The 144,179-nt window shown below is 41.4% G+C and overlaps 1 protein-coding gene across 2 annotated transcripts; it reads left to right on the forward strand.

Annotated features, from left to right (window-relative positions):
• Positions 1-5,246: 5,246 nt before the first annotated feature.
• Positions 5,247-119,279, forward strand: fto (FTO alpha-ketoglutarate dependent dioxygenase). Of its 2 annotated transcripts, XM_006779790.3 has the most exons (10): positions 5,287-5,366; positions 25,706-25,783; positions 25,987-27,022; positions 30,114-30,239; positions 33,679-33,758; positions 35,463-35,606; positions 41,679-41,798; positions 57,732-57,856; positions 117,086-117,226; positions 117,834-119,279. In XM_006779790.3, the coding sequence occupies exons 1-10, from the start codon at positions 5,289-5,291 to the stop codon at positions 117,838-117,840; spliced, it is 1,935 nt and encodes a 644-aa protein (XP_006779853.2). In that variant the 5' UTR covers positions 5,287-5,288; the 3' UTR covers positions 117,841-119,279. The 2 variants fall into 2 exon arrangements, with proteins under 2 accessions (XP_087705713.1, XP_006779853.2); XM_087849587.1 differs by lacking the exon at positions 117,834-119,279 and having other exon boundaries at positions 5,247-5,366; positions 117,086-117,230.
• The last annotated feature ends 24,900 nt before the right edge of the window (positions 119,280-144,179 follow it).

Below are 144,179 nucleotides of genomic sequence, written 5' to 3' on the forward strand. Positions count from 1 at the left end.
TTTTTTTTTTATACAAGACAAATGACAGGACCATTAGAATAAGAATGAATGGTGGCTCTGGTGGAAATGTAACCACTACACATTACAGACTTTGGAAAATCTACACAGAATTTTTCCCTTGCTATTTAGAGACACTTTTTATGTCCTGTAACTAATAGGCCACCGGGTGTTAGCCACACAGGTACCCTGGTGCTACAAAGAGACTGTACAGGAGTGATGTGGGGGTGGTTCAAAGAAACCAGTCAATGGCGGTGGAGAATCTGGAATGGAAAAAGTCAGCAAAAAAAAAAAGAAGAAAAAAAATGCCCTACTCAGAACAAGGATATAATCATTTGTAGGAATCCAGCACATAACCTAAATAATACATTTCAGGTTTTGATATAACTATTACTGCCTGTGAAAAGCTCTTTGATGTAAATTGAAACCACTGGGCAGCAATCTGCTTTACAGCACTGACAAATAACAGTTTCCTAAGGCTAAGGTTAGCAAGCGGAGAAGGCACATACTTGCTCCATATGTTCATTCGATATAAATAAAAATCAAAAATGAGCTTGTCTTTGTGGAGGCAGAACAATGCTGAGGACAGTCCCTAGTTGAAGTTGGTGAGTGAAAAATGTTGTTTACAATTTTTAAAAGTACCGTCAGCAGAGGTCCTGTGTGGTGCAGGACAATGCTTGACTGTGTTGTTTTCATTTTTTCCAGTAGTTTTCTTCCTCTCTTTCACACAGAAACCACAACTTGATAACCCAATAATAAAATCTAGGTGGACCATCGAATCTCCTGCAACGGAAAAATATTATTACTCAGAAAGAGACATGTCCATTGTATTTCCGATTTTTTCAGGGCATACAATAGTTTGAAGTCAGGGGAAGAGAGGATTGCAGGGCTGTGGGCTCTGGTTTTAATACAGGCCCACCACAATAGTCTCTGTCTTTAGTACATTCTGGCATTGCATTGTCCTCATCGTTTATTCATCCTCAGCTTTTTTAGATGCTAGTTTTATCACAAAAAGAAAAGCTTGTTGAAGGGTCATCCGGAGCTGATGCAATGCATAATAACAGAAAACATACCCCCATTGTGAGTGCAAACACATTGGCCAGATCAGTAAAGAGGGGTATATGATGATAGAAGAAGTTCAAAGCGTTTTCCCCCCTTCATTCCACATGATACCACATCAAAGAGTGTACAGTGGTGATCTTGCCTTATGTTGAACCCCACAGGTCAGACATAAGTGGAGGGGTGTCTGCTTTAGAGCCTGATTCTTTGTAGAACAAATGACAGGCATTGTTGAGGAAGGTAATTGGCTTGTCTTTTTGTTAAGAGTCTGTACATTATGATTGCTCACAGATCCTAAAACCTGACCACCAAACTAAAAAATCCAGAGAAATTTCCACTCTGTCTAAATCACAACGACTGATATTGAGAACATGTGAATGATAGTAAAGACATGTCCTGGTCCAGAACAACTGAAGGTACGTCCAAATTAGTGTGAATGCCCTGAGGTGGACACCAAAAAGTGATCTTCATTCAATAAAAAAATATTTATCACTTATGTTTTGAAAGTGCCAGTAAGAGACATTTTTTAAGTGTAGGAAAATATGACATTATGTAATGTTTGCATGTCCTTTCTAGCCGTGATCTGCTATTAAACTACATGCTCAGAAATGAGAACCTCAACTATTTAGATGAGTTGAGTATTTATTGAGTTACACCTGCACATGCTCTTATTTACAAAGGTCATATGGCACTTGTTAAACTTGCCGACCATGAGATAGCGGTTAGTCAGGAAATCAGCTAACATTGAAACTGTAAGGCTAACTTTGGGCAGAATCCTTATAAACAGATTTGCTGTTGTTTCCATGTTCTGCCTTGGCCTCTGTAGCTATACAGGTTATTGTGCAGCCAGTATTTGACTTTAACCTCTTCAGTCATTTTCAAATATTCTTGCAGTGATAATTGGTCATTGGTAGAGTACAGTCGCTGTTTGAGCCATCTAACAGTCAGTAATCAAAGAATTATATTATTATTTGTGTTGGGGTGACAATAAGCACCTATGAGTCTGAGGCCTGGTTCTTGGCTGGAAAGGTTTGGATTGCCAACTCCATGCTGGGGAGAGGTCACTGCCCCAAGTGGAGGCTTTCAGATATGTCTGAAAACTGTGTTTGAGTTATGGGAGAGTTGAGTGAGAGATTGGCAGCTGGATTGATGCTGAATTTGCAGATGCTATTCCACTCTATCATCTTGAGGAGAGATGATCAATCTACATTTTTACCCTCACCTATAGCCATAAATGATGGGTAATCAAAAAAATAAGATCCCATAGTCAAGTGGCTTCCTGTGAATAATGTCTGGGTAATAAGTTTAGTCACTCTTCTACATGGAAAGGAACCAGTTGAGGTTGTTTGGGCATCTGACAAGAAAGCCTTTTGGACGTCTCCTAGGTGAGTTGTTTTGTGCATGTTCAATGTAGGGCAAACGTAGAACACCTGGAGAGATTATGTAATTTGGCTGGCTTGAAAATGCCTCAGTAGCCCCCTGTAAAAGCTGGATGCAGTGGCTAGGAAGAGGGAGGTCTGGGCATCTCTCCTTGGATTGCTGCCTTCAATATTAGACCCAGATGGATGGAAAAAAACAAACACACAAATGCATTTTATGTTCACTTGTGCAGGAGTCACCTGAAATCAGTGTGTCCAGAAGGAAAGACAAAAATGGCACAGCAGAGTACGTTTTGAGTAGTGGAAAAATGCATACTACTTTGAATGTGTTGCAAGTTGAGTAAGTATGGTATCAAGTATTGCTAAGCATTTTCAAAGGCATGTTACTATAAAGCTAGTAGTAAAAGCCCCAAAATGCTTAATGGGACTACATGTTGCCCCGACTCAAATGGACAAAGTTGGATTTTTAATGTTACAGAAACCCAGAGATGAATCGGTTCCTTGTATCTTACATAGCAAAGTTTATATTGCTTTTTTCTTTGGGCTGGTTTTTGTTAACCTTGGTGCTATCTTTGTGATATTACTTAAGTAGCAAAACAAAGATCTTCTGTATATCCTCATTAAGAACTCTGAGAAGTGTGGTAAGGACTTAAATTGCAAGTCACAAATGCATAACAACAGTAGTACAGATTGCAACTTTCAGAGTGTTACTAATGTTTACATGCACTGATGCCATCTTGGATTGTTAAGTCAGGGTTGGTGGGGAGAGTCTACCTTTCCAAGACACGTTGAGCCATTCCAGGAAGTAGGAAATTCTGATTTTTGATGTCAATTTGAACAATTCCACAGTTTTGAGACTAAAAGTCATATCTGTTTTTTATATACAGTCTTTGCCCCCCCCACTCAACTACAAAACTGCAGCCTATTGTGTTTAGAAATTGGTAGAAACAAGACATAAGGTGTTTATTTGTGATTTTCGCACTCACTGACAGGCAGAACTTTAAGAGCAAGCTACTCCTGACCCTAGGTGTCAACACAGTGGATCTCACCATATGATATACCTTTAATAAACAACTCGATAGGGTGCACCATACGCATGGAGTATAATTCTTGAGTCACAATGAATTTGACACCAACCCATCAATAAGCCAACAGTAACAAAAAAAGCTTCTCTGGGAATTATTGGGCAAGGCATGGGGGTCTGTCTGCCATTAATGGCCCTATACATTATGTTCATTCAAAGAGCCAAAAGAGCTGACAAAGTAAGCCAAAAATGTCAAGCGGAAAAACTTTACTTTTTTAAAATGTAAACCATAAAGATGACTGACAGTGGGAATTAGTGAATGATAGTTTGACACATAAAAGGGACATAGTTTAATGATGGAATGGGGTGATGGAGGTTGGATGTAGGCAGGTTTTGACATTGTAAGATCTAAAAGAAATTATTTACAGTGCCGTAAGATTTTTTTTTTCCATGCAAGTAGCTATAAAAAAAGACTCTAGTCTGACATATGTTTAAAAAAATCATATACATGCATACACATGGATCTAGTTTTCGCAAAATGGTTCCAAGGATATTTTTCAGACATTTTCCCCATTACAGGACCAGGCCATAGAAGAGGAAATGTAGGTTATAAATAGGAATCAAAAGAACTCCCCCACCGATTATTAGTAAGGGATGCCAGAGAGTGTGGCATCTTTGAAAGTGGGAGAGCTTTTGAGTATTTTACAAGACAGGTGAAAGAAACATGTGTGTTAAATCATCGTACCGGTTCACTTGGGTCAGCTCTACCATAAAAGAAAAGAGATTACAAAGGAAACTAATGAAGACACTGATCAAAGTCTGTAATGGTAATGTGTAGCAGGTGTTTCAGACCTTTGCAATCCGCCCCTGCACTGCCCTCCCGCCGCCAAAGCCACTTCATCCGTGAAACTTTCTCATGTATTTCACGTGTGCTTTGATAGGAACAATGGACAGAACATATTTCAGCACTATTCAAACTATGTTACGAGCAATCTGGTTCAACTCTTGAAAGGCAACTGTGGGTGATATACAAAGGCAGCCACACAGACGCTGTGCGTTTACGGTGCACTTTCATGATTGCTGGCGAGTTGAAAAGGGCTGACGTGGTAAAGGCCCACACCGGCAGGAAAGAAAGCACCTGGATTTGAGACGCATGCAAGAGTTGAAAGAAAGTTGGCTAGACTTGAAGTGGAGCCCGTTCAAAGCATGATTGCTATTTTTACACGTATCGAAGATGAAAGTGGCACTGTGCTTGATTTCAAAAATGAGGTAAGTACATATAATAGCCTTAATAAAAACCTTAAGATTCTGTTGAGACTTTTAAATAATGATATCAATAATAGAAAAAACTCGGTAAGTTCATTAAAAACGACATTTCGACGCAAGTGCAAGCAATACTACTACTAAAAATTGCCGAATAGGTCTGTGACTTTTGCTTTCGCTTTAAATTATGTCTCTCACATTTTTCCTCTAAATGCCACAGCCATTTTAGGGGCTTAAAACACCGATTTAAAAGCCATGCTGACCGGCCTATGTGCAATATATAGATCTGTACCTGCGCCACACCTGCGTAGTGCAAAGTCTTGAGCGTGCCGAATCTGCTTCCGCCGCGAGCTCCCGCTCGAGCTGGGAATTGTAGTTCTAAATGTTACGCTTTTAAAATCTCCCCCAACAATTTCTCCACAGAAACTCATTTTAAACTGGAGAAATTAAAGACTGGCGTCTCGTAGAAATGAAATACGCGGCTGCACTTGCAGACGCTCTTCCTGACACGAAAATAGTGGGATATGCAGTTTATTCGTGCACTACAACGACCGACGTCGCCCCTAATGAAAGCGAGGCAGTGTAAACACAACTCCAGGAACATGAAAAGATCGGGTGACAGTGAGGGGGAGAAGAGAAGAAAGGTATTGATAGCGTTTTTCTCCGTTAGGTCTGGCATATTTCTAAGCCCTGTCGCTCTTTGAATATCTAATGCTCCGTATGTGATGCTGCTGGCTGCATTTTGAAGGCTAGAAAGCCGGGAATGTCAGCGCATACTTCACCTTGCCTGTTTCCTTTATTGTGTTTTCCATTTTTTCCCCCACCAGTCTGCCACAATGAAGAATTACAGTTACGTTAAAATGGTGTTTTGCCACGTAGAGACACTGCCGATGAGAAAATAGAGGTTGCAGAGTAACGCCTCGACAGCATCCTACATCAAGTTGAAATACGATATGAATTACAGCAGGCTACACAATTATGAAAAAATAGTGCACATTGCAACTAGTTTAATGCATAGATATCTTTTCTTTTTTAATTAAAACAAACAAAAGACAGAGTCGAGGCTCAAGTTGGGATGTTATTCTGGTGTGAAGAATAAACAATGAATCACTTGTATGGCAGCAGCAGCTGTGCAGCTCAGTGTAACAGTAAAAACAAAAGGTAAAGTTAGTGTGAAGTGTAGCCGGGATTTGGCATGCTGCCAGGCCAGCAGGCTCCAGCTGCTTCAGGCTTTACTACAGATGCAGCGGATAATGGTTTGTGCTCTGACATACAGTAGAAATGATAACCTATTGGCTAATGTTGCCACTGCTGTTGTTAAAGAACAACCTGTGCTAATGTGCCAGCTGTAGAACCTGATACTGAAAAAATAGGATTCAAATAAGGGTCACATGATGTGAGCAGAGATGGGTACCTATGTGTTGTGTGTGCTGATGTGTCAAGCTTTGTAAAAGCTGCAACTTTGCAGTTTGGGGACATTCTAATGCAAGACAGGAAACTGCTGTGCACTAGGCATCCAGGGCTGCTTCATCACAGTCATTTCTCTTAGCATCTGCCTATCTGCCTGTCTGTTTCTTCTCATATCTCCAGACTTGGACGCCGTCTGCTGTGGCGCATGTGTTTGGATCATGTTAGACAGCAGTGAAACTATGTAGGACGTGGTTCCTCCTGTTTATGAGAGCAGCCATGGCAGCCAGATGAGCGGCTCAGAGAGAGAACTCATTCTAGTTGGCCCTCAGGCAGTCAGGCAGTACTGCACAGACCTAATGGCTTAGCTGTCTTTCTCCTTAGATAAATAAAAGGATGAGCGAGAGAATTAGTAACTGCAAAATTTCTTTAAAACTGTACAGCGGCCAAAGCGAAAGCTGCGTGCGTTTTGAACGGTTTTCACAATATCACTGGTTGTATAAAGACACAGTTATTATGTTAACTAATACCTTGGATATGATGGTTGTCTTATCTAGTAAGTGAGTGTGTCTGCAATGGCGCCCAAAGTGAGAGATGCACTGTGATGGGTGCACTGTTATTCCGAGTTGTGGAATGCAAGCCCCAACAGATTAGTGCCAAATGAATACACAGTCTCCTCAGAAAATCCCATCACAACAAGTCAGTATAGCATAGACAGGTGGGGTGCCATGGCTATTTTCTATATATCTTTTTTAAATGAAAGAGAACATTTGAACAGTCGCCGAGGGGAATTAACCCCACCTAGTCACACCAATTCACATTTATGTCATTTATTTAGGTTTTTCATCATTCAGTCTAGTGAACACACTCACTCATCAGATTTCATTTTGTTTGTATCAGAAAAAAAAAGTTTTTATAGATTTGGACTTTGTCTTAGGTTGTCAAGTAGCTACATTTTCATGGATTTTCTCGTCATACTAATATTTAACCTCTAGTGCGCTAATGAATTTAAAACTTTTAAGTATGTTTTATCAGTGTTGTCATCACAGGATAAATTTCCACTCATGCCCTGGCAAGTGTGAAAACAGCACCGACCCTGTCCCTTAACCCGATGTTCTAATGTTGTCTTTGATGCAAGCTTGCCATTTGGACAGCGATGACAAGTATTAAGTGCTGTGGTGAAACAGGAAGTGTGTCTGTGTGCGTGAGCAGCAGGCTAAGTAATGTTCACACAGGGTCACCAGATGTTGTGAGGTCCTGGGCTCAAACCAGCCCATTGCTTAGATCAGCCTCATTGGTTTGTTCTGGTTGTGGCACCTAGTGCAAGCTGTTTAGGGTATTTAATTTCTAAACACCCATTAAAATGGTTTGTGTTTCCCTTGGCGATTCTGTTAAATTAACATCTACTGAAGTAAAAGCTGATTATGTGGCCACACATCCAGACATGGTTAATCAATTTTCCCCCACAAAATGTTAGCTGGTGAATTAGTGTAAAGGAAACGATTTATGGCAACTAATGCCGACGTCCTGTCATGTCAAGCCTGGTGTTTTAGCAAGAGGGGGGTGTCAGATTCAGCGCATTCAGCAGCTTTGCGCTCTGCCGGCCATCTTTTTCTCCCTCTAAACCCAAGCTACATGCTGCTTGCTCTATTAATGAGCCAATAATGGAGAAATAGTGTTAGGTACTGACATAAAACATGGGTATGGATACCTAAGGCAGGGTAGCACATAAGCTCCAGCAGAGCTAGATTTACACCTAGGTCCTGTGTAGAATGGTAGAAAGGGGAACACTCAGTATGGGGGCGCTCACTGCTTCATCAGACCCCCGCTGGTCGAGCTGTGGAAAAGCCAAGGCCCAGAAAAATACGGCTGTGGCAGATAATGATACCATTACACTAATGGAGCTGGCAAATGAAGGAGAACCCAGATGCCTGCTTTATTACCAGAGGGGGTCATTTCCTCGCTGCATTCCTAATGGCCTGAGCACACAGTATTGATCAGGCTATCATGCCGCTAATCCCCTACAGAATTACTTATCGCTGGCTAGGTGTCGATCTGCCACATGCCCTGTGCTGGCCTTGCCGTTGGGCGGCTGCTGCATGTCCAGCAGGGACCCACTGGACCGTTCACCCAATCATGATTTAGGGGCAAGTAGGGATGGCGTCTGGGAGGTCTTCAACGATGGACTGGTTAATTCAATGTGTGTAAAAAAAGAGGCAAATGAACCTAACAGCTTTCGTTTAATTAAGGAGCAGGCAGTGATGTGGCTCCACCCTCTTTATGGCCCCATTGGACACTGTGGAGCTGGTAAAGCTGTAAGGTTGGGTGTTGTTCTCAGTAATTTGGTTGTGCAGTAAATAAAAACAGGGCTGCAGCAGCAGCAGGATATGTTCGCCTGGTTTGATTATAAAGATGTCTGTGTACTTAACTTTGTTTTAAGAAGTCTGTGTGCAAATTTCTTTCATTAGGTCAAAGACTTTCCCACTTCTGGTTCTGATTAGTGTGAAAAAAGAAATTTCAATTATTAATGGCATTCATTGGTCGAATATGACTGCGAATGGTGAAGCCAGGGTCCATAAACATCAGAAATAAATAGGATGGTCAGGGCTCTTTGCCCAGAGCTTGACCTGTCATATACACGGTCTCTTTATCAGGGCCCTGTGTGTGTTAACATCCTCAGGCCATTGTAAGTGTGGCATCCTAGCATTAGCAGACCCCTCTTGTCACCTCTGGCCTTGGCTAATCAAAGTGTTTACCTTAAGGGTGCGCATTTAGCATTGCTCGTTAGGACTTCTCCAGTAGCCATAAAGAGGTATTTATATATTTCCATCTAGAATAACCTGTCGTAGCTAGGGAAACTAGCTATTGATCCAGGTATTTAGTCATTTCTTTCTGCGTGCCCCATCAATATTGTGCAAACATTCGTCCAGGCGTCCATTTGAGAGTTGACCTAAGCCCTGGCCTCCATATTTTGCTCCCATTGGAGTTCAGTGATATACTATTATGAAAAGTAAAATCAATGAATGAATATGAAGTTTGGCGTGTAATATAGCGCAGGCTGGCGGCCCCAGGTCTTTCATTGATCAACTGCGTGAGTGTTGGAGGGGTCTGATTAGACTGCTGCTGAGCTTTTCTTCTACATGTCTTTACACTGTTTTGCCTATTTGATCTTTGCTCATATATTTGTTTGGAGATGTTACTGATCATCATTTTTTTTAATTAAATCGGCCCACACAGAACTGTTCCAAGGATTTATGTCATTATGTGTACTAAAGTTAACCTAAGATAACACACAAATTAAAAATATTGCTGTTGGGTTATCGATTTAGTTTAAATATTATTTCACTTTAGTCAATTTAACAAATAATTTTTGAGCGTATTTGCTACTTTCTTATTGTTATTGATAAAGATTATGACCACAGTAATGTGTATGTGGTAGAATGTTAGATTTTACAGATTGTACATGAATGCTTACAAGTGCAGAAATTCTAAGAATGGCTTAAGAAGTTTCTGTTTATTACAAATGAAAAAGTTGATTAGCATATCATGATCATCGTGAAAAACCCTGGTTAATTTTCCTTCATTTCACCTTTCATTCATTCTATAATAACAGTCTTTGTTGAATAAACAGCATTTTAAGGGTGCATGATGTCTACATTTGGCTTGCATGTGGAAGGATATCAGCTTTTATGGTCCACCGGTACTGTGCTAAGGTATGTGTTTAAATGACTTGATCGGGACTCCTATATATGGTAGAAATTACAGTTTGGCGTTGCTTGAAAATGCAATCCTGCAGTCATACTGAAAAAAGCATCTGCAGAGGTTTCCTCTAACCACTAGCTGCAACCTGCTCATCCAGATTAGTTAGTTGCTACTTGCTGCTAGGTGGTCCTAATGTTGTTGTCCTGAACTGTGTATTTCTTTTACATATGGTTCTAATCAAAATTAATAGAACAGTTAATAGTCCACAACTAAGTTTTCTTATAAGATGTATAAAAAAATCGCTCTCAAACAGCATACTGCAGAGTGTTAGCTTGTCTTATAGCACACGCGTTTTCAATAGCAAGAACAGGCTAGACAAATGTTGAAAAGAGGCTTGCATTATAATGACTTATAGTGACCGACCAAAAGAAGAACTTTATCTGGAGTTTGAAAGGTTTTTGGTTTAAAGAAATGTGACTTTCTTGCTGTCATTTCTGGCTGTGCTGCTTCTTTGCTTTTGTCTTCTCACCCTTTATGAGAAGAGTATGATAGGAATGATGTCAGGCTTAGGGGTTCTGTTTTCTGTCTTGTTAAATTAACAAAGATTTTTACACTGGCAAATAGCGGGCTCAGATTTATCCTTCCAGCAACTGGGAACCAAGCCGAGGGGTGATGATTGAGGATTATGCAAGGCTAATAGGTGTTTTTCCAACGACTGAATATTTTGTGCCTCAAAGTTTGGAACAATAAGTCAAAATTGAGCTTTTTTTTTTTTTTTTTTTAAAAAAAAAAAAAAAAGCCCAACTTCACAGCTCTGCTGTGGGAACATTAATGGGAGTGAGCCATATGTTGACTATATTTAAATGGCCTAAAAGTATAATAGGCAGCCTATTAAGACAGGACATTGCACAAAATTTACAGCATTGCACAAAATATTTATTTCTTCTTAACAGAACAGGAGAATATTTTACGTATTGACTTGGTTGTGTGTTTTTATTTTATCCCTATTTCATGATGACATTTGGATGTTTTTATATTCTATAAAGCTTTGACAGAAGCCACTGTTTTAACTATAGTACTGTATACCTATATATTGAGTCAGTCATTAGGAAAAGAAAACTGTTAGACTGTTAGATCTGAAAAAAATGTAATGGTGTATTACAGCTATTTGTCATACATATTGTTTGGAAAGTTGATGAGCTGATGTGTTACACCCATATATATATATATATATATATATATATATATATATATATATATATATATATATATATATATATATATATATATATATATATATATATATATAAATGCTTTGCTTGCTATGCTATCTTTAGTATTTATAACATAGATGTTTTTTGGATGCAGTAACTAGGATTGTCCAAACAGCTCGCAACAACTTTGGTGCCTGCCACCCCCTACCGATCACCTCATATTAGTGTTGAGGCATTAGCCAAAGATGTCCTCATATTCGAAAACAAGGCTGAGATGTGGATCATGCAAACTGGCCGACTTGGTCAGCCGTCAGTTTCAATGAGATTACATCAACTGTGACCTGCACAAGTAGGGTTCACCTGTCAAGCATGTGGCCTGTCACAAAAGAGACATAGAATAATCGGTTCAATCAATAGATGTTGGTGGCTCATCGGGCTGATGCTGAATAAACATGGGGATGACCCTCTCAACTCATACACAAAGGCTAGAGCCTCCTGGGGGTTCATTAGCCACCCGAGGCTATGATCCAAGTGAGTTGTTATTCTTTGTTTCTGTTTGTTCGGCATTCTGGTGTGTGTGTGTGTGTGTGTTTGTGCACTTGTACGAATGTGCACTAGGTGTGGGTAGGTGGTTTGGGGTTGGGCATATCTTTGAATAAATATTTTCTAATAATCATCTCTGTGTGTCGTGGCTGCCCTTGGTGTAACTGCTCGGAGAACATAAGACACAAGGAATCAATAAGCACCATGGAGGCTGGAAAGGTTAGCAACTGCGAATGTAATAATGCCTCCTTCCGTCTGCACTTATTCAGTCTTCAGTGAAAAACAAGAGTAATAATCAATGTTACCCAGAATACATCCTATTGGTACTGGGTGTTACTAACTTTAGCTAACGCCATTAAAAACTGTTTCCCTGTGCCACGCCACCTGCATAGGACAGAGCAGTCTTCATGCTGTTTATTTGTGAATTTATTTTCCTTTACAGTGACTCACCTTTCCAATAAAGTACAAGTACCTACTGCTGGAGTGGTTGCACCACATCTGGTTTCAATGGAAAGTCCAAAACCCTTCATTCACAAAAGCTGCAGGAGACCAGGTTCACAAGGTGCTGTAAATACTAACTGTTAATTTGTACATCATAAGTACTTTTCCATAAACGTGAGCAATGAAAGTGTGTTAAAATACCTGGCATTTCGCTTGTTTCTTTGTAGAAGCTCAACATAGGAAGTGCCTCCTACAGCCAAAGGCAGATTTCAGCTTTATTCATGTAGTCAGCTGGAGCTGCAGTTAGTCTCCTCTGCTAACCATCTTAAATGGAATACCCTTAGTTATTTTCTGCTTGTACCCAACATAATGATATGTAGTCATTTAGTGTTACTATGGGAAGAGTTTGATGGGAACGATGTCAGGCTTAGGCGTTCTCTTTTCTGTCTTGTTAAATTATCAGACGGTGATAATTTTACGGTGGCAGTTAAAAGTTAAAACAGAAGAAAGACAAATTAATTTTTGTGAAAACACACAAATGGCTTTAAAAATAACTTTTCCATCCTTAGTACATTAGGTTTAGCGCTTCCACCAGAGGATGTTAGTAACTAGAGCAACTTGCAGTCTGGAGTCGCTGTCTGAGTTATCCTGCATTTGCTTTCATGGAGCACTTTGTATTGCTCATTCCAGCATTTACTTGGCATCAAGTCTTTGAGAAGTGTTTGCTCACTTCAGGTGGTCTGTTCATGTCTCAGTGATTCTTTCTCTGAACCCCCGTGTGTTTTTTCTTCATCAGTCTAACTTTTCCTTGCATATGCGAGGGAGCCAACGACAGCTTGACTGGCATGCTGTCAGGCAGGTGATGCCTTTCCAATGGTGGAGCATCAGCCCTTTACTGAGTGCTTGTATGCGTGAGTGTGTGTGTGTGTGTGTGTAGAAAAAGCAGGGGTATTGTCAGGACGTGACCGGCACACTTTGCATGTTCTTCTCGAGACAGGTGCTTCTGGGCGAGCACTGGTGCATGACAGTTGCCTTTCATCGCTGTCTTCTCTACACTTAACCCCTGACCGGCCCTCCCTTCTTCCTCTAGCTCCTCATCCTCTTCTCTTCTTTCCTCCCTCCCTCTCTCCACCACGTCTGACCTCTTCTCACGGCGCCTCCCTCGGCCGTCCTGAGTGATGGACTGCGAAGGCTAGTAGGCGGCTTGCGCTTTGCATGTGGTGGTGGTGGTGTGCTGCGGCAGGCTTGTCACAAGCCTAACACTGTCAGGCCTCGGAAATCCAGCTGTCCAGACCAAACTGCGCACACTCATTTCCACACACTTACACCCACACCGCAACTTTTTGTTCAACAGTCTGTAATTCCATCCACTGGTGCTGTCAAGCACTTGATCAAACGTGCATAAAGAAAGGAGCCCCTTGGCTGAATCCCATCCTATCTCTTCCTATCATAATGTAGGCAGATCTTCCCTCCTCTGCCTGTTTCTTCAACTCTGTTTATTCAGATGAGCCTGACTGGGGGGCAGCGGGTCACATCCACTTGGCTGGCTAAAATGGTCCTGAATCGAGGGTTGTCTCCAGTGAGATGAAGGGAGAAAAAAAACACAAGAAGGGGTTAGGGAGGGCTGCCGAGCGGTCATGTCAGGGCTGTTTTCGGGGTTGTTTGTGTGCGTGCGTGTGCGTGCATGTGTGTGTGCATGTGGCATGGCAGAAGTAGGGGTTAGGGAGTTTGAGGGTTCAGTTGTCAACCCCTGTGTCATGCTTGCCCTGGCCCTGTTATGTAGAGGGCATCTACTGTCATTTGTTTCAGGACTGTCTGAAGTGGAGTGAGCCGCAGAAGCATAAAAAGTAGTCAGCAGATTGTAAGCTCTCAGGTGCCTCGACGTACCACACTTTAATTTAAAAGTACAAACTCAAACACTGTAGGTGCTAATCCCTTATTAATTTGACATGCCAAAGTTTGTCTTATCCAGTTTGTCTTTTAGAGATTTGTTTTGGGGTTGCACTTTGAACCTCTGTTATTCCTGCATACATTGAAGATGGGGACTGATCCTGATGTTTTCCGTAGCACATAGTTACTGTTATATATATATATTTTTTGCCTCTTTGTTCTTTGAGCTTTATCATGTTAAGTGAAGTAGGTGGATTAAAGTCATTCTCAAAGCCAACTTTGGAGACGACATACACTAGAAAGACATTCGTTTTGTTTTTTTAACAGTTATTTTGTACTTACAAGTTTTTGAAGTTCATCCCAGTGAGTGCATGTGTGTGTGTGCTTGTGTATCTGTGTTTGCATTTTAGGTGCATGTGTGCGTTTCATCTGACATACATCTCCCACATTCTTCCCACTATGGGAAAAAAAGCAAATGGTTAAGACTCTTTAAATTTGTTGTTTGAGTGTCAGCGAAGACATGAGCACTGCGCACGCCATGAGCTTAATCCAACAACAGCCTGCCTGCCATACTGTACACCCGCTATCTGCGAGTGAGTGGACCCCTTCCGCGCAACCATTGTCATATATAGGGGGCATTGTCACATATGAGATGGACTCATGTAAATGTGGTGACAAGCTAGTGTCTCGGCTGACTGACAGCACAGAGGGATTGGGCTAATCTGAGTGACTGATTTGAGGCATGCGGCAGCTCGGCTGTCCCCATAACTCCTGAGAAATAGACAGCTTCAGCAGAGTTATCTGTGTTTGTAAGTCCTTCTGCTGCACTGGGATGACAATAGGGATTAGTGCCAAGGTTCTTTAAACTGTTTTTTTTTCTTTTTTCTTTTTTGTGTGTGGGGGGGGGGCTCTTATCGGTGTCTCGGCAGGATGCTGCCGCAGCCAGTTTTCCTTGACTGTCAATTAAAGAGGGGATCATTAACTTCAAGGGTATAAATGTTCTAACACTGGTATTACGTTGGAAAGCTAAGTCGCTGACAGATGTTCCAACTTTAATTCTCCACTTGTTTTTTTGTCCTTTAATTAATTTATGTATCACTATTCGGGTTTTAAATATTTTTTCTCCCTGTCTGCTCTTTGTTAGCCTGTAATCTCAGTTACCATGGTAGTCGCAAAGACGATTGGGCCTTGTCACTCGCCTGTGTTTCTTATGAGGTTCAATCGGCTAATGTATTCAATATCATCCAAACTGAAAGGTAAACAGTATCTAATGGTGCGTGTGTTCCTGCACTGCCTCAATACAACCTGAAGTCGCTGGGGGGAGGAGAACGGTACGTCTGCGCCTAGTTCCCAGGCTTTTCAGGAGGACCCAACTATTTAGAACGGTGCTCGATTAAAAACAAGAAGATCACATCCTGCATCTCTGTACATGTGCGGTTCTTTGGGAGGTAAAGGAAAGCAGTGTAATACTTTGGGGTTATCTTTTGGAGGCTTTTATGGCATTTTTGAAGCATGAGTACGACAGCTGTGGTTGAGATTTTCAGCCAATGCGCTGCAGTGGGATGTAGTGAAGGTATATTGTAGGTTGCTGCATGGAGGAAGAAAGAAAACTAGGGGATACGTTAAGGGAAATGGGAAAGAGAGAGGTGACAGAGACTGCTAATGGGCAAACTCTCTTTATCCACTGCCAGTGCCATCACCGGCACTACCCTGTTCTTTTATGACAGCTCTTTTCCTTTGTTCTCCACGTCGGCCCACTCACTGCTGGGGATTCATGACAAGTTTTCACGGGCTGATCAAACGCTGCGGTGACACCTGATTAGGATATAGCGCGTGTTTACAGTCGTGCATGGCGAGGACACCCCCACCCCCGTTCTCAGACAACAACGGAGACTTCACCTTGACTAATTAAATTTGCACCTGCAATGCCAGCTGTGACAGCCACTGGAGGGCTACATTTATTTATGTCACTCCTTGCATACTTCCTGTGACGTTTAGGAGGCTGAGTTTGCACTAGCTCCTCTGTTGACTTGCACTGTGGTTTACTTCAATACCCATCTTTATTATGGCTGTATCTGCCCTGATGTTTGGTAAGGCGGGTTTGTCCTCCGTTTTGGAGGATAGGCGATTGTACCTGGAGCTGTGGCTAGTGGAGATGTGGGGGTGAAATGTGTAAAGTCATAACATTTTAACGTATGCAAAGGTGTGAAATCCCTCTGACATATAATAATAATAATAATAATAATAATAATAATAATAATAATAATAATAATAATAATAATAAAAAATACTTGCACATTTTGGCAGCATTATTTTAACATTAACAACTTCCAGATATAGTTCTGTAAATTTAGATACCACGTTTAATCATGTGGCAAAACAAATATATGGCAGTGTCATGTAGTGTTTGCTGGCATTCTGTGATTTTGTAATTTTAAAAAGACTGAGTGCTGCCTGGTAATTGAATCTGTTTTATCTCTTCTGTTCCTTATATCTCATTTTAAATGGTTTTTGGGTGGCTTGTTTAAAGTAATGTGATTTGTGTGTTCTAGGATGAAAAAATACTTATTTAATCATGCAGCAGTGTGCATACATACCATATGTGTGCCTGTAGTGATGATCTGAGTGCCTGCGTGTTTATCTATCTAAATCAGTGTTGAGAGTGCAAAAGGCCACAGCTGAAGTGAGCAGAACATCAGTCACCCGGTAGCAGGAGACAGGAGGCTGATAATTTGTGGCTTTGCCCCCTCCTCTCTCCCTTTCTCTCTGTCTCTCTTTATTTCACCCCCCACAACTCTATTCTGCCTCCCCAGCCTCAAATTGACCAGGCTCGACTGCTGGTCATGCTGTATTACATGGGTTAGATGAAGTAATTATTTCTAGGCCACTGACTACAAGCAAGATTAATAGTTTTTGAAACGGCCATAATGGAGGGCTGACCTGCCATGACATAAGCATTATTTCAAGCTCACCTCCACTCTCATCCCTCTCACCTCTGGGCACCGGCAGAGTGTGATTTATACCTGGGCTAATGAGGGGAGGGAACCTTGGAGCCCGGAGCCAACGGCCTACTAGTGTAGTGTTAAGGCATGTTCCCCCAAATGTATGGGCAGTGTGGTCATCCTAGGAATGGTGGTACAGTGATTGGTTTTTCAACAAATTAAACCATGTGATTAAAATACACTTTTTGCATTCAATTATTTATTTTATTTTATTTTTTCATGAAACTTTAATAATTTGGGTTGTTCTCTGGAAAGCATTGGGCCTCACTGAGATCTTAATTAAAGAACAAATTATTTGCTATTCATGCTGAAGCCCTTTGACCTGTGATTAATTGGTGTGTCCCCCCCAACTCTTGATGATCAGCAGCCTGAAAGATCACAGAACCTGGAAAGTTGTCACTAGGTGGCAGTTGGACATCATATTATCAGATGCACTCTCCTCTTCCTTCCACCACCCTCTTCCTCCCTCACTTCCTCCCTCCCCTCTGGGCTAAGTACACCTCAGATGTCAGGGTGTTTTATTTTTATTGGATGAGGGCAGTGTGTAATGCATTCACCTCCGTTCCAGCCAGCTGTTAAATGCCCCGGAACATGGTCTGTTCAGGCTCCGCCCCGTTAACCCCTCTGATTGCCTGTAATAATTAGCAGAAGTGAACAGTAACTATGACACCTAGTGAGGGTTTGGAACAGCTTGTGACTCCTTGATAGAATAGAATAGAATAGAATTCAACTTTATTGTCATTGCACATGTCACAGGTACAAGGCAACGAAATGCAGTTTGCATCCATCCAGAAGTGCTTTAGCCATGATATAGATATATTACAAATATATTTGAAATAATATAGATATGTGAGTATATTACAGAAATGGGTCTATTATGGTATGTTATAATGTACTATATTACACACGTGAAAAGGCTTCAGTGACTTGGGTCTGGCCCAGCGTGCCAACATCCCTTTCGACTTGGTGTGTGTTTCTTTTAAGCTTTAATATTAACCCTTAACTTTAAACACATGCATGCAGTGTGGCATCAGCAATTACATTTTCAAATGGCTGGGTTTGTAAACCTCCAGGATGTTAATCTGTCACTATTCAGGCTACTGGGAAGAGTGAAAAGAGGATTAAGCTATTCAATTCCTGGTAGAATATTTTCCTTTGTTCAGAAAGAGTGAAAGAAAAATAAATAAAGAAATAAGGTGGTTTCTCAAGCAAGACAAGTGCTGTCTGCTACATTTCAGGATTTGGCTAATGCCATTATAGCAAACTTATCTGTCCCAGCATTCCAGGAAGACCGACAGACTGTTGTGTAAACAGCCACAAATGATATTCAGCCCATAATTCAATATTAATCTGATAATGCCAGTTTATCTGGGTCAGAAAGTACATTAGAAAGAATTAGACCTGTCCTAGATGTTCTGGTCACATCTGTTTAGAGGCATATGTTTTTCTAGTGGCTTAGATGGTTGTCAGGATTTAAACTTGGGTCATGCGCCTAGCTTGTTAATAATACCGTAATAAAAAAATCTGTATTAACATATAGGTCACCGAATAATTGTTAAGGTTATCCTAGTTTTGCTGCATATATATGATAGTGGAAAGATGTTTTTCAGTTATTGATGTGTTGCGTGTGAACATGGCATACAGCTAAGTTGGAATAATAATCTTGAGTTGTTTTTGTCAACCAGCATACTGTATTAAATCTTATGGTTAACATAAGGTTATAATATACCACATCATAATTGTCACAGCTGTCAACCGATCAGGCACAGCACCCCAGTCTTAGCCCCTCGTTTACCCTTTACTTCCTGCCTCTTGGGTCTTATTGCACATCATCTTTATCCCAGATGAAGTACTAGGCTCCGTAGTGTCAGGAGATGATCTAATATGGAACCAAAAGGACACAGAGCTGGGAAATCATCGTCATTTGAAGAGGTTGCTTGTCACAGGATGGGTTTGATCAGCCCGTGCTGCGGTACACAGAGCCGGGTCTTTGCACTGTCTAACAGTGGTACTGGATTAGAGACACAAGCCACTTCGACTGTGATCAGTCACTCACACATGAAGACACGCGGCAGGACTGAAATCCTCCTCGCACACTTCATCCAGATCATGTACAGGCTTCTTCGTCAAGCCTACTGTATGGAAATGAGAAGCACTGCTGTTGACAGCGATGGCACATGTCTGTTTTTGCAAAAATACATTTTTGGTGGCTTCATTTTACAACTAACGTTATCTACATTAATAAAGGTACTTCCGCAGAGAGGGAGCTACAACACCAGGTTGTGTTTGTCTATGCAGCTGCCTGACCTGCCTGAATCCTACTGATCTCTGACATGTTGAGGTGATGGTAGTGTGTGTGAAGAGTCTGGGTTTACACCCTTTAGACACTGTGTATTGCTAAGTGCTATTGAATTGTTTACTGTCACAAATCACAAACCTTTCAATGACCAGGTGCGTCCACCGTCTACCCACTCATCTGTCCATCAGCTGCTCCGCCCTGAGCGATGTGTCGGTCTGCTGGGCTCTGAGGACCGTAGCACTGGTCTTTGGAGCTGGGGATTTTAAACGCTCCACCTGATTATTGATTCTTCTGCCTCGCCGAGTCAGCCAAGCTTGAGAGAAATGTAGAGAAAGAAAGAAAGCAAGCTGCAAAGGGGAAGGGCAGTCTGGTGGCCTTGGTCCTTTGGTCTTCAGGTCTGTCCTTGACACTGCCTATGGGACAGGCCTGGAGGACACCTCTTGTCCTCACTGTAAGCCCCTACCAGGCCCTCCAGCTAACTGGCCCTCCCTGTGGGGCATGCTGCACTTTGCACAGCCATATTGACTTTTTGGAAGGGAAGGAAAAGTGTGGCTGGATGGTGAGAGTGTAAGAGGGAGGGAGGGGGAAATGGGAAAATCGAGGGAGCTTTCTAAAGCAGTGACTTCTCCTTGACTGCACCTCTAGACGCGACAACCCTGTTAGAACAACTCAGTGGCCCTGGTGCCCCGCTGAAAACTGCTAATCACAGTCTTTCAATCAATGCTCTCCTGCCTCTCTTCTCTTCCTCCCTCCATCCCTCTCCCTTCCTCATTTTCTCACTCTTTCCCCTGACTTTCCCTTGACTGAACTGGACCCAGCCTGAATACCGAGGGACTGTGTCTGCATTAAAACTGGCCATTCCACATGGAAAACAGCTGACCTCATGAAAGCATGTTGTAATTTGAAGGTGAAAACTAAAAAGCTTTCTCGATCGACATAATCTTAATGGAAACATTAAGGCCCAGCCACAAACCAACAATGAAGGCAAAAAGGCAAATGGCCTGAATTGGTGGAGCTAGCCAATTCATAGACATGGCACATGGTCTCTTTTGACTGTAAGGCTGCTAGTTAGAATCCTGGTGAGTGTTTAAAACTGAAAATGCCCTTGAACCAGACTTTTTTTTAACCCTCAGTTACCCCAGTGGGAGAACAGAGAAACTGTTTTATTGTCTACCAGAAAACTTTAGATGTACTGAGCAGCTTCTCTGTGTAAAATCTGTGGGTATGCGAGTGTGAAGCAGCTAGTATGTTTCTGATAAAGAGCATGCTCAGTCAATCTTTCCCGGACAAATAAAAAAAGGTTATGTAAGGCATGCATCGACAGATCTCTTAAATCCCCATCCTCTCTTTCTCTTCTTCCCTCTCCTCTCCTCTCCAGATCTGACACTTGCTAAAGGTCACAGAAACATCTTTTTCCCCCTTTGAGGTGTAGATAAGTGTGAAATAGATGTTGACACCACAGACACATTGAAAAGCACTTAAACAGAGTGGCTATGTGCCAACCTTTCTAAGTCTGGCTTTGTGCATTTGTAAATACTTTTGAATGATTGATCTCTGACACACGTGTACGCATACTCTCCACCTGAAAGAATTACACGTACCTTGGGATCTTTGGAAGAGTAACTTTAGGTAAGTATGTGAGTGTGAAAGTATACACATGGCTTGCACAGTTAGCCTAGAACAGGACTTTTGATGTTAAATGTTTATACCTAGTGTGTGTTGCTGTACCTTATCTCATACATGTGGCATTTTTCAAATGTGACTGGGTTCCAGTAGAGGTGGTCATATTGTGTGTGTGTGTGTAAGTGTGTACATCTAATTAATGACTGGCAGTGGTCCCCCACAGCTCTGGTAATGTGCTTAGATCAGTGTTATAAACAGGGCGTGAAAGGTCTGCCCAGCGCCAGCCTTTTAAATGACTGGCCTCTTGTTCAGGTAGATGGATGGAAATGTTCTAATATTAATGATCACGTCCCCTGCTGACCTGTCGCGAGGTGAAATGATCAACGCAGCCTTCAGCTTCCAACGGCAATTAATGGGCCAGAGCCGATCTGTCTGCCATTTGTCATCACTTACTCCACCTGTGCACCCCCGCCGAACACGTGCTAAACATGTCTGTCAATATATACAGAATGTTCACTTCACTGATTTGAAAAAATATGCAATGGTTAATGACATAGCATTTGTTCTCAGTTATTTCTGGACCATTATTTTTCTTCTCCTTAATTTGTTTCTAACCAGAAATGAGAAAAGAAAACCAGAAAAAAAAAAAACCCCATGCTGAAGTCTGATGACTTCAGCATGTCTCAATCCTTTGTTGTGTATCACTGATTATGTTCTTAATAAGTTACTTTGAAGAGACTGTCTTGCATAAAACATGATTTGCAAACGTAAGCTAGACCCACATGTCAAACTGAATCTGTAAACACATCTCAGGATAATACACATTACCCAGTAAAATTTACATATTAACAAGAAAGTAGCTGAAAGTCTGTTTATTTTAGATATTTCAGGCAGCATCCTTCTTACTGACCTTTAACTCTCACAGTCCTATTCATATTCATAGGCCAGTCCTCAGCAGGAGTATGGAGACAAGGGGTTACACATTACCAATGCCCTCGCGCTGAGGTCAGCTCCCACACATTCCAGTTACCCATTTACCAGTCTGCCCAGTTAGCCATCACATTAAGTCACCAAACTTCGAGCTGGTGTTCATAAAATAAATGAATACCACAAGTGGCTGTAAACAAAATGTCAGAATGGGGGGGATTTTTTTTCCCCCTGAATTTATTTTTTATAGCATGCATGATGAAAACAAGAGATGAAAACAAGAGATGAAAACAAGAGGTCATTTTTGTCGCTGTAACTGCTGATGGAGCTTCTTTTTTCATTAATGTATTTGCAGCATGGGCTTTTTAAAAATAGATATTGTCTTAAAAAGGCATACAATATGCTTAAACTGAAATAATAAACTATAGCCAGAAGCACAAAAATAGAACCTCTGTGTTTATGTGTGTGTGTGTGCGCATCACCTCGAATTCTTACCTGCCAGTGACTCATTTTTTTGTGATGGCACCTAGGTGGCATGTTAGATTTAGTCACTATCACATATCTAAAGATGGTGTAGTCCCTGACCTGCACAGATCTTTGTTAAACAAACTGTGCTACAATTAGCCAAAAGGTCCTTTTTGATTGTATTCAACAGTTACAATTATCTGTATATTTGTACTTAAGCTTTGCCAATTCAAAGACTTCTACAGCTTTTATACGCATCACACATGCAAACACAAATGTCTTGGTGGAGTAGGCACTCCCTGGCCTTCTCTGTGCCCTGTGTCGCTTCACACGAGCTCCCTACATTCTTCGATCCGGTGCCAAATGGATCTGGGCGGAAACGCCTTTCATGTACATGGGTAGGCTGTCTGTTTGAGTCTGACGTTTTATAGCCGACTTGTCAAAGTTGTTGATTCACCATCACTTTTGCAGAAAGGGAACAGTTCTGAAATGGGTGTCTCACAAGTACCGGGAGAACACTGTCTAAACACAGTGCTCTATTATAGAGCTATCTCTCATCACGTCATCCTTGAGTTGCAGAAGGATTGCTTGAGATCCATGGTTTTGTTTTAATATTGAAATGCGTGCACTGTTAGCAGTACTGCCCTCCTTTGGCTGGTATTAAAGAGTTTGCATATGTTCTTACTGTGCTTGCACCAATTCTTTGTGGTACATGTATGCTAGGTTATCTGGTGATCTATACTGGCTCTACACATGAACGTTAGCCTGAATAGTTGACTGTTACGCTGTGTTAGCCCAGTGATAAACTGGCAACCTGACCTGGGTGAACCCTTCGTTTTGTCCTTTTATAGCTGAGATAGACACCAGTTCACTGTGACTGTAAATTTGATAAGTAGCTGAGAAAATAGATGAATGGATAGAGCCAAGAAGAATTTTTGTGAACATATCTCAAACAGGGGGACACTTACTGGAACATTTTACTAAACACTGGTGCTTTTACATATCTGTAGTTTATGATGCATCAGCCAAATCTAGACAAGCCCAGTGGAACTCATCTGCCCTCTGTCAGCATTTGTACCAGATACAGTGCTTTCCAGTGGACCTTCAGGGGCAGAAAAGAGGCTGGAGGTGTTTTTATCCTTGCAGCAGTGGAGTTATCTCACTATTTTGAGCTATTGATGCTAAGCGCTGGACATTAATCTACTCTGTGAAGATCGCTTTGAAGAAAGTGTCCGTTGAAGTGTCACAGATGGGAAATAAATGAAATTAATAAATATATGGTACACAGTTTGATATCTCTTATAGGCCAAGATCAAAGCAAACCAATTGAGTTCTATTCTACCTAATATGTTTTGCTGTGATAAACAGTCCGGCTGAGGGAATAATCCCATCAAGGAAGGGAGAGATTAAAAAAAGGAAAAAAAAAAAAAAATCAGATATATCACTCAGTACAGACGGTTGGCACGGCTACCATGAAGCATCCGTGTTATTATGGAATTGGTAATCTCGTTTCTTGGGTCTGAGTGGAAACGCAGACCTTTTTTTTCCCCGTGATTTTCCTTCTTGAATCAGGTGCAGACACAGAAAAGGGAAGACAGACACAGCGGTTCTCTGATACTGTGAGAGTCCATCTGCTTCAGAGGGCTCTGGTAACTTCTTGTCTTTCGTTTTTTCCCTGGAATTTCTGAGTATCTTGATGTATTTGACACGTGTGTGACAGACCTGGTTATGTGTGATTGGGCTTGAGGCATGGTGCTCACTACCACAGCTACATGTTTTTCAGAAAAGGCCATGCGCTGTGTGTGTATAAGAGCCACTTTTGCACTTGTGCACACAATGGTGGTTTTGCACTATGAATGAAGCAAAGTGTAATGTATTACTTGCATGCGCACATATAAAACAGACGGATGCCACTATATGGATGCGTACAGTAGAGTCTCACAGCAGCAGTCAAATAAATACACACACAGGTACACAGCGGCTTCCGCACACAACAATAGCCCAGAGCCTCACCTTGATATCTTCAGTTTCTGTCATAAGTTAGAATTTGACACCAATGAATGTGTGTCAGGTTGTCAATTTCTTCCAGCAGCCTTTGAATGCAGTCTGGCCATGAATAGTGCATGTTGTTTTGTTTTTTACATTCCAACTGTCTGCAAGTCTGTTTTTGTTTGTTCCAGAATAACTTGGAAGGCCTGTACACTCATGCGCATCCTTTAAGAAAACTTTCAGCAGGTGTTGTGTTGTTTAGCCTTAGGTAAAGTTTCAGCCCTGAAGGTAAATTCACCAAACTGCGTTAGATCAGATGCCCTCCCATTTCTTCCACCTCTGTGATTGTGTTCTGTTTCCTCCCTGCTGTCTTTAATACGCATTCTTCTTGCACTTGACCTCCTTATGATCCATACCCTTTTTGAGTCTGGACATATATCGTTTTATAACTGCAGTTTATTGTTATGACTGGGACATTTTATTTAGCTCTAAAAGTCAGGGCAAGTTTCTGTTTTTTACGTCAGTACCTGTGTTCCTTATGAAGTCTTTGGCATTAGTAGTGGAGAAGTAATGTGAGACTCGTGCTGTAAATGTCTCAGAAATATACACCTGGCTGGTTTTTCAACAATTACAACTGCTTGGTTGTTGATGCACAAGTCATTCATGCAAAGGTTTGAAAGATGTAAAAAAGACAATAGCATGATGGGTACATTTCAGCTTCCTGCTGCAGAGAAGCCATATAGAGACTTTGTGTGTGTGTCTACATGGATGCACCTGCGGGGAATGAATGATGGTGTACTGTGCACGCATGCAGGTACACATACCTTCAAACAAGCGCATATGGAAGCAGAAGAAGAGGCAGGTTGGGGAGACTGTTGTGAAATTTATTTGGGTATATATTTTTTATACTAGTTGCCATTGGATTTACAGGTCAGAATGGAATGTGGCCCAATGAAAGGTACTTTGATCCATCCTCCGAGCTGACTGTTTTATTGGAGGAGCTCTGTATGGCGCAGGACATCTTTTATAAGGTTGTGAGGAACCTACCGGCAGCCTTCGCAAAATCATAAAAATGTGAGAAGTCAATGAAAATAACCGGTGACCGGTCATACCTCAGCCAGTTTTGAAAGGATCATTTGTTCAAATGCATTAATTAAAATGGGCTGCATAGCTTGTGGTTCGGTTTGAAGTGATCATGATTAGATTTTGGTTTACTATTACCTTATACTGTATATCTAAATGATGGATTTGTTAGATTTGCTGATTTATAGTTTTTAGTTTTATGTGGTTATCACTTATTTTATTTGTGTAAATTTTTGTCCTCAAACGACGTGCAAACTGTCTCAGAAAAACTGCATGCTGAGTATATTTGAAGGTTCAGGCCGCTCAGACATTAAATATAAAAATGACAGCAAAACAAAATGAGGCAACCATACTTGCAGCTACTTATCAGTCTCTTTTACTGTGTTGTTTCTTTACAGAGGCGGAGGCTATTGCAGGAGTTGGGAGACCAGAAGATCCCCTTTCTGGCACCCTCAGATCGAGGTTTTCAGCAGCTGGTAAGGCCAACTTCTAGATACTGTTAATGATATTTAGACCTTAACTTTAACAGGACTGCAAAAACATGTCTTCTAACTGCTGCTCTCGAAGTTATTTTTTTTTTCTCAGACAAACATGCTTGAAATATAATTCTATTTTTATGTCGTATGTTTCTGCATGTCATGGTTATCATGTTATGACAACGCTGAATTGTGTTTCCTAGTGGGACACCAGTTACTCTGGTCTCGTGCTAAGGAAATCATGCTCACTGCCTGCTGAGCTCCATAGCCGGGTGCAGGCAGCTCTGCTCACCCTCAGAAGGAAGGGATGCCTCCTGAAGGATCTGGTTCGTGTTCGTGACCGAGATGTGTTCACCGCTGTGTCACGTGCCCTGCTGGGCGAACCGGGCCATACATATCGCTATCTGGACACACGGCTCTTTGCCATCCCCTGGCACAGTGAGGACATAGATGTCAAAGGACAAAACTGTTGTGACCCAGATCTGAGAGCTGCCTGCAAGGCATTGTGGGAACTTAACACCTTTTTCTGCACTGATGTGTCTCAGCTGAAAGAAGGAGACAGGCTAACACAATGGGCGAAGGGAGAGGCAGAAGCCAAACAAGGTGAAGAGGGGGACACAGAGTCTAAACACAGTGAAGACTCTAAAAATAGTGAAGGAGGGGACTCAGAGTCCAGGCAGAGTGAGGAGGGGGACACAGAATCCAAGCACAGCGAAGAGTGGGACATTGAGTCAAAACACAGTGAGGAAGGCTGCTCTGGGTCTAAACAGGAAGGGGAGTGGGAGACTGAGTTCAAACACAGCGCCGAGGAGGGAGAGTCTTCCCAAGTAAAGCCAGGTGAAACCAGTTTTGCAGCAGCTTCAGAGCATGCTGAAGGAAAATGTCCTGACTGGGGAGTGAAGGCCAGTGGTGGCACAGAGACTGAACCTGTGGGACTAAAGGCCCAGGAGAAACCTGTGGCCGAACTAAAGCACAGCCTATCAGATTACCACATTCAGGACAGAGAGGAGCACGAGAGTGGCCAGGGCTGTTCTCAACCTAGTCCTCCACAGGTATGCAGCGGTCCAGTAAAGTTCAATGTCACCTTACTCAATTACATGGACCCAGCCGCAATGAGCCAACTCAAAGAGGAGCCGTACTATGGCATGGGGAAAATGGCAGTAGGGTGGCACCACGATGAGAACCTGATCACTCATTCGCCAGTGGCTGTTTACAGCTATAGCTGTCATGATGACAAAGGTAAGGATCAAAGTTAAAATGGTATTTGTCATAACTGTGCTCAGTGGCTTGAACTGCAGTTCAGATTTATAAAATTAACACTTCAGAGGCTTTTACTTAATACTTCAAAACTCTTATCCAAAGTTATCACGATAATCTTTCACATTTTTGGCTTAAAATTAAGATTCCTTTTTCTCTTTCGCTTCAATATCCATCTCATTACTTTATCTCAGTTGCTTTATGGTGGATCAGATGCCGCTAACCTTGTGTGTTATGGCCCTACAGCAGCACTGTAGCAGCTGTAGACATGGCCTCTGGTGAAGCAACCATCAGATCCATCGATGCGATAGTGTCAGAGCATTATCAAATGTCATCACCAGTTCACTGCTGACAGCCTTATCACCGACAGTGCGTCGGGAGATCACAGACGTTTGGATCCGAGCTCTTAAACGCATGCTCAATAGCTTAGTCAAACAAACAAGGCTTATCACACGTGCTGCATCTCATCTAAATCATTTCCTCAAGAAATGATCGATGTGCAATTATCTGATATGGAATAATGAGCCCTGCTTTGATAAGTGATAAGTGTTTCCTAGACTGTACTGTATGAATACGATGTCTCCTAATTATGGAATGCAAACCCTTTCAAGAGCTGATAGCGTTTGCTGGTGGAGCTGAAGGCAAATCTCATTGAAAAAAGAACTTTGCTTTCTAGTGTATGAATAAAAAAACAAAAAAACATGGAAGGCAATAGTGAGTATTACTCCATATTTTATGTTTTAATAAGTACTTGTTTTCAGTTTTAAAATATTTTTTTGTGCATAATACAGTAAAATGCAAAATCCTTATTTTTTATCATATGGATCACATTAATGACTGATGTCTTTATTCATCTCACTTTTTAGAAACCCAACAAACCAGAAGAGTGCTTTTTAGCATAAATTATAAGTAGTGCAGTCAGACATTAGGGCTATGTCCACACGTACACGGGTATTTTTGAAAACGGAGATTTTCCGTTTTCGTTCTAAAAAATAATCCCGTCCACACGTAAAGGCAGAAATGAAGGAAAACGCTGCTAGGAACATGCCACAGCAGCAGGTGGCGCTATATTCCTATCCGTGTAGAAATGTTGGCCAATCAGAAGTCTAGAAGCCTCAGTGGGAAAAAGTAAACAAAGCTGGGGCATAGAAGCAGAACCAAGTCGTATGTGTGGAGGGACAGTAACTGTGTGTGTGTATATGTAAGCATTTAAACACTGCAGAGAGTACAATTAACAGTAATAGTATTGTAGAAATTCATTTCACCGAAACAACGTGGCACACAGTGTGACATCAAATAAATGCGCACACCTTTGACGCTGCGTTTTCTCTGCTTTTCTGTCCACACGTAAATGCAAAAACGGAGTTTTCAAAAATATCCACCCTGGCCGGAGTTTTTAAAAATCTCCGTTTTCAGTGACCAAAAACGCTGTTTACGTGTGGACGAAAGGTGCAAACGCATAGAAAAATCTGCGTTTTCAAAAATACCCGGGTATGTGTGGACGTATCATTACTTGCACTCTCTAAATAGTGGAATGAGAGCAAACTGTGTTTTCCTGTTGCAGATGGAGCTAAAGGTACAGCTGTAGTCCAGCAAAAAAAAAAGTACTGTTGAAGGTGGGAGCTTTGCAGTTTTGAGAGCCTTTGTCTCTGTCTTAAAACTGTAATTTTAAAGTATCACGCAGGTGCACTGCTAACTTCTCCCACCACACAGCTGGGCTTTCTTCATTGTTGTTTCTTAACCAGAAACATATGCTCAAGAGGTTGACTTTAATGATATTTTTTTGGGCCATTTCAATTTTGACCTTGCGAACACAAGCTTGAAACACTGTGGCGCAACACCTTTCTGTGCTTGGCAGCTGTCTTTCTAGTTTCAAGTGACCCCCACATCTCCAGACTTAGAACTGAAAGGCTGATCATAGCTCTACAGATGTATTTTCAAGTGGATGGCTCTGAGAACTCCCAGAGCCAGTGGATTAAAAAGGTACTTATTCCAGAGAAGACAGAAACGCGGCACATTAGACAGCTTAGATGTAAAGATATTAAACATTTTGCATGATGCATTCATTTGAGATGTCTTTTTCTCACTACCTTTTTTTTTTTTTTTTTTTTTTGCTTGGACTAAAGAAATGTAGAGTTGGTCTTTTTATACCTGCACAGATCCAAAGGAATCTGCTACAATTGAGTGTTTTCCGGCACAGTGGATGATCTTCCACCATTCCTAAGGCCTTGGGGAGAGCTGTCATTAGCTGGCTCTCAGAGCACAATGGCTGGAAATTAAGTTACTATTTATCCGTGCTGAGCAAAGGAAAAGGCAGCTGTGGGGCAGAGAGGCCCAGAAAGAGTTTAGTATTGATTTTGCTGAAGGGTGTTGGCCAGCCAAGCCAAATCTTGTTTTCTTAGTATGCCATGTAAGAGTGGAAGGAGAGAGAGGTACAGGGGAGGCGCTTGCAGCGAATAGGTTCAGAAACAGGAATATCATAGGATACATACTGTCCAATAACACACTCACACACTCACTAAACAACATCAGGGGCTTTTATCCAACTATTTCCTCTTGCACAGCATAATGATAGCATAAAGATCCTGTGCTAACAGCCAATATGACCACAGCAACACGTATCATCTTTGCTTGGCTGCTAAGTGATTCTTACTTTCTGTAGACAAAGGCTTACATCTTACATCCATTGTTTGGGTGGTATTGATTTAATCATTGCACTCTTTTTTAATGTGTTAAGCCTTTCTTTAATTTAATTTCATTTAATTTTATTTTCTGGCTACATCATTGGTGATAGATGGCCACTGCTGTAGTATGCTATAGCAGTTTTTCTCTGCATTACCCAGATATACAGGCAAAGATGTGACAAAAGTGGATAGAAGTGTTATATATTTTTTAAATAGCTTCATAACAAACATGTAATTCCATAAATATTTAAGAGATTTAAATTTAAGGATGCTGCAGTTTTACAATCACTTAAGTCACACTGGGTTAAACTGTCAACCCAAAGCCCCAAATGTGAATATAAATGCAAAATGCAAATGTTACAGTGTGCTGGGCTCTGTTTGACTGACAGGTGAGAGCAGTGAGGGAAGCAGCAGTGATAAGGCCTGCTGGAGGATTGGGCTCAAGGTAGCCTGGGACATCCACACACCTGGCCTGATGCTGCCGCTGGAGTCTGGAGACTGCTATTACATGAGAGGTACAGACGTTTGTACATAAACGCACTCAGAGCTACACACATGCACATGTAAACATGTTGCTCGCACAGCTTAACCGCATTCGCCACTATGTCTGACTTTGGAGGGAGGAACACTTTCATTACCCCATGTTTTAGTGTTACTTGTCCCCAATGACCCATGCCAGCAGGATGCACTTCACTCTCACTTTCATGCTCTGTCCTTTTCTTCTAATTCTCTCTGCAGGAAAAACAGAGCTGAGACATGCGTGTGTATGTGCAGAGAGGTTACTTGGCTTGAAAAGCGAGCTTTAAGGTTCCATGAAATTGTGTGCATTAGAGAGGTTAAGAAACCCAAATGTTATTTTTTGAAGTCCTGTGACCCATTCCTGACTATGTCTCTATGGGGAGAACAGACAGCAAGCCACAGGGGTGTAAATCATAGCTTAATGCTTTTGGCTGCAGCAGACACCTCCACCCTCCTCTTTTTGGTCCCACGGGTCTTTCCAAGCTTTCTCATATTTTCTGAGCGCAAGGACATTTATCCACATCACAACAGAGCTTGTGTTCAGCTGGACAAGAAGTTAGCGCCCCTTATAAAATGGCAGATTTATTATTTTATAGAGGCACTTTGCTTTCTTAAGTATATAAAGCTGCAGTTTTAAGGTGGTCCTTATTTCATCTGCATGATGTATTACCGTACTTTGTGTATTTTAAATAAGTGACTAATTCATGTAGTTTGGAACTAAGAGTAGAGAAAGTAAATAATTTAACTGATATACATTAGAACTACAACACTGTGCTCAACATTTACATCAAATAAATACAGGTATTTAGATGCTGTCATTCACTCTTTTCTATATTTTTTTAATACTTTTTAATTTTTACTTTTTAAATGAAAGATTACCATCTCTTTACACCCGCAGAACAAGGTGGTATGAATAACTTACTTATGTACTGCACATATGTCACAAATCAGATTTACAACTAACTACAAATGAAGTAAAGCAGCTCTTACTTTTATGTGTTTTTTTTTTAAAAAAACAGCGTGCTTTGATAATAATATTGTTGTTCGTAAGCCTTTAGGCCTCCAATTTCACAATTCTATAGTGGGGATAAAAAGGAAAAAGAAAAAGCACTGTAAAATATTTTCTCCAAACTGGTCGACAACTGTTGTGGATTGCTTTTATATAAATAAAACAAAAATCTAGTTTTTACTCTATCTGCCCCTTCACATCTTTATAAAACAACTGTTTCTAAAACAGGTGTTTTATAAACTAGTTATTCATAGTGTCAGTGGTAAAGTGTAGTTACTGTTTGCCACTACCTTGATAATAGCAAGGTGTTTTCTATAGCTGCACGCACATATGTACCACATGTGTCTGATTTTCCAGTTTAAAGTTGAATCAGATTACCTGTCTACTGTATCAATGTAATTTTAGAACATCGTCAGTCTTTTCAAATGGACCACTAAAAAGTAAGCAATAGGAAGGTTTTAATGAATTCCTGACATTGACTCTTTGAAGATGCTATGTTTTCATCTGAGAGCAACGATGTCTGTACCTAATATTCAGTCTGACAGGGCTTGAAGCCGACCTCTTTTAGCTGGATAAGATTTACAATAGAACAGTCAGTTTCAGGCCAGCTATGATAATAGAGTGATGGGCTGTTGTGCAGACCATTCTAATGGGACTTGACTGTCGCGGATCAGTGGGGATTTATGCTCCACTTGGTGAGTACGCCCTTGAGAGGCCAACTGCTGCACGACGATAGCAGCTCACAGAGTCCTCGGCAGTCTGTGGCTTTGTCGGCCTACCTGATTTAAATGCTTGGCACAATGCACAAACACAGCCATATGGAGAAAAAAACCCAAACAAACTTACAATTATTTCGTTCTTCAATAGAAAAGATTTGTTCTATATACAGTACACAATTTTGTGTCCTAAAATACTCATAGAAGTTTTCCTGCACAACATTATTTTTACATACTAAAATCCTAAAACTAAACCAATCGCGAGACAAACAAGTCTTGTAAGACATGAAACACACACACAAACTCTATATTTTGTCACTGAATCTTAAGTTTTTCATGATTTTTTTTTTTTTTTTTTTGGGTGGCAACCGACGCATGTACGAATAAAAAACTGGATGTTTCACCTCGCCATGTCAAGCACACTCGCGTACACACAGGCAGAGTGGCCAGTGTTAAACCAAGTGTTAAGATATATTGTACCAGTGTTTTGGTGACATACACCGTATGATAAGTAGTTTTGTGGTATTAAAAGAAAACTACAATGGTGTATAACCACAGACACCGTAATGTATTTTCAGCACCATTTGTCGGCGGCTGGCCCTTTTGAACTGCTAATGTCTGAGCTGCTGGAGGCAAATTGAATCACCATCATTTCCACCCAAATGGAATTTCAGTGGTTAAAAAAGAACAATGCAAGTCTTGACACCGGGCCTGTTCAATAATCTGATTTCCAGCTCCCAATGCACAGGGGGACTGGAGAAAAGACTTGACCCAATATATTTAAAAGCCTGCTTCCTGGAAAAGGAGGACAAGTGGCAGCAGGCACAGGGGTTGAAAGAAAGATAAATATTTATTACAGTTATTGAGTTTGCCTCTACTCCCTCCTGATCCCACTGACGCATCAGACGCGCCAAGAAAAGAGCAGATTGATGGAGATAATTTGTTATTGGATATAAACAGTTTTAAAGACGCAGAGTAATTCTGCCCAGAGACCTAATCCTTCACAATCTCATCAGGGTGAAGAAAACACCGGCAAGTTGTTTTGTTTGTCACCATCTTTTTTTTTTCTCCCACCAAACAATAATATCTTCCTCCCAAAGCATTTGGCTGTTTGACTTTCAAATCACAGGCATTAGCCGGTGTACTCTTGCTCAAGGCGGGTGTAAATATGCACATGTGCTGTGAATGACAGCTCTGTCATGGCTAAATTAATTATTGTTATGAGGCAAATAATGGCAGAGCTGAGAAACATCTATACACACAAAGAAACACATGGAGGGATACACAAGAAACAGCAGTAAGGCCTCTTTGTAAAGCTTGTGTGATATTGGACAAATGTTTGTTGGTATGGCTCTTCCATCTTGACAGATTGAGCTCGATCTGGTTTTGTTTGGTAATTAAAATTATACTACAATGCTGCTCACTCTATTTGATTCGTCGGTACTGGACCCAGCGCAATCTGTCTGAGAATATAAGATGATGTAGTTGTCATGTTTCTTCACTCTCCTTCTTTCCTGTGTTTTCTGTCATAATCTTTTCCTTTTATGCTGCTTTCTATTCTTTATTTTAATTATTAAAAAACACAACATCAGTATGGGATGAACATTCAGTTCTGATGTGAGCTCTTGTTTACTCTTCGCTGCTCTTTTGATAACTCTCATTGGTAATGTCGTTGTGTTTTGATAGTTTTCTCTTAACTGTATTTACCAGATGACCTGAACAGTACCCACCAGCACTGTGTCCTAGCTGGAGACACTGCACGCTTCAGCTCCACACACAGAGTGGCTGAGGTGAGAAGTCAGAGAACAGATTAAACTCTGTTCTGAATCGCTTCGTAAAATGCTGTATGGTCTACCGACAGCCTCCTGTGGAATTAATAAGGAATGCTGCTATGCTGTTTTATTGAAAGACTCTATAAAAAGTTAATAAGTAAATAATATTCAACATTGTATGCTGAAGAACTTTGTTGTCCTCTTACGACCCTTTTACTGAGAAATAAAACAGAAAAACAAATGGTCTTTCTCTGCAGGGTATGACGATGTAAGTAAAGCCACTGCAATATATCCAAACATACTACAAAATGTTTTTAAAAAAAAATCATCTGCTAAGGAAAAATGTGCATTCCCTGGCTGGTTAGTGAGTGGTTGCTAGTAGCTACTAGTTGAAATTGGTCTCAAAGATGCGATGCTGCACCAAAAACCTTTATGCAATTCGTTGTTGTTTGCTGCAGTCCTGATTGGTGTGGAAACTTGGAAAAGTAGAAGGCAAAACAGAAAACATAGATTGTTTACTGCAATTAAAACATTGCAAGGAGATCAAATTTACTTTGAAAGCAAATGGTCTTCGGTGCAACACCGTCTTTGAAACAGCCAGCAACCTTCTATTACAGCCACAGTAGTGAAAACGGTGAATGTGGTGTGATAGGAATTATAGTTACAGCATTCAGTGAACTTGCACTTTTTTTGCCATTTAAATGGTTGCTTCAAAGACAGGGACCAGGTCTGTGATCGCTTGCAATAAGTTACCATCTTCCAGGCAACTTTTGTGTGTCATGACTGATAAATTGGCAATACTCCGTCTGCTATCAGTCTGTCATCACTTTGCGAGTGAATGGGTTCACGTTACATGCAATCTGTTTGTGATAGCAAGGCGATTAACTGTGATTAAAACTGTGGCAAAAATAACAAATCTCTTACTGTCTGTTTCAAATCTGTCTACATGTGCATAAATTAACATTAAAGAGAAATTCACAAGAACTACTTAAAGTCCAGCCAAAGTTTTTAAACAGAAATTCTTCTGCAAATAGTGATGCAGTCGTGCAGGATGAGGTGGTGAACATACATAAAATAATGTTAATTTCCTCTGATTCCACATAGAAGTTAGGCTAGTATGTTAGCATGTTAAACCACCTGCCTGACATTGTGTAGGTCCTACTCGTGCTGTCAAAGCACCTATTGCCCATTAGAGAACCAACATCTAGGAAACAGGTTTTCCTTGGCCCAGGATGCCCATAGGATATCCTTTGGGTTTTATAGGTTGGGGTCATGGAATGTGCATGTTCCAGCGAAGCCCATGGACTTACTTGTATTAGGATGTGATCAGTTTTTAGGTCACACCAATGCCTTGGGTTCTTACTGATGTTTCTCAAGCTGTTGAGCAATCCAGCTAGGGCAAATTGTCAAGCTGGGGGAGGCTGCATGCCATTAGAAAATGCCTTTGGCATTGGGATGTGTACTTGTTCTGCAACTCTCTGTAGGTGCTTCATTTAGAAGCAGTGTCCTTATGAATTTTCCCAACAGAACATTGCACTTTAACAGATAGTTTACCTGTTCTGTCTGTGGTTTTAATATTAGCAAGTAGACAGCTTATTAGTTGGGTAGTTTGACCGGTATATGCATATTTTCTAGGCATGCACCTAGGTTAAATGTATAGAATTTCTCACAAGCACTGCAGTTACGCTCTGTTTGTAACACAGTCTGTGTTGTTCCGATCAGTGTTCCAGTGGAACCCTGACCTACATCCAGTCACGTTGCCAGGAGGCCCTGTCCAACCTGCACACTGACCCCGACACAGGATCCCATAGGCTTGTGGCTCTGCTGCCGGCAACACTACAGGACTGTGAGGAGATTCACAATGAGGTGGGGAGATGGTGGTGTGTGTTCACATGAATGTGCATATGTATGTACACGTGTGTCTGTGATATGTGTGTTATGCACATTGGACCATTCTTCGATTTTATTTGCGTTTTTTACATATAGTTTTAATAGCATTGTTAAGCTAGCGTAGATGAGCTGTATGCACCACATCTGAATCAGTTTTATAAATCTGACTTCACTTTTAGGGCCTTCTGAGACTACTTAATGTGAATATGTGCCAAGAGTTTAGACAATAGGATTCCAGTCTTAAGTTTTAAAGACTATTCCTTTACTTTTTTTAAGAGTTCATGGCCCTCCTAGCACAATCTGAATTGTTCCATCTGGTCACAAAAAAAAACAATTAAGAACCATCTGCAAATATGACAAGATTTTTCAAGACAGTATCACAGAAAGTATTGTGGAAATACAATGAAACCATTATCCATGATTAATAACAGTTTGTTTATTTATTTATTTTGCTTTTGCATTGTATAGACTTGTGCACCTGTGGACAGAGTCTGGTGAACATACATTTAATGAAGCCCTTTGGTTGACCTTGTGTTCTTTGATGGGACAATCACCCTACGTAACTTTACGTTATCAGTGCGTTATATCTTTCCATGTCAGTCTCCCAATGAGCCAAATGATGTCAAAAACATGACAACAAAAACGACAAAACACATTCCAACAAAAACTGATGAAAAGCAAATATGACAAAGAGGAAAATCGTGTGCTTTAAACCTTTTTTAAACATTTTAATTCTGGTGGATTCTGGTTGATTCCATTTTATCTGCATTATGAGACTTGTGTACCATACTGGAAGTAATCTAATAGCAGGTTAAACATCTGTACATGGCAGGATGGACGCTTGCCAGCTTACCACCTTCTACGTACCTTGTTGTCTCTGCTCAGGGAAATGGTTGCAATATAAAATCCAGGTTGTTTTCATTTGTCCTGGCCTGTGATGGATCGTACAGCAATAGCTTCTCCATATGTTTTTCTAAAAGATGGAGCCAGGCCCCTCTCCACTCCTTAACCCCTTTTTATACAGAACAATGAGTGATGCTGGCTTGGGATATGGAGGGATAGAGGGGAGGTCAAAAAAGAGGAACACGAGTGGCTGTCTGCAGAGCCACCAGCATACTGTGTTCACTTGCTGCAGGCCAGCAGTTAATATATCACTTCACCTCTCCCTCTTTACACCCTTTGGCCCAAAGTTCACATCCAAGCTGACACTAGCACCCAGACCCCTTAGCAGGATACCATGACAGATGAGTCTGACGTAAGGTTGTTTAAAGGTTGTGACAATATTAATTATTCAGCAGAGCCAAACAATAGCGCTGTCTGGTTTGGGAGAACTGCTGTGCTAGTTGAGTTAGCAACTGCTAGTTTCTTGCTTGTGGCACAGGATTACTAAACATTGGTTTATTCGGGAAAACAGCGCACTATTTATAAAAGAGCAGGTGTGTGTGTGAGTATTTAAGTAAGGAGGGGTACTCTCGGGGGCTCAAGCCTACCCTACCTGGCATTCTCAATGATCGATGTGGCCATTTGTTTGGAGTTGCACACGAGAGCAGAACACCCACTTAAATGATGTATTGTTGGTGGAGTTATTTATGATCGCGGCCCAGTTTGGCTCTTGGTGGGTGCATATTGCGCAGGTCGTGTTTGACATGGGCGACTGAGGAGTGAACAAGCCTGAGACACGCAGGCAGCCTGACCTGAGCTGTGCCTTATGGGCCTTTCCTTAAAAAGTGCTAAACAGCAAGCTAGCACTGGCTGACATTCCAGGGATATTGTGCAATGTGGTGCAAGGAGGTGGAGGTTGACATTTGTCACAGGGTGTGGGCCCAGTTTGACGAAGATGAAGTAGAGCATCTGCCATCGCTGTCAGCATTTGGGGGGTCAGTCGGGATAGCTAATTGAAGTAAAAATTGAATGGAGACAGAGATGGAAATAAAGAAAAATTTCCCACCTGTGTGTTTGGTCCCTCTCACTGTCTCCTTTTAATCTCACCTCCTGTTTTAGGTGGCGGAGGTAGGCTAACACAGCATCACCGCACCTTCCCCATGTGCAGGTTTGGCTTTGAAATGCTAATCCCAGACGCAAATGTCTTGTCTCATTTAAAGCCACTGTGTCACTTCCCAGGTGGGTGTGTGACAGAGTGCCCTGAGGGACCCCCTCTAATGATGCTAGTCCCCCCACAGTAAATATTGATGGGGGGTGGGGAGGTTCCCACAAGCTTTGGCAGAAAGTGAACTGTACGGAAGTAGTTGTGTGTGACCTTCTGATGTTCTGTTTTCATGGCCAAAATGTCTCCACAGGCTGCTTCAGTGTTGGCTTTGCTTTAAAACACCTTTCTTAAAAGGGCTTACAATGAGAATGTCAAAGTAATCTTATTAATAAGTACTCAAATCATTTTTTTTGTAACAGATCAGTTTATTGTGGTTTGTACATTTTTATCTCTGCTGTTATTTTTACTTGCATTACCTTTACTGCTTGTTAACATTGTTTCAAATTATTCATCGTATTGGTTGATTTAATGGGTTATTTAATTTCTCTTTGCTTTGGTTTTATTAAAAAAATACTACATTAATAAGACAAATCTATCCATAAAAGTCAACATTTTATGGAAAGTATATCATTTATTTGTTTAAAACCCTGCTTTCAAAAAATTTGGGACAGTGTGTAAAATGTCAATTAAAAGAATTGTCTCTTAATTTAAGCCCTGTACTTAACTGAAAATTTACAAAGGTTTCAAACTGAATTTCTATGATCAATTGTATTACGATTTACCAGCTTGGACAAATCGTCTCTTTCAGGCCTTCAAGTTGTACAAAAATGCTGCGACCAGACGATTAACATGAACAGATTTTAGGATTCGAAGATGACTATTTCTTTTATCTTTAGTCTGAGAGGAAAGAAGTGACAAACACTATTTTGAAGATAGAATGTTATGAGAAAAAGCCTCTATAATTTATGAGTAGTCATTTTAGAAAACCTGACCATTACTAAGTTTTTTTTTTTCTACCTGTAGGGTGAAAGTAAAACATATATGGCAATCTGTGCGTTATAACCTAGACTGTGTGCGACTACTCTGGCAAATGTGTGATGAGTGTAAATTGCGTTCCTAGTTGCTCACCGGTAACCAGGCTTATATGTGGGGAGATCAGGAAAGGTAAACAGAGGACGGCAGAGTGGGATCGATCACACTCTCATCAGTTCTCACCTCAGGGCCCAGCCCAGAAATTGATTGGACCCGCTCAGGGACTACCGTGAAGGTGTGGAAAAAAAAAATGTACCTCATTAAATCGGGGGGAAAAAAGGGGCTACTTGGCTTTAACTCCAGAGTTGCCATGGTGGGAGGCCGGTCAACTAATGTGCAGCTAATGTGTAGTTGGTGTGTCCATCACCTGGACAGATGACAGCGACTGCCTCAGGGGAGTCACTAACTCCCCTCTCACTCCCCCACGCCATCTCATAGAAAAACTAGGCCTAACAACCACTCTCTCTTTCGCACACACTTTCGATCTGTCTACCTGAATAGGTGGCATTTAGTCATAGTTCCCTACTTGGTAACTCTCAGCTGGGTAGCTAGCCTCCAAATGCCACATAGCCAGCACTCCTCAGTAGCTTTAGATGGTGTGCTTTGTGGCTTCCACTGGCCTGCGCAGCAGGGGACTGGCTGCCATGTCAGCTCAAAGTGGAGACACAGGTTGGTTTCTTCTCACTAAAGGACAGGCAGACAATCAGAGGGATAGAAGGATGGACAGACTGTGTGAAAAGGACGTCCGATATCGGCTCGTGTGGCTTTGTTGTGTGTTTGAGCTGTAGTGATCGAAGGGGAGTGGATTTGGATTGTGTTGAAGGGACCATAAAGGATGACATTTCTTTGAAGGGTGGGTTGTATGGAGTGACTGAGAGGCTGCTGAGCAGTGCCACTGGCTGTGTATTCTCCCTGACATGCCCCAGTCCTTGCATGTCATCCCCACTGTGATCAGAGCCTTTTTCCAGGACAGAATCCTCTCAAGTTGTTTGTGTAAATAATTTTTGCCCTTTGTTTTTGGGCGACTGTATGGAAGATGTCTTGCCTCATTTTGCAGAGCAGTAACCACTAAAAAATGTCACCAATTGCAGGATGTTTTAAGTTCAGTGTTCAAACTTTCCAGTGGCCCTTATTAGAAGAGTTTAGGATATTGGGAACTTAATTTGAGTTTAAAACTATTCGTTTTTTTGTTGTAAAAACAAACTCAGTTTAGGGAAACGTCCTTTAGACACATATAATTCATGTTAATGTTGCTACTGCTAATAAAGTTAGTTTAATGTAAGAGTCATGTGACTCTTGGTCACATGACTCTTACGAAGCTTCGTAATTTAAAGTGTTTGTTGAATTGCTGCACTCAAAGATGGGAAAATCTAAGAGTTTCAAGAGTGAAAAATTAGAACTAGAGATTGAAGATAATCAACGTTCCTTTTTCACGACAGCTGGTAAATCCTTATATAAAGTTACTATAAATGTTGGATTGTGGAAGTTATATGGATTCCAACACTGTGAGGTGTGAAGACAGGACAGGGAAGTTCTTGCTGAATCTATACTTGCTTTTGCCTGTGATACACTTGCAGGTTTAATAATGCAGTACAAGTATAATTCATTCTTCTTGATTCTAATTGCGAATATACTTTGAAACAAAACTTTATGCCATATTTTCTGACAGTCTTTTGCTCAGTTGCAGGCCTGTTCAAACTTTTGTGCTAGAGAGAAAGTTACAGTGGATGTCGCTCAAAATAAAACTCAAACTGAAGACGGGTCTCCGTGACTTTTTAGTCAGTGCAGTGCGTAGTTATATATATGAACGTAATTTGTCAAAGTTGGATGACAATTTTGGATCACCCAAATTATAGTTTTATTTCATGGGAGCGCTCAGCTGGAATAAATGTGCTTTAAATTTATTTCGATGACTGTTCATAGCTGTAAAAGAGCTCTTCTTGCCTAATGCTCTGTTAGAAGAACAATAAACAAACTACTTTTCAGAAAAGGAACAATGGCTCTCGTCATGCTATTTTATATGCGTTTCCATTGTATGAAACTGCGTTTTGTGTTGTACAGTTGTCTACGTCAACATGAAATGGAGCGTGCATTGTTTTCAGTGGATGATGCTTTGTAGAATGTTTTGGGGGAGGGAAGCTCAGCGTCTCACATTTACGTTGGTGGCAGTTGGGGCAATCTTTGACATTCACATTTACGTTGGCGATTGTATACGCATTAACAAAGACGCTCACGCATTTATGCAGACAGATACTTGCAAGGGCACAAATGCACTGATGCGCATACAGTTCAGGTACGAACACACAAACACGGAAAGACACACTTGGAAATAGAAAGGCTACACCTGGCTACGTGAAGCATCCGTGCGAGGATTAAATCAGCACTTCAAAAGAGCAGGAAACAAAAACACTCCCAGCGGAGGAGAGGGGAGCGGCTTGGCAGTAAAGACTGTCATCTCCAGACGGAGCAGGAGAGGAGGGGATGGAGGGAAGAGAATGAGGAAAGGAAGGAGAGGGCGGAGTTTTCAGGTGTGCTCAATGGAAGGTGTGTGCGTGTGTGAGCAGACATACAGTAGGCTTGTTTGTGTCTAAATTGTTTTGAGGGTGTGATTGTACTTAAAGACATGACCAATGTTTGTACTATTTGTGGTAGGATTTCTTTGTATTTACGTGTCAAAAATGAGTGAATGTGCTTTGAAACTATTTTGTCACAAACAGAATGTGCAACAATTCAAAGATGGAATTAGCAAGTATGATTTCAAGGGAATGTGTCGTTTTCTTCCAGTGCAAAATCATGTCCAATTTAATTTCTTACAAGGGACGAATAATTTTTTTTGTATTTGTAAAAGCATTCATATAATTTCACACTCTGACAAGTAAATGTATCTAAACAGAAAAGTCAGTGTTCTACTTAGAGATGTACTTAGTGAAAAGAACAGGGAAAGGAATGCATATATAATCTATGTAAATATCAGATGAAAGTTGTCTCTCTGAACAACCTTTTTGTTTTACGTGTGTTTGTGTGTGAAGGTGGAGTTTGAGTGGCTGCGGCAGTACTGGTTTCAGGGCCAGCGTTATGCTCGGTTCTGCAGCTGGTGGACCAGACCGATGGAGCAGCTGGAGAAGGACTGGAAGCTCATGGAGACCATGGTGAGACTGCTCGGACACACTGCTAGTCACATGACAGCTTTGCTCACTGGTTTCCCGACTTTTACTGCATTTGGCATCAACTCATTGTCACACAGATTACTTACTAAGACTTTGATGGTTAAATAAAATCTGTCTAAATTTAAGTTTGTAGGCTGTTTACCATAAAATCTTTTTGTGCGAGTTTAGCTTTCTAGGTTTTACACTCATGATATTTCTTTTCTGGGACATAGATGAAAACAGTTAGTAGGTTTAGTTTAAGTATTTTCCTTATATTAAAAATATGTAATAATGTATATTAAAACACTACTACTATTGTTTTATAGGTAACACCCTCAAAATATAGGAATACAAATAAAAAGGAGAGCATTTATCCAAAATGTGAGGAGTTTCTTTGCTAGTGTAGTAAGGCTGTCACACAAAAATACGTCTTTCAACTAAATGCTCAACACGCCTCTACTTGTGCTTCTTACACAAACTACACAAGTGATCTGCTGTCCAATAATACCCCTCACCAGAGAGGGTGTGTTTAAAATTACATGGTATATTGTCTATCGTCTTACCATGCCACACTATTAAGGATGTGTCAAGTGTTTAATCGTAGCCTCACAGAATTTTTATGGGAGCGGAACGTGGGTGCGTAGCTATTAGTTAGACACCACTGTAAAGGAATCACTTAGTAATGTCAGACTCATAATTAAGTCACCTTAGTCACAGCTCTGTTCTGTAAATTCTCTGTGTGCCGCAGACATACTCACACTGTAGACACACAGCGCGGAAAGCCACACAGTCATATGCTTGGTCTCGCTTTTGGTATACCCCCACAAGTTCTATGCAGTCCCACTCTCATAGCTGGATTTCAAAGAGTGCGTGCACATGTATGTATATGTGTGTGTGTGTGTGTTTAACACCCAGACACGAGAAGCAGCAGGGGGCACTCTTGTATCACTGTAGCAGCATCGCAGGGAACGAGAGAGCTGTGCTCCTCTTTTCCTCTGTGCTCTCCCTCGCTCTCTGTCTCTTTATGTCTCTCACCCACTCCTGCTGTCTCTGGGAGCTCTCTGTCTCTGTCAGTGTTGAGCGCTGAGCAGTAATCACATCTAATGCTCAGGCGGGGATAAAGACTGGAGCTGGAGGAGAACAGTGCCGCTGCTGCTCAGCTCTAGTCATAGTCTCTTTTTCCTCCTCTCTCTCACACAGTTGAACAGCCTGGCAGAGGGTGGGTGGGGGCGTTAGTAGACAGGGGCTAAACTCATCTAGAGCTTTACCTCCGTGCCCAGATGAAGTGTGTGATTTGGACCTGTGTTTAGAAAAGGGCATCAGTGAAATGTGAGGTCTTTCTCCCTCTCTGTTCCTCTGTCTCCATGTCTCTTTAATGGGCAAGTGAACCATGTCCACTATGCATTTTAGAAAAAAATATGTGTGACCAAATATGGATTTCCGCCATGTCGTTGGAACTTAATGTCAGTTTTTATGCAATGCGGGGAAAAAAGTAAACCAGTTGTTTTTAGAAAAATATAAAAAGCTAAATCAACAAAATGCAATAATTAAAATAAGGTAATAATACATGTGTAACAATAAATGCATGGGTATTTTAAATATCACAAATTACATTAACACGAGTTCATTAGAACATTAATTTTACAGATTAAATACTTTGGCGCCAAATTGAATTAATCACAGTGTCACATCACACAAAAGCAAGTATGTCTTCTGCAGGGATGCATATTGAACCCGTGCAAAAAATAATACACTAGTGAATGCATAAAGGTAATGATTCACTATTGTGATGAAAGACAACATTATTGCTCTTGCCAGCAATATTTACATACATGCATCGACCTCTGATATGCTGATGAAAAGCACTTTATAGATGTGACTTATAGATTTTCCTTTCGGTGGTTTTGAAAGCTGTGGCTTTTCTGCCGTTAGATTAAAACACATTTCTCTAAATTACTTTGAGTTATTTAAATTATGTGGGTTCCCCTCACATTTCTTTATTGCATATATTTTACACTTTGAAGCTGGCAATTGACAGCGTAGTATAATTTAGTGAAATACAAGTGACCTACTGTGTGCAGACGCTGTTTACCATGTATTTACTTAGATTTTTCTCTTGCCTGCAGAGTATATATTAATACAGGATTATTTTTGTCAAATTTGATATTACCATGGGTGTTTTAGAATAGCAAATATATGTCTCTTTAAATAGGGTTTATAAAATGACACTGTATTGTTTTATACACTGTGCTGAGCAATAAAGCGGCGCATTGTTTTATCCTGCTAAAACAGCAATACAAACAGCCAGCCTTCCCCTCTTTATTGTCATATTTAGCACACACTGTCGTGGGATGCGCTGGGCTATGTATGTGTTTGTTAGTCTGTATGAAGAATATTGCAATATGGGGTGACTAGCTCCTGTTTATGGATACTGTCTCTCCCTGGGGCTCCCTCTCTGCTCCTCAGCCTGTTGTCATGCAAATGCTCATCCTTCCATTTGAATGACATTCTGATAAAATACATAAATAAATAAATAAAGACCCGAAACAAAACAAGTCCACTCTTTTTGGTGCCTCATGAATTCACGTGGTTCCTTGATAGAAACAAAGAATCCGCCTCTTCTAGCATGGCTATGTGAATGAACGGCAAAACTATATTATGCGTGTATGTTGGAAGGTGTGGCTGTACGTAAGGTAAAAGGTTGTTTCGGCAGCATGGAAGAAGGGCATTAACTTAAAGGTTTTACATTCCCCTGTGATCCAGGGTGCCGAAGTCCGTTTAGACCTGGCTCGCAGCCTTGTGTTCCCCCAGGACTCTGCTATCATGGCTATCATACAATAGTGACATTTCCTTAAACTAGCAACAATGAATAGCTTCCATCTGAGTGACAATAGACAGAGAGTCTTGGCTTTATGCAGAATATTTTAAATACCGGTGTGGTATTTTTTTTTATCTTTTCTCTTTTCACTGTGGGGGAGAAGCGACAGCGAGCCCACGAGCATATCTTTTTTCCCTGTCCTGTGTGCGCGTGTGTGTGTTTGCGTGTATGTGTGAGCCATTGATGTTAATGTATGCACTCGGCATGACTTTAATTGATTTAGCAGCTCTGCTTGCACAGTACAGCTTTTTCCCTAATTTGTCACTTTCCTGACTTCTGTGGCTGCTCATCTCACAACTTCAAAAGCCACCGGATGCAAAGAGATTTCAATGCACTCCGTCTTCTCTCTCTCTCTCTCCCTTTCTTTCTTTCTCTTGTTCTCTCTCGCTCCCGCTACCTTGCTGTATTTCTCTCTTTCTCACACTTTCTCCCTCATTTGACAGAAGAACGAGCCTTGTAGATGGAAATCTTTTCAACACATATCAAGGAAATTAATCTGCTTTCATAATAAACGGGATCCATTCAGTTGAATACATTTGTATACTTCAAGATGTACAAAACAGGAAGTGGTATCGGGGCCATGTCTTCCTCTGCACCGTTCACCCAGCCTGTCAGTCCCTGTTTTTCAATGGTTTGGTCACACACATACAGTACGTGCGTATATATATTTATATATATACTCTCTTTTTTTTCCTCCCTGTGTCACAAAATTTGCTTTCTTTGATTTATAATGGAGGCTGGCTTTTGCATGCATGTGTATGCTTATGAGCCGAGATGCGCTTGGCGACCATTTCTTTTTCTCCCCTCACTGTAATAGCAGTCTTTGGAAACAATCTGGGCAGCCGAGGAGGGCTGCACTGCAATCATACAGAACCTGGCCTGGTCGCCATCAGTAGCTGATTAGGTTATTGAGCAAACGTGCTGAGGAGGGGTTGGAGAATGAGGGATGCGGGAGAGGGGGAGGTAGCAAAAAAAAAACTGCTGGTAGTGTGTGTGCGTGTGGGGGGAGCAAGAGTGGAGGGGTCAATGTAAATGTTATTGCTGTGTGAGCTCATTTGATCAAAGTCCTGGAAAGGTTAAGCGAATCCAATCTGGTTTTGTATGGCAGAGTGGAGACACAGGCGCTAGGGAAGAAACCCCCAGGACGGAGAATGGATTATCATATTGGCGCTGAAGTAGCAGGGGCCTCCGACGGACAGTTTACTCTGCCCGTAATGCGTTTAGACAGCAATTGGCCTTAATAACCTTTATTGACTTCAGCGGGTCAGTGCCAAGAATCTAATTATCAAAGTGTATCAATTTCATTGGAGTTTAGAGTTGCACCGCTCAAAATAATTATTTTAAGGTCGGCCCGGGGCAATTAATCCCCTCTCCACTTATTTGATGGCTTTGTAAAACATTATAAATGTTATGGTTTCTGTTGTGCGTTACGCCGTAAATAATTTTAGGGAGCAATTTTTTGTAATGCATTATTTGGAGAGCTTGCCGTGCTGGTCCAGGTGAGAGAAAAAGGCAGTATATTTTAAAAAGCTAGGGGCTAAAGCTGAATCACGCTGCAGATGTTTACCAGCAGTAATTTTTCTCTTTTGCTTGCCGCTTAACTTGCACAGTTAGGCAGAGTTTTATATCCACTTTATATGCACACATGGAACCCAGATTAATTATAAGTGTGAACTAAGCAGTAAACTGCTTAAAGACCATTTTTATTGCTCATTATGAAGCCATTTATTATCTCTTACATTAAATCACACTGGGTTTATGCATCATATTGTTTTGCATTTAAAGCTCCACACTACGTAAATAGGCTTATACTTTTATTATATTCAATTCTGTGCGGTTCTTACGCACAGATAGAGCGTGTGCGAAATGTGTGTCTGCGTGTATGGCTTCAGATTTATTTGTACGTTTCTGTCCGCGTGTCTGTGTGTGTGGGGGGGTGCAGTGTGGCCGCAGTGTGTGCGAAGGAAGTAAATGTGCAGCTGCACAGTAGTTTATCCTTCATTGACAGTCAATATGTGCTGTTACCTGGATAGTAGCAGCTGTTTCTCCTTATCGCACAACATAGAGTAGAGGCCTAATCCACACGTTCATAATTGCTTGGCGTTGTTTACCTGCAGCTGTATATAAGCTTGCTTGCTTTGCCCTATTTAAAATGGAGCTGTATAAAAAAGAAATTACTCAGAGATTATTGTTATTATTCATTTAAAGAGGAAATATATGGCTGATAATACATTTTACATCATGCAGCAGCTTGTGTTTGGAAATATAAAATGAAAAGAAGCAGGAAGACACACATGGAGAGAGTGAGGAAAAAGAGTGGGGAGAAATGTAGCGGTGGAAAGGTATTTTGCAATTCTCTTTGAAGTCCCTATTCAACAGGGTAAGCTGAATTTTCGGCAGTGCCTGATAGTGTTTCTGCGTAAATGCTTAAACCCCTTTAGAGAATTTTCATGGGCAGATACGCAGTGGCTTGAAGGGAGCGTTTATGTTACCTGGAGCCAATGCAGCCCGCAGCTTTGTACCTAAAGATGTACAGTAGTATTGAATGGAATCCCACAGAGGTTTGTCTACGACAGAATCTCGCTGCAGCATCGCTGTAAGCCGAAGCGGGGAAAAAAAGAGCTTTGAACAGGTTTAACCTTGTCAGTCTTTTGCTAGGCTCATACACTCGCATTTATATACATGAACACAGACACTGAAGGACAAAAAACACTAGGACAGACATTGATATACACACATACTTAAAAAATACGCCGGTGTCCATTTAGAAAAGTTTTAAAAAAGCTTTGTGGTGATATCCGAAATGGCGACTATTGCTACAGTTTTTTCATTTTTTATTCCTGAATATATTTCAAAGTTGCTATTATGTAATGCAATATTCAGATATTTTTAATGTTATGTAGAAGAATAAAAGTGGCAAACACACAGGTGTGGTAAAATGTCTGCATGGAGCTGCAATCTTGTTGTCAAAGTTCATAGTGTTGCACAACATATTAGTGTGTGACAGCAAACCAAATCTGAATGCAGCTCACTGTTTGATGAATTCCAGTTTAAACTGATTATGAGTCCTCATTTATATGCGTAATTATTTCCCCAAAATAGGATATAGATAGCTCATTGTAGAGGTGGGAAGAGGTGTTGCCTTTTCCTTCATAAAGCTGACCTGAGAAAACTTGCTTCAGGAATGTGGATGACTAAAATTGGAATTTATTACAAGGACTTGTACGTGACAACGTAGAAGCTGCACATGAAACAATGGCTTCTTTTTTTTTTTTTTTGTCATTGCACCGTTGACTGTCAGCAACAGTATTGTGCACGCCCCATCTTTACAATGCGGGGATGGAGAGTTTTATTGACAGCAGTTTGGATAATTTATTTTGTTTGTCTGCGAATTGTGGTGTTGACAGTGTTTTTACTGTATCAGTGGGCTCTGAAGGCGGCTTGTCTCGTCTTCTTAGAAAACAAATGAGCACTTTACAGAGACTGATCTGCCTTATCCGCTTAGCAGCTCCCTCAATCCCCACATTTATTTATTTACTTATTTATTTACTTTCTTATTCATTTACTTACCTCTGTATGGATTTGGTTTGATTTCTCTCCTTCTACTCATAGCCACCCCCTCCTCTTCCTCTCTTCATCCTTGGCCCTGATCAGCAAGATAAGCCTTCAGAGGAGGGGAGATAACATCCATTAAAGTGGTAAAGAGGAATTATGGGGCAGCCCAGATTAATCACTGCTCAGCTTAATCGCATTCAGTGCGGACGCTGGGGTTGGCTGCAGGGCCCAGCTTCATGTGTCATACCAACAGAGCGAGAGAGAGGGCGAGGGAGAGATGCAGCGAGGGACTGTGTATTTGTTGAAAAGTGCCTTGATGGGAAAGAAAGTTTAAAAAGATGAAAGGGAGACTTCAGAGCATCTCACTGAAACCCCCAATCTGTTATAGACATCACTACTAACTAGCACCTGACATCAAATTATTGCACTTTGATCCAGGTGTAATTGTTTACTCTTGCAGGTAATCATGTCAAAATGGTTTAGTAAAAGATATTGGCACAAACACAAGAAAACACTCTGATTTGTAAAAAGCAAAGAAAAAAAATTGTTCAATTTATGTAGTTTTAGGAAAATATTAATCTTTTTGAATATTGAATTTATGAAGACAGCTTGTACAATCTTCGCCGCACTCAGAAATAGCAGTATGCATATTGCAATGTGGCGCCGAGCTCTGTAAGCCGCACAGAACAAAAATAGAGTTCTCATACTCTGAACTTTGTGCACACACTTTTAATAAAATCATTTACATCTGAATCTAGATCCTCATCAGGTCATGTGGTTGATATCCTTATTATTGTTTATCTACACTTCAGCTCAAATTCATTTCACATTTATTTGCACAGTCTCTAATCAGAGTCTCAGGGGGCTTTATATCGCCCACACATTGTGAAACAATAAATGAAACCAATTAATGAAAATGAAATCGGCCCACCCCAACTATGGATCCTCAATGTGAACAATGAAAAAAAAAATCCCCTAAGACCCTAACTAAGGACAAAAATGGAATATATCGTCTTTAGGTTATGACATAGCAGTCTGTTATTTGTTATTATGACACACAAGCGGCGTCAAAAACTACGGAATTAAGCTGATCTACACTGTTCATGCAATAAATTTAAAAAGTTTCAGATAACAGTATTTTTTTTTCATCTCCAAAGCAAGCTTAAATGTAAAGGATCAGAGGTGGTGGAAATTTAATCCATGATCACTTCCTTTGTTTAAGTGTGCAACTACTACAGGAAAATAACAAGTATTTAATACCTTGGTACCTCGCTAATTCTTCAAAATCACTGGAGCATCCATCATGTTTGGAGCAGCAATCTGGGTTTTAAAATACACAGTCCTGTTTAAAAACAATATGTGTGGAGAGGGTGGAGAGAATGATATGATTCTGGTGGGAAGACGCTGTAAAATTGCCTGATTCGCTTGAAGAAACGCAAAGAAAAGGAGAAAAGATGGGAAAAGATTGTGGATGATAATTGTATAATTTTTTTTGGGGGGGGAGTGAAGATGGAGGTGGTTTAGGGAAGTGGAACAAGGGGGAAAAATAAGAAGGGTGGTTGTGACTTTTCCTGATGTCTGAGGAAGAAAGTTATAAAGGTAAACAGTGAAGTTGGTATCAGGATCTGTGAGTTAAAGTAAATCAGACAAATGAAAAGCTGATGCTGGAAACTGGAAAAGGCCACGTAAGTCCTGGGAACATTTTGGAAAGTGCTTTACTGTGCACCTTTCAAAACTGCCATGTTCAGTATGAAGAGGATATCCTAGTAGAGAAAAACTGAGATGTGTGTTTTTGTATTAAACAGCCTAAAAGTGTACTGGTGGTAACAGGTAGCTTTTTTTTAATGTGATTTAACTATCGATCCTGTTTTACATTCATTGGCCATCCTCTTAGGTAACACTAATCTTCCACCCTGCTACCCTCCCCTTGCAGATAGAGTGATCTGATGGGTGGTGTTAAATGGGTGAGATGTAGGACAGTGTAATTAAAGCTAGTCCTTTAGTGGGCCCTGCCTCGCTCTGCTGGGAGTGCCCGATATAGCACTCATTAATTCCTATTTGTGTGTAATGAGAGGGTCATGTTGGATGTAATAAATGGCTCTTTTATTTGGGTGAGAGCGGCAGGGTGGCATCTCCTCCCGGCTAACTGTCTCATAAACACCCTTTAGCCACTCTAATCAGCCTCCCTGGGTGAGGTGTAATCACACATACACATACACGCATAACACAATGGGAGGGAAGATATACTAAATATGTAAAAAAAAGAAAATTAAGCATGTTAGAATATTAGAAGTAATTTTTGCATATTCATTTTTCAAAACGAAAAATAACAGCGCAATTTAAACATTGTAGAAGTTTGGCAGTTTTAAAAGGACTTCTTTAGCTATAAATGACCATAGCAATAATAAAAAAAAAAAACACATATTAGATCCAGTTTGTATTTTTTTTTTCCCTTTTCACTGCTGCCAGTTGATGGCAATGCATTTGAAAGAACAGATTGTTTTAAAAAGTCCTCTGGGGCTGTTTTCAAATGCTGATCAAAAGGTTCAACACACAACATGTGCAATAATGGTTGGCCGCTGATCAGCGAGGGCCACTTTGTTGAAAGATTAAACCAAAAATACAACCCACAAGCAAACACAAATGTCATAAAAAAGAAGTTTGAACTTGACTGCCTTTTGATATCTGAATACAATGTAAAATAGATTTGCGATTCATGGCAATAATTAGGAACACGATAGGTGCATTTTTAATTCCCTTTACTTAATTAGATGATATCAGTGTAGTCCGCAGTTTTTAAGAGCATAGGTGCTTTATTGAACATAAATTGTTGAATGTAAAAGCTCCTACGGTGTCTTTGACTTCCCTGCCAGCTTGAAGTAGACAGAATCTTATAGAGTATGCAAGTCCATAATCTACTTATATGTCGCTGCTCTATGTGTTTGCCATTTTCGATTACTGTATAGCCATGTGGTATGTATAGAATTGTTTAAGGCATGTGCAGTACCACTCTTATGTATAAGAATGAAGCAGAATACAGACAGACAGGTTATTTACAGACAGTGATGCAAAAGTGAATTTATTGATTACCCATTACGTTGAAAAACAAAAAACAAAACTGGCATGTGTAAAACTAACTTTCCTTCATGGCTGATACTATACAGACCTAACACTTAAATTGTATTTTATGGCCTATAATTTTGTAGATCTTAATCTGTTCTACTTAAGATACAGTCATTGTTTCACTATACATCTACCAGTAATTCAAATTCGATGTCAGACTGGACATATAAGAAGCCCTGTTCAGTTTCAGGCAGATTCAGAAACTGAAGAATCACTAGTGTTCAGACTTCTCTTACTCAATCAAAACTTTGTTAGCAGAACATTTCAGCCCCTGCAGGCATATCCCCCCTCTCAGACAAAATTCTTCTATGTGAGCATGTTTAGATGGATGGAAATCCTTTTTATTGGTTTAGCATTTTTGAAGACTTGAAGTATGGTGCTGTGTGTAACGCTGTTACTTCAGGGCTTAGAAAGGCTGGCTTTGGCCCCAGTCAGCAAAAAGCTTTTTACTGGCAGGAGAGTGAGGTGCCGATCACAATCTGCTATCTAGCTAGAATCTAGACTCAGCTTTCATATACTGAAAGAGAGAAAGGGGGTTTCAACAGAACAGAAGGTGCTTGAGTGTCACGCTCATCGCAAATATCTCTGTCCAGCTCTGTCTTCATTGTCCTGAATTAGTCAAAGCGCCTCTCAAAGCTTTCTTGTGATGGATGGATTATGCGTTCTAGCCAGGCCGCTGTGCCGTTTTCACTAGTGCGTGTGTAGCCCCTGCCACAGTGTGCTGGAGAGCTCATTCAGACTAAGAACTATGTGGTTTAGCCATTAAAGCCAACTGGACGGACACTCCTTACCATGGGTCAAAGACAAAAGCCTTGCAAAAAAAACCCCCCCCGAAAAACAGGCCGGTGAATTTTTATGTGATATTTGTGGGCCCATTGGGCTACAACTTGACAACAGATTTGCTTTTCTTCTTGCCACCAAAAGAGATCACCACAAAAGCCCGAGAGTTCTGCTTCATTTGACCCTGTGCAAAGCATATGTCCTTCCATCCTGCTTGTATTCTGTCCATAAGATGGACTGCCGTGGGCCCATAGAAAGCATCCCTGCCCACTTGACTGTGTTACAATGCCTTCAAACAAAACCACTTGTCAGGGGTCTTCCCTTTTCGGGACTGTCTCTATTCCCACTCACCCTTTGTCACTTCAGACATGCTACTCTGATGTTTCAGACACATTTTTCTAATGTTTTACACTCCATATAATCTGCTGTGTGTAGCAAACCCCATTTTACTGGCTGCTATAATTGATGGTAGCTGCGACCTTGCAAAGGTCAATCTGGCAGAAAGGCCTAGGTTTCTGTCACCACGGAGATTGCGAGAACACACACACACAAAGCGGGAAATATCTGGTTTTATCAAAAAAATAAATCTTGCTAAGGTTTCAATTGAATGTTTTAGAGATCTCTGCATAGAAAATAAATTGCAGTAGTCATAATGTGTACTGTATAGAAAACAAAAGGTGCAATATATCAGTCTTTTTATTGTTATAGGTCTGCAAAAGGATTTCAAATAATTTATTGGGAGTAAATTTAAAGCCTTGAATCCGCCAGTGTGAATGTTTCAATTGTATAAACTGTTAACAGTTGCTCAGATGATTTAAAAAGACATAAATATACAAAATAAAGATTTCCTTAAATTATCTTGAGTGAACATTTTCATAAAGCATTTCTCATTTTATTCACTAGCAACCCCGATCAACAGTGTTGACACCTTTCATTCTTCTCTCTCACTCTCACACAAGTGCGTACACACACACACACACACACACACACACACACACACACACACACACACACACACACACACACACACCCTATCAACCAATCTTATGTAATGGAAACTGAGTAAATTTCATTTCAGGTATGCCTCAATTTTGAGCCATCTGTAATCGTGTGACGGTAGGCACAAAGCAAGGAAAAAAAAACATACACACACATACTAACGCACACACACAGTTTTTATGACTTTGAATGTGATGTCACAGGAAAGTGAATGTGGTCTGGGCTTATTTCTTCCTTGGCTAATATAATTTTTCCACCGGTGGAGAGTCCCCTCCAGTGCAAAGTAACTCGCCGGTAGCATGCAGCAAACATACACAGATCCCTTGTCCAGACTGGAGCGAGCCCTACCAGGATCACAGCTCCCCAGTTGTTTACATCTGAGACCAGAAACTATCCATTCCTGTGAGCAAGGTGCTCAATGCCTTTTTCCACCAGCGGTCAAAGTGATATTGGTTTCTTGTATTAGAGTAGGGAGGGAGATGAAAGCAGCTAAGGGTCTGTCATACTCTCATTGCTAGGGCCTATGAAATCAGGTGTCAGAGCAGCTGAACTTAAACTGTCACAAAAGTCCATGGAGTGTCTGGAGATGTGGAGAAAGGGGTTAAATCTTAAAACCTGATATATTTGCTAATGTGTTAACCATGCAACGGGAGTGCTACGCTGGATTTGGTGTGGGAAGGGGACAGTAAAAATTAAACAGCTGAGAGAAAAGGAAGTGTGTGGTTTTGTGTGTGTGCTTGTGTGAGCCGTTAATGTTAATGCATTTTTTAAAATAACTTGCGTCAAAGTGATGAGGCTTGCAAGAGAAACTGACAATAAAAAAAAAAGAAACACCTTTTTATGAACAAGGGAAGGGGACAATATCTGAAAGAAGACAAATGAGAGAGAACAGAAGAGAACACGTAACATACAGCCACGAGAAGGAGAAATGTTGGCATATAGCAACATTTATATTATGAATTTTGACTTTAAACTTTCTTGTTGTTGTGTGTGTCTGAAAAGGTAGATCTTTGTCCTTTATACAATATTAGTATGTTTCTCAAGTATAATCCCCCGGCACTATTATCAGTTGTAAGTCAGTCGTTTTCAGAATTCAAACTAGCAGACCTCTGACTCATTGTCCTGTTGAACAGAAACATTTAGCTTTGCAAAGGTTCCACCACTTTCTGTTAATTATCAACAAAAATATTAATTGTTTTCACCCAGCCATACTCTTCCTCTTATCAAATTTAGTGTTATTAATACCTATGGCCAATTTAGAATTGACAATAACCTAGCCTTATCTTGTACCCGGAGAGAACCCGGAATACCAACAGTAGGAACATGCAAACTCCACCAGCCAGGCGTTGGATTCAAACCCAGACCACACCGCCTTTATTTTTTCATTATTTTCCTAATTTTCACGCGGAGTATTCACATATGAGTCAATCAATAAAAAAGCCTTTGAAATGATAGAAATACTATTTAATAGAGACCGGATCTTGTTTAAAGTCCACAGTGATGGCTTAACAGTCACAACCAGTAGGATTACTAGTTATCTCCATTCTTGCCTTCATATGGGCACAGTGAGATGTTGGCAAACAGAAACACTGGGGAGTCTGCTGGCTTTTTGCTGGGCTGTTACACATGCTAGTGGCAAGGAGGTTGCCAGTATGACAGAGGTGCAGTTAGGCTGGGAGGCACTGTTGTGGCAAATTAACACCAGCCACCAGCCAAATTTCTGGAATGTTTAGTGTTACTTGTGAGTTTGTTTACCTCCTTCCTATTTTAGGTATCTAGTCATCATCTAGGTGGTGTTCTCGTCTAGAATTCACCTCTGTCTTTTAAACAAGTTAATAAGGGAGCTCTTTTTGGAATTGAAGCATTTGTGGCCTGCAGACATGAAAGGTTCCCTAAAAGAGAGTGCCAGTGAGCTTAAGAGTACTTGGAGTACCCGGAAAGTCCTGGGATAAAGTCAGCTAAGGCATTTTCATTGGGTGTTAAGAGTTTCTCAGACACTCTGGTGGTCAGCTAGTAGGTCTGGTTTATGGAGTGCAAACTTTCAGTTGTGCATGCATCTTTTTTTTAACCTTCTTGCCTTTCAGCTTCTTAGCTCTTATGCGACCACTCACAGCTCCTCTGTTGCATTATAAAGGATCTAAATCATATTGCTGTATGTGCAGCAACAATCTTCCCATTGTGTTATTCTATGTTGAATGAATGACATGCCCTTATGTGATAGACTAGACAGATGCTTGTTGGTGTTAAGATACAGTCCTGGCTCGAGGTGTTAGTGAGCTGCCCCAGGCTGCCCTCCAGCCAGCCTTCGCTTGGAACACTATCATCACTCTGGCTCTCCACTAACCAAAATATCACCTCAGCTTGGCTGCATGTTTGTTTATCTTCCCCACCTCTGCACAGGCCCGGAAATGTTTATGCCTAACTTTAGTAAAATAGACAGGGTTGAATATGGGGTCTGGGGACCAATGAAAAGAGTACCAAGGAACGTCTTGTCCTCTCATTCACCTTGTAATGTGGCCTGGGTCAGGGGGACATCTGTGGTCAGCGTCAGGCTGAGAGAGGTGTAGACTGAGGACAGCTACTGTCATCGAGGGGTAAATACAAGAAAAGAGGGGGCTGATTAGTCCTAACACAGACCCAGAGATAAAGGACTGTGATCTGGCTGAGTCTGACTGAGGTTGGGCTTGACCAGTAAACAACCAGCAGGGTGTCTAAATGGCCCGGGGATCAGCCTGGGGCTAAACCTGAAGGCCTCTCTCAGCACTGGGTCTTCTAAACACTAGATCATACATGCACACAGTTATCCATGCAAACAGATATTCACCGATTTTTGTGGGGAAGAGGCTTGCTAACACAGATTTAAATTATAAGAGGGACACCTCTACTCACAAAAATCTACACTTTACTCACAAAAATTTGTAGAGAACAAATAGAAGCTTTCGATACACACTCATAAATATATACACACCCCAACTAAAGCAGAGGTTGTTTAGGTAGTGTTTAGTGGAATTATTGAGTTGGGTGAAAAAAACAAAGATTCACTTGAGTAAAGTGTATGCAACATAATTTAGCATTTTGAAAATAATGTGGCTACGATAGGCTGGACTTGTCCAGGGTGTACCCTGCCTGTGGCCCTATGAAAGCTCCAACCCCTGGCAGTTGGAAGCAGATAAGGATGGATGGATGTGCAGTCTTTCCTTGTTATTCATTTTGATCCAAAGTCAGCTTTGGGAAGAGTTGAAGCAAGCTTAGAAGCACCTTAGAGCAAGTTTCAGATCAACTGTGAATCACTTCTCTTCAGCGTTGTGCTACACGGCCAGCATGGCAATGTGATGTCTACCAGCTGAGATGGTGATACAGTCTGAATACACTTTCTGGCACTTTCTTAGCCTGTCACTCATCCCAGGAGGACAGGGTTTGATCCAAACTGAAAGGCACAGTTTCCATAGGGAGTACAGCCGGCCCTGCCTCCTCCTGGTCACCTTAATCTTTGGTGTCTCCTCTGAGTCAGGTATAATCAGTCACACACCACCACATGTTTTGACACCTGTCCTGTGTGCTGTAGAGAAAGTAAGCATATTACTGCTCTCCTTTGGAAACACACACACACAGAGACAATCAAACGTATCTTCACATGAATTAAGACAGACAGGTGTATTGTCAGAAAGGGATTAAAAAACAGGGTGAGGGGAAGAAATGAAGGTTCCCTTACATAGTGGGTTTTTTGAAAAGAAGGTTGGATGACTGGGGAAGCGAGTGACTGTTAATGGGAAGAAATGAACGTGCTTGACTGGTGGATGTGACAGGAAGAGACTGTTCTTAACAAGGCGTCAGAGTCAGTCAGAGTTACAGATCCATCACTTCTCAGAGGCTTGGCAAAGGAGGGGGAGACATTTAAGGATATTCAGAGAGGGAGAGAGTCTGTGAAGGGTAGAGAAGAAGAGGGAGACGGTGAGGGGAAAGAGGGATTTGAGTGTGGCTGACAGCACTGCATTTAATTTGGGCTGCCAGATCCTTTTTCATTTGACTCCTTCTCAACCAGCTTAGAGGCTGCGGAGGACTTGGAGGCGAAGGTTTGCAGGGATGTCTCCGATTAGCACTGATGTGCCACGTCACACTTTAAGCCAGCCTGTAATTCATGTTCAACAGGGGGATACTCACACATTACACTGTGCTGTGCAGGACGTGATTAATTGACTCACACTCTAATATTGGGTGTAATTTGCCCATCCTCTGATGTGAAACTGACTTTATACTAGACTTACTGCATGCTGTCATCCTAGGGATGGTATAATTGAGTCTTGGCTCAGAGCTGTGCAATTTCTAAACTAAGGATAGAAGCACAAGCACGCCAGGATTCACTTCAGGTCTTTCTACCCAATTTTGCAGTTTTCTGTTTAGTATTTAGGGTAGAATTTAATAGAGTAAATCACTGTAGTGAGGTTTAAACAACCACTGTTATTTAAGGCACTTTTTAATGGTGCTTCTCTACTTGTCCACTTTCTACTGAAGTTTTCACATTTCTACTGAAGTTTCACATATTTCCATTCAGTTCTATTTTGAACCACCTATTTCCACTTCTGCTGCTGTTTTTTATCCAGACTATGCTTTTCCTGGCTGCAGTGGAGGAGGAAGACCAAGCAGAAGAAGGAAGGAGGGAGATGGCAGAGATCCTGCTGTCTGCTTTGACAGACAGACACCAGCAAAGGCAGACATGGAGAGACAGGTAACACAATATACCACCAACTTTGTTACTTCCATTGATCTTCAAAAAAACAAACATCTGTTGATATGTAGTCTATCAGTTATGAGTCCCTATTTAAAATGGAAGTGCCATCACACTCCAATAATAAAGTTTATTAATTTTCTAAACTGATTTGATCAAATATAAGTAATGCATGCATGTTGCTGTGATTTCCTCAAGATTACACAAACCAAGGCAGAAACCAAACATAATATCTCATTTCACCTCATTTCACTTGCAAACCCTGAGCTATTATTATAGCTCGTGTAGTGTTGTTGCGGTAGTAAAATGTGTCAATATCTAGTTCTCAGTTAAGAGATTTATTAACTGTGATCACATCATCAAACAAAATAAAAACGAGTTGCAAAAGGTGACACATCAGGCCTACATTGCTTCAATGTGCATTGATCATTCATTTTCAGTGAATCGGTGTGATTTCCAGAGATATGCAATGGCGTGGTTGGTGTTGGTTTAAGGTCCTCGGGCCTGGCAGTTATCACAGTTATCACAATGACACATGTGTCTTGGATAGGCCCAATCACTTCCTTCCCACCAGATAAAGAAGGAGAGCACAGGGGTTAGAACGTTGGTCATCCATTCAGATAAAGAAGGGCCTCACACATGCACCAGTGTTGTTTTAGCCATTTACTCTCTCCGTCAGCACATACACGGACACATACAAACACTACATATACACACAACCACTACATTCACATTTGCTATATTCTTTATTGTCTCTTTCAATAGTTTTGACCTCAGAGTTGCATGCGGACAAGAACCCATATGTTAGAATAGACATTTCACTAAACCTTAGAGAAAGCAAAGCGGCAGGAAGATAATTCAAAGGCTACAAATCCATTTTCTTTTGAAAACTTCATGTTAAACTCCTGTTGTGCTTACGCCCTCATATTTCTAAGGCACTCTATTCTTCTATTCTATGTTTTGCATTGTCCCCTCTAGTTGACCCTTAGATTTGTCCCATCCAGATGAGTCTTGTAAACAGGCTGTTTCCACACACCTTGCTTTGCTGTGTCAACGCCCAGTGCCTCACAACTCTGATGTAGGGCCTGCTCTGATAGTGCATTCCAGCGGCATGTGCTGAAAGCTAGAAACCATCTCGCCACCCCCAGCCTCAAGTGAACATCAGAACTGTCCCCTACCATCGCAGTTCTCCCGCACCACCCACAATGTGATGTTACCACCAGCTAACAATGTCTGACCCTACATTTTGCTCAGCCCACCCTAAGATGCTGACAACCAGCATCACTGGCTGGGACAGGAAATGCTAAGCCCTTGTCGGCAGAGCAGACAGACGTTTACTCTATCAGCAGTGAAAGACTGATTAGATTAGTTTTGGTGGAAGGCACATGTCCCACACAATATGTTTGAACTCCAGCTGCTCCTGATACCTCTTCTTCCCCTTACACACATTCTATGTCTATCCCTAAACTACACCACCCTCTCTTACAAAAAAGCCAGGGGTCATGCTGTCAAGTGGCTGTCAACAGATAGCATTTTCACAAAACTAAACACATAGCTATGCGCAATGTTAAGTGGGAAGTACTGGTACTGATAAGCAATTTGTTGAGGGTCAGGGATTGTTCGACTTTGTTGAGCATGAAAAAGTTTTAATTTCTTCATGCATACTACTAAGAGGCAAAGTCGTTATTTTGAATTAAAGAAGCACTTTATTACAGAAGCCGCAGAGTGAGGGAATTGTAGTGCACTCCAGTCAGATGTATTCAAACCATCATTTATTTTCATAAAAGCATTCACTAAAATAGGACTAAAATTAATTTGCTGATTCATTTTGTTGCTTTTTTATATTTAGCGTTCTAATTAGGTTTCCACACAATATTCAACAGGCAAGCTTTCATCATAACACTGCCTTTTGTTTCCATGGTTTCCATTCAGCACATAATACTTGCAAAAAATATAATGGAAAAAGGAACAAAAAAAAAAAAGAAGCATGATTGATGACTTTTGCTAGAGGCCCATAAACATAAACAAGCAGCGCTGATTGATTAAGTTTCTCACTGACTTTTGTTTCTAAAACACCAGTTAAAGTAGCATTCTTTGCTGTGGAACTTCGGCCTACCAGCTGCCATTGTCTGCCTGCGAGCCATTTTTAGTACAAGCAAGAAGGAAAGAAAGAGGAATTGGAGCCGGTGACCAGTGGTTCTTCACCATTGACTTATAGGCACTCAGAGTGAGTGATGCCTGCTCTCACCGTGCTAGTGGAAGCAGTCCATTCATTCACTCTGAGCCAACGAAGTTATGAGAGCTTTTTTATTCTTATGAGCTTTTCTGGTAACTGGGTTTTCCTGATGCACATGGTGAATTCTTTGATAGATGCTGCCCTCCATGTCCCTTTGGTAAATGCCCCGTGAGTACCCTGGAAATAGATGGATTATTATATGGGTGGGTGACTGTGCCGCAGCAGAGCAGTTCAGTATGCCACACAGGAAGTGCAGATTGAAGAGCAAGACGCAACCTCTAGGGAGCAGCTCCATTAGGATAGAAAATGGCACATCCCAGTGGCACCAAGAATGTTTTTGGTTTAACAAAGGTAATGAAGGATCCACACTGGAACTACATACACAGAAAATTCTTCAGCCTGCAGTCTTCTGCAGTATATTTAGAGAATTGTTTTGTTTTATCTTGCTGTCAATGCTCATTATGCATTTTTAGACGCTGTCTTCAGTCTGTGTGCTTACAGTGTGGCTACTGTTGAATATCCTGGATGAGGTGACCTCATGCTGACCTTGCAAAACCTAGAGGTCACTGCTCTGGGCATTAGAAAAAATAACAACAACAACAACAAAAAGCTTTGTCACAGCCAGCAAGCAAATACTGAAGGGAACAGCTGCGAGTTTTGTACTGACCATGCAAACTGCTGTAGGCTTTGTAAGGTCATTATATGATAATGAAAATCATTACAGAATTACATGGGGGTTTAGGACATGAGAGCAGTAGGGAGGGGAGGGGAGGGCCACATTGGGTTTGATAAATGGACTGTGAAGGTGCCCATCTGGCCCTCTCTATGGCTTTTTCTTCCTGCTCTTTTATCCATTCTTATCCTTTACTACCCCTCTTTCATTCCCCTTCTATGTTCTCCAGTGGGCCAATGTAAAAGCGAGAAGGCCTGAAGTGAAAGATTAACAGAGTGAAAACCTAACTCACCTCTGTGGAGTAGAAAAGAGGAGGGTAGACAGACGGAGGTGTTTATGATCCAAAGCAGGGTTTGTGCCTGACTTGGCAACCCTGTCGTCCCATCTCTGAGTGTGGGCCAGTAGGAGAGTAGGCAGTCATTGACCTTTGGCACTGGAAACAGTTGGACAGCTCAGGATGTGTGAACAGGGTGTAGTTTGAAGGCACTGGGGTGGTAATACATTACAAGGTTTAAAATAGGCCTCTTTATTTATGCTACAGTTGCGGTTCTCCTCGGATTATAGAATGGAGGACAACAAAGACTGAACAAATTTGTTACTGAATCCTTGAAACTGCTGCAAATTAGCAGCATTTTCGATTCATACCAAATGAGAATAAGCAATGATGGACATACACTTACACTGCAAAGATTGCTGTGATAATGGACTACATAAATAAATGCGTACAACTAGGTTTTCTCTCTTTTAAACAGTAGATTTTTTATGTTAAAGTTAGAAAATATCTAGTTTCTTGTATGTTTAGTAACATTCTTTATATTTAGTTTCTACCTTAGTTCAAAAATAAACTAATTCACAGTTTAAAAATAATTTTTGACAAGTGTCCTGTTGTAATTGTATTCTAGTGACCTCTTGAAAAGGAGCTTATAACACTGTACAGGTTGGGATGGATGTCATTATCATAGCTGTACAATCAGAATTTGTGGCGTGATACATCTGTTGTCCGTGTTTACTACTTTTCTCCAGTGTGCTGAAAGTTAGTGAGGTCTTTATCCTAAGACAAAGGAAACATCAGCTGACATGGCAAGCAGAGTTAAAAGGGCAGAGAAGGAGGTCCACGTGTTCACAGCTGCACTCATCACTCAGCTGTCCAGTTTGACCCATGACCCCGTAGGGTTGTCTCTCAGCCTCTATCGGCTTTATGTTTCCTGCCATTGTCATCCACTGTTGTCCTCACCTGGACAGGCCGCTTCGACACAAAAGGTCCAGTCTGTCATCAAACCCACGGGTCACTCAGGGCCAGCAGGGGCTAGAGAGCTGAAGTTGAAGCTGTGCCCAGCCAGGGATGACCCCAACAGTCTTGTCAGCTACCAGTTGCACCCCTGTAGAGATGCATAGTGACACAGAGAAAGGAGAGAGACCTTCCTCGGCTGGCACTTCATTCTCAGAGTGGTGACATTTCTTTTGTGTTGTCTCTGACAGACCCCGCCCTGATTCCCGTGCTGGGGCGAGAGAGGGAGCTCGGAGACAATGGAGGTCCCTCTGTACCAGATGGGAGTTGGAAAGATTGTCAGTATCGTGTCCATGATAAAGACAAACAGGTCTACTAAAAGTTTTAGAAGTGGTGGCACCACACTGGGATTGCTCATGACATAGATAACTCACTCAAGTGTTTTCAGACACAAGTTCCCATCCATCTATCAAATCTGCCATGTGTCCATGTGTTATTGTTCTAAAAAATTTGTCATTACATGACTTTTTCATTTGACTTCACAGCCACATGTCTGTGATGTGCATGATTTTGGAAAACAGAGATTGTAGGGTGCAGTGCAGAGAAGGTGGCATCAGATCTTAAATAAATAGGTTGTAATAAATAATTAGCGGTGCGGTGGTGATGTTTGTACTGGCATTAAACCAGTGGTCTGGTTTGGGGCAGGTCAGTCCGGGCATGTTGTCAACTGTGCCTGCGTGATGTAAGTTGCAACTCGAGGTGACAGGTTAATCAGATCTCCCAGACAACAGCCCCACATTTACATCTTCATCACTCTCACAACAGTGGTCCTGTTTTGCAAACAGAACAGACAGGGCTGGCCCAGTTTGTTTTCCTTGGCACGTGTTACAAGCCAGTAGTTTTGCTGGGTACATACTTGTATCTCCTTACCCTAAGGGTTTCTCTCCTGCAGTGGTGGGTAAACACCTGTGTGTGGTGGGCTGAACTCCCAACCCGCAGCCGTGTTCTGTACCTTTGTCTGTGTGCCTTTTTCTTTGCGCCACCTACTTTTGCCGTCATCTACATCGCTGTGTTTACTTTATTCTGGGCACTGAGGGAGAAAACAAATAAGGACATGTCATCTGCCTCTTTTATCGTCGGCCAGCCTGTAATTAGCGCAAGCGCAGTGGTTTGCCTAAGACTCTGTCATCTAATTTGTCTGTCTTTATCTAAAACATGTCTGTGTGGTCCCTTAGACCAGTTACGTTCGTGCAGCGAGATTGTCTGCGGCCTGGGTGTTTGTGAGGTGTGTGTTTGTGTGCGCTTGATTGTAAATTATGAGTTCTTCTCTCATGCACCCACCCCTTTTAAGCAATCAGTCAGTTATGCATGACATGTCCTGACCTCAGCAGAACCTCACAGCTGCTGTTTCCGTAGTAATCGTCCTCCCATCTTAGTTTGCTCCCAGGCTAGAAAGTACATCAGAGTATGCCTTATTCTTGCATGAATTTGTTTTGAACGAGATGACAGGTGATTGTATTTATTTACCTTCTACTTACGGCATAAACAAATTTTACCCATGTAAATATGCACTTATCTCTATGCTGCCTGTTTCTCATGCGAGTTAGTAATTAGTTGTTAAGGTACATGCTTTCACTCGTTCTGTGGTTTGCTGTGGGAACAGAAGGCTCACATCAGCAGCAGTCAGTATCGCACTCATACTCTCTTTTGTTAAATTCCTCTGCTTATCCTCGACTTGATTCACAAATGAAAACAGTATTTTCATAATTATGCCTTTCACAGTAAGAACTTGGCAAAGAAATGCGGCATAGAAAGCGGGAAAGAGAGAGTTGAAAATGTCATTAAAAGTCCCACAGCCATTTAAACACACTTGTTGCACAGACAGCTGCCCATTAAAAGCTGCCTTTTTAATATGGAAACAAGATTTGTGTTTGGAATAGACAGTGTGGTAAGGGGTGGGGTAGTTTTGGGCCTGTTTTACTGGTAGTCAGGAAAACCAGGACATTCTTTCTGGTCAAACCCAACATCCCATAGAGCTGATAGAGCATGATTGGGTGAGGATGTGTGGCATGCATGTGAAACAAACATTGAGAACATAACATTATGGGAAGATGGAAGTTGTGCTCACAGAAATCAGAGTTTTTGCTGTGTATCTGCTCTAAATCGAGTTTGTTTTTGAGTACTGTGAAGGTGCTTATTTGGCCCTGTGTACGAACCAGTTTTATTTAAATCAATACGTTAGTTGAAACTGTACCACTGGGAACCATGATAAAGAATAATGGGATGTGGAGGCCTCATTTAACACACAGACAATCTGTTTAACAGATGCTTCTAAGATTTCATTGTGTTTTGGATTTTGTTTATTACAGGCACTTTTTTTTTTGGGAGGTTAATTACTTTTGTGCTGCTGTTTAATGCTGGAGTCACAGAGCTAACTGCAGCAATGTATGCAGTATTTAAATACACACATATGTAGATTTTACATGTGTGCACACCACATGCTCCATCCTTTCCCTTTTTCCCTGATCCCATCTACCATAACCACCCCACCTGGGGAGCCCTCCAGCCCTCCCACTCCTTATACACACATCTTTCTCCCCTTCTCTGTTAATTATAACCTACACTGCTGGAACACTTCATTTCATAGCAAGCATATTGTCTCTTCAAGGCTGGCAGGCAGGTCATAAATTATCCTGAAGGTGAGGATGGAAGTTGGAGGAGATAGTTATGAAAATTTCATCTGTCTGCCGTAGCGGCCGCAGCTGCTCCTGTCACTAGCCGTGTGCTGGAGGAATTACACCGGGTCAGCTCGTGTGCGTGTATGTGTGTTGGTGTGTTCTTCAGTTTGTGCATATGCATAGGAACATTACCACGTGTGAGCAGTTACAACGTGCACATATATATATGGCACTAATGCATGCACGTCTTTGTCCCTGTGTTTGTGTGTGTGTTGCGTGGCAAATGTGTACAGCAGGTTGGCCAGGTAGGACCTGCCTGTCAGTGAGTGGAACATCTCTGGCGTTTCTGTCACCCCAGGGCCCCCAGCTTTGCCCCGAAGCAGGGAGGCTAGAAGGGGGGACAAGCTAGGAGGGCCGTCCCCAAGCTGTCTGTGTTCATTACTGCTACAAAGACGGGACGTGGCCGGCAGGTGGCCAGACCTTTAGTCCTTACCTACTGTGATCATCTGCTGCTCCACTTTTTTTGCATGTCTAGGTGGGTGGGTGTGCAAGCCACTATGCATGCTCGAATGAAAAGATTCAGAAGAAACCTGTAACTTGCGAATTCGATTAGAGATGTGCATTTTGTGTTTGACCTATGAAATTGTGTTTGTGTATCTGTGAAAGCACATGGCTAAATGCACGTGCTTGCGTATCTACACGTGTACATAAATCGTGCTTACATATCTACAAGTGTATATAAATCGTGCTTCTGGAAAATGGGAAGCTGTGCTGCTTTGACGCTTTCTTTACGCAGCATAGAGCGCCTCTCTCTCGACAGACAGCGTCTCAAAGTGGCAATTAGTAAGAAAAGAAAAGAAAAACACTGTACAATCCCCTCCATCCCCGCCTATGTCAATCTGCAGTTTCCTGCAAAAATTCTATTAGGGCCAAAGTCCATAGCTGTTAATTACAATTCTAACTAGCTTGCCTCCTGACGAATGGAAGGCTTCAGCAGTGATGTTGGATAAAAGGGATATCAGCGATTTCACTTCCCTGTACAAAGGCAGCTTCTGAAATGGGTCATCAATCCCATAGTGATAAATGTCTTGTGGAGTAATGGCTCTCTTATCAGCTGCGGATTACTGGAGATATTTGTAATTAGTGTAGCCACACAAGTCCCCAACAGATGTTTTTGAGGGGGCACAATATTAAAGCCTTGGTTTAGTGCTAAATGGGAACTTTCTGAAAATAATAGGGATAGTTAGAGCTATTGTATTGTGCCAGGCATAGGTGATTCTCAAGAACTGAGTCAGTGGGAATCTGTGTATGTGCTCTGCTGCACAAAGACATACATTACACACAAATGTGTGAAGCCACGTGTATACACATTCACGCACACACTCATGAGCTGTTAAGTACACAGCCTGGGGTCCATCCTTCAGATACTGTGCTCAGTAGTCACATGACTGTGGGAGCCACAGGGCTCCTCTTCTCCTCCTGTTCCTCCTCCTCCTCCTCCAGCCCTAGAGGTAGCCACTGCTACGCCAGGGGGAGTGAACGATTCACTTTTAACTTCCATTTCTCCTGTTTTGGGTCGAGATTCACTCGCTGCCCTGAAGTTTTTTTTCTTCTTCCTCCTCTTCCAGCTCTCATGAAATCACAATGTGATGTATTCAGCCTGAGGTGTAGCTCTATTCACAATGCAGTTTGACACTACCAAGCCTTGCTCCCTTCTGTTTTCACAATGTATGTGTACAGATGGCCTACTGACAAGTCTGTACCACTAATAAAATTGTCCTCGCTGTAGTTGACAGATACTCTAGAAAGCCTTTTAATATACACTTGAAAGTAAGGACTCCTGTATTTTGTAGATATGTCTCCTCCTTATGTCTGTATATTAAAATATAGACATTATAGAGAGCCCGTACAAGTACAGCAACCGTTCAGGCCTGTTTTCTGTTGCCAAAATATATCCTTATGAACCCAGCCACAGCCCTATACACACACATATACAGCCTGCACGCCACTGACAGACGTGTAAGCAGATGCAGCCAGAACTGGTAATGGCAGGTGATTATAAGTGGCACACGTGCCAAACTAATTAAACCCCTGGGTTGACAGCAGCATTTGGTAGCACTAGCATTCTGGCATGCTGGCATTAGAATAATTGTAGCAGCAGCACATTTCACCTGCGAGACTGCAGCTAACAGCATCATTTATTTTACAGCAGCCTGCACCGGATGTTTCAACAGAGGCTCGAGTTTCCCTGCTTTACGTTTGACATGTATGGCAACCCCTGCTGCAGATGGGACAGCTTTTCTTAATGCTAGTTGGAGCATATTTGCTCAAGGGTATATGGTATTTATATTTTACATAGTCTTTAAGTGCAAAACAGAAATGAATGAGCAAGTACATCAACACATATTAGAGATGGTATGAATGAAATCAAACTTGGCCCTTAACTACAGCATCTATGGCCTGTCACATATTTTTTACTTCTTTTTTTTTTTACCATATGCATTTATTTGGAATAGGCAGCACACATTTATTTCTGTTCAAACAACCTAAATGTATAACTGTGCACAGATGAGGGCTACACTTACTTGTTTTTTAGGTTTCAAACAGAGAACAGAGTGAAATATAGGCATATATAGGCAAGCTATATCTGTGGATCAAAACTGTTAATGGCACTCGTGCTAAACACACCCTCATGTACCACAATGCTGAACTGACGTCACACCATTTAACCATAAGGCCATCCTTCTTATAAGGAAACACAAGGTCCATAACAGAAAAATTACTTCTCCTCAGTTTTCAGTTTTTCTTATGAGTTAAGCAAGAGCCCAGCACATGTTTTTACATGGAAGAAAAAATACTCAATTCAAAAAATCTGTGTTAAATTACGGCAATCTTTATTAAATGCTTCAGAGCCCTGACTCTCAGTGGTACCTGTAACAAAAAGATGTCAGACATACATGTATTAATTTGGTTATCAAAGGAGTTGTAAGGGGTAAAAGATGTCAAATGAAAAAGTTTTCAAATATCAAACTAAGAAATATAGAAGTGATTTGAAAGATGGCAAATTTGTCCAGTCAGGCAGGCTGACCTACCTCTGCATGTCTCCCATTCAAGACGCACTACAGCAGGCAGGCAGGAAGGAGACAAGGACAGGAGGATGAATGTCTTAGATTGTTGGGTTCTCAGGTCATCACTTCTCCAGCTGGAGGGCTGGAGCTGTAAGTCTTTCTCACAGAGGTCAGAGCTGTGTCAGGAGGCCAGAAACCGCAACAGGAGGCACACCTGCACACGCTCTGTGCATCTCTGTGTGTACATTTCTGTCTCGCAGGCACATACCGGAATAGTTGAGTAAGAATTTAAGAATACTTTCAGTTCTGTGGAAACCGCGCTGTGTGTTAATGAATTGCCTGATTCATCTGACCGCCTTGTTGAGCAGGTGTGGCTAGGCCAGGTGTATACTGCATCACCAGGTGTCTGTGTGTGTTTACGCTCAAGGTGAGAGGTAAACTGATATTGTAACTGTTAGCGTACTTTAGCAAGTTGGGTTATGCAAGGTATTTAAGCATGTATTGTTAGATTTATGGTTTGCAGAGTTGCATATCACAGACTTTCATCTCTACCAAGCCCACATCCAGCTATGCTCTAATATTTGCATGTTGTAATTCACAATGGTGACAAATAGGGTGCATTCCGCTCCTACGCATTTTCCCCAGAGGTTTTGCTGTCGTGTCCACTTGCACGTAATTGCTTCTTTGCCTTACTGCACATATATCACTTGCTGAAACATCACTTACTTTTTTCAGGTTTTATTGCAGCGCCCAGACTGTGTTCCCTCTCGAAAGCTACTGTGTTAAGCTTGTTGTAGAAGAAGTGAAAAATCAGCTCTTTGAAGGCACAACGAAGTGGCCGATGGCAGCTGATAGCTGGAGCTTAGTGGATCCTCATTATGTGCTGTAGCAAGCTGATTAAAACATTTGATTTGTTCTTAGTGTGTGTGTAAGTGTGAACTCAGATGCCTGTGTGCATCTCGTGCATGAGCAAGTGTGTTTGTGCGTGCGTGGAAGTGTAGCCCTTCAGGCTGCTGCGGTGTGTTATCTGTTTTTTCAACCTTGTCATACTAATTACAGTCCATATTTACTTACATTCTCTTTTTGTTTTCTGCCCTTGATAGGCATCTGTGAGTGTCTCTTTCTAGGCTGTTCTCATTAACAAACTGATGATGTGTGAAAGGTCTATCTTGTGATGATAGAGGGAGCTTTTCCCAAAAAAAAAAGGTCATGATACGAATGTTGTCAGCTTTTCGCAATCACAATGAATAATTTCCTATTATCAGCGACGTTGTGTGGTTTTGCCAGTGAATTTTGGTTGGGGAATACATTGCAAAGTCTATTTTTAAAAATAATTTTAATACAAGGTTCCTGATCTGGAGATTACTATCTAAAGTCCTGTATACGTTTTTATTTTTTATTTATTTTTTCGTCTCAGGCTGTTGAGAGATTCAAAATGACGCACTCAGAGAATTTGAACATTACTCTCGGCTTATATGGTTTCTGCTGCTATGTCTAAATACATTTTCTGAGCTGCAATATTTGCACTGGCTTTCAATAAACTATGGCATTAGCAGAATAGCAGAATGCGTTACTTAAATTAAAGAAGTATTTCTGCTCTTTTGTTTCTTACCTGTGTCGACCCTTGTCAACTTACTGATCACATTCACTGCATGGGTCGCTCACTGCACATCACCCTAAACCTGTCTTCTTAGAAACACTGTTTCTGATTAACCAGACCCTTTAGTTAACTAAACTGGCTACAACAAAATAAAGAACATCATTATGCAAGTGTGCAGTGAGTGTTAGAGCGACACAGACAAACTTACAATAGGATTTGTAAATGGTTAAACGGGACAGGATGCTGTGTGAGTATGCATGATGGGGTAAGCAGGGTAAATGGCCGACATCTGAGTTTTATATGGCAGAGGTGGGTGGTATGTTTTTGTGTGAGTGCATGTGGGGGTGCGGGATGAATGGTTTTATATAAGTGTGAGTGACTGATTTCCAGACACAGAGCACAGTGCATCCTGAATGGTTAAATGGCATTTATTCAGCCGGTTAGTCTGGGAAAACATATGGTGCCATTTGGAGGCCCAGACTGGTGCACGCTGTTCTCCTGTAATTAGACTGGCCCAGCAGAGCAGCTACATAACTGCTTCATGATAACCACCCTACTGTAGCCTACAGTGCTGCTGCCACCCAGCCCTGGCTGCAGTACAGGAGCAGCACACCACATTACACATCCTGTTAACACAGTGTTCAACACCAGTGACACCACAGCTTTGGCAGCTGGACATTTATGCTGAGGGCCAGATTTACTGTACATATGTTGGCAAACAAAAATGTGCACTGCACCTTTCATTATGTTTGTGTTTGCAATATGCATGAAATTTGATTGTGTTCTGCTCTTTGGTTGCATTCTTGATACATTAAGGATTTTAGTAAATACATCATATGTAGCAATGTCTATTACTAATAGTTTTAGTTATATTGAAAGGTTGAAATAGGGTTAAATAAATGAACTTATAAATAAAAAAGTTGTATTCACATGAAAACTATTGCTTATAAAACCTTAAGTCACTGTATATATAAATATCAAATCCATTTGCATAGTCAAATATTTGTATGAGCTCCAATTGAACATTATTCTCCTAGTCAAGTAAATATAGCAGAATCTGCAGTACTGTGCAAAGGTATTGAATCTACCTTTGGCCTACACTTTGTTTGTCATTGTCATTTTGTGGCATACCTGAGTAGAGGATTCCCTATTTCTATATTGTCTTGTTCTTCTTCTTCTTTTTTTTTAATTATTCCCCATCCTACAAGGTCTTGGGAGCAGATTGTGGGTGTGGGGTGTGTTGGCAGAGCTGTTGGGTGTCAGCTGGACTGTTGTCACGTTAGGGGGGACAGCCTGGCAGCCCAGTGGGAAGGCTCTTTTAAAGATACACTGCTGGGAATCGAACTGAGCCAGTGCCTGGTCCAAAACATGAACACACACACACATCAACACACACTGCGGAGGTTAGTAAGGAAAATGAAAGCGTGTGGAGGGGGGCGTCCAAACCTGGGATAATGACGTTTCTTCCCTCATTTATAATATCTGACACCACCAGTCTGTCCTTTCGTCTGCTCACATCAGCATCCTTTCATAAAGACCAGACACATGGATAATTACACATGCAGGGAAAAGGAGCAGTCGATCTGCAGTTTATCTGATGACTACTAGAAACTCCCAAAAAAGTTCATATTAAAGAAGGAATATTTTACAATGTGTGTTTGTTTCATCTCGCCTATAATCAAGCCTTTTTGGCTAAAAGTAGCATTTTTGACATGACACATCTTTAGAAATTGGGGTGCAGCTTCACAGAAACTACTAGTTATTCACATCAGTATTTACATGATACTTTGTGGCATTATAGGACATTTGAGAAGAATTACCAATACCCTACTTTACACATTAAAATCCGCTGTCAAATATGAAACTAGCTCCCATGCAACAAGAACGCATATTCCAATTACATACTGTACTGCGTAATGTCTGTGTCCAGATTGGGCTGTCTGTGGCATGCTATTCCCTTGCTCTCTGTTTAGCAAGTACCGCATGTGAGAGGACTGTCGAATTTGCATATGCCGCCATGTATATTTCAGTAGCGTTTAACACACATCACCGCCAGTGAATTATGCATAGGGCCGGTACAGTGAAGATGCTTGTTTTATGCACTTGTGAAGGAAAATTAAACTGTGTTTTCTTCTGCTCATGACACTCAAGGCCCAGGGCCCATTAAAGTACACAGAGAAGGCAGCATGTAAATGGACTGGTGGTGTACATCCTATTCCCTCAAACAAAAGGGGCCTGGCATCGGGAAAGGCATCCGACAGGTTCTGACGGCTAGTTAATAGGATTCCCACCTCTCCAAAGGGACTGACTGAGGTACTGTTGTAGTATTCTTGTAGACCAATGCTTTTCTTTTTATATATGAATGTGCATATGTGTTTGTTAAATGCGGTGCTGTGGTAGAGATGAGTGACTGAATAATTCAAAACTGGCATGTCTCACAAAATGATGCAAACCTGTGCATGGATTGTCAGTGGGTGGAATAGAGTGTTGCAGTAAACACAGCCTAAAAGGGTCTTATGCATTATAGACAAGCCTTTTGAAACTGTTTTCTCATATGCAAATGGAACACAAACAGCTGCAAAGGCTTAATATGAATCTCTCACATCAAATCCAAATGAGGCATAGGGCTGTTTATGTTTATATTGTGTATGCTACTACTAGAAAAGGATGGAGGATGTTTGTCGAAGCACATGAAAGATATAATAAAAGACTCGATGCCACTGCTATCAGTGTTTACTTTAAAGAATGGGTGGTTAGAGCTGTATCTTTTCTACCACACAATAGTTGTTTTCTCATAAGCCTTTTCTGGACTGGTGAATAGACTGCAGAGGATGAGCTTCATTAGATATGTCATTTAAGACACCTATGCTCTCCCACTGCTCTATATTTATCCACTTGCAGGTTTCTAACAGGCCCTCAGGTCAACAAATTGTGTCCCTACCTGTCAGCTCAGCAGTGGACGGGACATATGTGGTGGATCGAGACAATATGAAGTCACCTGCTAGTCACCTTTCCTTCTTCTCTCCTTTCCTCTCTGGTTTTCCCCCCTCTGTTCTACTTCTTTTTGTCATACCTTGCCACTGCATGCAGTCGTGGCTTTCATATTACTCTATTTAGCTAAACAAGGGTCTGATAGTGGCCTTGGCTGAGTACCAATGAATCAACTGTTTATTTTTAGTTAGTTCAATTTTACCCACTGCTGTGTGGTAAATGATAGCCCTAGCCTGTAATAAACAATCTCGTAAACAGCTCTGCAGCTCAGCCCCTAATCGCCTTAGGGGCTTGTAAGAGCTTTATAACACATTTATTACCCCTTATAACATGTAGGAGCATCAGGCCTTAACTTAAGCTACATTAATTGCATTTCTTGACATATATTGACTTTATCTTTAAATTTGTGTTTTGGTCATTCTCATGAAATATCTTGAACATCTTGAAAAGCCAAACTGTATATCATTCACCTTATTTAACTCCCATATTTTATTTTCTGATTTGTGGCTACCAAAAGACAATAATAACCTGATGTTGTAACATTAAAACCAGAAGAGAAGGAAATAACATTGATTATCTAATTAGCTTGCACTGGTCTGCCTGGAAACCTTAGGTCCTCACATTCATGTGTATTTTACGTTGATGAGTAGTAATCATTATTGTAGACCAACAGATTCTTCCAATGGCAAAGCACATGATCCCACCAGCCTCCTTAAGCATGACAGTGTAACCTGCCACACAAACTGCTCTAGGAACACAATAAAGAACCCTCCACATTGATTTGGCCTCCACACTGCCTAGGTCCTAAGAAGAACCAAAGATAATTAGCTTAATTATTGTTGTTATTATTGCTGAAAAAAATAGATAAAAATCTTATTAAATGGCATCTAGTTATGGGAGTATGGAATGGGCATAAGGACTTTAAAAAATAAATTTGTATATTTTAAAACTTTGCTTATAATATCAAAAAGTAGATACATAAGAAATATTGTATTATATAGGTAGTATTATTATTATTTTAACGTTGTTTGTTTTATTATCTGAGACCAATTTGTTCTTATTCAATAGAAGAGTCCCTTTAGGGTTCTGCTTGATGCGTTGTGAAACCAGAGAAAACTGTATTCAATACATTCCTCAATTATATTGCCACTTGGTATTCCGAGTCTGGTAAGAGAAAAGGAGAAACCATTACTTTGTTAGCCAAAAGCACACATCCACTCAGAACAGACGAAAGGGCCAGCATGGGGAATAGAGATATTTGATGTTGAATCTCCCCCTATTTACAGTAGGATGCCTGAATAAACGTGTTCAGAAGCTGGAAAGCAGCATTATGACCCATAACCCCAAGGTATTTGAAATGGAACAGCAGGACTTACTTTGAAAAAGAATAGGAGATGTGCTCTGGGCTCACTGTTTATACCTTGATGTGATTTGGACTGAAATATAAAAAAAGCCTGTTTATCTGTTCTTTCCCTTTCGTCCATTGTTGAAAATTGCGGGGTTTTGGAAGGGGAGGCTATTCAGATGCGGCACACTACTGGCAGTGGTTTAAGCTGGTAAAATTTATTCAATAAGTATAATTTTAAACGTGCATGTTGCTTTTCCTGTCATCCATAATCACTATTTAAACCAGACGTGGCAGTGCTGTCCACGTAATCATTGCATTTTATTTGAAGGATGTATTAGATCGACCTGGGCCTTGTTGCAAGGTCCACATTTTCCATCAAATGTGTTCTTTGTGCAGCATTTTCCCATTACAGTTTGTAAAACTAATTCTGGGGCTTGGGTATCTACTTTTGGTTTTAGTGTATTTTTTTTCTACAAATACCAGTTTCAGCCATTCTTCATTTATGCTTTTGTCTGAAAAGAGGTAGGGTATCAGTCTTTCATGTTTTGGAAAGTCTGATGAGTGTTATTTGCATGGACCTCCTGCATGACGGAGATTTTGGAGATGGCGTGGGGAGAGAAATACAAAATTGCAGAGTAAACCAATACCAGGCTAGTAATGTTGGGAGGATCCCCTTTCAAAGAGTAGAGTTGAATGTGTGCGCCTTATGTTTTTGATCTCTTACTGTACTCATTCCATTCCAGGCACAGTTGTTATCATAGTTGCTGTTGTTTGTATGTTATTTTAGCTTCTTTCCCAAGTAGCTATTTTGCAATTTGGGCAAAAATACAATTAAACTCCATCTGTTTTCAATGGTGCTAACGTCACACAGATGGGCTTGTCTATTGAAGCCATACCAGGATCCTGGCAGGTCAGATACTTCAGTAATGAACATGCTAAATATGCGACCAGTCTGATTTCATCATAACAATCCTGCATGGTGCTTGAATGTATAAATATAGTTTTACATTAAGTTAAGCTGTTGCACTTTAGCCTTGGCAGTGGTCTAAAAGAATAACAGGACTTATCCCCTAGTGCTTTAAGTTTCACTTGCAATTGGGACTTGTCTCATTCATGCTATGCCTATATTTCATGAGAGTGGTACAGTTACGGTGTTATTGTTGACAAACCAAGATTTATATATGGCCAGAGAAAAATGTCTAGTATTCCTTGTGACAATTTGTCATGCTGAAGCAAAGCAATAAAGGCCTTGAGCTCGCATGCATATGCAGTAACATAGTATTTCTGCTAATATTCCTTTAGCTCATCCAAGCAAATTATATCATTTTCATATATTTTGTTTGTTTAGTCTAACACCTCAATCAAATGACAAGGGACGTGCTTTCAATAAAAAAAAAAAAATACCCCTTTTCAGATTGAGTCACTAATATTGCATCACTGAAAAGGCCACAGTACTTTAGAGGCCACTGCAGCTTTGAGAAACTGTGGGATTTATCACATGCTTTCATGTTCACACTCCCCACATTAGACTAGGATAGAAGGGAAAACAACAACAACAACAAAAATGCTGACACTGTGATTGCTCAGTTATAAACGTCAACTTCACATCGATCCCTTGAGCTGTTATAGGACTATATCCTTTAGTTAGAGAGTTATATACTGCTTCTTCGAGCTTGTTTCTTGTTGAGCTCTTACAATTAACAATAATGAGTAGGAACAAAGGAGATTGTTTTTTGTAGTTGTTAGATCCAACATTCCTACTAAACATTCAGAACAGTAAACAATGTAATGGATAAGTGTGAGACACTATGGACAGCTTTTGGAAACTATACCACCAGATGCATGTCTTTGGGAGACAGTTATGCATCTGGTCAGATCACTGATTACTTCTTAACTGCAAGGACCTATCTACTTCTTCTGCTTTCCAAGTATGCAAGCACTAACATTTCTAATACAGTTCTTTTACCCTGAAAGAAGCCTGAGGGCTCTGACCAAAACTCGTCTAATATAGGAAAATTGAGCAGCTTTGAACCTTTCTGTTTTTGATAACTACTTGGTATGCTTCCTGGAGGACAACCTGTGGGTTTGGTTTCCCAAGGTTTAATTCCTTTGATTAAATGCCAGGGCAAGATAGCTTGGCACTCAATAGGCCCTTTACCGTCCTCATATCCTCAGTTTCTTGGGCTTAAAAGTACCAATGCTCTCAGCCCCCCTCTTGGTCCAAAGACTCCTATGCTGATTGTTGTTTTCCAAGTTTACACCAATAACCTCCTTCCTGTACTTTCCCTCGTCCCTCATCCTGTTTTAGGTCAAGATGTCCTCTGTTCCTTTGCTCTGTTTATGCATTATGATTCATAACACAAGCGTGTACGTGGTACAGTACTGCGCCTCCCTCCCTTTCAGTGACCGAATGAAACTGACGGCAGGATCACAGCCTCCACAGATTAGCAATGCTCAGAGGGGGAACACAGTTGCTAGGGTAATTATGATGAGTGTTGGGCTGCCAAATACAGGATAATGCTTGGTCCTTATTATTATACTAGTGGATCAGCTCTACAAAATTGCAGCTAATTAAGGACAGGGTTCTTAGGCTGGCTCATTCAAAACACTTAAATGACCACCATCTACAGTTAAGGTCATGATTCTCTTAGCACTTTAGGCATTAGACATCTAAGGAGATGATTTAAAAACTGGACACTGAACTTAGTAATATGTTGTTAGAGCATTTTACTACATTTTATTAACTTAAGGCTATTTGAACGTGTTTATCTAGCTCAAAACTGGAACATCGCATAATGGTTTATTGTGTCAGGCACTTTTCTACTGAACTGAATGTGAGAACATTGAATTTCGTGCGGTGATGGCAGTGGATAGTTGCTAAATATGTTGTCTAAATTTATATGACCCTGATTGGTGTCAGTCTCAGTCAGACCCCACAGGTTTAGTTCTTGCATAGCTAAAGCATAACTGTTTAGGTCTTCTGTGTGTTTTCCTTAAATATTTGAAATGTATCATGATCTGGGTCCAAAAAATTGGCTGCATCTAGGTCCCGATGCCTGCTTTGACTGGCTCTGTGTTTCTCAAAAGCTTTTGTTATGTATTTCAATTCAGCTGCCCAAAGACAACTGCTGGATTTTGATGGAGATAGAAAACAAGACACCCTCTAAAATTGGCTGACCCCTCCCAGGACTCTGTACCCTCTCTGCCCTCAGCACAGAGATATGAGGGCACTCTGACATACTTCTGAGGCATCTTTTGTTGTTGTTTCTCATGGGTAAAATCTGCCCACTGCTATTCCATGAGAACCCTCCCTGTGCTCACACATGCACACACACACAGACACAGAGCCAAAACCAGTCCACTGCAAAATATAGAGCGTTGCAGTTTTCTTTCACACAAATCAAATCCTGTTTACTACTGTCTGAATATCACAGCTCGGATCAGATTAGGATCTTTGCTTACAATTACAAATTTATCACAGTACCTTCATGTTTTGTTTTCAAACGGTTGACCTTACTAACTTTCATGTTGCTTTTCAGGTTAAATATATTGATTCCCACTTCATGCTGTAGGTAAGAGTCAGAGAGGAAATAAGAATTATTGTAGAGCTGCTGTTTACAGCAACATATGTTAGTGAGAAAATAATTCTGTGCAAGTACCATATGACAGAAATAGATTTGGCCTTGGGTTGGGGTTTTTTTCAGTTGCATTTTAAGTTGCAACACTCAGTTTACTCATGATATAGGTTAAGTTCTAGCAAAATATTGTTGAACACTACTGTACCTTATGTCCATTTTAACTTTGGCAAACTATCTAGCCAATGACATGTGAGTAATGGTAAAAAGAAAAAGTCCCTTTTCACTATGTTCATATGCATTTAAGGATAAATGGATTGAGCAGCAGTTCAGAAATACCCACGATTGTAAGTTTCCAACCACACTAGCTCATAAATGCAAATAGGGCAAAAATAGGTGTTGTTGGTCATATGTAAGTTGTCCTGTTTGGTTAATCAGTAACTTAACTAGAAGAGTGACCAGACCACCTTTGAGAATCCTAAAAAGAACTTCCTGCTGGACATTCCAGTTTTTTTCAAATGCTTATCGACAACCGGATTATTTAAAAACCTTAAGTCACACGTAGCCTCACAGTAGTTTCCTCTATATGGCAGTTATCCTGTGCCATGCCATGACTCCCTAACACCAAAGCAATGTCCTATGGCATTTGAATAATGTAGAGGGTTGAGTCGTCCATCATGGTAGATAGCTGCGTGACCGCATTCATGTGCTCGTTTGCATATACGCCTGTGTACATAAATATGTGCAGTACTCAAGATGGGCTCCATTACTTTTGCAGCAGGGTATCTCTTAACTCCTATCTTTTTAATTATTTATTTCATGAACAGTATATATATTTTGTTAGGGGTTATTGGGGCATGAATAAGCGTGTGTCACAGCCTTTTCACAATCCCTTATGAGCAAATCCCACCCCCATCCCTGACGTGCCTCCAGCAGGCCCAGCTCAGAGTTCTTCTGATAGCCATGAAGGGATTTGGGCTGGATGGGCAGACCCTGACTGGGCTGATTGCTTTGAATGGCACTGGCTAAGGCTGCCTTTGAAAGCAGGGGTGTTGATGAGCGCCTTCTCAGAAGAGCCTGTGTAGTCACTGCCTCTGGGAGGGACCCTCACTAATACCCCAGCATAAGATATACAGGAAGAGGCAAGGATCACCAGTCACCCCCAGCCATACGCACACACACACACACACTCACACGTAGAAATGCACATACCCACTTGCTTAGACAACAACAGAAAAGTACTTTCAGTGAACTTTTTGACTTTTACTTATGTTGCCTACTAGTTGATGGATCTGTAAGTCATTCAAACTAGACGATTCAGTAACTAATTTCATACACCCAAGATACAGCAGAGTGAAGTTCTTGATATTATTTAAGTCCTTACTCGGTTTGATGGGAAGCAGGCTTGGCATCTTTGTATACATGTTGAATTCTGAAACCATGCTCCAAGCCGCTTGAAGTGTTGGCAAGAAAGGATTTCCGGAAGGTGTATGTGGGCTTACTTGTTTTGTTCGCTGTTTCACCTTGTCCTTTGGCTCTCATAAAACACCTTGAACATGAGAGAAGACAAATTACAGCTTCAAATGCAGGTGTCCAAGTGCTTTTTTATCTCTTAGCAGACCCTGAGGGAACATTAACTATGTTCCACAGGGCTGGTTGTGACATGGGAGCTGTCACCTGTGAGGCCCAGGCTATTGCTCTGAACAGGGTGGCCTTCTTTCTTTGATTGCCCTGTGCCTTCGAGCAAAGAGCTCTGAACTTTGGTTTGGTCTGGACCCAACACCCCTAACCCCAGTTACCCCTTGACTTTCACCTTATTAGTAACAGGAATGTCTAGAATAAGCATACTGATAATTAACATGAAAATGCAGTATAAAGAGAGTCACGCTCATTAGGATGATTGGTGCAGGCTAGGGCATGAAGATGTATGTGCTTTTGACTACTCCTCTTTACTGAGCTCATATATATGGAAAAATTCCTAGGTAACGCTTGTTGATGTCAGTAAACCGTGTGTCAGAGTCAGAGTTCAGGATACATGCTTGTCTTTCACGGCAGTTGAATGGCTTCAGGCGAAACAAGCTCATTTTGTGTGAAAGAGAGAGGGAGAAAGAAGGGGAAAAAGAAGTAGCAGTAAATTACTGATAAGTGACAGAGAGCAGAGCTTATCTTGTGACAGCATCAGAGTGGAATGAAGGTCTGGTGTGTGTAAGTTAACCCTTTGACACATCTTATGGTGAGGGCTGAAGGTGAGTGAAACACAGACTTAAAGATGAATAACCATGAAAAAGCATAGAGGGAAATGGGAAAGATGGCAAGAGGGGAGTGGGTGGTGCCCGCAGCACGCCTGGTTTTATTTTCAATTGCAGTTTACGATTTTTCATGGTCATGTCTCCCCTGCCTTTTCAAAATAATCGGCTGTTGGTTTTTGCAAGTCTGGCCGCCTTTCATTTTAGAGGTTTGTTTTTGAAAAGGTTGCTATTATAGCTAAATGGTTTCTCTGCTTCTCTAAACACGGCAAGGCATTAGGCTGGGCTCCGGTTTCAGGGCCTGGCTCTTAATGAGAGACCCAATCACACAGAGGGAAAACACGGATCAGCCCTGCTACACCAGACCGAACCTGTGGTTTACCTCTTGAAACATAACCACACTCCTCTGCTCTGTTTTTCCCCCTTTCTTTTTTCTTCCACCGTCGTTCCCTTCACCTCCTGTCATGATTCTTCTCTTTTACAACCGAACATGATCAAAGTTGATTGCGCAGCTGCAAAAGTCAACACAGATGTGAAAATAAATAGATTAACACAATGGCCCAAACTTGGCCCGACAGTTAGCGTGATGCTAGAATTTAGCCTTCCCTCCCATGGAAAGAGAGATTTGTGCAACTTCCAAAGAAGGCCTGAAATGTCATGTAAATATTGGTATAATATTTAGCTACAAATAGAACATGGCTGTCTGTCTGATGCTAATTCATGCTTCAGGGAGAAATACTGGTCTCTTGTTCTCACTGTCTGTGTTTATACTCACCTATTATATAAGTTCATGTTATGATTTCTATTACACATGCTTTAGAGCTTGTGTGATGCAGGTTTCCTGTGCTAAACTTAGAAACTGCAAGCAATCTGCTAGATTTGGGTGTGCAGATGCTTCTTAGGACTGCAGGGTTAGGTGCAAAGGTAAGGATGCTACTCTGTGGTCTATATGTTGTCTTTTGCTAGCCACATAAATTGTTTGAATGTAAATGCATTGTGTGGAATCTTATACTTATTACTTATACTGTTATTTGCATAATTTAACAAATATTGAGAACCCTATGGCTCGCCTCAACTCTTACTTGAGTGTACACAGAACTCTGCTGTATTTGCTGTTGAAGTTGTGTGTTCTGCGCTATCGACTCAGAAGACCCTGTCACTTTTCTACTGTAGCTGTGACTCCTGTAAAGCTATAGTGGAAAAGACGATGGAGAAGAAGAAGAAGAGGCAGTCAGCAGTATGCATAGTCTTCTGTCACTCTGACACTCTTCAGTCTCCTTGCAGTGGGGGCTATGATTTATGGACGAGTCTCCATGTTGTAAGAACCTGAGCAGGATCACTCACTTCACCAAGAAGAGAGATGGGAGAGAGCAGTCTCCTCTGTCCCTGGTGCTCCTTTTACACACCTATCTTAGCTCTTCTTATTTCAGTTTCTGTTTATAGTTTTGATGGATTATAAAAAAGCAATGCCAATACCTCTTCTTTTTTTCTTCTTCTTCTGTTCTCTTCCCTTTTTTCAAAGTGAGTGATTGTTAAACAGTTTATGTATTCTCTTTCTGCCTGTATGTTTATTGGAGGTAGTGAATTAGGTTTGAAACCATCACCGGAGGTTGTTTGAGAAACTTGAAAGGAAGCCCCCATAGCACAGTCCCCCTCCCTCTTTTCTCATCCCCCACCTTCACTCGCTCTCTCTTTCTCTTTCTTTTTCTGCCTCTCACTCTCTAGCACACAACCTCACACTCTCAGCACAGTTGTCACACAGTGGCGCCGCTATCTGCACATTATTAGTTATTACTTTATCGGCTCCCAAAGCTGTCAGAAGACACCCTCCTGGAATATACAGCAGGCATAAGCCATCAGTCCTCATTACGCTAGACCCGTGTGCAATTTACACCCAGCTGCCTCTCACACACCCATGTCAACATGCTAATGTGTATGTGTTTTGTGTGTGTGTGTGTGTGTGTGTGTGTGTGTGTGTGTGTGTGTGCACTTCTATGCAGATGACAGGGCTGCACACATATGATATGAGCACACCTTTGAGGGAATGCACTCACATGTACGAATGGAGCAAAGCTAATGTGCAACATGATAAAAGCATCCGCCGAGGCCTTTAAGTACGCGTTTGAAGACAGCTCGGGCTTATGTTTTTTCAAGTTTAGTGCTGCTTCTTTAAACCACAAGGAGGCAGGGAAAACATTGAAAAGTGCCGCTCAGGACAGCTCAAGCCCTGTTGAACACGCAGGTGTGCGGTAAAACCCCTGGAGGCACCTGGGACAGAACAGGGCCCAGCAAGTCAGACTGGGTGAGTTACTGCATACCCAAGCAATACACTGGAAACCAACACAAACGTCATATCACCTGAATAAAGAATCACTTGTGTGTGTGTGTGTGTGTGTGTGTGTGTGTGTGTGTGTAGAAGGTCGAGTTGGGGGGTTGTTAAGATAAAAACGCATCATATCAACATAATGAATTATGTTCTGATTCAGCCCTTGCATATTTTGCCTGAGGTGGCTGTCATGAACAGATGTACAAGTCAGTTTCTCATCATTACTGTTAGTGCTTGAGTATGAAGATTGTGCAAATCAGACCTCCTGCGCCGACATGCCATTGGATGCTTATTACACAGTCCTGTTGCCAGTGAATAATCTCTCTATCGTTTGATCTAGCAAAGTGCCCACATTAGCACTCACTAATTCCCTTGGCTGTGGGTTTGGAGACAGCACACGTTCCTGAGGCTTGCCGTCTCTCTGTAATTGTAAAGGTTGGGCCTCTGGATCCTTTTTTATTCCCACATTGTTTTCCAAAGAGGCATCATTTGGGCACACATACCTATCAGTATTTCAGTAGTCACTTTTATTCTGTTAAGATATGTGATGGGAGTAATGGAGTTGGTAGATATTGTGTAGTGACTGCTTAAGCAGTACTTTCCACAGCTGTCATCAAAACGTGGTAGCCTAGCATCTTATTGAGACACTTTATGTTGGTCGTTCCTTAAACTTTATGTGCAAGAGAAAATTGATCTTATATCCTATATCTCTGTTACGATTGTTTGTTTTAGCTTTTGGAAAGTATATATGGTGATGTAATTATTAAATAATGAATAGTTTTTTTAGTTTTTTTTTTTTTTAAATTAAGCTAGGCAATTAGGAGCGTGTTGGCTTGTATTTGGTTATTTGTGGATATACATATTTTGTATAGCCAGAGAATCTTTGTAGCATATTTATTTAGGAAACTTTTTGTGCATTTGTTATAAAAAATGATAGAGGACGCACTTTTAAGAAGGTCATGAATAGTAATTTTGCAGCATGCAAGCCTTTGAAGCAACGCTTTCTCCAAATTGGATATTGTGAGAGAGAGACATGTCCCTATTTGTCTACTACTGCATTATCAAGAGAATACAGGAGTATGGATGGCCAGCAGCAACAGGAAGGATTTGCTAAGTTGCTTTTGGATAGCCGAGTCTCCATCCCACATAATGCTAAACACAATTATGCAAACAGTTTTTTCATTGAGAACAACGGAAAATAATGGCTTTAATATATGCCCTTACCTCCAGCAAGTGTTTTGTATGCAAATTAGGTGTGATTTCAGGGATGGAAAGGCGGAGTGTCTCTTGCATCCATCTTTTGTTGCCGGGTGGATTAAGGGAGATCTGTTATGGTTTGTTAACATGAGAGCTTTTGATTCGGATTGAAACGAAACCATGTGTAGAATTAGATTAAAGACAATGTGTGGTGAGTGGCGGCTCAGGCATGTACTGGACCTCACCCACCCGTACGCCAGCGCTCACCACTGTGGTCCCATTGTTTGGCCCGGCTTCTGTTGTGAAGTGGGTTTTTGTCCTGTTTTTGTTCTGTAATGGGCTATAATAACTTATATAAATCACAGTGACTGAGCCGGAGCTCCTCGTTTTGGGCTTGGCATTGATGGAAGGTCTGGTTCTCCAGAGGACTAGTGAGCAGTAAGTCTTGTGTATGGTAAGGGAAAGTTTGAAAGTCAGCAGGCTTTAGGTTTGACAGTGTTGTTTTGTTGTGAAGGGAATCAACCTGAGGTTTTCTTCTGAGAAGGAAGGTCAAATAAAGAAAGAGGAAAGCTTTGATAGTGATCTACAAACAGTGTGTTAGACCAGGACAGGTGAAGATTAAAAAAAATATATATATATATAATAAAAGGAGTCGAATTTGTGTGAAATTCTTCCCTGTCTTTTGCCTCGCCTGAAGGGCTTTATTTTGACACCAAAAAGAAAGCGAGAAAAATATTGCTGCATTACAAAATCAGGCTGTTCTTATTAAAAAGAGTTCAGTAACATTATCAAAAGAAAAGAACATAAATAATATTGTTTTAAAAACCGTTCTCAAGTGGAAATGAATGTGTTTTTTGTTGTTAACTGACCTTGGCGAAGGTGTGTGTTTGTGATAATGTGTAGAGATGATAAATGAAGGAATGGAGAATTAGTTAGATCCCTCAGTGTGTTCATTACTAGTCAGTGATGTTTTGTCAATAGGAGGACGCACATCGTCTTGTAAGCTTTGGGCGGTGCATTTACTTGCACTGGTGGGAATTGTCTGTAACCCTGTTTTACATTGAAAATAGCCCAGAGGAAAAGGGGTAAGAGGAGAGAGAGGGGGGGTGCAAAGAGTAACCACTGATTAATTATGCACATCCCTGATTGTGACATGCTATCTGCTGCTATTAATGGCCAAGGATAATCACTCTGGATTGTAATTGCAGCCTTTGACTTCAGAACTGTACTGTGTCCAACATCAATCTTAATGTGAAACCCCACAATTTGGTGAAGAACTTCATTTGAGACTGTTGTTGGGTCTCCAACTTATTTTCAGGAAGAGAAGTGAAGTGTTAAGGAGAAGAGGGGGCAAAAGGGTGGAGGTTGCTTTAAACGGTGTCAGCCATAGACAGGCAAGTTAGAACAGGGCGCTGTGATATTACTGTACACTGCTTGAGGTTATGAAAAATAATTAGAGATCTGTGTGGTAGAAAAAAATGTGTTTTGAGGTATATGAAAGTTTTCACAGCCTTCATCGTTTGAACTTTTAATTCAGCTCTAAATGAGTGTCATTATTCTCTCTCACACATGGTATTATTGTGGAGGAAACTATATGAGAACTTGGGGGAAAAATATCACATTAAAATGTTAAATATGAGTTAATGAGAAAATACTACTCACTAAAGGATTTCGAGGCATCGTCAGAAGTGCCACAGAAGCGTTTTAGGTACAGTATTTGCTATGAAATGTATATCTTTAAATGTAAATGACTGTTGTAAGTCATATTCGTAATAACTCTGCCTATTAGTGGGAAAACATAAGTAAGATAAATGGAGAGTTTATTCCCCATTTTATAGAATTTCAGCAGGTTTTTTTCATTACAGACTTAAATCTTGTAAAAAAAAAAAAAATAACAAAGTGAAGTTGAGGCTATTTTTTTTCTGCCTTGTCCAAAAGCTTCTTTGGCAGTTTGTCTAAAAGCTGAAATGAAACATAGAATGTAATTAGAGGGAAGGGAAACTTTTAAGGGGAATTTCAGGATGCCGAGCAATCGGAGCTATAAAAGCAGATTTTGCTCCCCCATCATAGAGCCTCCTGTCCAGCCAGACAGTATCGGTACACAGTGTGTAATGGGCCTCTTTTCCACCGAAATACACGTTTTAGTTTATGTGTGTGTGTGTGCTTTGCTGCTGTCACACCTCTGTTATATTAACCTCCTAGTGTGTGTTCCAGATCCACGGAGAAACCACAATATACAGGCTTTCTTCTTCCAGAAAGACAGAAAAGAGAGCTCGGTGGTGAAGATTTTGCATGGTTTGTGTGCACAAAAATAACAGGTAGAAAAACAGATGGGGGGGAAGACCAGGTATGAGGATGAGGGAGAGTGGACGAGCAAAATGCATGAAAAATAGCATGAAAAAGTCTGTCCTTTGGTTCTTTCAGGCCCACTGGCGAGGCTAAACAAACAGCGAATGCTTTGGAGAGACACATTAACTGTAACTGCCCTTGATCTGGCAGTGTTTAGAGTGCTGTCGGCACGGCTAATAAACACTTCATTTAGTTTTAATGGTGCCGGCGCCTCTACGCAGCCTTCAAAAGTACCCTTTATTTGGGTCATTTACGGCTCTTCCTCGAGGAGCACCCAAGGGACGGCAGATCCAGTCCACATCACTGTCTACTGGAGCACTCCAGGCCTGGGGAAAATTAATAGGGCTATCTGGGAAAAATAAATAAGTGATGGGCTTTACCACTGCCAAACAGCCCAGAGAGCTTATTAAGGCAAAGTGAAGTGAGATCGGGCAGTAGAAGAAGAAATTTTAATATGAATTTTTCACCTTTTTATGTAGGGCACAGCTAGTTGTTTTCTCAGTTTCATCCTTTCCCCCTCTTTTATTCCATTTCCTTGTGCACTCTCTCTCCTGTCTTCTTCATGTCTCTGTGTTCTTCTTCGACAGTAATTGTAAACACAGCAATTATGGATTGTGCGAGACTTAATTATAGCTTGTGCAGAGCCCTGGGGGGGCTCTGGCGGAATGTTGCAGCTGATAAAAACGCCAGCTCATCAGCACCCCTCCAATGGTGGCAAGCCCCAGTGAGAGTGGACCAAAGGGAGCCGTTCCCCCAGGGCCCTCCCAGTCAAAGGACCAATTAGTATTAGGCGGGAATTAATCTTAACGGGACACAACCACTCAAACAGGTCCTCCCAAGGTGAGGAGGAATTAATGTGGTTGCCTTATTGGTTATTACTGCTGTTGTCGTTTCAGTCGTTCCCCACTCAGCGTATGAGCTTAGAAGTCTCGATAGACCAGATCGCCCTGTAGCAGACGTGTTCGTCTTCATGTGCCATACCAGGACACGAGTTGGAGGAAGCAGCTAGATTCAAAAACAAAGCAAATCAAATCAGAGGAGAAAATGTGTTATCTAATTTTTTTGCTTTTCATCTTTGCTGCAGTTCCATTTATCTTTTTCTGGAAAGTCTTTTTGAGGATGGAAAATTTGACACATCAAAATTCTGGTAACTGCATCTTGTATTTAGACATCCGAAACTCAGCCCTGTTGTCAGAATTCATCAGGAGGGGGGCACGTATTGTGATCTATGCCCTGTTTCAGTATTGATTTCTGGGGAGCATGGCTCCATTAAGGTCCTGCCCGGGGGTGTGGAAGGGTCAGCAGGGGAAGTTGTGGGCTGCCGTGACCTCAGCTGTAGTTTACAATCGATTAACTCTGACTGGGAAGGGAGAAGGTCCTAGGGAAGTAAGCACAGGGCCCCACACGCGATTAGGCTACATTAGCCCTCTGGTCAGAGCTGTTCCAGAGGTTGCAGTAAGTTAATTAGCACTTTCTTATGATATCAATGATGACAGGGGTAGAGCAGCTAGCATTGATTTAGCTTTACTCTGTTTCAACCTTGGAGACTAAGCACCAAGGTACCGGATACTCCAGTCCTTCCTTTTTTTAATCCAACACAACTGACCATGTCACTACCAGGAAGCCGTTTGTAAACAACAATCTCTTATAACCACTAATATACTACTAGTAAGGGATTTTGATAGTTTGATACTTATACATGCTAACTAAGAGGACTAGTAGGTTTTTCACCATAACACATTATAATGAATGCATGGAATTACATTTATGTTTTTGACAGTTTGCCAGGTTTTGCCGAGCAAGCAGGGAGTTACATTTTTTTTTTTTACAATAGCCATGCAATGACTGGACTGCATGTGACAAATAAATCTTGAGAAAGAGGTTTTCCACTTTCCACCCCCACACATCTTCCTCATAATGTGTGTGTTTTCATCTGTGACTGTTTATTGTCTGCCCCATCTTTGTCAAAAGAGAGCAAAAAGAGCCATCACTAATTTCTTGTTTTGTCAATTAAAGTGTAAAGGTGTCAGAAGATGATCGTCTTTGTCTCTCTCACTTACCACATAACAAACATCTCCCTGTCTCATCATGTCTCTCCAGTAATCCCTTTGTTGTTTGCCAGCCATTTTCTTTATTTGGCCTCCTACGTTGTTCTTGTCATTCTTCTTTACCGCTCCATCATTCCTTCTTTCTTGCACTGCGTCTTTCACTCTCAGCTGCTGGTCTCACAGTACTCCCTTTGTTAAATGAAAGGTTTGCCAATAGATCAATCAAACTCTTTGTTCTTCCTCCTTTACAGTACACTGCTCTCAATATTGTTTGTTTTACCAGCAGCTAAACTGCGTTACACCTTCTTTTTCTCTTTGTCTGTAATGCTTCATCTCCGCCTGTCTGTTTTTGCTCGAGGCCCAGCCAGGCAAGTGAACAGCGACAGATGAAGAACCTTTTCTGTCAGCAGTGTTGGAGGGAATTAATCATGATTCAGTAAGTGCTCTGATGAGGATTCAAAAATCCTTGTTAGAGATAGAGCCATCAGGTGTGCCTGATCCGTCATATACTGACAGCAGCCTCAGGGGGGACAACGAGCCAAGTTTTAAACCCTATTTAGGACCCAGTCCTGCATTCAAGTGCTAGTGGTCATGAGAACATGACTTAGAATGCACCAAAAGCCAACCCACCAAACATGGAAAATGTACATTTGGAATCTAGTTGCAATTTTCAGCATTAACCAGCACAGAGTACCAACCGTGCTCAGGCTGCGTCCGGTCAATGTTGTTTTATTTTTTTTTTTATATGTGAGTTTTCTAAAGCCTATGTTGGAAGATTGGCATTGCACAAAAATGCAGCCACGTGATTTGACTTTGACAGCTCAATTTATTGCTTAGTACACTTTGGGAATTTGCTCAACGCATTGTCTAAGCGTAATTAGAATAACAAGGATTCCTCTATCTGCAGTAACAGCCTCTCCTTTGTTGATTGTACAGTATGTACTTTGCTACAGTCAGAAAAACTTGTCTGATAAATTTAAAAACCTTAAAGTGACACTGTAATGCGCACACACCTAAAAATGCACATGTACGCACATAAACCATTATTAAAGTGAATGTACAATGTCACTGAGAGACTGACAGACACTAAACAGTGGAATTCCCCTGCAGATTAGCGACTGTACTATTTGTTCATGTCTTCATGTGTCAAGGAGTGGTTCTTCTTCTTTGTGAATACATAGCAATGTTACGGCTTTGTGAAAAATCACTGACATGACACACTAATTAGATAGGTGCCGTAACCCTGAGGCCACAAAAGGCCAATGGGACAATAGAACGTGCTGATATAAATAATAAATATGTTTGAAATGTTGCAAATTATAAGTGGTCTGTTATTGAGGGAGTGTAAGTGAGGTGCTCTTTTTGTTTGCACTCGGTTGAAAATTCCTCAGGATGATTTACAACACAGCTGCAAACAGCTTGTTTAATTTGGAAGTCCAAATGAAAGCGTTTGCGGCATATTGGCATATTTTTCTTGTTAAGCAATGTTTAAGGTAGAGATAGACATGCAGTAATTGCAGGTTTGACTGAGGGTAGGAGTGGAGTTAGCAGACATCAACACTCCCCCTGCTCTGGGAAGAAAATGAGAATAAAAAGATAATGCTGCAGATAAAGCATGAGACTGGTATGTCATTCGGTTAACTATTTCACTGTTGGGGGATTCACATGGATCCGGCTGAAGATACAAAGTAGACTCAAAGTACAATGGGAAACATTTGAGTAGAAGATAAACAAGAACGCGAAAGGGAAAAAAAAGTAACTGGGACAGAAATTAAGAATGAGGACACATCAGCTCGTAATAGCGGTAGCATAACAAACACAAGCCAAAATTAGTCTCCCACAATAAACTGACAGGGATATAAAAACAAGCCTGCGTACATGTTGTGAGATTATAATGAGGCATTGATTGTTTGTCCTCAATTTCCATTTCAGTTCCCTCTCAAATTGAAGGCAGACACTTGTAAACATCCATACCTATGTCTTTGTTGTTCTCATTATCCTTTCTTTTTACTTTTCCCAAACATGATTGAACTAGAAGATCTAGATTAGAGGGCCAGTGTGACTTCCTGTTTGCAAAAGCACTTCCTGTTTTTTTTTTTGACCGTGTTCTAGTCGTCTTTGCTCAGGCTGCTGTTTATCGCCTGTGTGTATGCAACCATCTGAATGTTGGAGCTGAGGTCTTCTGGGATGTTTGTTTGTGCTGTCTTTTATTATGCCATTTTTTTAACTGCCATTGTGGCAAGACAGGAATGTGCCATTGCTTGTTGTAGGCTGCTAGAGGGAGAAGGCCCAATTACCTGGGGTCCCAGTGCCTGGCTGCAGTTGTAGTCGGGCTGTGTGCGTGTTGGGTTTGTTCTGGTGAGCAGCTGTCCTGGACCCCACTGGCAGTGATGGCAGGGGATGGTTACGGCTACGGCAGTGACAGCGAGAAAAAGGAAAAAGCAGACAGGCTCGTGCGCTGCTTCCTTGGTACTACTCAGCGGCAAGCACTCCCTGTCTGGCTCCTCACCACTTTTAACGGCTGTCTGATGTTGTAAAATCTTGAATGTGATGCTGCGATTGAAGTAGTATGCATTTCTCCCAGTTTACACAGTATGTGTGGCCAATTAGAGCTGGGGTTATGAGGCTGATGTATGGATTATAGTCTATTATTTCTTCTTCCCTAATGTTGACCATTAACTGCTGTGTCATTAGTTACTTTACCAACTGTGGTGGCAGTCCAGGAAGGCACACAGTCTGTCACACATATTATAATGTGGGTACATGGAATGGGATACAGGAATGTGCTTGCAAAATGGTGACAGTATTCTGAGGGATTTTGGAAAAACCAGAAACCACATTAAATGACTGAAAAGCATAATAGCTAGTGCTTCGATTATGTGATTAAACTAACTACGTGTCTCTTAAAACCGTGCTTTGAATTTGTTGAGGATTGCAGAGACGCTCAGTTTAACCATGAAACAAATGTATGAATTGTGAGGTTTTCTTAGAGCAGCTGCAGCGTATACAACAGCACCTTGTGTTGTTTCACTGCGACCAGTATTGTGTGTGACGCAGCACTGACTTGCTTGTCTGTCTGTCTCATATCCAGTGTGGCGGGCATAGTGAGCAGTGTCTAATGGAGCCTCTGATGAATAATGAGTCCATACACTGGTAATGTTCTGTGCCGAGTAACGGCTGCATTGGTTTCTGTCCTGTTAACTCCACTGGTGTAAGATTGATTGTGCTGTGCTCTGCAGTCATACAAAGACACTTCATTGCTTGGCAATGAAAATAAAGCTTCTCCCACTGAAATGAAGAGCAATGGGACTAGGGCCACAGAGGCAGACCAGCACGAGGCCTAGAAACAACTACAGCCCCATGTCACTAGCATGAGTGAGTGACACACCATGAAATAGGCATCGCTCCAATAAGACTAATTTGTTTACACATTGCTTTCTGCTAATTGAGGTGTGGCAGAATTTATTTTTGCCTCAGTTGAAATGAACCTAAGTCACCCTGATTAGGCCACTCACTGTACTTAGAGATCCTCCACCAAGACTCTCCTTCAAATTACACTTGACACTGTGAAGAAACATCTAATAGAAGTGTGTAATGGGCTCTGATGACAAACTACACGGTTGGAAGACCATGTAATCTCCCCGCAATTAATTAAAGTGCGGCCTGTGTATGTGTGTGTTAGCAGTTTTCTTTTTTTTTAATGCTCCCTTTCTCTCACACCCAACCTAACCAGATGCCACCAAATAACTAAAATAACACTGCCTGTCAACAGTAAAAAATGAAGACCCATACCCTAACAAAGAAAGGTACTTAGAGCTGGCAGGGAGAGGCAGATGCAGGGTTATTTGTGCTCCAGTGCTTCTCAGTGTCCCGGTAAGGGTCCTCCACAGCTCAACATCTGTACCTCCACCCGCCTAATTACCCACAGCACCCCTGCCCCACCGCTTTCTAGTCTGTCACTAACGCAAAGCTCGCTGGAGAGAAGGAGGAAAAGCAGAAGGTGAAAATAGCTGGTCTTGCTGGTCTCCAGTGTACATTTACATTGTACAATATTTCGTTTATTCTATTTTTTTTTTTTTTTTAGCATTAAAGACAGTTGGCTATTATTTTTCACTTTGCTACTTTTTTTCCTTTAACAGCTGTATCCATTCTCTTACCTTTAACTGAGCTGTTATCTCATGCTAGTGACCGGAAAAGATTTTTCTCTCAAAGAAGAAATTTGTTCACTCATTCTTTGCTCTCACGTTTTACTTTTCTAATTTATCTTTTTCTTTATTTATTTCCCGCCACAGTATTGATTTAAAGGCAGAGAACAATTAGGTCCATTTTGGGGATAATTCCTCAGTCTTCACTTATTTTTATCAGTAAATGAGAAATTTGCCATGCTTTTTGTAAGTTTTGATGGGAGCTATCAGTTTGGAGTTACTTGTGCCATTGATTTGATTAAAGGCATTACGCATTGTCTAATGAGTTTTACACATGGCTGAGTGGTGAATAATCACCCAGTGATTTCTGACCCAGAACTCCTCTTCACACCTCCTCCTTCCCTCATTTTTCTCACTTTCTCTCTTTCTCACTCCCTTGGAGCAGAGGACCAGACACTTGGTAGTTCACAGAAGAGGTAACGGAAATCAATTGAGACCGTGATTTGAAGAGTTTTCTTTCTGTTTTTTTCTCTTTCCCCCTCCTCTCAAGTCAAATTGATTCCTTTGCTTGCTTGCTTTAATATTCATTTTAGCTAAGTGTTCAGTAAATGTGCAGAGAATATGAATATTAGGTGTCAAGACTTTTTGCATGAGATCAGTTTTGAAAACTATAAATTTCACCCAGCTGAAAATTGTCTGGCAATTAAAGTGTATTGTGTGTAATAAGCAGTGTCTCTATTGGGTGTTTAGCTTTATCGAGCCTGTCTAGAGATGGAACTCATACCTGCTGCTCTGTGAATTGCAGCACATAAAAGATGGACTGAATATGTTCCTGGGGAATATTGCCCTCTCCAAAAGACCAATCCGTCTTGCTTAGGGAGGCAATCTTAGGTGCGGTAGATAAACTAATATTTGTGTATAACCTCAGTCAGACAATACAAATGATCGGATGATTTTTCATCTCCTTATGCATACAGGGAAATATGAAAAATTGAGGTTTAGGAATATTTGCAGGGTCTGTGAGGCGGCTGACTGGGCCGCTGAGTGCCCTGGGCCACGCTCCTCACCAACAACTGCAGAGTGAAGAGTGATGAGAATATTATGCCCGTCTGTTTCCCGTCACTCCCCATCCTCCCCTCCCACCTTCTTCATTCTCTCCTCTCACCACACTAATTCACATGGCCACAAGATGGAGAGAGAGGGAGCGAGCAAAGCAAAATGAGAGATAAGGCAATAGGCTGGCCGCCCCTCTGGCTCGCCGTCTTCGACTTTTGCTGTCTGTCCATCATTCGTGATTGACAGTCATACTGACATAGCTCTCTTGGTCCTCTTGCTCTTCTTTATTGTCCCCCCACCCTAAACCGACCTCCCCGCACCACTGCCAGCTCAACCATAGAAACCGTTTCTTCATTTTCTGGGCCTCAGCTCTCCTGCTGCTACAAACACTTCTTATTGGGTTAATTTGCGGATGTTACTGGGCCAAGAGTTCATTATTTTGGGGAGCTGGTGTGCAGATAGGGGCAGAGAAGCATTCCTGGTGTTGACGTTTCGTCGTAAAAAAAGGTCATGTTTGAGGTTGAGGGAAGATGCAGGGTCTTTATCTGTGGTAGAGATGTTCTTAAGTCATTAACCATTCAAAAATCCTCCAAACTAAACTTTAATTTATATTAGATTTATTAAATGCATACTTTGAACAAGTACATGCAACAACCAGCTTCCTTTTATACACGTTTGTTTTTATAATGAGCAGCCGTTGAGAGCAGAGCAAAAGATGTTTTACCAGTGTCAGTCAAGAAAAGGGCATGTTTTGCTAAGAGACAGAGTGCATTTGGATCCCTTCAAATATAACATCCCAGTGTCTCTCTCTGTACTTTCCCTGCCTTGAAAAATATGCTGAATCCCTAAGAATCCACATGTCAAGTGCAATTCCCTTCACCACCACTCCCTGACATGGAGATGGTGACATTTACCCCAACGCTTCCCTCTCCTCCTCTTCAGGTTTTGAGAGTTTTTATTTTTAGTTTATTGCGTTGCCTCACGCCAAAGCCTCCATGTTTTCCCTTGAAAACCTTTCTGTTTGCTCTCTATATTTCTGCATTATTTGCCTGTGCCCTCTGCTTTTCAATATGTCTTTTTTTTTCTCCCCCTTTTTATTTCATTTTCTCCCACCCTCCCACTTTATCCTCTTCCATCCTCCTTCCCTCTATTTTAGCTTTACTGCGGTGAGGAACTTATACCCTCCCCTGTTCATGATAAATCAGGGGTGTGAGCGGCGGTGCTCAGTTGGAGGCATCAGTCGCGAGGCTGATGAGATAAGCGGTGCTCATCTCGTGGCCCTGTATGGAGATTTATTGGGTTGGGATAAGCAACAAGCTAGCCATCACTCTCAGCCAAATAGACTCCCCGCCTGCATGTGTTTATTCTTATTGCACTGCCACGACCACTGCCACTGTCAGGGGTGGAGTAGCCCCCGGAGGCCTGCTCTGTGGTAAAGGAAGCCTAGCTCTGCTCTCTGGATCATTACCTTCTATTAGATCACAAAAACAAGGCTCCACACTGGGACTCTGAGTGACACTGATGACCCAATTTTTCTCTATCGCCAAAGACCACATACAGTAGGCATATATAAAATAAGGTTATAGTCTATATTGGCTCATCATATCTGAGTGCTAATGGTGTTGTCATCTTTTTCTTTTGGATTTCTAAGCTCTTCTTTTGATGCGCTTAAGAATTCGTAATGAGGCAATTCCATCTGCCTCAGACAAAAATATATATTAGGTGCTGGGGCAGTTGTCAAGGGGTTGTCAAAGCTTGATGGATGCACACATTCTCTTTTCACCAACAATTGTGTTATCTTTAAATTTTTGGGACAGTTTACTAAACTCACTGGCTTTATATGGGCCACTTGTCCACTTTATGCTAACTCTAATGCATACCTGTGTACATATAACCAAACTATTTGACCTTTGCCCCGAAGAAACCATATAATATTCCTTTTTCCAAAAAGATTTTCAGTTTATAACCAAACAAATCCATCCATATGGAAATAACACTATTAGCATTCTTGTCGTTAGAACCTTACTTGGCTGTCATGGTATTAGTGTTGCTCATGGTAACAAATGCTATCTAACATTAGTAAAAATTGGCTGGATGCCTCCTTATTCCTACATTTTTGCTATTTTCACACACAGCATTTTCTACACATTATCTGTATGTAAGAGCCAAAGAAACCTAGTGCAGTTGGGTTAGATGTTAAACAGTAGTCTTTAACAGTGACACCCACTGAAAGTCTGTGTGATGTGCCATTTCTCCTGAAAACAACATCTCATATTACAAATCACAACTTAGATGGAAAAACACAGTAAAAAGGCCCGCTGTGACACTGTGCTGACTTCAGAGCAGTGGATTCAAGAGAATACTGAAAGTCATTAATCTGTAGTTGCCACATGTGGCCACAGTACCACTGTGTAGCTTAATCACCATCATCTCACTTTAACTCCAGCTGCTGATGACAGCATTAATTTCAGTGGGCGAGAAATCTAACACAACCATTGCCTGGCTGGTGTCAGGGAGCCTCAGGCCAGAAGGTGCACATCAAGCATCTTCTTCCTCTCTCCACTTCCCCCTCCCTGCCACAAAAACATACACTCCACTCACCCAACAAGTTCTCCACAAATTGCTTTTACCCTCCTCACCCCACAAGTGTACACATGAACACACAAATACACGAACAAACTTAGGCCTGGGCAGGGTAGTGGGGGTTAGTTTTTCAGCACTCAGGTTATATTTAATCATGGCTGGCGGATGATGAGGCTTTTCTCTTTATGAAAGGTATTAGAGCAGCACTGTGTTTTCACTCAGCTTTACACTCTGCCCCCATGCTTTTCTTCCCCTGACCTGTGTTACCATGTGCCAGGGAAGAATTTGATAAAGTGACACCAGGCTCCCACTATCTCTACCTTTCTCTCCATCTCCCATCTCTGTCTCACATTCTAATAGTTCGTCTGGCAGGTCTGGACTGTCTCTCATCTCATCAGTGGGGTCACACCTCTGGGCTGCCCTTTTCCCTCTTCACCAGCACTTGCCTTGTCATTTATTTTGCTGCTGAAATGGCCAGCAAACCGGCAGGTCTGATTCAATCTCTTACATCCTCAGGCTGATGTACCGGACAGAGTGCGATAGTGCTCGCAGAAATGAAGAGGGGCAGGGTTTAACAGTAGGAACATCAGGCTGTGGTGTCCTGCAACTTTCTGCACTCTGCTCATCCTTTGCTCTTTCCTCACTAACAACAACCTTCAGGGAGTGTTTTCTTGCACTATTCATTGTTAAAACACGCACTCCTTGGCCAGGGAATTGCACTCTGACAGAATACTCTAGTATTCAACTTTCCCTTCGCATCCTTGCGTATGTGACTTTCCTCAACCCTAGTTGATCTGTACTACTTCTATTTAAGGGCCCTATTCTCTTTGATCGAACTAAAGTTACAGAGAAAAGTGAGAAGCATTGGGGAAGCTCCAGCAGGAGGGTTTACATACCCTTTCAACACTTTGAGAAGAGGGGATGCTCTACATTCTGCTTCATGTTGCACCCAGAGACTCTCCCCGCTTCACTAGCATGCATCAGCAGACACTTGGTCATTAGGTAGATTGACAGTGATTGTCTGGCCTGCAGAGCTGAGGCAGCCTCTGCTCGGCTCAGATGCCTTCTTTGAAATGCACACATATAGATTTTGTGTGAGTGAACAGAATTAACAGAAAATGTTACAAGCTCAGGTAATCGATAAAGTGTGAAAGATGCAGCGGACAGTGTGGAAATCACATTTTGGACAGGTTACTACTTCATAATTGATTTGGCTTTAAGCAGCTACCTTTTTTGCTTTAAAGCTGGTGGTTAGTGTCTCAGTGCTCCTTTTTCCCTGCAGTAAAACGGCAAAAGGTGAAAGGTATGCTGTAGGATGTGATTTTTATGCCCAAAGAGAGGCGTGATCAGAGTGTGGTGTTCTGTCTTACAGAACTTTGCCAATTGCTCTTTTTTCAGTTTCTTAGATAGGGTGCAGAGACTAGTTTCCTCCTTTGTGTTCTGTGAGAGTTGGGCACGTCAAACTAAACGCTCTAGCATCTTATATCTGTCCTGTTGGATTAAGCTGTTTAGTAGCTGTTTTGACAACTGAGCTTGAACTCAGATTGATTTCTATTTTTCCATTCGTTTATCCCTTTTTTCCATATCAGTTTTCATGTGAGTTTCTTTCTGTTTGCACATTCAGAAACAAATCTTCAGGTTGGGACTGTCCTCTATTATTCATCGGTGGTAATGATGGAGAGGAGCTGGCAGGATATGTGGGCTTATTGATCCTGTCCTCTGGTTTCGTGCCTTACCTCCTGTGGGGGTGGAGGAAAGGAGGTGAGCTCAGCCCAGATGCACATCCCTTCTCAGGAGCCGAGATCTGGCCCAGCCCTATGTTTCTCTTCCCAGGCACTGAGACCTTGGTGCGTCACTTTTGTCTTGAGAGCCCTGTGTTGCTGTGATTTAGAGATACTGAAGTTTTGTCATGTTATCTGTTATTTCGAAAGGTCTGCTTTCTGTTGCTGTTGTTAATGGATTATTAAACATAAAGCGATTCCCTTTTTTCTATTTGTAAAATATTACACTTTAATTATGAATTAAAGCCCATAACCCCACAGATAACAGTCATTCAGAAACTGTACCGTTTTTAATGCTCTCATGAATTGTGTGAGTTTGGGGTATTTTACTGTCTTAATGTGAATTCTTGAATGCATTATATTGGGGCCTTGCAGAGATTTTCGTGCCCTTGTATTCCACTGTCCATGTCTATGTATTTCTTCACTAAACCCGCTGCCCCAGTATACAATGCAAGCAAGCTAAATTAGGCCAACCTCCTTTTAATACCGTGGAGAGGGGAGAAGCAGCCATTATGAATTATCCTTAATTACAGCCATTTCCTAAACTAATAAAGCTGCTGAATCTTTACTGCAAAGGTTAGTTTACCCAGCATGCATAAAAACCACTTCGTGTGTGTGGGTTCATGTCTGTGTGTGCGCGTATGGGTGCGGGAGAGCTGGATGGCTGGCTGGCAGCACCCATAGTCCCATTAATTTCACGTGGGTTCCCTATCACCAGCCACAGATGCCTATAGACACGTAAATGAGTCTCCAGCGAGTGGCGGGCTGCCTCCGCCAGCCAGCTCGGGCCTAATGGTCCGGAAAGCCAGCTTATGTGACGGAAGGAGATGAGGGCCTTATTTACACTGGCACACATTAGTGGATGGATGCTGATTCACTGATTAACACGTCAGCCTTTCCCACATCCCCCCCTCTCATGCCTCCCTCAGTTCACCTCTTTCCTCTGTACCTTCAAACCTTTATGCTCATAGTTACACACAATAATCTGACTATACAAAAAATGACTTGCATAGCCTTTTTTTCTTTTTGTTTTTCTTCTTCTTGAAATTTACTACACCATTCACAAGCTCATACCGGTAGACATCATACGCTAAAATACACACACACTCAACATTGCCACTCTTGGAAATGCATGGTGGCAGGCTGCTGAGAACAGGGAAGCCATCTGTGAATGATGGCTCCTATGGAAAGATAATGTTTCCCATGCAGCACCGAGTGAGGCGCTGATGGAAGAAGATGACTTTTTGAATGGTTAAGTGGGTAAACGTTAGATCACGGCCACAGTGCTCCCATTTGCCTCACTCACCATCAATCCCTCCCTCTCCCCCTTGCTCTGCCTTTCTCTCTTTTTTCCCGTCTACTAGATTGTTTATTGAAAAAGCACGAGGAGGCCGCCGATAAGAGAGGCAAGGCTAATGCCGTGATTTGTGTCAGTCACGCCGTACAATTTGTTACAATCGCAACACTTATCACAATATAATATGTTTATTCTGGTCAATTAAGTGGCACAGGAAGGCTCCTGCATTTGAAGTGTCACATGCAAGACGGGACGGGGTGAGGGCGATCAAAGGAAATGGAACTAATCTAATTGTACAGCATCTCAAGCTGCTGCCACCTCCGTAGCCCTTGCCATCGCTGTTCGGCTTATAAACTGATGCATTTTGAAGAAAAGAAGGAGACACAACTACAGGTTTACAGAAGCAGAGGTGGCTAGGTGCTGATCTGTATCTAATGTGTTTGTTGAACAGATAAAGGCAGGTGCTGCACATGTATACAATCAAACAAAGCAATCTGTTTTGTTTTCGGGGTTTTTTTTATATCAATTTTTGGCTTCACATATATGCACTTGCTTAGGTGTCATCAAACGTATTTAGACATTCAGTTCAGCACATACAGAGAGACGATGCTTGAAAAGCAAGATTGTAGTGCTTACCATACATATGCTCCGTAAACACAATAAAGTGCTTGAACTTAGAGCATTTGCATTCAAACACAATCGTACACATCCCTCAGCAAAGAATAGGACATAGATGACATAAATGCAAAGAGTAAAAGTGCAATAAATACCCAAATAATTGTGCTATTACAAAGGTTTACATTTGCAAACAAATATAGATATATACAAGCACTGTTCATTTAAAATGCAAATACACTCAAAGAATAAATGGTTTATCAGCAGACCTTTTTTCCAGTTATACAACATCATGCACGCACGGTCGCACGCACAGTCACACACACCTGGACATGTTTTGGCCTAGTCCAACATGGATCCCAAAAGAGTCACAGTATACATAAAAACAGGCCAGGCAGTGAAGGCGGACTGTGTAGCAGACCAGTGCTTCCATCGATCTGAGAGGGTTCATTAGGTAAGTGCTGACATCACAGATTGATGTCTCTTTAAACCAGTGCCTGCTGAGGAGCTGACAAGGAAAATCACCACTATTGACTCCCTTAGTGGTATTTGTGTGTGTGTGTGTATGCGTATGCCTTCAACGTATTGTGTGATATGTACACGTGCCAGTAAAATGACCATGTGCGTACTAACATTTGGCACACAGCTGTATCTGTTTGTGCCTGTGTGTGAGTGCACAAGTGTGTTTTCCTAGAAGCCACGTTACATAGCCTTGTCTTTGATGGGCTCCTTGGGTGTAGGTGTTCACCAGTGTTGCCAGTTATACAACCAGCCATGCAGCTAAGGAGCCTGTCAGCCTGTTTCTGCTTTTACGCCACCGTGCATCCATTTGCTATCACAGAGTAGGAAAGAGATGGAGATAAAGAGGAAAGGAAAGAACGTTGCGTGGAGGAGTCATAGAGGGACTGAACAGAATCTCTCCCCATCTATATTTCATCAGCACGTTTAGAAACTCTGTTTGGTAATTATGTTGTGCAAGTGTCTGACTAATTTGCAATCCAGTGAAAACCCTGACATGGGGCAGCTTACATTCCATATGAGAGCTGAATGCTGTTTAATTCAAATTTAGGATTTTGTTTTTTAAATTCTTGTCGAGGAACCAAAAAGTTATCTCTATATGTGACCCCAGTTCCCCGAGCCTCTACTTGTCGATTGATTTGAGATGTCGTTTGTATCTGATGCTTTTCTCTAATTAAGATCAGGCTAGAATCGGTGGCATTGAGCGTCTCCACAAACCTATTGATTGGAATGGGGAAGGAGTCGTTGTTTGCGAGGACACAAGTGACAGGAGTGAAACTGCTGGAAACAGCCAGAGCATTAGACACACCAGATCGAGGAGACCGATGGTCCACAGTTTCCCCACTGCTGGTCTTTTTTAGATCACCTCTAGTTCAACTTAAAGTTGAAGTTTTCAAGAAATGTCTGGTGACATGCTGAAGAAGCACAGATAGTAGAATTTTGGTTATGCAACCACAACAGTGAACTTCTACTAATGGAATCATTTTTGACAGCATCAGGCTGATCATCATTTTCAAATTTAATGTTGCATTTACAACACAGAATGATCTGTTAAGTGATTTCTTTTAAGTATCGATCTGCATCTGTTGTGGTACATCAATACTTTGTGGTGAAATGTTAAAGTGGCATTGATGCCTGGATCTCATTGTCACCTACTCAGCAGTCTTAAGCTCTGATGACGATACAATAAGCATTACCTCCAATAAACACCACGGTACCACATCTTGTAGCTTTAAATGAGCAATTGATTAGTTCCTTTGAAGAATGATGCAATCTCAGTGTTCTCATGTCCATTTAAAATGTGTTTAAGTGATATATAGTTGAGGAGAAACAAAAGAAAATCACTTTATCTGGCATTAATAGTATCAATACAACACACGGTGTCTTGAAGGAAGAAAAAAGAAAAAATGAAACAACTAGAAAAGTTTTCTTGTACTTTATTTTATCATGAGCTGAGCATAATGCAAAGTGTTAGGATTGAAAAATGTGCAGAACTGAAGGCAAGATTCCCTTCTAGGCCATCACCACCAGAGGCACATCGCTATTGGCTGCCTCCAGGAGATTAAAGAGAATAATTGCCAGCTGATTGGCTGTTTAATATTTCATGGACCTTTGATGCACTGGGTGTTTGTATTACCTTTATCAGCAGGCATAATAATAGGATAGGCTTTGACTCACTTAAGTAAAACAGGCTTTTTCACAGTACAGGAATTGCTACTCTTCTTTTGAGCAAAAAAGAACACAATAGACTGTCAGTATATTTTTATGGGCTATACAATATGATATATGATCATTTAAACTGATCAATACTATTGGTATCACAGAAATATATATATATATATATATATATATATATATATATACATATCTGTCGGCGCATAGGTGTGTGTTTCATATAATTTGTTGATTACACTTTCTAATAAGTACTGAAGATGCAGTGATGGATTTTATCTTACATTGTAACTGCGTATAATATTTATATTTTTCAGTGCCGAATGCATAATAAACTGAATAATAATAACTGAATACAAAATTAACCTCCAGTGTAATTTATGCACAACATATAACGTCTATAACTACTACAACTATAGCAATTGTGGTACTGCAGTTGAGAGCACACAAGCTGCAACAACAGTAGAACATTTATAGTACTACTACTGTTTATTTCAGGACTGTTCATATTTTCAACAATTTAAAATTTGGTAAATCCTTCTGTCTTAAGTCTAGACAGTAAAACTACTGTGTTTTACCAGCACTTGCATGTGTATGAGCGTATATGAGAGAGTATATGAGCTAGGTGTGCTAGCTCCTCCCAGATCAGGGACAGCTGCCATTGACGGTCCCATGTTCGTACCTCTGCCTGATGACACTAATCTCTTTCTGTAGGTGACCTACCTCCTCTTTCCAAATCTGTCGGCGCATAGGTGTGTGTATGTGTGTGTTTGTGTTGTGTGATGGTTGCCGCGGATGTCTCCTCTGTGGTTCCGCTTCGGAGGTCCAGGAATGGTGAGCTTCTCATGGTTGTCACTTTGAGGTGTGAGAGCAATCATTTCCTTGGACAACAGTCCCATCCTCATCCCTGCTTCCCGCCTGCTCGGATTAGTTCCTCTTGCTAAGAAAATTTGCATCCAGAATATTTTCTCCTAATTTATTTTTTCACTATATTTCCAGTTTTCTTTTCTTTCTTTTTTTTTTCTTCCATCTGTGTCTCTTTCACTGCCCTTCTCTGTTTCCTTTCTCCTTGTTTTCCCCTGGACGCTGTAGAGCATTTTATTACAGTTGTCAGAAGGAGTAACAATTCTATTGTGGGGTGATTACAACAGGGTGTTTTACCCACAGATCACCAGAGCAATTAAAATCTGTAAATAAGGCTACCCATGATGCCTCAGTCCAAACAATGGGGTCCCATAGGAAGTGTTTGTTTGAAGGAGAACAGTGGAAGTGAGTTTCTCTTCCTTTTACTCTCACTCTCTCTCTCTCGGTTTCTCTCCCTCATTAATTAGGATATGCTCCTTCAACCCAACATGACTGTGTCGATGGGCAGCTCTGCACAATCAGTGTGACACATATTTCAGACACAAGATGAAGTTGTTTACTTTTGTGTCAGACCATGCATTGCGCCACTACACTTTTGTTTTGCAGAATGGAAGAGACAATGCAGGCCTAATTGTGCCAGTTACAGCTGTTAGGGAGAGGAAAGAGAAAGACTTGTGCCAGCTACCGTGAAAAGGAAAGTAGGGACTCTCTTGTGCATCTGTGCCTGACACCCGTGCAAACAACACTTACGATAAGGATGTTTTAATGATAACTCTCACAAACTTTTTTTGTATGTTGGTTTTGAGCACTATTTAACTAATCTGAGAAAATACCAATTGGCAAAAAAAGAATCACTCTGACTATGACTCTTAAGTTGAAAGTCCCTTAACTCCTGTCATGTCATTTGGCCTGTATTTCTTCCAATCACTTGGCAGTGTATCACAATTATGCCCTGCCATAGTCAAAGGACAGTTCTGCCAGGGAATGTCATATTATTTCAGTGAACAGTTGCATTAGGAATCAAGCTATCCATCAGCACAGAGGGATACTGTAATTCCAGTTTAGCCTTTAAACCTGGGTTGCTATTAACTACCTGGTTCACAGCAGTGCATAAAGTGATGCAAGCACTCTAAATTACTTCTTAATGTTTCTTTTCTTTGTAGAGACAAAAGAGCTCTTTGTAGTTTTGTGGGAAGACATGTGGAACATGTCATGTATTTCGTGTCAGGATGTGTGTGTATCGCTTCCGCAACCGCCCCCACCCCACTTCATAAATTACTCACGATTGGAGTTTGGGCAGGTTGGTAAAGGAACCAGATAGATAGAAAGAGGACGACCGTGGGAGTATTGCAGCTCAACACAGCACCATGATGATGCCAGACTCCAGGGGCCTAACCAGAGGCTATATGCCTTATCAAGATCCTGTTTACAGTCAGCCAAAGAAGCTACCAGCCACCCATTTCCATAATGCTGCCTGCGGTCCTCCGCGGAAACTAATTTATCTGTGCCGGAGATGCACCATGATGTTGCCTGTTCTGCACCTCTCTCACTTTGTATTCTGTATGTTGTGTTTCTTTCTTTTGTTTCTATCTGGGGTTTTTTCCCTTTCTCATCTTATCCTCGCTCCTTATTTATTACTGTTTCTTTTTCTTCTAACTCTTGATGAACTACTTTTTTCTTGCCTTTCTTCGAGCCACAACCCCTTAATTCTGTCTTTTTTATCTATTTGAATCACTTATTGCTACCCAACACAGTGTATATAACACATCCGCTTAATTTTTGATAAGAATGGGCGAAGAATTAAAAGCAAAATCAATAAATAAAAAGAGAGTTGCTGCTTAGAGAGATCCAACAGTCAGTAATTAAACCCATACAAAATTTAACTGAATGGAACTAAATATATGGCACTGCCCGCTTGTGTATTTGTGATCTTGTTTTTACACTCTTGTTATACCCATCTCTGTGTGAGTCTGCCATCTTCAGCTTTCCTCCTTGTACTTTTTTTATCATATGTTTGTGCCGATTTTTTTCAGCTTGAGCCACTTGTGTAGTTGCCATGTTCCTGTGCCTGTACATCAGTGAGCATCTGCTCTTTCAACAAGGTCCCTATGGCCTCAAATGTCAGACCAAGCAGCTGCCAGACAAGTGCATTGTGCAGCAGGCTTGTGTTTTGCCTCCTCCCATCCCTCCACTTCATGTTCTGTGATGTTAACTGTGATTGAAAGTAAGTAGGCAGCAGCAACTGGAGGAGGAATGATGAGAAAGGTCTCTGTTTTTAAAGAATTCTGTTCTTGCAGTACTGGACGGCTGTTCTCCGGGGCTTTTGGCCAGGTGGGAGTAGGCGTTATGTTGTGCATTAGGAACAGCTTCCTCTGCCCCCTTGTGTGAAAGACCACTGCAATGGAAAGCCATTTGTAGTTCATCAATGCTGAGGTCCATGTACTATAGATTATCAGGGGACAAACAGCATGTGCACTTGAATCTCATGTGTGCACATGTTTGAATATGGTTCTGTATGCTCTTGTACACAGATTGTTGATTCCCTGCTGTTTATCATAGTATGGATAGTGCAATAATATGTCACCGGATGCCCGTTTCAGAGTATACATTGTTTTGCGTATTTCTTTGTGTGATCAAGTAGTCACAGGGAGTGAGCACTGATGCGGAAGAGATGGAGGGTGAAGAGACAAGCAGGTACCCCCCTGGAGGGACCTTGGGGGCAGCAGGCCAGGGGTAGCCCCTCTAGCTCCCTCACAGCACACTCTGGTTTCCTCTCAGACACTACTATTGATTTGTCCACTAGATAAGACCGCAGGTTAGCTGCTCTACTAAGTATTGCTCTTTTCACCTCCCTTTGGCTGCAAACAAATCCTGGAGACTGGTTCCATTTGATGTTAGCTGATGTTCCTTTAGACTTATTTTTTCTACCAACACTACTTAACCATGGCATAAAGCAGGTATAAGCCATCACAGGGCACTGTGAGACTCACTCTTGCCCCATAAATGACCCAACCCTAAACTAGCATACTTCTCTATTGTCTTATCCTGAAGCTATAGGAAGCCATGAGTTCAATTCTGTGGCAGGTCTACAAGCTGTGAGAAAAGGGACTTTAGCTGTCAATCAATCCGCCCTCATTTCAGGATGCCAGAAAGTACAAATTCTGTGTTAATTCAAGCCTAAAGTAGATTAGTCCAAACCGTAAGTTGAAATTGTGCCTGTACTTTGGTATATGTGATCAACATGTGCAGCAAAGTGTAAGGTTTGAACCTGACAGATTTAGATGGGAGCCAAGGCAACTCTTGATCAGCCTAAGACAGTTCATCTCATTGCCAAGTTCTTATGTGATCGGAAGTCAGTCGGCAGCACCTCAGTGCTCACTGACAGATGGATGAATCAAGTCTTCAAAAGGCTTCATCGATGACACATTAACATGAGCCGAGCTTCCTAGAGGACTCTGAATTCTGAGCTGTCACAGGTGGCAGATGAGATAAAGCTACTATGCCGCTCTGCTTGTTTCGTAACATAACCTAACTCATGTTGAGAAAAAAAAGTTGGCACCTGCTTGACATCAATTAAAAAGCAGTTTGAGATGTGAGGGATGGCTGTTGTAGCATGTCTTGTATTTTTAATTAAAACAACCTCCTCTGAGTCATCATCGGCTTTTCATGTGTCCGAAGTCAGAACAGGTGTGAAGGTAAAACAAAGAACAGTGAAGAAAAGGAACACCACAAGGGTGTGGGTGTAACATAACTTCCCACGCATCGTAAGCCAGTATGTCCTTACAAGACATTGCAACATGCTTTATCATTGTTAATCAGAAAACTGCAGTGTAGGACAACAAAATACCAGCTTGTCATATTGTTTGTTTCTCTTTTGCTCATAGTTACGTGTCATTTATCATGGCAGAGAGCCAGAACTGTTAGTGTGTGGTAAACTGGTTCTCTCTTGGATGAGAAATTGAGGCTGTTACAAGCAATGTCAGTAGCTGAGGGTTGCATGCAAAATTTAACTGAATGGAACAGGCATCATGAAGGATATCAATAATTTTGAATGGTAAATTTTTAGACTGCAAGATATTTTCTGGTGCAGTGGCATAGTTAGAAACGTACTGCCTTTTTCACTCCGATGCATTGCAGCAATTTGTCAAGACATAACAAAAGCTGCCAAAAGTAACAGCTCAGATGCTGTAGTTTGAACACAATTAAAATAATGAAATAATAATGTGACCAGTAGAACCATAAAGCATTTTACTAACCTTTGATCCAATTTTACTGGACTTATTAAATCAGAATCGGAATACTTTATTAATCCCTGAGGAAATTGTGTAACAACTGAAACAGAATGCATGCCGATTGACTCATGCGCACAACAGAACTGTTGCACAAAAAATAATGGAGAAGCACCGAAACTCATAATAGTTTGAATCAAAACTAGAAGCATTTTATACATGACAAGCCAAAGTGTCCAAAACTCCAGTACGTCTTAAAAAGCAGCAAAAACAAAACAGAAAACATGGAAGGTATTAAAAAGAAAGAGTTGCATCAGTCACTGATACTAACACTACCTAAAATGTGTAATTAATATGATAATTAAATGCAGTCAAAGGATCGTGCCAAGTACTGCTGCTAAAAATCATGCCACCCTGCTCGACCCTTTTGTTTAAAGTGTTATCATATCTACCATCTGCATAGAAATTGATTGATATATTAATCTTCTGTAAAACTGTAGAGATGCTGCTTATTGAAATATGGAGATTGCTTTTGACCTGCATTCAAAAAACTCTGTTTTAACCTTCCACTTTATATGAGGCTCTTAGCTACTCATAGCTGCAACTTTTTATCTACTTATCAATAGCACTTACCTGCAACATGAATGGGGAGGACAGGGACTAATTGCAGGGACAAATGTTCCTGACTGTGGGGTTTGTAGTTGTCTGGGCCTAGTCCAGGCCCTGTTTATCTCAACCTCTGTTGGCAGTCATACACACACCACACGCACTATGCTCTGATTTAACCAGAGGCAAAGCCCTCGCAAACACTCACTCTTTCTCATCAAAGATTCATAAAGGCAAGGTTCTCAATGATTTTCTGTCTCTTCCCGTATTCACAGCTTGTTGTCCTCACCCTCCCTGTCTCCTGCCAGTCAGACAGCGGAAGTCAGACGGAATTACAGCTGAAGTGGCCGCTGGCTCCGTGTGTGTATGTGTGTATATGTGAATGTTGGTTTCTGTGAGTTTATGGCATGTGTGCTTGCACTGGTAGGCGTTAGGTGGAGAAACGGGGTAGCACATGGTCACAAAGGCAAGGACACGGATGGACAGTGCCATGTTGATGTTGTACTAAAAATGTTAGGAGCCCCCATGTGGGGAAAATAGTTAGTCCCCACCCTCTCTTCTCTTCCCCTCATTCACTCCTTCCGCTGTTCTTTGTCTTCCTTTCCAACCCCTGAGCCCTGTGTGCTGTGGCAGCTTCCACACTGGATCTAAAACTAGCTCAATCAGAGCCCCACTCACCATGCCCAGGGCACACCATCTGTAGCCCTCTGAGTCCTTCCGTGTGTGTGTGTGTGACTATGTCAGTGTGTGTTTACCTCCCTATTTATGTGTGTGTCCATTTGTGCGCAAGCTTAGAAGCATGAGTGTGAGTATGTGTGTCTGCAAACCCAAAGCACCGTGCCTCAGCCTGTTAGTCTTGGTACTTACCAGGCTTAGCCAGATGAGGGCCACTCAGCCTGGATCTAATTCCTTCGACTCTGGCAGCACTTCACTCCTGGCTCTTTTTGCCTCTCAAGTGTGCATCTGTGACCTTGGCTGACATCAGCGAGGGTTAAACTGTGGACTTGGAGATGTGGCCACAGTGATTGAGCTGTAAGCTAGTTTCTGGATCAGAGCTTCCGAACAGCCATCTGGGTGTCTGTGGGGCTCAGAGAGAGGTTATCCCTCTCTTACACCCCACAGCTGACCCTGGATCAGCTGTGACAGCAGAGAATTTAGTATGAAGCATCCTCGCTGGGATAGGTGGTACACAGTGGGGATGTTTGTGGAGTGAAAAAAATCATTAAGAGGGGAAACTAATAAAGTTGATCTCTGTTACCATGTTAGCCGTAATCCCTGTGCTTTTATTATGACGAAGTCTGCTCATCACCTTTGATGTCTTTGTGGCAGATAGCCCAACCTGTATTGGCTTCAGCTCTTCTTTTTTCTTTGTAACTCCTTGAACAATGAACATCACATGCATATTTCTTTTTTCACACACCAATAAAAGTATGACTAAGGGTTAGGTTCTATGAAACACAGTCCTCAGTTTTGCCAGTGTGGTAGTTATTACACTGTGTACCAATATTGTCAAAACAAACAGAATATAATTAAGTACCTGTTAGACCACAAAGCGCTTCTTTTTCAACACCCAGAACACATTTCAATGAGTGATTCACACCATCATGCATCAACTTATCTACATAGACAGGTACTTGAATAGTGCCACCCAGACACATGCACACCATTGTATCGCACTGTGTGAACCTTTTGCATCCTGTTCTGTGCAGTGCCTCAGGGCCTAGCCTGGCTGGTCTTCCAAACAAATTGCTGGCTGTTCACAACGTTTTAAATGCTGAGTCCCTCTAATTACACTATTTACTTAATAGGGTGAAACAAAACTCGTGTTCACGCAGCAGGAGTACCAGGTGATGCAGAAGTTCAAACACCTGGCGAAAAGCACTCCTCTGGCACGGATGCACAGTATACACATGTGCATGCATGAATGCACACACACACTCACATACTGTGATGCAAATACTGGAGGTTTCTTTCATGGTTGGATTAGACACTTTACCAACTTTTGGATTTTTTTTGTTTGTTCATACTTTCTTGTTTACTGTGGGGGAAAAAGGCATCTGGAAAAGTGTAGCTCATTAGTTACTGTATACCCAGTCTGACATTTTCGGAATTAGTTCTTCCTCTACTGTAAACAGAGTGAGTAATGCCCATATGGGAATGTGTGCATCATCTCCTACTTTGTGCTACTCCTTTGTTTGTTCATTTTAAAGGTTACACAAAAATGGCAGATATGTTTACCAAATATAAAAAATCTTGCTTTTAATGCTGTATGCATACAGCATTAAAAACAAGCATTTTGCTGTTTGTTTTTGCAGGAACTTTTCAATGATTGTCACATTATAGCCTGTTCCTGGACTAGACTAGTTTATGAGTTTGAAGATTTATGACTGTTTCACTGGGGCGTGTTTACGATCACTGGTTTGCTGTGCCTATTATGTGATCTCATTATGACAAGCTGTGTCAACATTGATGTGACAGTTTGCATGCAGTTTTAACAAAATGTAATATTTATCCAAATATGTTTCCTGCGCTTGAAAAGTTGCTCGTTTGTTCCCATGCTTTGTTTAAAGAGGATAGCAAAGTCACTTTCTTTTTTTAAAGAACTGGAATACACCCATTTATGAAACCCAATATCTGTTGTGCAACTGTTTGAAAACTTCTATCTCGCAGTTGTGCTTTAAACAAAGTCTCCAAAACTTAACAACACATCCCCTAGAGAAAGAAGGATGACTTGTATCTAGGCAATTTAGGTTACAATACACTATAATTAGCTTTGCTAAGTTGACCCTGCCATTGTCACCTGAAGACAGGTGGGAATTGTGCCTAGGCTGAAACAAACTTATCATATGACTGGGGTCAGGTATTGTCCAGTGGCTCAGTTGTATTGCTTTTGAGGCAAGCCTCATTCATCATCAGCTTTATTGCACCATTCAGATGATGCCCACAAGGCACTAACACTTGGCCAAGAGGGAGGGAGCATACAGCGCAGGGTAGGGAGGGATAAGGGTTAAAAATGATTGTTTTACAAGATCACTTTCCGCACAACAAGTTTTCACAGCAATGGTATGCCATTTCTCTGAAAAGCTAAGAGTTACTGCTCCCAATGCCACATTAACCATCTTCCGTATTCCATGACAGCAGATTTATAGCCTTCCAACGGCGAGCTGCGAAAAAGTGCAATTGCTCGCAGGCTCTCTAACCTCTTTACCCTCGTCATCAAGTCCCCTTGTTGCTCCATTTTCTCTCCTGGGCTTCATAAATAAACAGCATCATCAAGAAAAACTTTTAGTGTCTTTTCACAACCATCTCTAATTGGTTTTGCATGTATACATAGAAATGTTTCAACCTGGTATTTAGCCACGTGTAACTGATTTTGGTCCATGTGTTCAGCTAGGCCAGCATCCCTGCGTAGTGTTAGCTTTGTGGTATTACTAAAAGTGATCAGAATGAACTTTTTTTTTCTTTGATTTGCTTTGTATTTTTTACTTTTCTTCCTGTTGAACAATTTTGTATCCTGGTACAAGTAGGCCACAGCTGCTCTCATTCCTCTCTAGACAACCAGTCAACGTGGAGCATGCAAAACAGATATATAACCTTTATTTTCCTGTTGCTGTCTCTCTAGCTTTCTCTCTCTCACACACACACACACACACACACACACACACACACACACACACACACACACACGTTTTCTCTTTGTGAGGTTCTCTCACAGACATTGACACACAAATGCACACAGCCTTAAGCGGTGATCTGTCTCTTCAACCCTTGCCGGAAAAGAAACGGCCAGGAGGATCCTCTCTGTTTGTCCTAAAACTCCCTCTTTTTTTATTGGAACCTGTTTGCATTTGAACAATAGTTGTCTCCTCATAAATTTTGCGCCTGTGTTGACATTAGACCGCATTCCATCCCATTGCCTGAGGAGGAGAAAGAGCAGGCCAGGGTGTTTGGTAATTTGTTACACTGTTAAGCACCTAATGGACATCCACCTGGTTTTTGAGAGTAGTAGCTGTAGTTCAGGGGCTTGCCTCTGTTGTACCTCAAGACTGCAATAGCATTTTATTGCTGCCAATTATGAAGTCCGTTTAGAGGCTACCTAACTCTGTGTGTGTTTTTCTGTTACATCTGGTTCTCCCTGCTCTAAATAGGGCAGCCAGCCAAACCACATCAAACAATTAGGGTGTGAAGCAGGTACAGACTGTGCAGGTATAACAAAACTTCCCTGTTTCTGTTGTTGACTTCAAGTAACTCTACTAAAAGTACATGGGCCGATGAAAGGTCCTGTGTTTCCAACTGGCTGGGGATACCAGTAATGAGCCTTATTTGTTTCATGTGGTTTAATGAACAGTCCAGACTGCAGCTGGCAAGAGGGAGACCTCACAGAGTTTGAGGAAGGTACCCATGTTCCCTGGCAGAATCATTGTTCCCAGCACCAGCAGAGCCATTGTGGCACGTGAGTGGGTGGGTGTGTTGAAAGGGCCACGCGGCACCCACTTTATCTCTTGCCCCTCCTTCTTGCTCATGCAATTTTGCGTGGTTTCTGCAACCATTAATTAAAGGGAAAAGAGTGCATCAGATGTTAGTTTTATTAGCCTAGGCTCCTTAGAGGGAATCAAAATGAAAGGAACATATGTCATGCATTTGATGATGCCCCTCCCTCTCCATTTCTCTCCCCACAATTGCCCACCTCACACATTCACAAAGTGTACAGTCAGCAGCTGTCTGCAGACACAATAGCATTTGATTGATCCTGAGGAAACGGTTAAGACGCTGCCCTACCCACGCTTTCTTTCTGGCTGGCTGGCTCACATTTTGCACCACTTTACATTTAACGCTGAATGTGGCAGTGATTGGGATAATAGGATGGTGGTTAGGGATCTAAGGCACTGTTCAGGCTCTAATGAGGACAGTCCTCAGAGCACCCAGGACCTTGGAGTCCTGGGTGGTGTATGTTGAGATCTAAAGCCTGACACTTAACATGTTGGACGTTGTTCTGAAAATTATGCCCCTGTTATACTGGCCTCTACACAACATCATTAACGGAAAATATCCAAGAAAAAGTTTGTGCACCCTTTGCATTTTCCAGTTAATTACTTATAACCTTAATCTGATCTTAATCTAAGCAATCTTAATGTAATATGTAAACCACTGTGCCAGTAACTTTTCAAAAGCTACTTTGAGCCACTTGTTACAATTAAAGAGATGTGATTGATAATATTAGTTGCAGACATGTCCTTCTCTATACAATACATATGGAAAGTTTTCCACATTTTGTTATATTTCACGATTTAAGAATCTTTTTGACATGGATTAGTTTCTTCTTTTATTCATTAGTTTACCAACAGTGTTCCACAATTACATCACAAAAATAAGGTTTTTGTAATATTTTACTAATTTGCTAAAATGAAAGGCTGAAATATCCCATTTCCATTATTAGTACTTGGATACAGTACTTTTGGTGGTAGCAGCCTCGAGTCTCCTTGCACATTAAGCTGCAAGCCTAGCAAACCTTTTGTCGGAGGTTTCCACCAATTTTTCTTGAAAGAATTGCTGTAACCAAATTTGATAACATGTTGACAGCCATTCTCAGGTCTCCTCAGAAATATTCCTTTGAGTTCAAGTCCAGTGTTTGGCTTAGACGCCCCAAGACTACTGCAAAGCTTTGTTTATGGAAGACAGTCTTTAGATTTCAACAAGGTTATTCCTGGGGAATAATCTTGTTGTTCATTTTTTCATCCTTGTCTCATTAATAGATTTACTTAAATCTTTATTCAGGATAAGATTCATACCAAAAAAAGATTGATGTCAGTGGAAAGACAGCAGTGAAAGAAACCACAAAAGAAAGAAACCACAAAAAAAGGTTAGAACCACTGCATCACAGCTCAGGTTTGTGCAAGATTGCATTGATCTTCTAGGAAAATGCAGATGCAGATGGAAAAAAAAAATGTTGGATTTTTTTTTTCTTTCTTGTTAGAAAAATGCAGGTACATTCAGATTTTCATTTACCTTTAACAGCCTGTTCCATAACCGATTGCTCAATATGTTTAATAGAAACATGAAAGGTACAACAGCGTGTTATTAGTTTAGTCAGATCTTCTATAATTAGGATTTGGAAGATCACATCACTGTTGATGAGAAATTCTCGTAATTCCAAAGATTTCACAAACTGTCTGTTGCCCTTGCAGCTTGCAAAACACAGCACGTGAATAAATACTGTCTGCCCATATCTCTTAGCCATTATACCGTATCAAATCACATACAAAGACAGATGTGCTTAATCACTCATTTCTTACACAATATTGTATATATAGAATGTAGATGGATAATATACTTCTTTCTTCTCACTCCTTGGGACTTGATTGCATGCCTTACCTTCAGGGGCAGGCTGATTTATGAGACACATGCCTGTTTTTTCATGACTTGTTTGATTGCATTCTCAGCTATCGGGCACATAGGCTGCCAAACCTATAAAAATTCACACCTGCACAGAACTCCTAGTCAGATGAACATCAGGCAAAGCATGGGGAAGCAGGTGATCTGAGGTATGCTGTTTCCCTTGATCATAATCACGATGACATGATTGATTAATGTTCATTGTATCTTTACAAAAGCCTTATTTTTATGTCCAGTTTGAACGTTGCGTAGGGCTTGGCACACGCTTTGGTCGTGAATCTCGGTACACCACCCATTCTAATACTGTTCTCTAAGCTTGTGTTTTTCTTTTAGTTGCTAATGATACAAATATGAAAAGTAGGAAAAATATAACTTCAAGTTCTCACAAGTTTTAAAAAGATATCTGCCATTGCCTAATCATGTCCTGAATGTACCGAATGAAACAGCCCAAGCTGTCTATTCCCATGTCATTACAAATGACCTTCTGTAGAAATAATGCAATAAGTGTTGTCTCCTATCTACATTCTCTGGGTACTTTTTCACTTGCCCTGACACAATTGTGCATTTATCAGTGTAATTGCATGAGTCGGAAGCACTGATGTTGTCTATTAGGCGGATTTCCATCCTGTTAAGAGCAGAGGGCCTTTTAATGTATGGCCCTGGTTGAGTGTACTGCTACACAATTACACACTGGCCAGAGATTGAGTGGGCTGATGATGCTGTTGATTGGGATGGTGCTGATGGCAGTGATGATATTGGACCACCCTGCACTCTTCTAACAAGCCTTTCAGAGAGCATCTAAGAGGGAAACAACAAAGTGAAACCGAGGTTAATCATTTTATTTACTCCCTTTTTCTCTCCCTCTCGTCCCCCTACCTCTCCTTCTGCCTTTCGTTTCTTTAACCAAGTGATGGAGCTCGGACCAAGGAGCGGGGGGGAGGAAATCGATGGGGAGCGCATTACAGTAAAACGTATTGATTAGGAGACCTGCGAGCAGTGTGTTGGTCGCAGAGATGGTGGAATGATGCAATGCTTAAAGGAATTTATCCTTTGACTTTTACATTAACCTTTTATTGACTGCTTTGCCTGTCCATAATTAACACTCACTTTAGCTAAAGTGGTTAGTTTGAGCGCAAAGGGGGCTCCAGCCCTTATTGCAGCAAGGGCCGTGGCGCTCCCACCCCAGCCGCAGTTCAAGTGCACTGTGCTGCATGGAGGGAAAGGCCTCTGAAGAATTGAGGCGATAGAATGCTAGATACCTTTCACATTAGCATACCATTTTAGCGGGGGCCTGCTAGGCTATAAGGTTTCAGGGCAAATTGAAATGAGTGATTGTATTGCCAATCTCTCTTGACCGAGCGCCAGATGGGATAGTTAGGCCCATATCTGTCTGGGGTTAATCCATTGGAACAGCCTGGACTCACAAACACAACCTCTCCCTCCTCCACCCACACCCTCACACGCACATACACACCTCTTTGTCTTTGACCTTAACTTTAAGGTGGACTGTTCTGCCATGGGAAAGTCTTTTGGTGAGCCTTGTTTGTACGCCACTGTGGCTTAGACAGAATTTCTAGCAAGAGCCCATGAGAGCTTAAAGCACCTCGCTTGATATTGACTTTTTGTTTGGTTCCATTTTAGCAGTCAGGGGACGGTACTCTGTGAACAGTGATAGACTGTGTAAAAGTGCGTGCTGAATTACCTACAGTATATTATCTTTGACAGTCTTCCGGTCTCGATATCTTTTATATCTCTGGTAAACCTGGCACCTTCTATTTGCAAGCTAATGCTGCAAAATCTGTTGTCAAATAAATGCAGTATCTCTGTTGAAGTGAGCTACTCAGTTTTTTTTTTTTATTGTATGTAGCCTTTCATTATGAGTCAGGGCAGTAGAGAAGAAGCAAGTGTTTTCTCTCATAGCTCTGGAGTATGAATACTTAATCACACCAAATCAAAAGCCTGGGTTCCCTTGGTCTATGGTGTCCTCAAGCTGATGTCAGCAGAACCACAGTTTGTGTGTGTGTGCATGCTGTCTGGGTCAGTTTGCACTTGCACACTCTGTAGATACGTATGCCAGCCATGTCCCCCTCCTCCTCCTCTTCCTCCTCCTCCTTCTCTGAAGTGGTGCTTCCTTTAATTCGCACCCTAAATAAATGATGAGAACATTTAAACACACGGCTCGTCGCAAAGCCCCAAGGTCGCCTAATCGTATTATTTATGAAGTGATGTGCTACATAATGGTACTTAGTGCATGTTAACAGATGCTATTATCAGGCCCTGATCCAGAGCACAGAAGATATATTGGACAGTGGATGTTAATGCTGCTCCTCACCACCATAATGCAGGAGATCCTTAAAGGGCTAACCGCACCAAAATGCAGCACTTAGGCAGAGGGCCAGTTAAACATTAAGTGGCTCATGTGAATATATATAACCACAAATTGTGGCAGCCCTCGGTTGTCCCCTAACACTTGAACATTCCCTCATCCCATCCACAACCGATCCTCATATCCTGCTGTTCAGCTCTCTGTGGCCCCTCCTTCAGTCACTAGCCACAAGGTGGTGGTGACTGTGTGCATTTGTCTGTGTTATGGGTTTGTTCGGGGGGTTTTAGGGTGTGCATAGGGTAAAGAGATATGACAAGACAGACCCTGGCATAATGATTGAATGGAAAATATAACTGACCCCGTTTCTGTAGATAGGAAATCTTAGGTCACTATTCACAAGCGCACAAGGACACACTACACACGCAACATACAAATGCCATCCTCCATCTCTCCCTCTTGCACCTCCAGGTCAGAGGTCACCCTCATCTGTCAAGAAGCAGAGGGAGGGTAGATTTACAATGACAGCAGAGAGCAACACAGAGTCACAGCAGTAAATATTTACACAGGTCTAACAAAAGATGTGGCTAAGGTCTGTAGGGGTTCCGAGCACTGTAGAAATTACAACTAACCTCAGATTGTTAATCATACAAAAATCACGCAGTGACATGAAGAGGCAGGATTTCTCACTGCTCTGTCATTATTGCAACAAGAGAGAGTGATGTTCTTGTGAAAGCATCCTGCAGTGTGTGCCTGTATGTTTGTAAGATGAATGGGGCATTAATCATGATACATGATATCATGGTTTCCCATCACCTTAATGCTGTTGCAACACTTCACTGATGTGTCACATCTCTGTTTTTCTCATCTCCATTCAGTTCAAGTTTTACTGGCTTGGGAGTTTCCAAGTATTTCAGTAGTTTCAAACCAAATTGCATACAGACACATCATTTAAATGCCCTCAACAATATCTAGTGAAGAGAAAAACATTTCTTTGTTTATTTGTAATAAAACTGCATGCTGTTTCTTTTGTGGATCATACAGAGACAAACTTACTCTCCTGTCCTGCTGGTTCTACCTGGACAAAGTATTACTGTGAGTCATGAAAACAAAAGGAGGTGGAAAACTGTTAAAAAAAACTTGCTTCTGGTCAAACTCACAATAGAGATTTTGGCTTTTAAAACAAGTTTAAACACACACATGCTCACACACAGACATCATTGCCTAAACAACTTGACTTTTTTTTGGAAATTACGCCTTTAAATTGCTCTTCATTGACTAGATAAAAACACGATAGAAAGATCTCTGTTTATCTTTGTCTACTAGAGTTCCACCATCATAGACAAGTATTAGTTAGTGTTAGTATTTACTTGTAAACATATCTCATAAAACTTTCAGGTGAAAGCCTGGTTTTGGCAAGCTGTAGTAGGATGCAAATATAAATATAAAAAAATAAAAACATGAAGAAAGTTTTGTGAGTGGGGTGAGACATGGCCTTTTGGTGATGAGTCTCTACCTACTTGTGCTTTTACGGGAGAGAGGAGTAAATGGGATTTTTTTGTTTCCTGTGTTCTGTCGCCTCAGGTGCCACTCAAGTCTGGCCCAGACATTGCCCCCCGAGGAGGCCCCAGTGGACCGGCCCTTCTGGGGTGTGGATGACCCCAGCATGCCTCTGCCCTTTGATCTGGCTGACATCATTAACAGAGTGGAGTCACTGCTCTGGAGGTGAGTGTAAGATTTGACATGTGTTTATGTACACACTGAATACATGTATCTATCTCATGCAGCATAGATCTAGTCGCAGAGGATTCACTTATTCATTCATTACCCAGCTGTGGTCATCTGTGAACAATGCTGTTGTTGTTATTTAATATTAGTTAAATTGTCCAAATGATTAAGTAAACCAAATGACAACGTTAAAATAAATAAATAATTCTAATTGGCGTTGACAGACACTGGTATTTTGGTTTCAGTTTTAAGCTTTGGAATCTCATGCTTTTAAAATGGTATGGATTTGTCACTTCATGCACAACTAGACACATTACATGTTGTCATACTTTATATATGCGCACCTAAGTCGTGTCATAGACCCTTGTAAAAATTGTGAGGAATTTCTTGGAGTTGCTATTTGCAATGGCAAATACATGACATTGGGTGTAATTGGTCTTCCTGTTGGCATGAATCCTAGGTCCTGCTGATTTTGCATGGAGACATTTATAGTCTTTTGTTGACCTGCATCTAAAACACAAGTTAACTTCACATGAGATCTTACGTTCAGTCACAATATCTGATCAAATTTGACCTCTGTCCATTTCTTCTCTTTCTCTGACAGGATGTAAAGATGGATAGAGGAAACAAGGAAGCAAGAAAAAAAATGACCCACCAGCTTTTCTGAATGATCCCCACATTAGCTGAGGGGACAGACCAGATTGATTTCCTTTTGATTAGGCCATCTACATCACCCCCGACTCCACCCTCCACTACCCCAGCTGACCCCAGCATCTCAGTCACCTCAACTTGGATTGGCTGGAAGGAAACCAACACAAGAATAGTGCTTCAGTAACATGCTAACAAACGCAATGCTTAGTACCAAGCCACTAGTGTCACAACGGTCTAACAAAACATATATGGAACCCGCATTTCAGTGTTAACATACAACATTGTGTTACTATTTATTATTTCAGTGTACTTTGTTACCTAATCTCATGTAACCCAGACATGCTTTTATCAGTGGATTGTTCTCATTCTCAGTAGTCATAGTACAGTACATACATATATGCTTTCTACTTGTCACACAGTGTTATAATACAGTATAGAATGGTAAGAAAACTCACTTTGCTCACAGGCTATTGCATTCTTCACTTGTGTATAGTGTAACCCTTTTATTGTGTTAAGAAGTGAAATGAGCCAGAAAAGACCAAAGAACGATTATAAGAGGATGGTTATGAATGTCATCCAATGGAGTACATGAAGAATGTGTTGTTAAGTGTTTATGGTGCAGTGGTGTGCTTGTGCCATATTAATGTGTAACTGTGTGTGCGTGTGTGTGTGTGTGTGTGTGTGTGCGTGCGTGCGTGTGCGTGCATAAGAGCGATCAATCTCCCAAATGTCTACATGAAGGCGTGTGTGTACGAATGTGATAGTGTGTGAGCCTGTAGGCAGCCTGCCAGTTGTTTGTTCTTGAAGATGTGCATATGGAGAAACAGAGACTAGCAGCAGGGCCCCTCTGCTACTGCTCTGATGAAAGGCAGCATTGATAGAATGACCCGGAACACAACCGCCGTTTCTCATAATTACAGCTGTTCAATCGCTTTTAATTACTCTTAAAGTGTGTAGAGCACCACATTCCCCTGTAATGCTGCAGGCCATCTAGAGAGTGAGAGAAAGATCCGGCACTTCTGACAAAATCCACATTCAAAAAAGCTAAAAAGGGTGGAAAAGGGGGCCGACGTCAAAGCAGTGTAGCAGCCCTCCTCGTTTGATTTCTTTCTCTATCTAGTTCATGATGAAGTAGAGATGCTGTTTACTATTAAAAATGCAGAATGCACTCCTTTTTTTACTTCTGAAGTTTTTTCCAAGATGTTAATGGTTGCCAAACGCTGTTCTTCTTGCTTCTTCTTTTGCTGCGCCTTTGTTGTTTGTTGTTGTCAGAGAGATTTGTTTGTAGATTGGCAGTAGCTTTGACTTGTTTGAATCACTCTGTGCTCCCTGCGCCACAGCTTGTCTGTCTGAAGCAATAGGAATGGCAGTAAATAAAAAAAAACAGTGTTTTATCCAATGATCTCCATTCTTCTCATTTTTTAAAATTGCAAATAGACAACAAATATGGTGCACATGTTTCTTCATTCGTGTGTGTGAGGTTCAAATGTCGATCGACTGTAGTTTTACTAATATTTTTGACCTTTAAACCAATCCGATCCATGCAGGCATGTGTGTCAATGCCTTCCCACTGGATTGAAGGTGAGTTACTGAGCTTTGAAGCAGCCACTTTCTAAATACTCAGGATTCCACAAGACAAATAAGGCAGCAATGAGAGAGTGTAATGGTGAAGTTCACTGACAGGAGCATGCACGTTATATGCACAGTTGTCCTACCAGTATTTCCTGATAAGTAAGAAGTTAAAAAATCATATTGAAGATGCTTAGAGTGTGAAAAAAGTCCCATTTAGTTTCAGCACAGCACTGTATCCAGAACCTTAAATATAACAAAAAACATTTGAATAACAAGATAATAAGCCCAATAATTCTCTACAGACAAAAAAAGGAAGCATTTGTGTCAGGTATTTTTATCTGTTTTCCTCTGACTCAGACCTCAAAGGAAACGGTTTGAGTAGCAGTGCAAACATCTTCTACAACAGATTGATTGATGGATTAATTGATTGATTGAGTGATGTCATTCCCTGCAACGAAGTGATGGCTAATATTCTGTATTCCACTCTGAAACCTCAACTCCACACCTTTTACAAGCCGCCATCCCAAAGGTTGCTTATGTTAACTACTTCCTGTAGTGGCTGAGTGACTGAGTGATGGATGAGTGTGGAGCGTTCTCCCCTCAGGGGTCGACTGAAAAAGGTCACCACTTGAAGAGACAATTACACAGCACTGGTAAGAGCCACAGGTATGCATTGTTCTGACCGGGGTCAGCCGCCAGCCAAGCAGCCAAGCCACCGTCAATTAGGCCAACAATAGGCGCAGGGAAAGATAAAATAACCAGGTGTGTGGTTGGGAAAGGTATCAGTTTGGGGTCATATCTCAGTCAAATGTTTCAGTGTGTGGCTTGAATGGCTGGGACTGATTGTGGTGTAGTTGAATGATATAAGGGAATGGGTTTGAATTCAAATTTAAAGATGTCTCTATATCCAATTATATAGACACACACACACATATTTCTATATGTGTATAAGTTAAATTATTCTACCAATGTCTGCGAAGGACTGTTTCTATTAAGAACTAAGGAAATCTGACCTTAACCATGATCTGTTTAGATTACCCTCCGAACAAGTCAGTCTGTTTGGATGAGGCTTTGTGCATTATCAGTACATGTGCAATGCATGCTAAAAATGTATGTTCAAGAATGAATACATGCGTAAAAATGACAACATGAGCCTGTACAAAGAAATAGATGTGTGTAATGTATCTGACCCAGTGTGTTTGTGTGTGTGTCCAAGGTTCCAGGGTGCTGGCTGTGGTTGGAAGCCCTGGGGCCAGAGAAGCAGTAGTAATTGTAGAAGCAGGTTGAAGAGCTGAAGATAGTATCGCAGCTCTGGGGCGGCTGTCAGCAGTGGGAAGGGCCATGCTCATTTGTCACCAACACAGACAAACACCACTCAACAGCGACAAAACACTGACTTGATTGACTACATGTGAAGCAACACAAGCCCTAATGTTTTGCAACTGTTAATTGCACTAAAGGTCATAAAAAAGGCGGGCTGGAGAAGATTCACATCAGCATAAATACAAGGCAGCACATGAAAAGACTGTCACTGTAAATTATGACTTTGACTTTATCACCCTCTATCATTTTCCTGATTAGATTTAGATTTATCAATGAGCATGTTGTGATGGAATTTATATGTTACATGTTACAAAATGTTACTCAATAAGGTCAAGATAAAATGCCAGTGTAAAGTCCCTACTGATGTTCAATTGATATAGCTGGGTCTGTGAAAGAGTGAAAGTACTAAAGTGTAAATGTATTCATTTTTAAAGTCTCCTTTCCTTTCTTCTCTCTCCTTTCAGGTCGTGACCAGACCAAACCCAGGCAAAGTGGAGCTGCTAAAATCCGAAGCATCTGATCCTGCAAAGCACCTGTCCTCTCTTTTAGAAGTCTCATCACCACTGACGTCTTCCCAGGCCACAGTTCACTTAGTGTTAGAATGAGAGTGAAGTGATGGGTATGCCATGATGCTGATGTTGATGTAGTCGGGGGCCTGGCAGCTGAGCAGCTCTGATGAACAGAGGGTATGTCATGATGAATGTGTGTGTATTTATCTGTGTGTAGATGAAAAGTGCAGAGGCAGTCTTGAGGGAGAGAGAGAGGCCTCGCAGATCAAACAGCAGTCTGATCTAATGTAGAGCATGTTTGTGGGTCGTTGCTGTGGCCCTGGCTCTAGTGACCAGCAGCCCCCTCAAATCATCTGTCCTGCAGGACCACAATCTCTTTAGTTCTTCCACTCTCATTTTCAATCTGAAGTGGATGACCCATTTTTTCCTTTCATGCCTCATCTTTACCCGAGTCTTCCTGTACACCTCTGGTTAAGTTTTTCACTCACTGTTCAAAGTTATAGTATCACTCAAGAAGCAAGAAGATCAAAAGTATTTATAGACTAAAGTGCCTGTTCCGCAATGCGATGCATTTATTTGCAATCACTTGGATTCTTTTAGGGCACCAGTCCAGAGCTGTTTTGGTTGTCAGTGCTCAGCTTTATCTCCGGAATAGTAGTATCATTTCAGCTTCACCTTTAGCTAACTTAAGTTCTTGTTAGTGGCTATTGCGGACAGAACCTAGTGACAAATATTATGTTTGGTATAAACGAAAATATCGCACGTAGCATCATTGCAGACACATCATCCCCCTCCTCACTGTCTCACCGTAGCACGCACTGAGGCCTGTTTCTCCAGAGTGGTACCAAAGCGTCTCCACTCATACCTGTCTCCCTCTCTTGTCGTTGTGAGCCCTGTTAGCACCATGCCATTCATATCAGTGGGATTAAATAGATCGTTTTCCAGCGTTAGCAGCTTCTCCGCCAAGTGGTCTTGATGTCAGGCCAAGTATAATTGAGTCATCTGCATCTCATCTAAAATGGATGAAAGGACTTTTTGATATCGCACTCCCTCTCCCACTCATACACACACATGCAAACACACACACACGAACACATACACGGTTTTTTTTCTTTCATTTTTTTTCGGGGGTTTAGAGCAAGCAGCAAGCAGCTACTGTGCACCATCATTTTATAACTATTAATTTTCACAACGTCCTTTGAGTCACTGTACACTGTATTACAAAGAACCTTGTAATACACAGCTTTGGCCCGAACTACTAATATAGATTGTTTGAAGCTGTTTGCGCAAATGACCAGTGATGTTGTTTTTCTAGAGAGGGTAGTTTCATTTACATGAAAACACAAGATGAAAAGAACAACTGGCAATAAATACCTTGCAAGAGATGCATCATACTTCGAGGCAGTTGAGGACAAATATGTCATATTGACAATTTTTAAGTTAATTCAGTCTATTTTCAAATACTGCCATGTATTGCAGCTTTTGTCATATTTAAGATACTGACCATAACAAAACAACAAGCAAATGTCAGACAAATATATAGATTTTAAAAAAAAGATGAAAGAAAAATCTTGATGATGATGAAGAAGAGAATATTCAAAGTCAATAATAGCAGGCAGAACTATTTGGGTTAAAAAAAATAGAAGTAGGAGCACACTGGCCTTCAAACTTAATTTTTCTATTTCAATTCTGTCATTCTGATTAATGTTTCTCGAGGAGGCAGACAAGACAAAACTGCAAATATTAGGTCATTAGATGTACAAGAGGTGAGAGATGGGAATAAGGAGGGACGAGGAATAGTTAAAAAGGGTAGTAAAGGAAGCAGGAAGGTGTGATGTATTTGACAGGAGAGATGCTCACCTTATCTGTTCCAACCTTGAGAATGAATTGCTGGCCAGCTTCTTTAAACACACACTCAAACACTCAGTGGCACACACACACACATACACACATATCCCCAACGCCAACATTGCTGCCCCTTGATTGACAGCCCTTCAAATGAGTGTCTGAGTAGCACTATGCTCTGGCCTTCCAAGTAAGTGGGCCGTCAAATTACATCCAGGGGACTGGCTGGCCCCCTCTCCCGTGGCAGAGGAGATCTATTTATTTGTGTGTTTATTTGCTTGGTTTAAATATTTGGTGGGGGAAAAATATTGAATTTTTGTCCCCCGGTCAAAGTCCCCTCATATTTAGTTAATAAAGAGCAGAGGAGGTTGTTTGCCCAGAAAAGTGCAGGATGGGGGACTTTATTTAAGGGAGTCCTCAGAGAGAGCTGGTGACCTTCTTCTCTTGGAGGAGAGGGCTGTGTACACTGTGCTGAGATTCACTCTCTCTGCCTCCACCAGCCATTCTCCAGTCTAGCTGTGTACTCAGACATGTTTTCTTCCCTTACTTTTACCTGCTCTCTGTCAATTTCCAACCATTCCTTCCCTTCTCGCAGGATCTTTGTCTTCTATTTCTCACACATCCTTACCTCACTTTTCCCTCTGCCTGCCTGTCTTTCTGTGGAGTCTTGCTCTATTCGAGTGGAGTCTCTCTCTGGATTCCCCAGGCTGCATCCAGGTTAAACTCTTAATTGCCTCGGCAGTAGGTGGTTTAAGGCGCTGGCTCACTACAGCTCAGCCAGTCCCTGTGCAGGGGGCTGCGGGGTGACTGGGGAGGGGTGAGTTGTTCTGTGTTCAATTGTGGTTGGTGTGTGCTGGCAGACAGTGCAGGTAGATGATAAAGACTTATTAATATAGATGATGGAGAGATGATGGAGATGACCTCTGACAGGAGTTCTACAGAGAGCTTTAGCTTCATGTCAGACATAAATCTATCTATCTATCTATCTATCTATCTATCTATCTATCTATCTATCTATCTATCTATCTATCTATCTATCTATCTATCTATCTATCTATCTATCTATCTATCTATCTATCTATCTATCTATCTATCTATCTATCTTCCTTCATTCCTTTATTCATCCCCCTCCATGCTCATCTTGCTAGGTGCTAATGCTTTTTTGTCATTAAAATAAAATCTGCAACATACATGCTCAGCTCAATGCTGCAGATCCACGTATACATATGTTGACAGCAGTCAGTTCACAAATAAAGATGTCTTTTTGCTATTACAAACACAGGACTCGGTATACTGTGCTGTCTGAGGGCTTCGTAGAGTGAGAAAATTCCGCCTCTGAAGTCAGGCCTGGCTCATTTCATAAGGCTATATTAGCGAGTTAATGCCCCCCATCTCAGGGCTCCACCCCTGCCATTGATTCCTGTTTAAAAGGCTATGGGTAGTCAATACCACCTCCTCATCACCATCTGTCTCTATTTACTAATAAATAAAGTGGAGAGCATTGAGTGTTTTGGCCAGGCCTGTAAAAGCATGCATGCTAATGAGCGCTGGGCCTCTGCGACCAAAAGAGGAGGGAGAAGGTGGGGATAAGTCTGCCTCTCCGCTAACTCTGTCTTCCTGTCTTTGTCTTGATGGCTTTCACAAGGCACAGCACTCCAATCATGGTAATTGCCCGCCGGTCCAGTTGTTGTTTAACATCGCTCATCAGACGAAACGCTGTTTCACTTCAGCTGCATAGATTTTTCTCCTAGGCTTGCTTGTATGTTCATTCGTGGCTTTCCCCCCACCCTCTCCAAGTAGTGTGTAGGTCAGCTCTTAAGGTCGTGTCTAGTCATTTGTCAGATGTGGCCAATGAGCACTGCCACACCACACTCTGTCAAACTGATCAATTGCAAATGATACAGATTGGCTAGTTTGGTTGGCCCCCTGTGACTGATTTATTCTAAAAGGCGCTCAGTCTTTTCTATCCATCTTCTCCTTCTTAGTCCTCTACTTTTTGTAATGTCTACATAGGCAAATGTAATGTTTTGTTAATAAAGAAATGTGAAGGAGGGAAACAATCAATATTTGGAATGAAAGAAATTCCTCATGCTAAGACGGGGCTAGCTCAATATACTTCAGTGACTCACACTGCCACATAAAAAAACAACATTTTAACAGCAATTTTAATAATTATAATATATTAATATACTACTATTGCTCCTACCACTGTTGCTGCTTCTGATACTGCTACTGCTACCACTGTTTACGTTATTAATATTTTTAGAAGAAGAAAAACAAGTCATACAAGCATACACATTTACACAAACAGCTTTACAATCCATTTGGTTTGACACAGATTTCCTGAGCGAAGGAGCGGTGCTGATGTGTGGAGGCTCTCATAGCTCAGCATAACACAGTACTGCTGTGTCAACTGTGACCCCAGTGACCCTGCAGGAGCCAGAGAATGGGTTGCAGTGTCACTCCGCGACACAGGTGAAATGAGGGGTCAAATGTCAGCTGTCCAGTGTGTCAAGCTTGCTGATCAGGAAGTGTAGCCTCTCGCTTCAGGGAGTACACAGGGAGTGTCATGTTTTGGACACATACTCGCACTCTGACATAAATCTTCCATGCTTACATGCCATGAAACTCACTGTTAAATGAATGTGCAGAAGAAAAATGGTAGGAAATGCCAGAATCTTTGTTCTCCTAGCCGCACAAAGTAACTGTACGAAAGCTGATTACTAGCACTCGGTTAAAGGTTTGAATTAATGTCACTAATGCAAATTAAAAATGTATCAATGCGACCCTGTAAAATGCTTCAAATTAAACAAATTAAATTCATTTAAAGGTTGCTTTCATAAACAACTGGCTAAAGTAATCTTGCGCAATCTACTAGTGTTACTGATTTGATAAAAGTGTTGTATATTTGGGGTAAATGATCATAGAATGAACATAGAAAATATTGCACATTTTTATGAAGCAAAACTTTTGCTTTCTATCGCTCCGATCAGTTTCATCTAATTGTAGTTCTCACTTCAAAAATCTTTCATTGGAACTTAAAAGCACTTATACTTAAAGTATTCCAATACTTTTCCTCTCACCTGCGGGGCTATCAAACAGAGTCAAAGAGTGCAAAGGTTCATGTTTGTTTGTCCCAACCTTTGCTCTCTATCTGCAGCTCCCTCCCGTTGCAGACACATCCAAATGGGCCCCCTACCTCCGCAGCACTGAGGCAGTTCTTCCTTCCATCCTTAACCCAAAGTCTTGGGTTAGAGAGCTCACTGTTGTTCTGAGCCACCCCAGCATCCTGGTATTGCTATGAAGGGAAAACAGCAACGCCACAGTAGAGTTTCCTCCCCTTGTCTCATCTGAAGCAGGCTCTGTTGGCTGTCCGGATCAAACTGGCCCACAGTGTGGTGCCGAATCCTCTCTGCAAACAAGAGGAGGCCCCTGCATTAAAGACTCGCCGCGGGAGCACCCATCCTAGAAGTTTTACTTTTCAAACGCCTCAGAGAGGGTAAAATTACAAGGAGAGTTTGTGTGTTCAAATGTGTGTTCACGTATGGTTCAGGCTCTGTTATTTCCTTTACAAAATATATTTATATTTATATTTTTTGTATTAGATATCTGACAAATTTTATACTCTTTATCTGCTGAAGACACAATAGAGATAATTTATTCTGCAAAACTGTTTTGATTTGACTTTTTTGTCACATCTCATTTAAAAGAAAAAGGAATGTCACCCTTGCGTTTTATTTTGGATTTGCCGTCTTAGCTTTGATATTACACAATAATGCAACAATATTCATCTTTAACTGTGGAAGTCTCAGGTGATCCTCGTTCACTGATGTTCGCCCCTGCTTTTGACAAAAAACAAGACAGACACTTTTCACTCTTCCATTTCTTTCTTCTTGCTCTTTACCCCTCTCCGCTCTTTACCTTCTCCAACCACTAACTCTGTCCAGGGAGTCATTATTGCTTTGGTAAATATTTCATAGGCCCCAATACCTTTGCACACATCAGCCACCTGCCAGCCGCTTTTCTACTCACACACAAACTATGGATAGACAGAGCAAAATGAAAGGCAAGGCAAGTTTATTTATATAGCACAATTCAACAGCAAGGTGATTCAAAGTGCTTTACAGATACATTAAAAAACAAAAACAAATAAAAAGCAAAAGAAAGTGAAGTGAACGCAGATGAGGCAGAGCTAGAATGAGAGAAAAGGAGGATTGTGCTCTTTTTTCCTGGCTTGTGTGCATTTACATTTTGAGTGAGCTGAGATATCTGCTCTGTATCCTGGCTTCATAACAGACTGAGTCCTGTCAGAAGATAGAAAGATTCCCTGGATGTTGTCAAATCTATGCCCAACAACGTTTTGTTTTCTGAGGTCCTATTTTTTGCCCTAAGCATTATTTTTCACTTGGCACACCAAAAAGTTTATTTATTTATTTATTTTTTATCTGAGATGCTTGTGCTAGAAAAGGAGGGAGATAGAGAAAAGGCAAGAAACAAAAGAATGAGCTGGTGCACACCCAAGAAAAGACAGAGAGAGAGAGAATACTAAGCTTCTCCTTCTGCTGACCTTGAGGAGGCCTGTAAGCTGCACTCATACTCCCTCCCATCTCTCCCTCCTCCTCTCACTTTTCCAGCCCCACCTGTTTACCTTGACTGGGTTAGATAGGGGTCTTGCATCACCTGCAGTGTCCTCTCTTTTCTTTTCTTCTCTTGCCTGTCCTGTGTTGTTCTCCTCACTTTTATGTTAAAAAAAGGCTCAAAAGAAGTAGAGATTCAGAGATGAAATATTCAGCTTGGATATAAGCACTTTAAGTTGTTTCAGAGTGGATACCTTGTTGCCACAGAGCTTTGACTTCATAAATAAATGGTCAACAGTGGCTTCTAAGACTGCCCTGTCTCCTGTATATATATGGCTGACTTGTTCGTGCGCCCGGGGCTAAGCCCTGCCAGCGAGTTCCAGACCTTAAATATGGATAAGCTATGAAACGCCTCTGGACACACACCTATGTAGTCAGTATACTACTGAATAAAGTTCAACAGTACACGTGGCAAGAGAACTGGAACAGAAAATGCAGAATCTTCGTTCCATCCTGGGAAAAGAAAGGCTGTTAGTTGTATGGTGGCTGTGTGGAGAATTAAAACTTTTGCTGTGCTTTACATTCAGAGTGTATATTTATATATAGTTCCAACAGGAAGATTTAACGTCCATTCTAATTTCTGCACAGATGGTTGTTGATGGATACGCTGACTCATCAAGTGAATAGATCAAGAAAATTCTGGGCCCCCAATTTTGTTAAGTGACCGTGCTTTCTGCAAAAGCTCCAAAGCTGATCTTGTTTCTGTTAAGGAAAAAAAGCTCGACGCTTGGTTCTCTTTGAGCTTTCCTATGTAAGAGCTTGTTCTCACATTTGCCTTGCAGTGTTGGATGCGTCTACCAGGAAATGAAATGAGTCCGTAACAAATATTTTGGCTTCTGTTTAACTCTTTGGCAAACAGCAGCTTGCCAACTGCAGCAGTGTTTTTGCTTTCCCAGAAGCCCCCTGGGATGGTGACTCCCAGAGCTTCCGGATAAAGGGTGAACAGTTTGTCTTTCTGATTTAACAAAAAAAGAAAGAAAAGAAAAGAAAAAGTATTAAAGAAATGTTTTACAGAGTAGCATAGGTATTAGGATAAGAGGGGCTGAAATAAAGATTTTTCCTTTGTAGATATATATAAGTCCATTCGTATTTCATTTGTGTGACTAGAGATATGGTCTCTGTCTAGCCAGACCATTTAGTCTTGCACCCTAATCTGCAGGTGAAAAGGGGTCTTTTAGCACGATAAAGACGCCCTTGAAGACAAATTTGGCCTCTGGTGGAGCAAGTTGAGCTCAGGTCATGAACAATTTGTGCCTCATTGATTTTGTGTGTGCCTAAGTGTGTGCGTGTGCACATGTCTGAGAGAATATGCAGTGTGCTAACACCCATGAGCCTTGTAACCATAAATCAGCAATAGGAAGTGGTGTGACACAGGCTGCAGGGCCTTGCTGATATGGACTGGAGCTATAATGGACCCCGTTTCAGGTGGAGGAAGACATCAGCTGCACTGATCTTTACTTCCCTGCAGAGCTCTGGAGATTATTACTGTACAAGTAGAAACACTATTCAGGTCACTCAGATGGCAAAAACTTTTCCGTTGGCATTTTCCCCGTACACACACGTCTCTGTACAGTATGCTTGGGCTTGACAGTACTGTACCACTGCATGAATGATGAACTGTATTCATGGTTTGTTCAATGTGTGCAAACAGACAACGGTGCTTGTTATTCTGTCTGTTTGTTGCAGATAGAGCCAGGCTCTTGTTAGCTGTCAGGCCAAGCATCCACAAAGCTGTTCTCTCACTTATTGATGGGGATCCACTAAATTACAGGCTTGAAAAAGGGAGGCAGCATGAAAAAAAAAAAAAAGTTTCCTACAAGCCCCTTATATTTCAGCATTGTGTGTTTGTAAACAAAGAAAAAAGAGAATGAATGTCAAGAAGATCCCAAATGCATTTTTCTTTATTTCACTTTCTTTTTTCTTCTGGCTGTCATTCTTTGGTCAGGCCCTGTCTGGTCTTGCTATTATCCCGAGGCGTTATCACTGTGTAGCTGCCTCTTCAGATCAGGCTTGTGATAAGGGCTAAATAAATGGAATGCTTGGCTAGTGGACATAGGTCAAGGCTTGTTTCGCCCCCTTTTTTTTCATGTGTTGTTGTGTTTGTCTGCAGGGGAAGTTGAGGGTGCAGCACGAACGGGCTCTGCAGTCTAATGAACTTATTGATTTCAATTTCAGGGCTGTTCTCTCCCTGCCTGATGTTTTCAAGCTTTCATCCTTTGCTGGACATAAATTAGTAACTCTGTCTCTTGTTTTCTTTTTTTTTTTCCCCCCGTTTGCTTAGGTTCAGAGGCAGGTTGCTATCTTAGAAATGCTGTTTTTAAACGTGTTAAAAGCTTCTGCGGTTAGATGGATGCTGTCTCTGTGTGGGTGTTTTCTGCGTGGCTTAGCATACACCTGTTTCTGACAGCGATGGAGCTAAGGAAATGACATAGCTGTGTGCGTGTGTGTCGGTTATTGGGGGTTATTGAAGACGTTGAGTGACTTCTTCCCAGGAGGATCAGGGAGCAGCTGACTACGTCTCTGTGTACGGCATCTACTTGTGTACGTATGTGTGTCCATGTATACATATGAATCTACTAATCCATATCATGTATCACATGCACAACATGTTTTCCTATGAATTTGTGCACACCTCCAAAGACAGAAGTTCATGCCAACATAAGTGAGCGCAGCACATTCCCAAAAGAAGCCCCGCTCATGGAAAATGAGAGGCCACCGGTGCTGAGACAGGAAGCCTTCTCGACCCAGCAGTAACAAGCACTGTGGGATCCTCCACTCTGGACTCAGTACATCCGATATCCCCCATGATGTCCAAAGGCTAAACAGTTAAAAGGTCCGGTTGCTATATGTAGATGCTCAACACCCTCCACCCCCCACCCCCTGTTCTGAATCTGATACTCTGGGAATCACAATAACAAGGCTGTGAGCTCTGGTCAGTTTTCCAGCGCTACCAATTGGCCTTCTAATAACAGGCGCTAGCTGTGGAGACCCAGAGTGAGACAGATAGAGAGCGTGTGAAAGCGAATTGATGCTGAGTAGCACAGGTTTTAATAGGGCTGTCAGAGTCATATTGTTTATGTCGTGTTCCAGATTAATCCATTCTTCCTTTATGAGCCACTGCAGCCACCATAAATTGCGAGCACGAAGCCGGTCCACTGTTGAGTTACGCCTCGGGGATCAGTGCCACACATGGGCGGAAAATAAATCATTTCCCCTGGATTTAACGCCGGGCAATACCTGGGTCCTTTGTAAATAAAACCATAGATGTTTTTACACCCCCCTGTTTTCTCTCTCCTGCCTCCAGGGCTCTTATTGAATCTCAAAAGGAGAGGGAGGGTGAGACAGAGAGAGAAACATGAGAGAATAAGAGAGAGCAGAGTTGAAGGGGAACCGGGGGAGAAAAAGGGAGGCAAGAGAGAGGGAGTAAAGCAGAGGGGAAAGTCAGGAAAGAGATTCCAAGCGGGGAAGGATGAAGAGACACAAATCCAGATAGCTCCACAAAACAGACAAGCAGAGAGAGAGAGGATGTAGCTCTTGGCTGGGGGTGATATATGCGTATAGCGCTGATTCCCCGGGTTCTTGGGGTGTGCAGGTTGAGATCTGTCAGACTGTCTAAACACAAGGCCGACTGTAATGCACCGCTCTGGAGCAACGGGCACAGAGCAGACAGCCAGCTTCACCAGCACAACCAGCAGGGTGACCCAGCTCAGTTCCAGCACTGGACATGGGTGTAGCCCATGCTGCCTGTCTTCTTATAGCCTGCTGATATCCTCATACCCGCCAGCCCAGGAGAACAGTGCCAAAACCTGGAGAGACAGGAAGAAGAGAAAGACAGACAGAAAGAAAGACAGAGCAACTTGTTCACCCTGGCCTGTGCAGTCTGCCAGTCGGAGGCAGCCAATGAGAATGGGGAATGTGTGCACTGCTCTGTCAGGGCTTCATGAGTTATACATGATGCGCTATGTGAAAATGCTTCCTGTGTACTGTGTGCATCTCTCTTTATCTTTTCTTTTTGCTTTTTTCTTCTTTAACTCCCTTCTTTCCTCATTCACACCATCTTTCTCTACTGTGCTTTCAAGACCTCAAAGTTTGCTTTTCTTTCCAGTGACAAAGTATTCCCTGGTTGTTAAATGTTAATCAATGGCAGGCAGCAGGCTGACATGAGAGGTTCCAGCTTTTGGTGGGGATACTTTGGGGTAGCTTGATATCACCTGGGGTAATCCTAAGATCCTCTAGATGTTCATGGACCACAGTATGATCAGACCTTCACTGGATCTTAATATGATATTGTCTTTGTTTCCTTTGATAGAGTCAGAATCAGATAATTGCATAAATACAGGCATGGAACAGACCCTATACTAATTCATTCTTAACACAAGCATTTAACCTATCCATTATTCATATCTCCAACAACGCCAGAGGGCAAAAATCAGTGCTCCCATGTATATGCCCAGTTAGAGAAAGGTTGATGCATTATTCAGGGTGTGCCAGGCTAAAGACTGTTCTTCCTGTTCTCAACTGCTGGAAGCAACAATCTTCCCACTAGGACACTGTTCTCTGTCTGTAACTCTGTCCTCTCCTTTGCCTATCTCCATCTTGGTAATATTTTATCCTTGGTGTTTATCATCCACATTCCCTGTTGAATTGCTTTCTTCATTGCTCTGCCCTACACAGAACATGGAGTACATGTTTCTTGGGCCTGTTGTCTTCTCGCTCTCTGTTCTGACTCAGAGAAAAAAAAAATTAAAATCTCAGCAGAGAAAGAAGATGAAGAGCCAGGACCAGCCCGGGGGTCCCGGTGAGCTGCTGCACATTGTCTTGGAAAACAGGACTTGGACTAATAAGTTATGAAGACTCTAGAGTGGTTGTTTCGGCTAGAGCAAAACTGCTTCTCCAGGAAAAGAAGTTACACCTAGTTCTTCTTGGTGTGCTTTTGAATGCAGCTAGGTAGATCTAACAAAGAACGGCAATGAAAAAAGAAACAGTCCATACTTGCTTTCAACTCAGATCCACAGTAGTCAAGATCAAATGCTAACTTCTGACTTAAAATTAAAGAGTTTAGGTCACTTTGCACAAACTATGAGATTTTGATTCTCTGTAAAATGAGCATGCTGACTTTTTTCAGAAACCCAAAGAGACAAAGTATAAATCAAAATAAAGCAGTTACTTTGTGGGTAAAGGGACAAGGTTGGTCTCATTTCTTATTTAAAATCTGCTCTATAATTTCATCTTTGTAAAACTTAAGTTGCTGCAGGTGTTAGGCAGGAGGAATGATAGCCTTAGGGCTTGGAGCTACCGTGAGGCCCCGCTGAGATTTTCCATCATCCCTACAGTCTGGCAGCAGCTTTTCAAACAGCGCCCCTTCTGAAGTTGCCCTTGGTTCTACATGTGTAGCAGTAATTATGAATGAGGGGGACTAAGATCTGTACAAAACCATCAAACATTTTACAGCTTGCTGCTATTGTAATAAAGATCAATAGACACAGTATCAGTCCTGGTTTTGAAGGAGAGGTGGTGCTGTACATTTTTCCTCACATACTTCCTCTCTTTCTTTCTTTCTGTCTCTCTCACTCCCCTCCCCTCCAATTTCTCTTTTCTTTCTCTCTCTTCTCTCTCTCTCCCCATGCAGAGTTAGTGTTGCACATCCGTTTTAATTGCCGTTTGTATGGTTCTGTGATGTGAGCTGCTAAAAGACACACGTCCTGTAAAAGAGCAGGAGATGGAGTTGAAAAGAGGAAGTTAAACATATTCAGTTCACTGCTGGCTGCTTGTATAACAAAGGCCACGGCCAAACTTCAAACTTTAAGCACAGCATCTCTCTCTCTCGTTCACCTGCCTATTCATCTATCCATCAATCCATTTGTGTGTATGCCAGCATATATGTAACCCAATTGCAATACACGGATAACATAACATAATTAATAAAAGTAAATCATGTGTATATGGATAGATTTGTTCCCATGCGTGTATATATTATGTTGTAAATTTAAACCATATACACTCTAAGCAAGAAAACCTCATACGCTTAAGAATATTATCACACTTTCAGCAAACCTGGAAGTCGTAAGACAGTAAAAGCAGATTCTACAAGTTGGCTAAGGTTATTTGACCAGAGACAGAAGACATGGAGAAGCTGCAGATCAAACAGTATTCTGTCTGACAGGAGGAGATAAAGAGACTGTCAGCCGTGCCTCAGATCAAAACAACCCCTCACCTCCCCGGCCCACAGCAGCTTCCTGACGTCCAGTGATGCAATTGTAAATCAAAAAGTGGGCAAACTAAGATGAACGTTAAAAGACAAACACAATACCAACACACACCAATATAAAAAATGCATAGTTACTCATTGGGTTTTGTTTGTCTGTGCTGTATATGCTTTTATAGCATAAAATTGTTTTTGAAAAATAGCAGTGATGATAATCCAATTCAATTCAATTCATACAGCGCAAAATCACAACATCAGTCACCTCAAGGCGCTTTATACTGTAAGGTAGACCCTACAATCACATGGCCCCCTATGAGCAAGCACCATGGCGACAGTGGGAAGGCAAAAATCCCTTTTAACAAGAAGAAACCTCCGGCAGAACCAGGCTGAGGGAGGGGCGGCCATCTGCCGCGACCAGTATGGGCGAGAGAAGGAAAACAGGATAAAAGACATGCTGTATGCATGATGATGAGAATGGGGAATGTGTGCACGTGTGTCTAAATGTCTTTTTCATTCTCCATGCACATGAGTAAATGTTGGAAATCAGTGCAAGCTTTTGCTGGCGCTGCAAGGTTATGAAGTATATGTTTGGTTCAGGGCTGTATAAAATTCAGTGTTCTTTCTCAAAGGTAAACTACATTACAAATAAAGCGGATGTTTATTTTAGGTCAGGGGAATGTGGACCAGGAGCTTCAAACCCAGGCCTCTTAGAAGGCAGGAGACTTCCTTGATTACTTTGAGGCTGGTCCTATAGTGATTTGAACAGAGAATTTAAAGTTATATATTTCCATCATGAAGTACCAGAAAGGGAAATGTTTTTTGGAATGGTCTAAAAAATAGTACCAATCCACCAGTCCGCAAATGAGATTGTATTAAAACATGGTTGTATTGTACTGGAACCCATTTCTTAAGGCAAAGTAATTAACATATTTTTGACACATTTGTGAGGAGTGATACTGGTTAGGGTTAGCCACAGTGATATCTAATCAAAGGTCTGCTCAGCTGGGCTAAAATCACATCATCTCCAAACACTATAGGTAATAGCGTCCCTGTAACTCCTGTGTTTACTTGTTTTCCTCTAGCTGATGGTCACTCTGAACTTGCATGACTGAGCATGGTCATGGTCCAGTACAACTTCTGTCAATTGCCAAAATGAAAGCGCATTGTGCCTTGTTGATCTCTAGAACACATTACAGAGGCTGCTCGTGTATTGAGACTTTGTGTGATGCTTTTCAGCTGTGATCGGCTGTCGCGCAGCACTAGTCTGACTGATGAGACTTTATCTATGATGCCTCTTTTAGTGTGGAGTTACATTTGCTGCCTTGTCAGTAAGTGATTAATGGATTTAAAAAGACATGATGGCTGGGATATCAAACTGTGTACTGTACAGAGAATATAGATTTTCTGCTGAGCCTGAATGTGTCTGTTTTTGTTGATAAAGACTAAAACATAATCTGCCTCTTATTATAAGGATATTTCACTTCCTTTGAAGGGAGCTAAGGATGATTGCTTTGCAGTTTCACTCATTCAAATAATCCTCTACAATTATTGTCCTTGATACTGCACAGCTTTGAGCCACCAATGCATGGAACAAAGGGAATAACAAAAGCAACATACACACAAATATCGAGTTTGTCAGTCAACAAAAACTACATACCATCTAGAATAAATGCACTTTCCAGAATTCTTTTTTAATTTAGCATGGGGAATAAGTTGGGAGCAGCTGTGGCAATCAATAAGGTATGGCAGTTAACTGTAAACTTTAAAAGACCCATAATCTGGCAGCATTGTTTTTAATGGCAACATAAACTACTTTCGAGGATAATCATTTTATCTGATAAATTAGGATTTCAAACACTCTTATCAGCTGTGCACTTGCAGTTGTTTTTTAATCCTTCCATTCTGTCTCATTCTTTTTAATTGATTCTGCCGCACAGAGGCTTTCTTGCAGAGATAATGCACTTATGAGAACAGGTCATGATCCTTAAATGAAGGAATTTCGTTCCTGTGTATTTGCCACAGCGTATTTGCAAGCATCTCCAAACTGCTGGAAAGTACAGAGATTGACTTTGTTTTTCTACACTTCCACAGCTACATTTCTCACTGTGTGTTTTCAGAGATGTCATGCATGCTCCCATGCGAATGGCCTCAGCGAAGAGCTAGTGGCAATGATGCTTATTTGGAAATGCTTCCATGTATATTCCACCTCAAGGCTTGAACCAAATCTTGTGAATTAGGATCAAAACAGTGTCTACTCCTTTCCCTGTGTCTTTACATAATTTTGTAATGTGAGCTCAGCCAAGCATTGAAAGTGGACCATTCCGATTATCCAGCAATGTTGCAACAGAAGACGTAAAAAAATAAAATAAAAACAAGAAGGGTTCCAGTTTCTGGGCTGTGTTGCACTGTGATAACAGCTCATCCAATAAGACCTCCACTCACCTTTTCCTGAGCTTCGCAAATACACCACCAGTTCAGCTCTAGGGCCCTCAGAGGAAAGCTGTTTATTCCACATGCTGCTTAAGTAGAGGTCTTGGGGTTGGGGTGGCTATGTAGCGCATGGTGAAGACAAACTATTTAGTCTGGTGGGGAAAACCATGGTAAACAGCATAGAATGGAAACAGCTGGTGATTTTTTTATGGCTTCTTCTTTCTTTGAAAGAGTCCTGTTTGTACACCATCGGTTTAATCATGTAACAGATTTTTGGTTAACAACTTATGCACAACACAGGCTCTTTTCATTCTGGTCATGGAGGATATTACAATCAAGGCATTTTTTTTCAGACTTCTGTCTGTACACACAGTTGTGTACAGTACTTACCATAATATATAGTGACAGAACAGCTGTTTGTGCTCGAGCTATACCTTGTGTAAACTCTGGATGCAGAAATACAAAAAATGGTTCCAGCTGGGTTACAATCATGATCACATGACCAATATGTTTACTAAAAACTAAATCAATAAATTTAGTTTTCAGTAGACATCGATGTATTGTTCACACATGTTTTATTAGTCATACTGGCCAGAAATGTTACTTGTAAATTATTTTCCAGACAAGAACAAAGCTGACTTATATAAAAGCCCTAAACAAAGTTAAGTTGTTGATGAATGATACCAAAGAATGATATTAATGTGCCTTGAGGTGGCTGCTGTTGTGATTTGGTACTCTATAATAAAACTGAATCGAAATTCAATTGAAACACTAAGTTGGTCCTTGTGTTTAGCACATATATTAAAGAGCACAACAACCTGTAAAGTTTAATACATATTCAAAAGTTTTAAATAGAGTTTTAATAGCTGTAAACAATGAAATATTCAAAGAGAAATTTGTATCAAATTCAAAAAGCTGATACTTACAAAAAAAAAGTTTTGGTAATTCCCATACATGCAATGCATTTTTTGGAGTATTTGGACTATGCACATGCTTTCATGTGTCATTACAAAGTGGAAATTCCTCTGGAGTGGTATGGGGAATCTCTGTCAGCCATTAGGCCCTTGAATCCCACTTGGTATGGTGACATGAACTCTCTCCTATCCTTCCCACAGGCACCTGTCTAGAGGTCAGGGGTCATCCTGTTAGGGGTAATCCCCACAGTAACCTGACCAGGCCAGTGGGTAATGGCAACCAAACATGTAATAGTGGACCAGACTGCCCTCCTAATACTCCCACTAATCACATTTTAATTGAATTCCAGTGAACATGTAAAAACCTGGTTCAGTTTTGTTTTTTCATTTTCCTAACAGATGTCCCTGTGATCCCTGTAAAGTGATCTGTGGTGGTGACGTCTTCTGTTTGGTAACACATGAATTGGCTGATCTGGAACGGAGAAAACAGAACCATGTGCTTCTCCTTAGGATGGATCCCATTAGGACTGAGGAGTGGGTGTGTGATTCATGCAGAGCAGAGTTGTGAGAGTTATGATATGTGGAATTTCATTGGAATCCCACATATCTTTTGTCACTTATTATGATTCCAAAAGCCTCGAAGTATCATTATCAAATGAGTTTTTTCCTACTGGAAATATATGTTTTCAGCCTTACATTAAACTGGGTACAATCTCAACATGATCTTTCAGCATGTGCCCACAGCATTTTTTGATCGAGTTTAAACTGTTTGCAGCTACTGATTGATGCATACACTTGTTTTTGTACATGTAGGAATTTGCCTTGCACTTTGAGTTTCCATTGTGGAGACAAGCAGGCCATGAGGCAAACCATAAAGTCAATGTAAATTTTGGCATCACTGTGAATTCCTTTAAACAATGCCAGTCATTTAGAGTCATTTAAATTAAACTAAAATCAAGACTTTTGCTGCCCTACTCTGGAAAATGCTTTTCTGACTTACAAATCTAATTACAGGATTCCAGTGATTAAAACTACTAGTCATATAAAGCCAAAGCCAGTCAACAAAAAGGAGTTCTTTGGAGCAATGTCTGCATGTTATCTATTGTTACAGGAGTCTTTGTGGATGTGCACATAAGTGGGCAAGGCCTGGTTTTACAGCCCCGCAGAGCTCTTTGGTTGACTTTACCATAGAAGTCACCCATACAAACTTTCCAGCATATGTACACTACTTGCATATGCGGCTCCTTGTCTGCTATATAGACTTTGGTCACAGCATTTCAAAATCAGGAGGGGAACTGATGGTGAGGTCTTGAGAAAATGTCAATAGACTATTATGTGCACGTTAGCATATACTACTTCCGGTGCGGAAACGCCTGTGGGGAGCTTTGTTTCCGGTGTCCTATTCGCGCCCTGTTTACGGTCCAAAAAAGTTAAGCAAATGAATGAATCAAGCTGCGATTTACATTTCTATAGATGTCTTGGGCATTTACCCAATATATCTGTAAATGTTGTTCATCGACTTGTCAATATTTTTTTCCCCGTGCCTCAGAGCAAAAGAGAAAAGGGATTCAAATGTTATATTTCTCAGCTGTCCCTCATTAATCGCGGGTGTTATGTTCTAAAAATAACCAGCGATAGGTGAAATCAAGTAGCCAATTTTATTTTTTGATGGTGCGAAACGTTTCGTGGACACACAGCACTGCACTTCAGAGTCACACTGCTAGCAATAGATGCAGTGATTCTGTACTGTACAGGAGAGACGGAGGAGATGTATGCAGCGATCAGGACGCAGGACACAATGTGACATAAAAAAAAAAAAAGCCTGCAAACTTGCACTAAAAATCTGCGAAACAGCGAGGTGAAAGGTGAACCGCGTTATAGCGAGGGACCACTGTAATTTTGAAGGTAAGTCACAACATACCCTTCGTAAATACTAATGTATAGAAACCCTTACCAGCAATCATTCATTTTTTGTGTGGCTTTTTTTCACGGTTTGTTAACATGCTGTGTAGGTGTGTACTTGACTAGCTCAGTGTTGGGGAGTAACGGAATACATGTACCGCCGTTATGTATTTAAAATACAAAATATGAGTAACTGTATTCCGTTACAGTTACCGTTTAAAAAGGTGGTATTTAGAATACAGTTACTTTGTTGAAATAAATGGATTACACGGCGGTACTTCCCTGTTTCATATTGTGGCGGGTCAGGGCTGTTTGGGTTTTGTTTGACAGCTATGTTCTGTTGTTCCAGGTGGCAGCGTTACTGTTGCCATAGTTACAGGGTGACGCTCTCTCTCTGCGTGTTTCCTGGGTGAGAGAGGCCTTGTTGTTGTTGTTGTTGTGCTAAGCTAATAGGCAGAATGCTACCGGTATAGCTCTAAAGAATGTAGCATCATGGGCAGTGTAGTGCATGCTGCAGGGAGAATGGACTGCCATACCCGTTATGTGTCTGTGAGCGAGGGAGGGAGAAAAAGGAAAAGTACTAGCTGTCATCCAGCAGAAACAGGAGCTGGAAGCATGTAAATATAATAATAACCACTGCAGCCAAGAAGAGAGCCTGACAAGCCCAGTTGTAAGTAAACTATTAAGACTCGACTGTACACCGTGTTCGTGTTTTCCTCCAAAAACAATAAGTTCTGTTGGAGCAGCCTTTCAAAGCCTCTCTCTGTCTCTCGCTAGCAAAGTTGACTCAGACAACAAAGTAAAGCTAGTTTTCAGTTTACACAGAACCCACGGTATTAGCCAGAGGTCCCTTTACTACGGTTCGGAGCCGCGGACCTTCAGTAACAGTAATAAATCACAGCAATAGTACATTCATGTAGTTGTAAACAGCATGATAATATATTAAGTAATCCAAAGTATTCAGAATACGTTACTCGTATCGAGTAATGTAACGGAATACGTTACAGAATACATTTTGGGGCATGTAATCTGTAATGGAATACATTTTAAAAGTAACCTTCCCAACACTGGACTAGCTGATATCGACATAACGGGGAAACATCTGGTTTGACTATTCTTCGCCTGTAGTTTGAATGCTGAACTTTTGCCTGTTTAAATCATAATAACTGCCACTATACAGAGAGTTGCTTCTGAATGTGTGTCTTCTGATTCTGTAATGCAGTTCTGCTTGTGTTGAGTGATGTAAACAACTGATCATCTAAACTCTTTAAACGTCAAAACCGATCATTAGATTTTTTATCACACAACAGTGGTGAGTGTTCCCACCATCTCCTCTTTGTAACTTAACGCAATCTTTCCGTTTTCGAGTCTTGGACATGATTTTGGAGTATATCTTCGCAGTAGCGATTGACCGCAAAGTAAAGCTACCGGAAATGTACAACCCCACATCCGGTCTCAAACCAGGAAGTTAGCATTTTCTCGTGCACAGGGTCTATTGAAGAAGATCCATTATTCCAACATATTGTGGGCACAGGAAATTTATTTTAAATCATAGTGCCAATAGATAATCTGAATTTTCAGATCTAGCTATTATCAAAGCACCAAATGTACTAGAAGCAGGCAATGATTTCATTCTAACACAGCAATTTTGCCAATGCTTTGAGGCATCTTTCTAACTTTTGTCTTCTTTGCACTTCTATGCAAGAAGCACCCTGGGTAGCTGCAATGTGCTCTGTGAATTTGTCAGCCACGTGCATACAACCCCACTGCATTTTTCATATGTAATCAAAAATGATTACATATCATCAGTTTTGTGATAACCACTTCTTTTTTTTTCAATTCACAAGTGAGAGCTATTCAAGTGTTCTATTTTGGTTTACAAAGCATACTGTAAAAGTGGACATTTTCAGGGATCAAAATGCTTTTTCTATTAGCTTCTACCCACATCACAAAACCAGCAGCCTCATGCTAAAAAAAAGGGGATCCACCAACAGCTCCAGCTCTGATTAACTACCACAACCAGAATAAGTTTTATGTCTGCAGCCCACTTGTCTATTACTGAGAGCTAAATCGAAAGCCTGCTCTGTTATTAGAGCCAATGTGCTTTTGAGGAAAACAAAATCTGACTGTGAGCTTAAAAAGAGGTTGTCTCATTTGATCATTTATTACACATTTTAAGTGGTTTGGAAATAACCGAGGCCAGCATGGTCTACATCTCTAATTGGTGCTCTTTTTCTCCCATTAGTACATCCAGACTTGCGATCCCACTAAAACAGGCAAGAGAAGAAAAAAAAATCGTTTCCCCAAACAAAGCGTTTGTCATCAGTTTGCAGTTGCTCTGTTTGCAAGCATGGTTCAGATTTGCTTCTATGTGCAGCTGTCACTGAGCCTGTTGGATGTCCTGGACCCCAAACACACAAACCAGAAGAGATTAGTGTGCCATGTCAACCCACTGCTTCTGCAGATGGCACGGATGCTTTTAGCCTACTCCCTGTAGACAGCCACTCATTGATCTTTCATACTAAACTCCCCACAGCAGGACTCTTGATACTGTTTTATTTATCATTCTGGCATTTACTATCAGGGCCAATAAAGTTTGACATGTGTGGATTTTAACAGTAGGGGGCACTGCGGTTTCTGTACAACATGCTGGGGGTGTGGGTGGGTGAGGGGGGGGGGGGGTAGATTTATAGCCTGGTAGCCAAACCTGTCACCTACAGTAATACCTCCCATGTCTGTCTTTCTTTCCGTCTGCCTCTAGACCCAATTCCCCAGGTCCAAATCTAACCTATAATTCACTAGTGTTGTCTCTCACCTTGACGTACACCTAGTAAACTTGTAAAACATTCCAGTGGGATTTGCTCCAATTTTAATAACTGAACATTTCAGGCCATGTGGGGGGGGGAAAGGAGATATCAGTTACTGGTTTTTTAAGGGCCCTGGCACAGGCTCCAGGAACCCTTAAGCTCTAGCCAAGAGACCTCATCCAAAACCAACACAAGGGACAAGAAGGCAATTCTGAAAATGCAGTTTTCAGTTTCTGCACATATTTTCCACGGGTGACACAGTGAAGCTGACCATGATGAAATTTGGTTCTGGCTTCACTCCAGGACATTACCTGCGTGAGTGTCAGGTGATAGCCTCCCTAATTACGCTGGAAGGGAAACAAGAGAATCCTTTTCGTTGAGATTTCACAGAGCCCCCAGCACTAGTAAATGCGTTGCTCCTGTGGTAAAATGTGATCTTTCGGCTAATGAAGGACACGCTTCATTTCCTTAATGGAATAACCTTCTAGTTCTGGCCTCTAGGGGGAGCTTAGCCACTTTTTTCTTGTTTTTACTGCATCGGGCACTGGCAAGAGTTTAGGCAAACCTTTGTGCGCAAGTACTGATTTATGGCCCGGGCTTGAGGTGTGCATCTCTCTAGGGGTAATCAGCCTGCCCGGACAGAAGTTTGTGTGAACAGTGGCTCTAAGACATCACTGACACTCTGTCCAACCACTGGACCAAGAACCACTGATTGGAGTCTGCGGTCTGTGGTGTGTGAGTCTCATAGACACACCACAGCAGACTAAAGCTCTTAATCACTGGGTCTTGGTCCAGTCCATGCCCCCATGTTCCAGAGTTGAGTGACGCGTTGCCTGCAGAGCACTCATTAGAATCTATGTTTCACAAGCAGAGCAGGGATAGTAAATCGTTCAGGCCTCAATGTTGTTATAGCTGGCCCTAACAAGCCACTCTCTGTCTACTTTATTTGAGTTAAAAAGTGGATTTCATGTAGGCTTTGGCAACTTTGAGAAATTATGACAAACAATGGAAACTATTGCTGTAAGGGACAAGACCACAACATGATGAAAACTTGTTCAATATATCAAAGATGCCCTTTATGTTTTCGAGCCCTGTCCTACTTAGAGACTGACAGAAACATCATTTGACAACAAAAACATCCCATTTATGTTTTCAATAACATCAGAAAGAGGAAGTGCACTATGGGAATACTTTGTACTTTTGGGAGGGTGACATGTGATCACTCATCACATGGTCAAGGGCCCTACTCCAGTACTGGGTTAACTGAATTCTCCCTATGGCCCAGCTCTTAAATCAGATCTGCTTTAAGAAAATGCTACATCTAAGGGACTTTATCACATGTCTAACTACCTGGTCTTTTGTTTGCTCATGTTTTCCTTTTCCTCTGTGGTATGGCTGGCTCTGACCGTGTAATAGAGTGCATATTGGCCAAGTGAGGCAGCCTGCTGTGACCAGATCAGATGTGTGCTCCTGATTATGAAACTCCCTTTTAGGCACTGACAGACATGGTAATAAATGTGTCCATAAATTGAATTTGGGGCTTTCGAAAAGGGGCAGGAATATCTAAGGAGCATTTCAGCTGATTGTCTCCAGCCGACATGGCAGCGCTTCAGTGGGATTCCGGGGGGAAAACTGATCCTGCTGTGGTGCAGTTGGAGGGCCGGGTGTGGGGGGGTGGTGGCGTAAGGGGGTGTGGGATGGATGTCCAGCCAAGCAAAATAAAGACTGCTTTATTGCTATTCAGAAAATCATTTGATTGAGTTTGCACAGAGAGGAAGACGCAGAAGGGTCTGCAGGAGTGTATGTATTTTTAAGGTTGTGTGTGTTTCAGTGTTATTGTATTCATATGTGTGTGTTTTTGTAGTTCCTTTCCTTCTGAACAAGTTTCCAAGTTATTCCACAAGCTTTAAAGGGATGTATGGCAAACCTAATGTTTCTTAAATGCTACTGTTTACAAAAAAAACTAGTGACACTGAGTGAAGTGGTGTTGACAGGAGAAGTAGGCTAGGGTTCGGACAGTCTTTTAAATTTCATTCCTTTCCATCAGTATCTAGCATTCTGCCAAGAACAGTGCAAGCTTGTGGGTCAAAAATGAATGGATCCAGTGAGGGAGAAAGTTACCTAACAACATAATACAATGTATACAAAGGTTTTA

The sequence above is a fragment of the Neolamprologus brichardi genome, chromosome 1, assembly GCF_056152115.1.
Source record: "Neolamprologus brichardi isolate AB-2024 chromosome 1, ASM5615211v1, whole genome shotgun sequence".
In the NCBI taxonomy this organism is placed as follows: domain Eukaryota; kingdom Metazoa; phylum Chordata; class Actinopteri; order Cichliformes; family Cichlidae; genus Neolamprologus; species Neolamprologus brichardi.

Bases quoted from the DNA above. Each gene is read 5' to 3' on its own strand.
- fto (XM_087849587.1), top strand. From the start codon at position 5,247: ATGCAGTTTATTCGTGCACTACAACGACCGACGTCGCCCCTAATGAAA. The intron at 25,784-25,986 runs GTAAGGCCAACT...TGTGTTTCCTAG, and splicing joins ATCGAGGTTTTCAGCAGCTG to TGGGACACCAGTTACTCTGG. The intron at 41,799-57,731 runs GTGAGACTGCTC...TTTTTTATCCAG, and splicing joins GGAAGCTCATGGAGACCATG to ACTATGCTTTTCCTGGCTGC.